This window comes from Pseudophryne corroboree, chromosome 7, assembly GCF_028390025.1.
Source record: "Pseudophryne corroboree isolate aPseCor3 chromosome 7, aPseCor3.hap2, whole genome shotgun sequence".
Lineage (NCBI taxonomy): Eukaryota > Metazoa > Chordata > Amphibia > Anura > Myobatrachidae > Pseudophryne > Pseudophryne corroboree.
This window is the reverse complement of record NC_086450.1, coordinates 495,193,102-495,337,280: the sequence shown is the minus strand read 5'-3', so window position 1 is coordinate 495,337,280 and position 144,179 is coordinate 495,193,102. Positions and strand designations below refer to the sequence as shown.

Here is a 144,179-nt window from a genome sequence, read left to right as displayed (position 1 = left end):
CCTCCCACTGCACAGACCCCGTCCTCACTGCACAAGTGACTCGCTGCACACTGCCCCCCATTCTCAGTCCTCCCACTTCACAGACCCCGTCCTCACTGCACAAGTGACTCACTGCACACTGCCCCTCATTCTCAGTCCTCCCGCTGCACAGACCCCGTCCTCACTGCACAAGTGACTTGCTGCACACTGCGCCCCATTCTCAGTCCTCCCACTGCACAGACCCCGTCCTCACTGCACAAGTGACTCACTGCACACTGCCCCTCATTCTCAGTCCTCCCGCTGCACAGACCCCGTCCTCACTGCACAAGTGACTCGCTGCACACTGCCCCCCATTCTCAGTCCTCCCGCTGCACAGACCCCGCCCTCACTGCACAAGTGACTCGCTGCACACTGCCCCCCATTCTCAGTCCTCCCGCTGCACAGACCCCGCCCTCACTGCACAAGTGACTCGCTGCACACTGCCCCCCATTCTCAGTCCTCCCGCTGCACAGACCCCGCCCTCACTGCACAAGTGACTCGCTGCACACTGCCCCCCATTCTCAGTCCTTCCGCTTCACAGACCCGGTCCTCACTGCACAAGTGACTTGCTGCACACTGCCCCCCATTCTCAGTCCTCATGTTGCACAGACCCCGCCCTCACTGCACAAGTGACTCGCTGCACACTGCCCCCCATTCTCAGTCCTCCCACTGCACAGAGCCCGTCCTCACTGCACAAGTGACTCGCTGCACACTGCCCCCCATTCTCAGTCCTCCCACTGCACAGACCCCGTCCTCACTGCACAAGTGACTCGCTGCACACTGCCCCCCATTCTCAGTCCTCCCACTGCACAGACCCGGTCCTCACTGCACAAGTGACTCGCTGCACACTGCCCCCCATTCTCAGTCCTCCCACTGCACAGACCCCGTCCTCACTGCAAAAGTGACTCACTGCACACTGCCCCCCATTCTCAGTCCTCCCACTTCACAGACCCCGTCCTCACTGCACAAGTGACTCACTGCACACTGCCCCTCATTCTCAGTCCTCCCGCTGCATAGACCCCGTCCTCACTGCACAAGTGACTTGCTGCACACTGCGCCCCATTCTCAGTCCTCCCACTGCACAGACCCCGTCCTCACTGCACAAGTGACTCACTGCACACTGCCCCTCATTCTCAGTCCTCCCACTTCACAGACCCCGTCCTCACTGCACAAGTGACTCGCTGCACACTGCCCCCCATTCTCAGTCCTCCCGCTGCACAGACCCCGTCCTCACTGCACAAGTGACTTGCTGCACACTGCGCCCCATTCTCAGTCCTCCCACTGCACAGACCCCGTCCTCACTGCACAAGTGACTCACTGCACACTGTCCCCCATTCTCAGTCCTCCCGCTGCACAGACCCCGTCCTCACTGCACAAGTGACTTGCTGCACACTGCGCCCCATTCTCAGTCCTCCCACTGCACAGACCCCGTCCTCACTGCACAAGTTATACGCTGCACACTGCCCCCCATTCTCAGTCCTCCCGCTGCACAGACCCCGTCCTCACTGCACAAGTGACTCGCTGCACACTGCCCCCCATTCTCAGTCCTCCCGCTGCACAGACCCCGTCCTCACTGCACAAGTGACTCGCTGCACACTGCCCCCCATTCTCAGTCCTCCCACTTCACAGACCCCGTCCTCACTGCACAAGTGACTCGCTGCACACTGCCCCCCATTCTCAGTCCTCCCGCTGCACAGACCCCGTCCTCACTGCACAAGTGACTCGCTGCACACTGCCCCCTATTCTCAGTCCTCCAGCTGCACAGACCCCGTCCTCACTGCACAAGTTACTCGCTGCACACTGCCCCCCATTCTCAGTCCTCCCACTTCACATACCCCGTCCTCACTGCACAAGTGACACTGCACACTGCCCCTCATTCTCAGTCCTCCCGCTGCACAGACCCCGTCCTCACTGCACAAGTGACTTGCTGCACACTGCGCCCCATTCTCAGTCCTCCCACTGCACAGACCCCGTCCTCACTGCACAAGTGACTCGCTGCACACTGCCCCCCATTCTCAGTCCTCCCGCTGCACAGACCCCGTCCTCACTGCACAAGTGACTTGCTGCACACTGCCCCCCATTCTCAGTCCTCCCGCTGCACAGACCCCGTCCTCACTGCACAAGTGACTCGCTGCACACTGCGCCCCATTCTCAGTCCTCCCACTGCACAGACCCCGTCCTCACTGCACAAGTGACTCGCTGCACACTGCCCCCCATTCTCAGTCCTCCCGCTGCACAGACCCCGTCCTCACTGCACAAGTGACTTGCTGCACACTGCGCCCCATTCTCAGTCCTCCCACTGCACAGACCCCGTCCTCACTGCACAAGTGACTCACTGCACACTGCCCCCCATTCTCAGTCCTCCCGCTGCACAGACCCCGTCCTCACTGCACAAGTGACTTGCTGCACACTGCGCCCCATTCTCAGTCCTCCCACTGCACAGACCCCGTCCTCACTGCACAAGTTATACGCTGCACACTGCCCCCCATTCTCAGTCCTCCCGCTGCACAGACCCCGTCCTCACTGCACAAGTGACTCGCTGCACACTGCCCCCCATTCTCAGTCCTCCCACTTCACAGACCCCGTCCTCACTGCACAAGTGACTCGCTGCACACTGCCCCCCATTCTCAGTCCTCCCGCTGCACAGACCCCGTCCTCACTGCACAAGTGACTTGCTGCACACTGCGCCCCATTCTCAGTCCTCCCACTGCACAGACCCCGTCCTCACTGCACAAGTGACTCACTGCACACTGCCCCCCATTCTCAGTCCTCCCGCTGCACAGACCCCGTCCTCACTGCACAAGTGACTTGCTGCACACTGCGCCCCATTCTCAGTCCTCCCACTGCACAGACCCCGTCCTCACTGCACAAGTTATACGCTGCACACTGCCCCCCATTCTCAGTCCTCCCGCTGCACAGACCCCGTCCTCACTGCACAAGTGACTCGCTGCACACTGCCCGCCATTCTCAGTCCTCCCGCTGCACAGACCCCGTCCTCACTGCACAAGTGACTCGCTGCACACTGCCCCCCATTCTCAGTCCTCCCGCTGCACAGACCCCGTCCTCACTGCACAAGTGACTCGCTGCACACTGCCCCCTATTCTCAGTCCTCCCGCTGCACAGACCCCGTCCTCACTGCACAAGTGACTCGCTGCACACTGCCCCCCATTCTCAGTCCTCCCACTGCACAGACCCCGTCCTCACTGCACAAGTGACTCGCTGCACACTGCCCCCCATTCTCAGTCCTCCCGCTGCACAGACCCCGTCCTCACTGCACAAGTGACTCGCTGCACACTGCCCCCTATTCTCAGTCCTCCCGCTGCACAGACCCCGTCCTCACTGCACAAGTGACTCGCTGCACACTGCCCCCCATTCTCAGTCCTCCCGCTGCACAGACCCCGTCCTCACTGCACAAGTTATACGCTGCACACTGCCCCCCATTCTCAGTCCTCCCGCTTCACAGACCCCGTCCTCACTGCACAAGTGACTCGCTGCACACTGCCCCCCATTCTCAGTCCTCCCACTGCACAGACCCCGTCCTCACTGCACAAGTGACTCGCTGCACACTGCCCCCCATTCTCAGTCCTCCCACTGCACAGACCCCGTCCTCACTGCACAAGTGACTCGCTGCACACTGCCCCCCATTCTCAGTCCTCCCACTGCACAGACCCCGTCCTCACTGCACAAGTGACTCGCTGCACACTGCCCCCCATTCTCAGTCCTCCCACTGCACAGACCCCGTCCTCACTGCACAAGTGACTCGCTGCACACTGCCCCCCATTCTCAGTCCTCCCGCTGCACAGACCCCGTCCTCACTGCACAAGTGACTCGCTGCACACTGCCCCCTATTCTCAGTCCTCCCGCTGCACAGACCCCGTCCTCACTGCACAAGTGACTCGCTGCACACTGCCCCCCATTCTCAGTCCTCCCGCTGCACAGACCCCGTCCTCACTACACAAGTTATACGCTGCACACTGCCCCCCATTCTCAGTCCTCCCGCTTCACAGACCCCGTCCTCACTGCACAAGTGACTCGCTGCACACTGCCCCCCATTCTCAGTCCTCCCACTGCACAGACCCCGTCCTCACTGCACAAGTGACTCGCTGCACACTGCCCCCCATTCTCAGTCCTCCCACTGCACAGACCCCGTCCTCACTGCACAAGTGACTCGCTGCACACTGCCCCCCATTCTCAGTCCTCCCACTGCACAGACCCCGTCCTCACTGCACAAGTGACTCGCTGCACACTGCCCCCCATTCTCAGTCCTCCCACTTCACAGACCCCGTCCTCACTGCACACTGCCCCTCATTCTCAGTCCTCCCGCTGCACAGACCCCGTCCTCACTGCACAAGTGACTTGCTGCACACTGCGCCCCATTCTCAGTCCTCCCACTGCACAGACCCCGTCCTCACTGCACAAGTGACTCACTGCACACTGCCCCTCATTCTCAGTCCTCCCGCTGCACAGACCCCGTCCTCACTGCACAAGTGACTCGCTGCACACTGCCCCCCATTCTCAGTCCTCCCGCTGCACAGACCCCGCCCTCACTGCACAAGTGACTCGCTGCACACTGCCCCCCATTCTCAGTCCTCCCGCTGCACAGACCCCGCCCTCACTGCACAAGTGACTCGCTGCACACTGCCCCCCATTCTCAGTCCTCCCGCTGCACAGACCCCGCCCTCACTGCACAAGTGACTCGCTGCACACTGCCCCCCATTCTCAGTCCTTCCGCTTCACAGACCCGGTCCTCACTGCACAAGTGACTTGCTGCACACTGCCCCCCATTCTCAGTCCTCATGTTGCACAGACCCCGCCCTCACTGCACAAGTGACTCGCTGCACACTGCCCCCCATTCTCAGTCCTCCCACTGCACAGAGCCCGTCCTCACTGCACAAGTGACTCGCTGCACACTGCCCCCCATTCTCAGTCCTCCCACTGCACAGACCCCGTCCTCACTGCACAAGTGACTCGCTGCACACTGCCCCCCATTCTCAGTCCTCCCACTGCACAGACCCGGTCCTCACTGCACAAGTGACTCGCTGCACACTGCCCCCCATTCTCAGTCCTCCCACTGCACAGACCCCGTCCTCACTGCAAAAGTGACTCACTGCACACTGCCCCCCATTCTCAGTCCTCCCACTTCACAGACCCCGTCCTCACTGCACAAGTGACTCACTGCACACTGCCCCTCATTCTCAGTCCTCCCGCTGCATAGACCCCGTCCTCACTGCACAAGTGACTTGCTGCACACTGCGCCCCATTCTCAGTCCTCCCACTGCACAGACCCCGTCCTCACTGCACAAGTGACTCACTGCACACTGCCCCTCATTCTCAGTCCTCCCACTTCACAGACCCCGTCCTCACTGCACAAGTGACTCGCTGCACACTGCCCCCCATTCTCAGTCCTCCCGCTGCACAGACCCCGTCCTCACTGCACAAGTGACTTGCTGCACACTGCGCCCCATTCTCAGTCCTCCCACTGCACAGACCCCGTCCTCACTGCACAAGTGACTCACTGCACACTGTCCCCCATTCTCAGTCCTCCCGCTGCACAGACCCCGTCCTCACTGCACAAGTGACTTGCTGCACACTGCGCCCCATTCTCAGTCCTCCCACTGCACAGACCCCGTCCTCACTGCACAAGTTATACGCTGCACACTGCCCCCCATTCTCAGTCCTCCCGCTGCACAGACCCCGTCCTCACTGCACAAGTGACTCGCTGCACACTGCCCCCCATTCTCAGTCCTCCCGCTGCACAGACCCCGTCCTCACTGCACAAGTGACTCGCTGCACACTGCCCCCCATTCTCAGTCCTCCCACTTCACAGACCCCGTCCTCACTGCACAAGTGACTCGCTGCACACTGCCCCCCATTCTCAGTCCTCCCGCTGCACAGACCCCGTCCTCACTGCACAAGTGACTCGCTGCACACTGCCCCCTATTCTCAGTCCTCCAGCTGCACAGACCCCGTCCTCACTGCACAAGTTACTCGCTGCACACTGCCCCCCATTCTCAGTCCTCCCACTTCACATACCCCGTCCTCACTGCACAAGTGACACTGCACACTGCCCCTCATTCTCAGTCCTCCCGCTGCACAGACCCCGTCCTCACTGCACAAGTGACTTGCTGCACACTGCGCCCCATTCTCAGTCCTCCCACTGCACAGACCCCGTCCTCACTGCACAAGTGACTCGCTGCACACTGCCCCCCATTCTCAGTCCTCCCGCTGCACAGACCCCGTCCTCACTGCACAAGTGACTTGCTGCACACTGCCCCCCATTCTCAGTCCTCCCGCTGCACAGACCCCGTCCTCACTGCACAAGTGACTCGCTGCACACTGCGCCCCATTCTCAGTCCTCCCACTGCACAGACCCCGTCCTCACTGCACAAGTGACTCGCTGCACACTGCCCCCCATTCTCAGTCCTCCCGCTGCACAGACCCCGTCCTCACTGCACAAGTGACTTGCTGCACACTGCGCCCCATTCTCAGTCCTCCCACTGCACAGACCCCGTCCTCACTGCACAAGTGACTCACTGCACACTGCCCCCCATTCTCAGTCCTCCCGCTGCACAGACCCCGTCCTCACTGCACAAGTGACTTGCTGCACACTGCGCCCCATTCTCAGTCCTCCCACTGCACAGACCCCGTCCTCACTGCACAAGTTATACGCTGCACACTGCCCCCCATTCTCAGTCCTCCCGCTGCACAGACCCCGTCCTCACTGCACAAGTGACTCGCTGCACACTGCCCCCCATTCTCAGTCCTCCCACTTCACAGACCCCGTCCTCACTGCACAAGTGACTCGCTGCACACTGCCCCCCATTCTCAGTCCTCCCGCTGCACAGACCCCGTCCTCACTGCACAAGTGACTTGCTGCACACTGCGCCCCATTCTCAGTCCTCCCACTGCACAGACCCCGTCCTCACTGCACAAGTGACTCACTGCACACTGCCCCCCATTCTCAGTCCTCCCGCTGCACAGACCCCGTCCTCACTGCACAAGTGACTTGCTGCACACTGCGCCCCATTCTCAGTCCTCCCACTGCACAGACCCCGTCCTCACTGCACAAGTTATACGCTGCACACTGCCCCCCATTCTCAGTCCTCCCGCTGCACAGACCCCGTCCTCACTGCACAAGTGACTCGCTGCACACTGCCCGCCATTCTCAGTCCTCCCGCTGCACAGACCCCGTCCTCACTGCACAAGTGACTCGCTGCACACTGCCCCCCATTCTCAGTCCTCCCGCTGCACAGACCCCGTCCTCACTGCACAAGTGACTCGCTGCACACTGCCCCCTATTCTCAGTCCTCCCGCTGCACAGACCCCGTCCTCACTGCACAAGTGACTCGCTGCACACTGCCCCCCATTCTCAGTCCTCCCACTGCACAGACCCCGTCCTCACTGCACAAGTGACTCGCTGCACACTGCCCCCCATTCTCAGTCCTCCCGCTGCACAGACCCCGTCCTCACTGCACAAGTGACTCGCTGCACACTGCCCCCTATTCTCAGTCCTCCCGCTGCACAGACCCCGTCCTCACTGCACAAGTGACTCGCTGCACACTGCCCCCCATTCTCAGTCCTCCCGCTGCACAGACCCCGTCCTCACTGCACAAGTTATACGCTGCACACTGCCCCCCATTCTCAGTCCTCCCGCTTCACAGACCCCGTCCTCACTGCACAAGTGACTCGCTGCACACTGCCCCCCATTCTCAGTCCTCCCACTGCACAGACCCCGTCCTCACTGCACAAGTGACTCGCTGCACACTGCCCCCCATTCTCAGTCCTCCCACTGCACAGACCCCGTCCTCACTGCACAAGTGACTCGCTGCACACTGCCCCCCATTCTCAGTCCTCCCACTGCACAGACCCCGTCCTCACTGCACAAGTGACTCGCTGCACACTGCCCCCCATTCTCAGTCCTCCCACTGCACAGACCCCGTCCTCACTGCACAAGTGACTCGCTGCACACTGCCCCCCATTCTCAGTCCTCCCGCTGCACAGACCCCGTCCTCACTGCACAAGTGACTCGCTGCACACTGCCCCCTATTCTCAGTCCTCCCGCTGCACAGACCCCGTCCTCACTGCACAAGTGACTCGCTGCACACTGCCCCCCATTCTCAGTCCTCCCGCTGCACAGACCCCGTCCTCACTACACAAGTTATACGCTGCACACTGCCCCCCATTCTCAGTCCTCCCGCTTCACAGACCCCGTCCTCACTGCACAAGTGACTCGCTGCACACTGCCCCCCATTCTCAGTCCTCCCACTGCACAGACCCCGTCCTCACTGCACAAGTGACTCGCTGCACACTGCCCCCCATTCTCAGTCCTCCCACTGCACAGACCCCGTCCTCACTGCACAAGTGACTCGCTGCACACTGCCCCCCATTCTCAGTCCTCCCGCTGCACAGACCCCGTCCTCACTGCACAAGTGACTCGCTGCACACTGCCCCCTATTCTCAGTCCTCCCGCTGCACAGACCCCGTCCTCACTGCACAAGTGACTCGCTGCACACTGCCCCCCATTCTCAGTCCTCCCACTTCACAGACCCCATCCTCACTGCACAAGTGACTCGCTGCACACTGCCCCCCATTCTCAGTCCTCCCGCTGCACAGACCCCGTCCTCACTGCACAAGTGACTCGCTGCACACTGCCCCCTATTCTCAGTCCTCCCGCTGCACAGACCCCGTCCTCACTGCACAAGTTACTCGCTGCACACTGCCCCCCATTCTCAGTCCTCCCACTTCACATACCCCGTCCTCACTGCACAAGTGACTTACTGCACACTGCCCCTCATTCTCAGTCCTCCCGCTGCACAGACCCCGTCCTCACTGCACAAGTGACTTGCTGCACACTGCGCCCCATTCTCAGTCCTCCCACTGCACAGACCCCGTCCTCACTGCACAAGTGACTCGCTGCACACTGCCCCCCATTCTCAGTCCTCCCGCTGCACAGACCCCGTCCTCACTGCACAAGTGACTCGCTGCACACTGCCCCCCATTCTCAGTCCTCCCGCTGCACAGACCCCGTCCTCACTGCACAAGTGACTTGCTGCACACTGCGCCCCATTCTCAGTCCTCCCACTGCACAGACCCCGTCCTCACTGCACAAGTGACTCGCTGCACACTGCCCCCCATTCTCAGTCCTCCCGCTGCACAGACCCCGTCCTCACTGCACAAGTGACTTGCTGCACACTGCGCCCCATTCTCAGTCCTCCCACTGCACAGACCCCGTCCTCACTGCACAAGTGACTCACTGCACACTGCCCCCCATTCTCAGTCCTCCCGCTGCACAGACCCCGTCCTCACTGCACAAGTGACTTGCTGCACACTGCGCCCCATTCTCAGTCCTCCCACTGCACAGACCCCGTCCTCACTGCACAAGTTATACGCTGCACACTGCCCCCCATTCTCAGTCCTCCCGCTGCACAGACCCCGTCCTCACTGCACAAGTGACTCGCTGCACACTGCCCCCCATTCTCAGTCCTCCCACTTCACAGACCCCGTCCTCACTGCACAAGTGACTCGCTGCACACTGCCCCCCATTCTCAGTCCTCCCGCTGCACAGACCCCATCCTCACTGCACAAGTGACTCACTGCACACTGCCCCCCATTCTCAGTCCTCCCGCTGCACAGACCCCGTCCTCACTGCACAAGTGACTTGCTGCACACTGCGCCCCATTCTCAGTCCTCCCACTGCACAGACCCCGTCCTCACTGCACAAGTTATACGCTGCACACTGCCCCCCATTCTCAGTCCTCCCGCTGCACAGACCCCGTCCTCACTGCACAAGTGACTCGCTGCACACTGCCCCCCATTCTCAGTCCTCCCGCTGCACAGACCCCGTCCTCACTGCACAAGTGACTCGCTGCACACTGCCCCCTATTCTCAGTCCTCCCGCTGCACAGACCCCGTCCTCACTGCACAAGTGACTCGCTGCACACTGCCCCCCATTCTCAGTCCTCCCACTGCACAGACCCCGTCCTCACTGCACAAGTGACTCGCTGCACACTGCCCCCCATTCTCAGTCCTCCCGCTGCACAGACCCCGTCCTCACTGCACAAGTGACTCGCTGCACACTGCCCCCTATTCTCAGTCCTCCCGCTGCACAGACCCCGTCCTCACTGCACAAGTGACTCGCTGCACACTGCCCCCCATTCTCAGTCCTCCCACTTCACAGACCCCGTCCTCACTGCACAAGTGACTCGCTGCACACTGCCCCCCATTCTCAGTCCTCCCACTGCACAGACCCCGTCCTCACTGCACAAGTGACTTGCTGCACACTGCGCCCCATTCTCAGTCCTCCCACTGCACAGACCCCGTCCTCACTGCACAAGTGACTCGCTGCACACTGCCCCCTATTCTCAGTCCTCCCGCTGCACAGACCCCGTCCTCACTGCACAAGTGACTCGCTGCACACTGCCCCCCATTCTCAGTCCTCCCACTGCACAGACCCCGTCCTCACTGCACAAGTGACTCGCTGCACACTGCCCCCCATTCTCAGTCCTCCCGCTGCACAGACCCCGTCCTCACTGCACAAGTGACTCGCTGCACACTGCCCCCTATTCTCAGTCCTCCCGCTGCACAGACCCCGTCCTCACTGCACAAGTGACTCGCTGCACACTGCCCCCCATTCTCAGTCCTCCCACTTCACAGACCCCGTCCTCACTGCACAAGTGACTCGCTGCACACTGCCCCCCATTCTCAGTCCTCCCACTGCACAGACCCCGTCCTCACTGCACAAGTGACTTGCTGCACACTGCGCCCCATTCTCAGTCCTCCCACTGCACAGACCCCGTCCTCACTGCACAAGTGACTCGCTGCACACTGCCCCCTATTCTCAGTCCTCCCGCTGCACAGACCCCGTCCTCACTGCACAAGTGACTCGCTGCACACTGCCCCCCATTCTCAGTCCTCCCACTGCACAGACCCCGTCCTCACTGCACAAGTTATTCGCTGCACACTGCCCCCCATTCTCAGTCCTCCCGCTGCACAGACCCCGTCCTCACTGCACAAGTGTCCTGCTGCACACTGCTTCCGATTCTCAGTCCTCCCGCTGCACAGACCCCGTTCTCACTGCACAAGTTATTCGCTGCACACTGCCCTTGATTCTCATTTCTCACACAGGGCCTAATTCAGACCTGGTCGCTCCTCTGCGAATTTGCAGAGGTTTGTGATCGGGTTGGTGCCGCCCAGATGGAGTGAAAATCCGCCCCGTGCAGGTCTGCGTACGTCGTGCGAAAAACCTTTGCAAACGCCGGTCAGCTGCAAATCCGTTTGCACCTCACTCAGCATCTAATGATTTTTCCAGTCTGTGCAGTGTGTGCGCAGCCCAGGACTTACTCCAACAGTGCGATAGAATTAGGCTGATCGGGGCCGGAGCTGACGTCACACACCCGCCCTGAAAACACTTGGGAACGCCTGCGTTTTTTCTGACACTCCCAGATAACGTCCAGTTACCACCCACAAACGTCCGCTTCCTGTCAATCAGCCTGCATAAGGCTAGCAATAAAAAAGACGCTGAATTATTTCACAGTTTGGCCTCGTGTGTGCGCACTAAGATCCGTAACATGCGCAGTCATTCGATAATCGCCTACCTTGCGAATTCGCACTACAGCGATCAGGTCTGATCTACCCCCCTTGCACAGACCCCGTCCTTATTGCACAAGTGACGCTCTTTGCTCATGGTTCCTATTCATAGGGGGGTACCAATATTTACCTCGCCTCCGGGCACCTGGGAGGAAGTTACGCCACTGACGCACAGTAAAAGGTAAGTAACTTCCTATGTGCGCAGTTGCAGCTTTTAGTATAATCACTCCAGTTATTTCATGTATATTATTCAGCTTTTGTTCCTCGTATTCACATAAAACGACTTGCGCTCAAACACGTCGCTTACATTCACCCCTAGTAACACTGGTAACAGAGACATGCATTTAAGGGTCTTATTCAGCTTCAGGTTCAAAATCGCAGATCAGCCAATTATCGGATAACTGCATGCGCTGCGAACGCACTGCACATGCGCGACCCGCAATTTGCGATTCTTCTGCGATCGCATCTTGTTGGGATGCGATCGCAGACTGATTGACAGGCGGTGGGCGTGCACATGTGTAGTGCGCTGGTCAGAGGTATCTTACCTTCGTGTGGGATGCACTGTGGATAGATTCGTTCAGGTTCGTTGTTCTCGTGGTTGGAAGGAACCTTCTAAGGGGGAGATGTACTAAGCAGTGATAAAAGTGTAGAAGTGAGCCAGTGGAGAAGTTGCCCATTGCAACCAATCAACATTGACGTAACGTTCATAATTTGCATACTTTAAAAATATACAAAGCAGCTGATTGGTTGCCATGGGCAACCTCTCCACTGGCTCACTTCTCCACTTTTATCACTGCTTAGTAAATGTCCCCCTTTAGACAGGAAAATGGACAAGAATATGAAACTGCTTAAGTTTTATTCTATTAAAGTAGAATGAGGTAGTACTGCAACACTTTTAGGATAATTCTCAGATCAATAGAAACATTCTATTGCAAATTACTTGTTCACCCTAATCAGAATAATGAGTCCACAATATTTGTTGGGGTGTCGCCACCTCACTGAAGCTGACCTGTTGCCTAGTGATAGTCAGCACAACATGAACATCATATGGTATAAGTATCACACAATGGAGACGTCACAGCATATAAACCTCACACAACACGTAAATATCCAAGTAACATAACCCTTCAGGTACTCAAATATTATTATTGTCCCGTTCAAACGGAACCCGACCTGTGCTCACGGATTTGGCTTTACTGTGGTGAGTGACTTCTCACCTTCAACACTGGCTGGTGGTTCCCACACACTATGAGTGTCCTTAGGTAGGAAGTAAACAATGAGTCCGGGGCTTAAAGTAGTCAATTTGCGGGAGACCTGAGGCTGGTGGTTTGAAGACAAATAAGTCAATGGGTGGTATGGTGGGGGTCATTCCGAGTTGATCTTAGCACAGCTGCGACCGGCACAGGGCTAGTCTGCCCCGCATGTCAGTGCCGCCCCCCCCCCCCCGCGCAAATACAAAAGCATTGCACAGAGGCAATGCCTTTGTATTTGAGTTGTAACTCCCGGCAAGCGCAGCTCCTGCGGCTGGCCGTGAGTTACTCGTCGCTCACGCTGGCCACCGTGGCCCAACCCCCTCAATGGTCCAGCCACACATGCATTGGCCGGACTGCTCCCCCTACATGGCGGCTAATCGCCGCCGTTCAGCCCCCTCCCACCTAGCGACCGCCTCTGTCTCAATGACTACTAGGCTACAATGACTGCCAATGCGCCGCCACACTGCGGCGCCGGCACATGCGCAGTTCCAACCCGATTGCACGGCTGCGAAGAAGTGCAGCGTGCGATCGGGTTGGAATGACCCCCATAGTTTGTACTACAAGATGGCGATGTCTCCTGTGTCTTTATGTTGCAAGATTTAGTCTCTCACTGTCCCTGGGTCAAGGACCTGCTAGGGAGAGTTCACATACACTGGGTACTAAACTCCTTGCTCATAGCTGCTTGCTGTTCCAATACTGTGCAGTGTGGGGCCTCTCTTATAGTTCCAGTCTGCCATGGACTGGCTGGAATAACAGTCTATGGATTGTACATCCTACACCTGAACTTGCTTGAGGCAGTCCTGTCCAGGTGAACAAGGGAATGGATGGGCTGATAACCATGCCCTGTATATCTTATCTGCGGGTGCTGATGAGTATGTGCTCCCCTTTCTGAGTTAGGGGGAGGGGATGCGAGGTCACACCGTAATAAGGCACTTTCTTCCCTTTGCAGGATCACTATCAGACTCCCCGACTTTGCCACTGGCCTTGACTCACGGTTTTGCAGCCAACTGCAATCAATGTGGCTCCACTCTGCACATGGCGATACCCGCTGGCTTCTCCAATACGCGGCTCACTCTGCCTCTGCTGCACACCCTAAAGCTGACCTCTCCAATATGCGGCTCACTCTGCTCTGCTGTACACCGCTGACCTCTCCAATACGCGGCTCACTCTGCCTCTGCTGTACACCGCTGACCTCTCCAATACGCGGCTCACTCTGCCTCTGCTGTACACCGCTATCCTCTCCAATATGCGGCTCACTCTGCCTCTGCTGTACACCGCTGACCTCTCCAATACGTGGCTCACTCTGCCTCTGCTGTACACTGCTGACCTCTCCAATACGCGGTTCACTCTGCCTCTGCTGTACACCACTGACCTCTCCAATATGCGGCTCACTCTGCCTCTGCTGCACACCGCTGACGTCTCCAATACGCGGCTCAATCTGCCTCTGCTGCACACCACTGACCTCCTATACGCGGCTCACTCTGCCTCTGCTGTACACCGCTGACCTCTCCAATACGCGACTCACTCTGCCCGGCTGCACACCACTGACCTCTCCAATATGTGACTCACTCTGCCTCTGCTGTACACTGCTGACCTCTCCAATTCGCGGCTCACTCTGCCTCTGCTGTACACCGCTGACCTCTCCAATACGCGGCTCACTCTGCCTCTGCTGTACACCGCTGACCTCTCCAATACGCGGCTCACTCTGCCCGGCTGCACACCACTGACCTCTCCAATGCGCGGCTCACTTTGCCCGGCTGCACACCACTGACCTCTCCAATACGCGGCTCACTCTGCCCGGCTGCACACCGCTGACCTCTCCAATACGCGGCTCACTCTGCCCGGCTGCACACCGCTGGCCTCTTCAACATGTGGCTTCACTCTCTTGCGCGGCCCTCGCGTCTGACATCACATCTGCCTCCTTGGTCTCCCGCGCACCAATACCAGCCAATCAGGTCTCCTTTCTCTTAAGGGTCCTCCGCAGGCAATTAACCCCATGTTGGCATGCTTTCTGCACTAGTCCTGTTGTACCAGTTCTGTTCTGTCACCTTGTGGGAGGTTACACTTGGCGTTTGCGGGGAGTGGTTGAGGGAACGCAGGAGTGTCATGCCTGTTTTCGGGGCGTGCATCTGACATCAGCTGTGATTGAAAACATGGCGCCTGGTGCGTCCACATTCTCATTATTCTGCGTAGCCCAGGGTCATCCACAACTATTGATGATGCTTGATTTCTGCATATGCACCGTTGGGCGTCTCTTACCTCCCTGGGCGACTCCTCCTGTGATTTTTAGTAGAAGCTGGAGTGAGAAAATCGCACTTTCTGTCTCAATAGCGTCCAAGCTGAATGAGGTCCTGTGTCCAATGCAATAAACTCTGATTTATTGGGCTGCTGATGTCATAATCCCTGGAGCTCCGCTGTCTCCTTATATCACTGTGACCTTCCTACGTGACCTATGATGTCACTCCGCTGTCTCTTTATGTCACTATGACCTCCCTACGTGACCTCTGATGTCACCCTGCTGTCTCCTTATATCACTGTGACATCCCTACGTGACCTCTGATGTCACTCTGCTGTCTCCTTATATCACTGTGACCTCCCTACGTGACCTCTGATGTCACTCCGGTGTCTCCTTATATCACTGTGACCTCCCTACGTGACCTCTGATGTCACTCCGCGGTCTCCTTATATCACTGTGACCTTCCTATGTGACCAATGATGTCACTCCCGTCTCCTTATATCACTGTGACCTTTCTACGTGACCTCTGATGTCACTCCCCTGTTTCCTTATATCACTGTGACCTTCCTATGTGACTTCTGATGTCACCTCTAGCACACGTGGGCAGATAATGGGCTTATTGCACTTGGGAAGTAACTTCAGCATCTTACCACAACAACACTGTAATTACTGTGGCCTGCCAATCATTAGTGCATTTGTGTAAGAGGGGGAGAGCGGCAGGGGTGAGTCTCCGTGCAGCTGGGCAGGACGAGCGCCCCCGGGATTGAGCCTGTCCATGATCATTTGTTATTTTTATTGCAATATTACATTTTATATTTTATATATATATATATATATATATATATATATATATACTAGCTGGAGCACTCAGCATTGCCCGGGATTTTAAGAATGTGTGTTTACAAAAATAAATGTAAATATTAAACACGGATTAAATAACACTGTAGATAGCTGAATACCCGTGCTTCACTATGGGATGAGGATGGTAAATTAGAATGATAGTTGTTCATTAATTTACGTTGGTTGGAGATCTATTATATAGGCATATCTTGCTTCCCTGACGCACTTTGTGTAGTGGCCCCTTTTTGGTTACCCAAGGGACTCTGCTTTTCACACTATACAACTCTAAGTCTGTGGCTTCCTGCTGCCTCCATTCCCCTCCTCACATCATGTCACTGCCCCTGTCACATGCAGCCCTGTCCTCACTGACACATCACTCATCTCCTGATATACTCTGTGCAGCTGGGGACCCTGCTCCTCCCACTATATAACTCTCAGTCTGTGGCTTCCTGCTGCCTCCATTCCCCTCCTCACATCATGTCACTGCCCCTGTCACATGCAGCCCTGTCCTCACTGACACATCACTCATCTCCTGATAAACTCTGTGCTGCTGGGGAGCCTGCTCCTCCCACTATATAACTCTCAGTCTGTGACTTCATGCTGCCTCCATTCCCTTCCTCACATCATGTCACTGCCCCTGTCACATGCAGTCCTGTCCTCACTGACACATCACTCATCTCCTGATATACTCTGTGCTGCTGGGGGACCCTGCTCCTCCCACTATATAACTCTCAGTCTGTGGCTTCCTGCTGCCTCCATTCCCCTCCTCACATCATGTCACTGCCCCTGTCACATGCAGCCCTGTCCTCACTGACACATCACTCATCTCCTGATATACTCTGTGCTGCTGGGGACCCTGCTCCTCCCACTATATAACTCTCAGTCTGTGGCTTCCTGCTGCCTCCATTCCCCTCCTCACATCATGTCACTGCCCCTGTCACATGCAGCCCTGTCCTCACTGACACATCACTCATCTCCTGATATACTCTGTGCTGTTGGGGGATCCTGCTCCTCCCACTATATAACTCTCAGTCTGTGGCTTCCTGCTGCCTCCATTCCCCTCCTCACATCATGTCACTGCCCCTGTCACATGCAGCTCTGTCCTCACTGACACATCACTCATCTCCTGATATACTCTGTGCTGCTGGGGACACTGCTCCTCCCACTATATAACTCTCAGTCTGTGGCTTCCGGCTGCCTCCATTCCCCTCCTCACATCATGTCACTGCCCCTGTCACATGCAGCCCTGTCCTCACTGACACATCACTCATATAACTCTTAGAGATGAGCGGGTTCGGTTTCTCTGAATCCGAACCCGCCCGAACTTCATGTTTTTTTTCACGGGTCCGAGCGACTCGGATCTTCCCGCCTTGCTCGGTTAACCCGAGCGCGCCCGAACGTCATCATGACGCTGTCGGATTCTCGCGAGACTCGGATTCTATATAAGGAGCCGCGCGTCGCCGCCATTTTCACACGTGCATTGAGATTGATAGGGAGAGGACGTGGCTGGCGTCCTCTCCATTTAGATTAGAAGAGAGAGAGAGAGAGATTGACCTGATTTACTGGAGCTTAGGAGTACTGTAGAACTGTAGAGAGTGCAGAGTTTACTAGTGACTGACCACAGTGACCACCAGACAGTGCAGTTTTATTTAATATATCCGTTCTCTGCCTGAAAAAAACGATACACAGTGACTCAGTCACATACCATATCTGTGTGCACTGCTCAGCCCAGTGTGCTGCATCATCTATGTATATATCTGACTGTGCTCAGCTCACACAGCTTATAATTGTGGGGGAGACTGGGGAGCACTGCAGTGCCAGTTATAGGTTATAGCAGGAGCCAGGAGTACATATTATTATTAAAATTAAACAGTGCACACTTTTGCTGCAGGAGTGCCACTGCCAGTGTGACTGACCAGTGACCTGACCACACTGACCACCAGTATAGTTAGTAGTATACTATATTGTGATTGCCTGAAAAAGTTAAACACTCGTCGTGTGACTTCACTTGTGTGGTGTTTTTTTTTTTTATTCTATAAAAAACTCATTCTGCTGACAGACAGTGTCCAGCAGGTCCGTCATTATATAATATATACCTGTCCGGCTGCAGTAGTGATATATATATATTTTTTATATAATTATTTATCATCCAGTCGCAGCAGACACAGTACGGTAGTTCACGGCTGTAGCTACCTCTGTGTCGGCACTCGGCAGTCCGTCCATAATTGTATACCACCTACCCGTGGTTTTTTTTTCTTTCTTCTTTATACATACATACTACTACATCTCTTTATCAACCAGTCTATATTAGCAGCAGACACAGTACAGTACGGTAGTCCACGGCTGTAGCTACCTCTGTGTCGGCACTCGGCAGTCCGTCCATAATTGTATACCACCTACCCGTGGTTTTTTTTTCTTTCTTCTTTATACATACATACTACTACATCTCTTTATCAACCAGTCTATATTAGCAGCAGACACAGTACAGTACGGTAGTCCACGGCTGTAGCTACCTCTGTGTCGGCACTCGGCAGTCCGTCCATAATTGTATACCACCTACCCGTGGTTTTTTTTTCTTTCTTCTTTATACATACATACTACTACATCTCTTTATCAACCAGTCTATATTAGCAGCAGACACAGTACAGTACGGTAGTCCACGGCTGTAGCTACCTCTGTGTCGGCACTCGGCAGTCCGTCCATAATTGTATACCACCTACCCGTGGTTTTTTTTTCTTTCTTCTTTATACATACATACTACTACATCTCTTTATCAACCAGTCTATATTAGCAGCAGACACAGTACAGTACGGTAGTCCTGGCTGTAGCTACCTCTGTGTCAGCACTCGGCAGTCCGTCCATAATTGTATACCACCTACCCGTGGTTTTTTTTCTTTCTTCTTTATACATACATACTACTACATCTCTTTATCAACCAGTCTATATTAGCAGCAGACACAGTACAGTACGGTAGTCCACGGCTGTAGCTACCTCTGTGTCGGCACTCGGCAGTCCATCCATAATTGTATACCACCTACCCGTGGTTTTTTTTTCTTTCTTCTTTATACATACATACTACTACATCTCTTTATCAACCAGTCTATATTAGCAGCAGACACAGTACAGTACGGTAGTCCACGGCTGTAGCTACCTCTGTGTCGGCACTCGGCAGTCCGTCCATAATTGTATACCACCTACCCGTGGTTTTTTTTTCTTTCTTCTTTATACATACATACTACTACATCTCTTTATCAACCAGTCTATATTAGCAGCAGACACAGTACAGTACGGTAGTCCACGGCTGTAGCTACCTCTGTGTCGGCACTCGGCAGTCCGTCCATAATTGTATACCACCTACCCGTGGTTTTTTTTCTTTCTTCTTTATACATACATACTACTACATCTCTTTATCAACCAGTCTATATTAGCAGCAGACACAGTACAGTACGGTAGTCCACGGCTGTAGCTACCTCTGTGTCGGCACTCGGCAGTCCGTCCATAATTGTATACCACCTACCCGTGGTTTTTTTTTCTTTCTTCTTTATACATACATACTACTACATCTCTTTATCAACCAGTCTATATTAGCAGCAGACACAGTACAGTACGGTAGTCCACGGCTGTAGCTACCTCTGTGTCGGCACTCGGCAGTCCGTCCATAATTGTATACCACCTACCCGTGGTTTTTTTTTCTTTCTTCTTTATACATACATACTACTACATCTCTTTATCAACCAGTCTATATTAGCAGCAGACACAGTACAGTACGGTAGTCCACGGCTGTAGCTACCTCTGTGTCGGCACTCGGCAGTCCGTCCATAATTGTATACCACCTACCCGTGGTTTTTTTTTCTTTCTTCTTTATACATACATACTACTACATCTCTTTATCAACCAGTCTATATTAGCAGCAGACACAGTACAGTACGGTAGTCCACGGCTGTAGCTACCTCTGTGTCGGCACTTGGCAGTCCGTCCATAATTGTATACTAGTATCCATCCATCTCCATTGTTTACCTGAGGTGCCTTTTAGTTGTGCCTATTAAAATATGGAGAACAAAAATGTTGAGGTTCCAAAATTAGGGAAAGATCAAGATCCACTTCCACCTCGTGCTGAAGCTGCTGCCACTAGTCATGGCCGAGACGATGAAATGCCAGCAACGTCGTCTGCCAAGGCCGATGCCCAATGTCATAGTACAGAGCATGTCAAATCCAAAACACCAAATATCAGTAAAAAAAGGACTCCAAAACCTAAAATAAAATTGTCGGAGGAGAAGCGTAAACTTGCCAATATGCCATTTACCACACGGAGTGGCAAGGAACGGCTGAGGCCCTGGCCTATGTTCATGGCTAGTGGTTCAGCTTCACATGAGGATGGAGGCACTCAGCCTCTCGCTAGAAAAATGAAAAGACTCAAGCTGGCAAAAGCAGTAGCACCGCAAAGAACTGTGCGTTCTTCGAAATCCCAAATCCACAAGGAGAGTCCAATTGTGTCGGTTGCGATGCCTGACCTTCCCAACACTGGACGTGAAGAGCATGCGCCTTCCACCATTTGCACGCCCCCTGCAAGTGCTGGAAGGAGCACCCGCAGTCCAGTTCCTGATAGTCAGATTGAAGATGTCAGTGTTGAAGTACACCAGGATGAGGAGGATATGGGTGTTGCTGGCGCTGGGGAGGAAATTGACCAGGAGGATTCTGATGGTGAGGTGGTTTGTTTAAGTCAGGCACCCGGGGAGACACCTGTTGTCCGTGGGAGGAATATGGCCATTGACATGCCTGGTGAAAATACCAAAAAAATCAGCTCTTCGGTGTGGAGGTATTTCAACAGAAATGCGGACAACAGGTGTCAAGCCGTGTGTTCCCTTTGTCAAGCTGTAATAAGTAGGGGTAAGGACGTTAACCACCTCGGAACATCCTCCCTTATACGTCACCTGCAGCGCATTCATAATAAGTCAGTGACAAGTTCAAAAACTTTGGGTGACAGCGGAAGCAGTCCACTGACCAGTAAATCCCTTCCTCTTGTAACCAAGCTCACGCAAACCACCCCACCAACTCCCTCAGTGTCAATTTCCTCCTTCCCCAGGAATGCCAATAGTCCTGCAGGCCATGTCACTGGCAATTCTGACGATTCCTCTCCTGCCTGGGATTCCTCCGATGCATCCTTGCGTGTAACGCCTACTGCTGCTGGCGCTGCTGTTGTTGCTGCTGGGAGTCGATGGTCATCCCAGAGGGGAAGTCGTAAGACCACTTTTACTACTTCCACCAAGCAATTGACTGTCCAACAGTCCTTTGCGAGGAAGATGAAATATCACAGCAGTCATCCTACTGCAAAGCGGATAACTGAGGACTTGGCATCCTGGGTGGTGAGAAACGTGGTTCCGGTATCCATCATTACTGCAGAGCCAACTAGAGACTTGTTGGAGGTACTGTGTTCCCGGTACCAAATACCATCTAGGTTCCATTTCTCTAGGCAGGCGATACCGAAAATGTACACAGACCTCAGAAAAAGAGTCACCAGTGTCCTAAAAAATGCAGCTGTACCCAACGTCCACTTAACCACGGACATGTGGACAAGTGGAGCAGGGCAGGGTCAGGACTATATGACTGTGACAGCCCACTGGGTAGATGTATGGACTCCCGCCGCAAGAACAGCAGCGGCGGCACCAGTAGCAGCATCTCGCAAACGCCAACTCTTTCCTAGGCAGGCTACGCTTTGTATCACCGCTTTCCAGAATACGCACACAGCTGAAAACCTCTTACGGCAACTGAGGAAGATCATCGCGGAATGGCTTACCCCAATTGGACTCTCCTGTGGATTTGTGGCATCGGACAACGCCAGCAATATTGTGTGTGCATTAAATATGGGCAAATTCCAGCACGTCCCATGTTTTGCACATACCTTGAATTTGGTGGTGCAGAATTATTTAAAAAACGACAGGGGCGTGCAAGAGATGCTGTCGGTGGCCAGAAGAATTGCGGGACACTTTCGGCGTACAGGCACCACGTACAGAAGACTGGAGCAACACCAAAAACTACTGAACCTGCCCTGCCATCATCTGAAGCAAGAAGTGGTAACGAGGTGGAATTCAACCCTCTATATGCTTCAGAGGTTGGAGGAGCAGCAAAAGGCCATTCAAGCCTATACAATTGAGCACGATATAGGAGGTGGAATGCACCTGTCTCAAGCGCAGTGGAGAATGATTTCAACGTTGTGCAAGGTTCTGCTGCCCTTTGAACTTGCCACACGTGAAGTCAGTTCAGACACTGCCAGCCTGAGTCAGGTCATTCCCCTCATCAGGCTTTTGCAGAAGAAGCTGGAGACATTGAAGGAGGAGCTAACACGGAGCGATTCCGCTAGGCATGTGGGACTTGTGGATGGAGCCCTTAATTCGCTTAACAAGGATTCACGGGTGGTCAATCTGTTGAAATCAGAGCACTACATTTTGGCCACCATGCTCGATCCTAGATTTAAAGCCTACCTTGGATCTCTCTTTCCGGCAGACACAAGTCTGCTGGGGTTGAAAGACCTGCTGGTGAGAAAATTGTCAAGTCAAGCGGAACGCGACCTGTCAACATCTCCTCCTTCACATTCTCCCGCAACTGGGGGTGCGAGGAAAAGGCTCAGAATTCCGAGCCCACCCGCTGGCGGTGATGCAGGGCAGTCTGGAGCGACTGCTGATGCTGACATCTGGTCCGGACTGAAGGACCTGACAACGATTACGGACATGTCGTCTACTGTCACTGCATATGATTCTCTCACCATTGAAAGAATGGTGGAGGATTATATGAGTGACCGCATCCAAGTAGGCACGTCACACAGTCCATACTTATACTGGCAGGAAAAAGAGGCAATTTGGAGGCCCTTGCACAAACTGGCTTTATTCTACCTAAGTTGCCCTCCCACAAGTGTGTACTCCGAAAGAGTGTTTAGTGCCGCCGCTCACCTTGTCAGCAATCGGCGTACGAGGTTACATCCAGAAAATGTGGAGAAGATGATGTTCATTAAAATGAATTATAATCAATTCCTCCGCGGAGACATTGACCAGCAGCAATTGCCTCCACAAAGTACACAGGGAGCTGAGATGGTGGATTCCAGTGGGGACGAATTGATAATCTGTGAGGAGGGGGATGTACACGGTGATATATCGGAGGATGATGATGAGGTGGACATCTTGCCTCTGTAGAGCCAGTTTGTGCAAGGAGAGATTAATTGCTTCTTTTTTGGGGGGGGGTCCAAACCAACCCGTCATATCAGTCACAGTCGTGTGGCAGACCCTGTCACTGAAATGATGGGTTGGTTAAAGTGTGCATGTCCTGTTTTGTTTATACAACATAAGGGTGGGTGGGAGGGCCCAAGGACAATTCCATCTTGCACCTCTTTTTTCTTTTATTTTTCTTTGCGTCATGTGCTGTTTGGGGAGGGTTTTTTGGAAGGGACATCCTGCGTGACACTGCAGTGCCACTCCTAGATGGGCCCGGTGTTTGTGTCGGCCACTAGGGTCGCTAATCTTACTCACACAGCTACCTCATTGCGCCTCTTTTTTTCTTTGCGTCATGTGCTGTTTGGGGAGGGTTTTTTGGAAGGGACATCCTACGTGACACTGCAGTGCCACTCCTAGATGGGCCCGGTGTTTGTGTCGGCCACTAGGGTCGCTAATCTTACTCACACAGCTACCTCATTGCGCCTCTTTTTTTCTTTGCGTCATGTGCTGTTTGGGGAGGGTTTTTTGGAAGGGACATCCTGCGTGACACTGCAGTGCCACTCCTAGATGGGCCCGGTGTTTGTGTCGGCCACTAGGGTCGCTAATCTTACTCACACAGCTACCTCATTGCGCCTCTTTTTTCTTTGCGTCATGTGCTGTTTGGGGAGGGTTTTTTGGAAGGGACATCCTACGTGACACTGCAGTGCCACTCCTAGATGGGCCCGGTGTTTGTGTCGGCCACTAGGGTCGCTAATCTTACTCACACAGCTACCTCATTGCGCCTCTTTTTTTCTTTGCGTCATGTGCTGTTTGGGGAGGGTTTTTTGGAAGGGACATCCTGCGTGACACTGCAGTGCCACTCCTAGATGGGCCCGGTGTTTGTGTCGGCCACTAGGGTCGCTAATCTTACTCACACAGCTACCTCATTGCGCCTCTTTTTTTCTTTGCGTCATGTGCTGTTTGGGGAGGGTTTTTTGGAAGGGACATCCTGCGTGACACTGCAGTGCCACTCCTAGATGGGCCCGGTGTTTGTGTCGGCCACTAGGGTCGCTAATCTTACTCACACAGCTACCTCATTGCGCCTCTTTTTTTCTTTGCGTCATGTGCTGTTTGGGGAGGGTTTTTTGGAAGGGACATCCTGCGTGACACTGCAGTGCCACTCCTAAATGGGCCCGGTGTTTGTGTCGGCCACTAGGGTCGCTAATCTTACTCACACAGCTACCTCATTGCGCCTCTTTTTTTCTTTGCGTCATGTGCTGTTTGGGGAGGGTTTTTTGGAAGGGACATCCTGCGTGACACTGCAGTGCCACTCCTAGATGGGCCAGGTGTTTGTGTCGGCCACTAGGGTCGCTTAGCTTAGTCATCCAGCGACCTCGGTGCAAATTTTAGGACTAAAAATAATATTGTGAGGTGTGAGGTATTCAGAATAGACTGAAAATGAGTGGAAATTATGGTTTTTGAGGTTAATAATAATATGGGATCAAAATGACCCCCAAATTCTATGATTTAAGCTGTTTTTTAGGGTTTTTTGAAAAAAACACCCGAATCCAAAACACACCCGAATCCGACAAAAAAAATTCGGTGAGGTTTTGCCAAAACGCGGTCGAACCCAAAACACGGCCGCGGAACCGAACCCAAAACCAAAACACAAAACCCGAAAAATTTCAGGCGCTCATCACTAATAACTCTCAGTCTGTGGCTTCCTGCTGCCTCCATTCCCCTCCTCACATCATGTCACTGCCCCTGTCACATGCATCCCTGTCCTCACTGACACATCACTCATCTCCTGATATACTCTGTGCTGCTGGGGAGCCTGCTCCTCCCATTATATAACTCTCAGTCTGTGGCTTCCTGCTGCCTCCATTCCCCTCCTCACATCATGTCACTGCCCCTGTCACATGCATCCCTGTCCTCACTGACACATCACTCATATAACTCTCAGTCTGTGGCTTCCTGCTGCCTCCATTCCCCTCCTCACATCATGTCACTGGCCCTGTCACATGCGGCTCTGTCATCACTGACATATCATGCATGTCCTGATATTGGCCCTCATTCCGAGTTGATCGCACGGTAGCGGTTTCTAGCTGCCGTGCGATCAGATAGTCGCCACCTATGGGGGAGTGTATTTTTGCATAGCAAGGCTGCGTCCGCTTGTGCAGCCAAACTATGCAAAAACATTTTGTGCAGTTTAGGAGAAGGTCTGGACTTACTTACCCACTGCGATCACTTCAGCCTGTCAGGGAATATCCTGCAAATATTATTTGATAAATAGGCCCTATAATCGCACCACTAATCCCTGCGCACTCCTGCATGATGTAGCAAAGGAGGAGTCAGAGGAAAAGTGGAGAGGCTGCAATGTCATCGGGAGGGCAGATCCAGCTGGAGTACTACAGGTCCCAGCAGCGCTAGAAACTTTGGGCAGCTTTCTATCTGCGTATATGTCAGAAACAGATGATGGAGGAAAACAGATTCCGGTAACCACTGGAGGCCGGTGCCTCTTCCAGGGAAACATGAAGGTGCCGGACTAGCCAGGAAATAGCAAATGTCCCATAATCCCGGGCGATGCGGATTCGGCCGCAGTGGAATGTGCCCGTGGCCTGACAGGATATTAGTGATCCCACGTGGAGTATTGTGATACTCAGTCATGTCTGCGTTATACACATAGCTGCACGGCAATAAGTCAGGTAAGCTGCAATTTGATAAATCGGACCCTAATTTACTAAGGGGGCACACAAATATTATTATTACCAGTTATTAGTATAGCACATACACATTCCACAGCACTTTACAGAGAATACATTTGGCCATCCACATCAGCCCCTGCTCCAGTGGAGCTCACACTCTGCTGTATATTCCCTACCACACGTACACATTACAGAGAGTGTATCCGTCACACCAGCTCAGGGGCGGATTGGGATGGAAAACCAGCTCGGGAAAGTTATGGAAGCAGCCCTAATGGGGGCGGGGTCTGTTGTGTGGGTGGAGTATGTTGAGGGGGCGGGATTCCTCCTCATAAGGTCTGATTATGAGTTGGGCGCAGTTGCGTCCTTCCTTGCATCTTTTGCTGCAGTTGCGTCTGTGACTTTAGGCTAATGACGCTACAAATCAGTTCTCTAGTGTACATCCGTGTGTCCGAATATACAAGGACTGAGACGCCCACTGTCAGCGCCTACAGATGCTGCAATCATGCTCTGTGCGTCTTTAGACGCCACCATTGGTCGCACCATTGTAACTTTCACCAGCCCTATGCTACTGTAGGTGCAGACCATCCGAGTATGGCCTCTAATGTGAGCAATTCATTGTCTATATACATAACCACTTTCAGCAACACACCTGTACTACGTTCCATCTGCGTCTGATTAGCCAACCCCCTGTAACCACACAGGAACGGCCAACACATTTCTAATACACTTCTTGGTGCGTGTGTCTGACTCTGTACTGCAACTATGTACGAACCCCATCGCAGTGCATGCATGTGCGGCGCTACTCAGACGCAAACGCAGATGAAGAACATTGCACAAGGAGAAAATAAAACACATTGGGGGTGATTCAGATTTGATCGCTGCTGTGCTGGGCATCGGCGGCCAGCGACGGGATTGTGCGTAGGTGATTGACAGGAAGAGGCCGTTTGTGAGTGGCAACTGACTGTCTTCAGTGAGTCTCCGGAAAAACGCAGACGGGCTCAAGCATTTTCAGGGAGGGGGTCTGATGTCAGCTCTGGCCCCGATCAGCAGGATTCAATCGCACTGGAGGAGTAAGTCCTGGGCTGCGCACAGACTGCACAAACTGAATTTTTGCAGCTCTGTGTACACATGGGATCGCACACTTGCACAGCGAAAATACACTACCCCTGTAGGCGGCAACTATCTGATCGCAGGACAGCAAAAAACGCAGCCCAGTCATCAGATCTGAATTAGGCCCTGTGACCGGAGAGACTAACCAGCCACACGTGTAATGGGGGCCGCGGCACTGAAGGGGTTAATCCTCAGCTGCCAGGCACCATTTGGACAATAGGCGCTTGGCGTCACTGTTAAACGTACTTACGGCGCTGTGTGCGGACTGTTTAAAAGTATGTTTAATGATGTGTTTTACCATGTCATATGTACTGCTCTGTGCACAATTGTAGGAATGCATGTTTAACTGTATTTATATTCAAGATATGGTCACCTGTATTTTAAAGGGGAAAATGCACCTACTATATCAGTCTCTCTGGAAATAGGAAGTGGCATGCTAATGGCCCTGTCCTAGCAGAGAGGTGTGAATGACAATACCTTTTGATGTGTAAGTTCCTTAGAGAAAGATGTTCCTCATGGGGGATCTCCTTATCCCATATATAAAGTAGAGATGAGCGCCTGAAATTTTTCGGGTTTTGTGTTTTGGTTTTGGGTTCGGTTCCGCGGCCGTGTTTTGGGTTCGAACGCGTTTTGGCAAAACCTCACCGAATTTTTTTTGTCGGATTCGGGTGTGTTTTGGATTCGGGTGTTTTTTTCCAAAAACACTAAAAAACAGCTTAAATCATAGAATTTGGGGGTCATTTTGATCCCAAAGTATTATTAACCTCAAAAACCATAATTTACACTCATTTTCAGTCTATTCTGAATACCTCACACCTCACAATATTATTTTTAGTCCTAAAATTTGCACCGAGGTCGCTGTGTGAGTAAGATAAGCGACCCTAGTGGCCGACACAAACACCGGGCCCATCTAGGAGTGGCACTGCAGTGTCACGCAGGATGTCCCTTCCAAAAAACCCTCCCCAAACAGCACATGACGCAAAGAAAAAAAGAGGCGCAATGAGGTAGCTGTGTGAGTAAGATTAGCGACCCTAGTGGCCGACACAAACACCGGGCCCATCTAGGAGTGGCACTGCAGTGTCACGCAGGATGTCCCTTCCAAAAAACCCTCCCCAAACAGCACATGACGCAAAGAAAAAAAGAGGCGCAATGAGGTAGCTGTGTGAGTAAGATTAGCGACCCTAGTGGCCGACACAAACACCGGGCCCATCTAGGAGTGGCACTGCAGTGTCACGCAGGATGGCCCTTCCAAAAAACCCTCCCCAAACAGCACATGACGCAAAGAAAAAAAGAGGCTTTTTACTGATATTTGGTGTTTTGGATTTGACATGCTCTGTACTATGACATTGGGCATCGGCCTTGGCAGACGACGTTGCTGGCATTTCATCGTCTCGGCCATGACTAGTGGCAGCAGCTTCAGCACGAGGTGGAAGTGGATCTTGATCTTTCCCTAATTTTGGAACCTCAACATTTTTGTTCTCCATATTTTAATAGGCACAACTAAAAGGCACCTCAGGTAAACAATGGAGATGGATGGATTGGATACTAGTATACAATTATGGACGGGCTGCCGAGTGCCGACACAGAGGTAGCCACAGCCGTGAACTACCGCACTGTACTGTGTCTGCTGCTAATATATAGACTGGTTGATAAAGAGATAGTATACTCGTAACTAGTATGTATGTATAAAGAAAGAAAAAAAAACCACGGTTAGGTGGTATATACAATTATGGACGGGCTGCCGAGTGCCGACACAGAGGTAGCCACAGCCGTGAACTACCGCACTGTACTGTGTCTGCTGCTAATATATAGACTGGTTGATAAAGAGATAGTATACTCGTAACTAGTATGTATGTATAAAGAAAGAAAAAAAAACCACGGTTAGGTGGTATATACAATTATGGACGGGCTGCCGAGTGCCGACACAGAGGTAGCCACAGCCGTGAACTACCGCACTGTACTGTGTCTGCTGCTAATATATAGACTGGTTGATAAAGAGATAGTATACTCGTAACTAGTATGTATGTATAAAGAAAGAAAAAAAAACCACGGTTAGGTGGTATATACAATTATGGACGGGCTGCCGAGTGCCGACAGAGGTAGCCACAGCCGTGAACTACCGCACTGTACTGTGTCTGCTGCTAATATATAGACTGGTTGATAAAGAGATAGTATACTCGTAACTAGTATGTATGTATAAAGAAAGAAAAAAAAACCACGGTTAGGTGGTATATACAATTATGGACGGGCTGCCGAGTGCCGACACAGAGGTAGCCACAGCCGTGAACTACCGCACTGTACTGTGTCTGCTGCTAATATATAGACTGGTTGATAAAGAGATAGTATACTCGTAACTAGTATGTATGTATAAAGAAAGAAAAAAAAACCACGGTTAGGTGGTATATACAATTATGGACGGGCTGCCGAGTGCCGACACAGAGGTAGCCACAGCCGTGAACTACCGCACTGTACTGTGTCTGCTGCTAATATAGACTGGTTGATAAAGAGATAGTATACTACTAATATTATATACTGGTGGTCAGGTCACTGGTCACTAGTCACACTGGCAGTGGCACTCCTGCAGCAAAAGTGTGCACTGTTTAATTTTAATATAATATTATGTACTCCTGGCTCCTGCTATAACCTATAACTGGCACTGCAGTAGTGCTCCCCAGTCTCCCCCACAATTATAAGCTGTGTGAGCTGAGCAGTCAGACAGATATATAATATATATAGATGATGCAGCACACTGGCCTGAGCCTGAGCAGTGCACACAGATATGGTATGTATGTGACTGAGTCACTGTGTGCTGTGTATCGCTTTTTTCAGGCAGAGAACGGATTATAAATAAAAGTGGTGGTCACTGGTCACTATCAGCAAAACTCTGCACTGTACACTACTGAGTACTCCTAATGCTCCCCAAAATTAGTAAATCAAGTGTCTAAACGGAGAGGACGCCAGCCACGTCCTCTCCCTATCAATCTCAATGCACGTGTGAAAATGGCGGCGACGCGCGGCTCCTTATATAGAATCCGAGTCTCGCGATAGAATCCGAGCCTCGCGAGAATCCGACAGCGTCATGATAACGTTCGGGCGCGCTCGGGTTAACCGAGCAAGGCGGGAAGATCCGAGTCGCTCGGACCCGTGAAAAAAAACATGAAGTTCTGGCGGGTTCGGATTCAGAGAAACCGAACCCGCTCATCTCTAATATAAAGTCTATGGGCTTGGAACCTGTTTCATCCTGTAGCTGATTTAATTGATATACGAACCCTGAATGGCAGATGCAGGAGGGAAGCCTGCTTGTTTGTGTTGCAGCCTTTCCTGTTGTAATCCCAAACACTGGGTTTGCATGGAGATGTGAATGAGACAGAAACATTTGTATTTTGAAGCTATGTGATAAATTTATCAATGGCGAAGTGTAAACTCCCAGGGGGTAAGAAATTGGAGTTTAAATTATACAAAACTCTGTGTGTGCCAGGAAAGAGGAAATTGTTTTATTTATTTATTTGTATTTTGTAAGATTTCCTGATTGGATGGATTTGTACCATCTTCATTCTGCTGGAACATCTTGCTGTATTGCTGTTGCCCCTAGCAATAGGGAAGTATTTTTTAAGACTAATATTGAGCAAATAAACATCATCTGCCTCAAGAAGATTGCTTCATCTTGTGAGCTACAGGGTTATGCCAAACATAGCCCCGTCCTCCGGCTGTCCAGGGAAGCACCTAACGTCTCTGAGTTCCGCCAGCTACCGGTAGCGGCCTAGTCAGGTGACTAGTGGGGATTCGTCAACACCACACAGGTGTGGTAACGCAGTGTGTCAGCACATACAGAGCAGAACCGTGGTTCCAGACGCCACGGCAGGTTAGGAGTTTGGTGGTGGCAGCATAAACCCGCCCACAGCGCAGTGGGTGGAGTCAGTAACAGGCGGTTACTGACGGTAAGCGGGAATCCCCTATGTGGTCAGGTCCCGTGCACAGGGGACGGGACGTGAACGCGGTGAGTGCTTTCGATCGGAACCGTCCTGTCACAGGCCCATTGTCCTCCCACAGGAAAAAACACACACATTGGCCCCCACAGAAAACAATAAAGCAAATTGGCCTCCACAGGAAAATAAATATATAATATAGCTTTTGGTATTACAATTTGTTTTAGAGTTTCACTGCTGTTTGAAAGGTCCAGTGACACAGAGAGGTATTTTCCAATATCATAGAGGTATATCATAGAGGCATCTAATATCATAGAGGTATCTTCCAATATCATCTCTATGTTATTGACACTCAAATCTATCTTTCCTCCCCTGACCTCTCCCCTGCTCTCCTCACTCGTATCTCCAACTGTCTCTCTGCTACCTCTTCCTGAATGTCCAAGCGCTTTCTTAAACTTAACATGTCTAAGACCGAGCTGATCATCTTCCCTCCCTCCCTCCCGCACAACCTCACCTCCCACACTCTCATTTTCTATTGATGGCACTACTGTCTCCTCTAGCCCCCAAGTGCGATGTCTTGGCGTAATCCTTGACTCCTCCCTCTCCTTCAAACCACACATTCAGCAACTCTCGCAAACCTGCGGTTTTCATCTAAAAAATATTTCCAGGATCAGACCCTTTCTCACCCAGGTTGCTACCAAGACTCTTATCCACTCACTGGTCATCTCCAGACTGGACTACTGTAATCTCCTCCTGACTGGCACCCCTGACAATTACCTCTCTTCACTCCAATCTATCCTCAATGCTGCTGCCCGGCTCATTTTCCTCACCAAATGTACTACGTCCACCTCCCCTCTCCTACAAGCCCTTCACTGGCTTCCCTTCTCTTTCAGAATCCATTTCAAGCTCCTCTCCCATCTACATCTCTGACCTTATCTCCCTTTACTCTCCCACCCATCCTCTTCACTCCGCTAATGCACGCCGACTCTCCTGCCTCATGATTACCTCCTCCCACTCCTACCTCCAAGATTTTTCACGTGCTGCACCACTTCTCTGGAATTCCCTACCTCTCCCCCTCAGACTCTCCACCTCTCTACAGAACTTCAAACGGGCTCTCATTACCCACTTCTTCCCCAAACCCAGCCAAATCTCATCCTAACCCTCTGTCCCATGCTCGGTCTACCCCATCTGTGTCACCCCTGTCTGTCTGCCCCTCCCCTTTAGAATGTAAGCTCTCACGAGCAGGGCCCTCTTCCCTCATGTGCTTATCCTTTTCTTACTTTAATAATCCTCAACTGCCCAAATCCCGCAGTTCTCGGCCACCTTGAAACTTATCTCTATGTCGTCTACTGGTGTAGTTATGCTTAGTTACCCTGTACTTATCATATATTGTCTTCAACTGTAAGTCACTGTTTTCTGGTTTGGATTATGTGCAAATGTACTCTGTAATTGGGCGCTGCGGAACCCTTGTGGCGCCATATAAATAAAGGATAATAATAATAATAATTATTGGCTGTAACATCTATATATTCATTTATTAACGTTGATGAGCGCTAGCATGTTCCATCGCACTTTCTTTCATAGTTGGGTAGGGGTAGATTAGAAAGTGAAAGTGGCCGGGGAAAAATGTGTAGAAGTGGCCTCACATGGCCAGCACCAGAGGTATACCGTGTAACCATGTCGGCAGCACCACCCCTCACATGTCAACAAACACAACAGGCGCCACATGCGAGTCGGCCAACCGGGATTCTTAGCCCTATGTGGCACCATTCTTCATGTGTCGCCCTTGTTTTGAAGGCATGACAGGTCCAGGGTCTGCATCACCGGATCCAACAGCCAGCCTGAGTAAGCTTCAGCTTGTGTGGGCTGGCCGCTGCCTAATACCATGGCTAATCGTGATGACGCAGCCCTCGCATCACGCAAATGCAAACAGAAGACATCTATCTCCTACAGATGCCTGCTGCTGCATTTGAATTTTAATGACACGTAATTGCACGGCGGCTTCCTTGTGGCTGCGCAATTCCTTACACTCATGATTAGGCCCTTAATTACCAGAGCAATTCCGCATTGCCCCAGTGCAGGGACGGCTGTTCTGTAAATTAGCTGTCCCAGCAATTGTTACATACCGGCGCAGCGTCTGCTCAGTGCGCGTGCGTGCATTTGCTCTGCCGCAGGTCCCTCACTGCAGAAGGCAGATGACGGATCCTCCCGGATTCCTCTTGGCAACCCCAGACCGGCTTCTCAAAGGGATCAAGCCCCATCTGAAGATTCCCGCAGGCAAACTCCGAAAACGTTAATTTTTCAGAGTTTGCTGAATATTAGGTGGCCTTATCAGACCACTAATATTGGAGAGGCCCTAATAATGGAGGGGTCTGTTGCATAAAACATGCAGAAACTAGAGCACATTAATATATACTGCACTTTAATATCCTATCTCCTCCTGTATATAATACACAATAATAGGTCTTTGTCCCTGGATCTGTACCCTGAACCGTTAGAAACTTTCCCCATTTCAATAATATTAGTCACATATGTATCACAGTATGACTATTACACATCCATTATCTGGGGGCTGGATGGATTTAGCATAAGATTGTTTCATTATAAAGTCACTTCTCATTGGTTACATGTTTCTTATAAGCGGTGCATGGTGACATCTACTGGCCATATCCTGGTACTGCAATACAGTGTAGCAATTTCATTGTGCTGAACACATTTAAATACAGGACTTGTTTACAGATCAGACATACCTACTGTGCGCGACTCGGCTCCAGTGATCAGCTCTTTGTCCCCGATGGACACACAAGCTGATCACAGTGTAAAATAAAAAATAAGATTTTACTCACCGGTAAATCTATTTCTCGTAGTCCGTAGTGGATGCTGGGAACTCCGAAAGGACCATGGGGAATAGCGGCTCCGCAGGAGACTGGGCACAACTAAAGAAAGCTTTTAGGTCACCTGGTGTGCACTGGCTCCTCCCACTATGACCCTCCTCCAAGCCTCAGTTAGGACACTGTGCCTGGACGAGCTGACATAATAAGGAAGGATTTTGAATCCCGGGTAAGACTCCTACCAGCCACACCAATCACACCGTATAACTCGTGATACTATACCCAGTTTAACAGTATGAAAACAACTGAGCCTCTCAACAGATGGCTCAACAATAACCCTTTAGTTAACAATAACTATGTACAAGTATTGCAGACAATCCGCACTTGGGATGGGCGCCCAGCATCTACTACGGACTACGAGAAATAGATTTACCAGTGAGTAAAATCTTATTTTCTCTGACGTCCTAGTGGATGCTGGGAACTCCGAAAGGACCATGGGGATTATACCAAAGCTCCCAAACGGGCGGGAGAGTGCGGATGACTCTGCAGCACCGAATGAGAGAACTCAAGGTCCTCCTCAGCCAGGGTATCAAATTTGTAGAATTTTGCAAACGTGTTTGCCCCTGATGAAGTAGCAGCTCGGCAAAGTTGTAAAGCCGAGACCCCTCGGGCAGCCGCCCAAGATGAGCCCACCTTCCTTGTGGAATGGGCTTTTACTGATTTAGGATGCGGCAGTCCAGCCGCAGAATGCGCCAGCTGAATTGTGCTACAAATCCAGCGAGCAATAGTCTGCTTAGAAGCAGGAGCACCCAGTTTCTGATATAAACCCAGGTATGGGTTTATATCAGAAACTGAGAAAGTCTGCTTCCCAGTTGTCCACTCCCGGAATGAACACTGCTGACAGTGCTAGTACGTGATCCGGCGTTCAACCTCCATGCCGTCAAACGCAGCCGCGGTAAGTCTTGGAACAGACAAGGTCCCTGCTGGAGCAGGTCCTTTCTTAGAGGTAGAGGCCACGGGTCCTCCGTGAGCATCTCTTGAAGTTCCGGGTACCAAGTCCTCCTTGGCCAATCCGGAGCCACGAGTATAGTTCTTACTCCTCTCCTTCTTATGATTCTCAATACTTTGGGTATGAGAGGCAGAGGAGGGAACACATACACTGACTGGTACACCCACGGTGTTACCAGAGCGTCCACCGCTATCGCCTGAGGGTCCCTTGACCTGGCGCAATATCTGTCTAGTTTCTTGTTGAGGCGAGATGCCATCATGTCCACCTGTGGCCGTTCCCATCGATTTACAATCAGCGTGAAGACTTCTGGATGAAGTCCCCACTCTCCCGGGTGGAGGTCGTGCCTGCTGAGAAAGTCTGCTTCCCAGTTGTCCACTCCCGGAATGAACACTGCTGACAGTGCTAGTACGTGATTTTCCGCCCATCGGAGAATCCTTGTGGCTTCTGCCATTGCCATCCTGCTTCTTGTGCCGCCCTGTCGATTTACATGGGCGACTGCCGTGATGTTGTCTGACTGGATCAGTACCGGCTGGTGTAGAAGCAGGGATTTTGCCTGACTTAGGGCATTGTAAATGGCCCTTAGTTCCAGAATATTTATGTGTAGGGAAGTCTCCTGACTCGACCATAGACCTTGGAAGTTTCTTCCCTGTGTGACTGCCCCCCAGCCTCGAAGGCTGGCATCCGTGGTCACCAGGACCCAGTCCTGTATGCCGAATCTGCGGCCCTCTAGAAGATGAGCACTCTGCAGCCACCACAGAAGAGACACCCTGGTTCTTGGAGACAGGGTTATTAAGCGATGCATCTGAAGATGCGATCCGGACCATTTGTCCAACAGGTCCCACTGAAAGATTCTGGCATGGAACCTGCCGAAAGGAATTGCTTCGTAAGAAGCCACCATCTTTCCCAGGACCCGCGTGCAGTGATGCACCGATACCTGTTTTGGTTTCAGGAGGTCTCTGACTAGAGATGACAGCTCCTTGGCTTTCTCCTCCGGGAGAAACACTTTTTTCTGGACTGTATCCAGAATCATACCCAGGAACAGTAGCCGTGTCGTCGGAACCAGCTGTGATTTTGGAATATTCAGAATCCAACCGTGCTGGTGTAGCACCTCCTGAGATAGTGCTACTCCCACCAACAACTGCTCCTTGGACCTCGCCTTTATTAGGAGATCGTCCAAGTACGGGATAATTAAAACTCCCTTTCTTCGAAGGAGTATCATCATTTCCGCCATTACCTTGGTAAACACCCTCGGTGCCGTGGAGAGTCCAAACGGCAGCGTCTGGAATTGGTAATGGCAATCCTGTACCACAAATCTGAGGTACTCCTGGTGAGGATAGTAAATGGGGACATGCAGGTAAGCATCCTTGATGTCCAGGGATACCATGTAATCCCCCTCGTCCAGGCTTGCAATAACCGCCCTGAGCGATTCCATCTTGAACTTGAATTTTTTTATGTATGTGTTCAAGGATTTCAAATTTAAAATGGGTCTCACCGAACCGTCCGGTTTCGGTACCACAAACAGTGTGGAATAGTAACCCCGTCCTTGTTGAAGTAGGGGCACCTTGATTATCACCTGCTGGGAATACAGTTTGTGAATTGCCGCTAGCACAGCCTCCCTGTCTGAAGGAGTAATCGGCAAGGCAGATTTTAGGAACCGGTGGGGTGGAGACGCCTCGAATTCCAGTTTGTACCCTTGAGATACTATTTGCAGGATCCAGGGATCCACCTGTGAGCGAGCCCACTGATCGCTGAAATTTTTGAGGCGGCCCCCCACCGTACCTGGCTCCGCCTGTGGAGCCCCACCGTCATGCGGCGGACTTGGAAGAAGCGGGGGAGGACTTTTGCTCCTGGGAACCTGCTGTTTGTTGCAGCCTTTTTCCCCTACCTCTGCCTCTGGACAGAAAGGACCCGCCTTTTCCACGCCTGTTTTTCTGAGTCCGAAAGGACTGTACCTGATAAAACGGCGCCTTTTTAGGCTGTGAAGGAACATGGGGTAAAAATGCTGACTTCCCAGCAGTTGCTGTGGAAACTAGGTCCGAGAGACCATCCCCAAATAACTCCTCACCCTTATAAGGCAAAACTTCCATGTGCCTTTTTGAATCTGCATCTCCTGTCCACTGGCGAGTCCATAAGCCTCTCCTAGCAGAAATGGACAATGCACTTATTTTAGATGCCAGCCGGCAGATCTCCCTCTGTGCATCTCTCATGTATAAGACTGAGTCTTTTATATGCTCTATGGTTAGCAGAATAGTGTCCCTGTCTAGGGTGTCAATATTTTCTGACAGGGAATCAGACCACGCAGCGGCAGCACTGCACATCCATGCTGACGCAATAGCTGGCCTAAGTATAATGCCTGAGTGTGTATATACAGACTTCAGGATCGCCTCCTGCTTTCTATCAGCAGGTTCCTTGAGGGCGGCCGTATCCGGTGACGGTAGTGCCACCTTTTTAGACAAACGTGTGAGCGCTTTATCCACCCTAGGAGGTGTTTCCCAACGTGACCTATCCTCTGGCGGGAAAGGGAACGCCATAAGTAACTTCTTAGAGATTACCAATCTTTTATCAGGGAAAGCCCACGCTTCTTCACACACTTCATTTAATTCTTCTGATGGGGGAAAAACTACGGGTAGTTTTTTCTTCCCAAACATAATACCCTTTTTAGTGGTACCTGGGTTTGTAACACCTCTTTCATTGCTTCAATCATGCAACGAATGGCCTTAGTGGACATTAGACTAGACTCATCGTCGTCGACACTGGTGTCAGTATCCGTGTCGACATCCGCGTCTGCCATCTGAGGTAGCGGCCGTTTTAGAGCCCCCGATGGCCTTTGAGACGCCTGGACAGCCACGAGCTGAGAAGCCGGCTGTCCCGCATTTGGCATGTCGTCAAATTTTTTGTGTAAGGAGTCGACACGTGCACGCAATTCCTTCCATAAGTCCATCCACTCAGGTGTCTTCATCATTAAAACACTTGGCAGACATTGTGTATGGATTGTGTACTGCCACTTCAGCATTTATTACCACCACTGGGAAGCCGCATCCCCTGGCATAAACCAGAGGGCCGTACCACCCTTGCCAAGCTCCGCACATCTCCCGATATAAGTAACTCTGCAATCTAAGCACTTTGGGGGGATATTCAGGTTTGTTAGCGAACCAAAAAAAGTAAGCAATTGGGCAAAACCATGTGCAGTGCAGGTGGGGCAGATGTAACATGTGCAGAGGAGGGTGCAGGGGCTTCATCTTAAGTTGTTCATGTTTGCAGCATTGTCCTCGACGCGTTGCCTGTAACAGAAGGTAAGAGGTATAAATGTGATGCCAGAAACCGTGGGGCCACATACATTACTAGTGGCTGCGCTGCTGACACTGGTACACATCTGCAACACTTTATTCATTCCATTACTATTTCTGTTATTGCTGTCTCCATCCGCCTCTCACCCCTCTCCCCCCCCCAGCCCGTTATCTATCACCCCCCCACACACACCTCTCCTCCCACCCCACTGTCTCTCTCACTACTGACATCTTGCTATGTGCACAGGTCTGTAGCCTCAGTCCGTTTTGCAGGGCCACGTAGAGTACTCTAGGGGACTGGTGCAGGCGTTCCCGCCACCAGCCCTCTTCACCCCCGTGGCTGGATTGCCAGTCCTCTCTGCTGTTCCTGAACTCTATCCCACCCCCGTGGCTGGGTTCCCAGCCCTCCCTGCTGTTCCTGAACTCTATCCCACTACTGCTACCGAGGTGCAGAGCTGTGTGTTAACTAATATCACTGCAGCCATAGACGCTCAGCGCAGTCATTACCCCTATATCTTTCCTGCCGTAAACACACAGCTCTCCCTGCGGCCCTGTCCTGTCTGTAACTCTTGCAGTGCCACTACTACACCCTCATATCTCCAAGCCTGCCTTGCATGCACAGCCCTCTCTGCTATTCCACAACTCACCGGAGTCCTCGTGCCAGGTTATTCTCATTCATGGCCCCCAGCACATATTCTGTGACCGCCGGGGCCTCATCCTTTGTGTAGCGACTGATCAGTAGTCTCGCAACCTCCACGCGGGTTTTATTTTGCACCACTCCGCGAGGAATCGGGGTCCACTGACGGCCCTGTAGAAATTCCCCATCTGACAAGTAGTTTTTAAACGTTTCAAAGTTGTCAGCTTCTAGTTCTTCGAGAATAGTGAGAATGATGTGTTGGGGGCTGAGCGCCATTTCCCCTTAGAGGATGTGAACAGGAAGAGAGAAAAGGAGCTATTCTGACCGGCCGAGACCCTTTACGTCACATTTATGTTTATGCAAAGGAAATACAGTATTTGGACTGCAGCTGTTTAACTCTTTGATGTATGTAACACTGTCTCTACGTGTCACATCTTCTAGGTTAACAATGTGGCAGATTAGATTACAGCACCAGGCCTACTTTAATGGTTAGCCAAGCCTCTGTGGCGGCTGGCCACAACACCCCTGGAAACCAGCCTCACCCCTCAGTATGGGCCCTTATCACCGCACTCCCTCCTCCCCCCCCCCCCCCCAGTGGGCCCTTTATACCCCAGTCCAACACTGGCCACCAGCCACCCACATGTCGTCCATAGTGGCCCTCATTCCGAGTTGATCGCTCGCAAGGCGAATTTAGCAGAGTTGCTCACGCTAAGCCTACGCCTACTGGGAGTGTATCTTAGCTTCTTAAAATTGCGACCGATGTATTCGCAATATTGCGATTGCAAACTACTTAGCAGTTTCAGAGTAGCTTCAGACTTACTCGGCCTCTGCGATCAGTTCAGTGCTTGTCGTTCCTGGTTTGACGTCATAAACACACCCAGCGTTCGCCCAGACACTCCCCCGTTTCTCCAGCCACTCCTACGTTTTTTCCGGAAACGGTAGCGTTTTTATCCACACGCCCCTAAAACGCCGTGTTTCCGCCCAGTAACACCCATTTCCTGTCAATCACACTACGATCGCCGGAGCGAAGAAAAAGCCGTGAGTAAAAATACTATCTTCATTGTAAAATTACTTGGCGCAGTCGCAGTGCGAATATTGCGCATGCGTACTAAGCGGAATTTCACTGCGATGCGATGAAAATTACAGAGCGAACGACTCGGAATGAGGGCCAGTGTAAATCTAGGCTTGCCATAATATTCCTTTAATCTGGAACACCTATGATTTATACAGGCTCTATAGCTACATTTCACCTGGTTTTAATCAGCCACAGAACCTGTGTAAATCATAGGTGTCCCGGATTTTAAGGATATTATGGTAAGCCTTAAATATGATTTTTTTATTTTCCTCACAGTATAATGCAATTTTTCTACTTTTATGTATTTATGGAGACATTGGGGCTGAGGAAGAAAGGGAAGGGGAGGGGGTTGTACACGCCCACATGGCTCTGGCCACACCTTCACTTCCCACAATAGGGCCTCCCATGACCCCAATTATTATACCAGCTTCAAAAACGGTACCAAATACATCTCCACACTTAGCAGCCTGATATACCATATAGATACGGGATGTAGTTGTGTTACCGGTGGTCACAATACCGACGTCGGGATCCCACCCCCTAACAATCCCAATAGATTAACAGGGAATATTCCCTGTGGGAGTGGGAATCAATAGAGTGGGAATCAAACCTGCCTTCTGCCTCTCCCTGTCACCCACTGCTTCCCCCTCACCCTCTGCCTCCCCCTGCCTTCTGTTGTCAGCCTCTGCCTCTCCCTGTCACCCACTTCTTCCCCATCACCCTCTGCCTCCCCCTGCCTTCTGTTGTCAGCCTCTGCCTCTCCCTGTCACCCACTGCTTCCCCATCACCCTCTGCCTTCTGTTGTCCGCCTCTGCCTGTCACCCACTGCTTCCCCATCACCCTCTGCCTTCTGTTAGCCTCTGCCTCTCCGTCACCCACTGCTTCCCCATCACCCTCTGCCTTCTGTTGTCAGCCTCTGCCTCCCCTTGCCACCATCTGCCTCTCTACATCAAACTCTATCACCCCTTCCTCTCCCTGACACCCACTGTCGTGTGGCACATTGTGAACTTGGGTTGGGGGGTGGAGGGGGGCCCAAATTATATTTCTGCACCTGGGCCCACCACTCACAAGTTCCGCCACTGCCCTTATCTCTAATTTCTGTGGCCATCAACACTGCACAGTGCACCTCCAGCATTCAGGGATAACCGACCACCTGTACTGGTGGCACTGCCCATATCCTACACTCTGTTCTCACTGGTGGCGCTGTGCCAGGTAACATCCACAGCACTCGCCCTACGTCACCCCTCTTTTTGACACAATGCACGTCTAACCACGCCACTCCCCCCCTCGGGGTTGTTATAGTGACCTTGGTACTGGTAAACAATTGTTGTGGTTGCAAAGTACAAATGATTTATTCACAACAAAAGTAATTTAGAAGTAGCGTCCCTGTGACAGGCTGGGGGCATTCCAGCAGCTCACACCCCCTTTGGGGGAACACGCGCCTTCGGTCGGTGTAACGGCTGAGTCATGATGACCCTGGGTCCACCCGATTTTGCCGCGCAGTAGACCTCCCAACGCACGTTTCACTGATTCCCAGAACTCATTCCTGCTGAGGTAACGCATTGCAATGACCACATGCAATCTGTACTGTACATTTTACTTTGTGCACAATGTAGGATGACAGAGAAGCAAGTGGGACATACTCCCATCCCCTAATCTTAAGCCGGGTACACATTCAGCAATATATCGGCCTATATATCATTACATTTCACGTCGGAATGATACATCGGCCATATCGCTCAGTGTGTACTCTTAATAATGCGTTCACATGCGTCACCATCCCATCTATGGTGCTGCAAAGTGACTACACCACACAGCTTAATGCGGGATAAACCCCTATATCGCAACGGATCGTGTAGCCGGTATGGCCATGCGATATGTCGGTATACCGCCATCCCGTTGCATGAAAAACACATCGTGTTGGACCTATTTCTGGGCCCCAACTTCACCAAAGGTGATGCCAGCTGTAGTCACTTTCTCTTTATGGGGCCATTGATTATTTATCAGGTTTTACAATTTCATAATCGCAGCAATAAGAAATTCTGTACTACAGGGATGTATCACAAATCACATCCACTGGTCCCTGCGATGTGTAAAGCCATTACGTCAGTGATCACGCTACTTTATGGGCGGTCTATTGTGTATGCTCGGAAATCAGACACGGATGGCTATTACCAGGGAGGTACATATGCCATATGTAGCCCATAGGTGTCAACATCTGCCAACACCTACAATGGGGCGCCATTGTCATAATGACCATTACAGTTTGGGTCACCATTGGGAACAGAGATATAGATTCCAACAATGTCAACATAATGAATGTCTACATGGTTTGCCGACATTCTCACGTCAACAAGTTATACCACACCCAAATGAAGGTAGTTTAGATTTAGCGACATTTAAGGGTCAGCCATTTTGGAAATTACATCCCTCATGGCTTTTGCAAATGGGTTACCGGGTCTGAACTTAAATGGAAGCGGCTTATCTCTGATAGAACAGAGCCCTCTTGACACGCTTGATTGTCCGTTCAGTCTGCGTGGACTGACCACTAACAAGGTAGAGCTGCTTGCAGGTTTCTCTTTACATCGCACTCTGCATATATACCTGGCACATTTCATTCACTCCGATCTCCCCCCTGACACCATCGCTGAAATTGTGGCACCTGATTCCTCTATTGCTATGACTACCCCAGCAGACATTTTTATAGGTTTCGATCAGAGGGTGTACTTGTCGCTGTTATCCTGTAGCATGACTGACTTAGCAGACTGTGTTGCTTCTGTTCATTTTCCCCCTCTATCTCCCACAGCCCATGGTTTGTTAGATGCCCCTATAACTTTGGAGAATGACATGGTCACCAGATCCTTCCGGGTGGTAAGGCACCAGGTATCTATGGCAACCCCCTAGAGGTGTTTAAAAAAATAAGAATTTACTTACCGATAATTCTATTTCTCATAGTCCGTAGTGGATGCTGGGAACTCCGTAAGGACCATGGGGAATAGCGGCTCCGCAGGAGACTGGGCACAAAAGTAAAAGCTTTATGACTAGCTGGTGTGCACTGGCTCCTCCCCCTATGACCCTCCTCCAAGCCTCAGTTAGGATACTGTGCCCGGACGAGCGTACATAATAAGGAAGGATCTTGAATCCCGGGTAAGACTCATACCAGCCACACCAATCACACCGTACAACTTGTGAACTGAACCCAGTTAACAGTATGATAAACGTAGGAGCCTCTGAAAAGATGGCTCACAACAATAAACAACCCGATTTTTGTAACAATAACTATATACAAGTATTGCAGACAATCCGCACTTGGTATGGGCGCCCAGCATCCACTACGGACTATGAGAAATAGAATTATCGGTAAGTAAATTCTTATTTTCTCTGACGTCCTAGTGGATGCTGGGAACTCCGTAAGGACCATGGGGATTATACCAAAGCTCCCAAACGGGCGGGAGAGTGCGGATGACTCTGCAGCACCGAATGAGAGAACTCCAGGTCCTCCTCAGCCAGGGTATCGAATTTGTAAAATTTAGCAAACGTGTTTGCCCCTGACCAAGTAGCTGCTCGGCAAAGTTGTAAAGCCGAGACCCCTCGGGCAGCCGCCCAAGATGAGCCCACCTTCCTTGTGGAATGGGCTTTTACAGATTTTGGCTGTGGCAGGCCTGCCACAGAATGTGCAAGCTGAATCGTACTACAAATCCAACGAGCAATCGTCTGCTTAGAAGCAGGAGCACCCAGCTTGTTGGGTGCATACAGGATAAACAGCGAGTCAGATTTTCTGACTCCAGCCGTCCTGGAAACATATTTTCAGGGCCCTGACTACGTCCAGCAACTTGGAGTCCTCCAAGTCCCTAGTAGCCGCAGGCACCACAATAGGCTGGTTCATGTGAAACGCTGAAACCACCTTAGGGAGAAATTGAGGGCGAGTCCTCAGTTCTGCCCTGTCTGAATGAAAAATTAGGTAAGGGCTTTTATATGATAAAGCCGCCAATTCTGAGACACGCCTGGCTGAAGCCAGGGCTAACAGCATGACCACTTTCCATGTGAGATATTTTAATTCCACAGTGGCGAGTGGTTCAAACCAATGTGACTTTAGGAGACTCAACACTACATTGAGATCCCAAGGTGCCACTGGAGGCACAAAAGGAGGCTGTATATGCAGTACCCCTTTGACAAACGTCTGAACTTCAGGCACTGAAGCCAGTTCTTTTTGGAAGAATATTGACAGGGCCGAAATTTGAACCTTAATGGACCCTAATTTTAGGCCCATAGATAGTCCTGTTTGCAGGAAATGCAGGAAACGACCCAGTTGAAATTCCTCTGTAGGGGCCTTCTTGGCCTCACACCACGCAACATATTTTCGCCAAATGCGGTGATAATGTTTCGCGGTTACATCCTTCCTGGCCTTGATCAGGGTAGGGATGACTTCATCTGGAATGCCTTTTTCCTTCAGGATCCGGCGTTCAACCTCCATGCCGTCAAACGCAGCCGCGGTAAGTCTTGGAACAGACAAGGTCCCTGCTGGAGCAGGTCCTTTCTTAGAGGTAGAGGCCACGGGTCCTCCGTGAGCATCTCTTGAAGTTCCGGGTACCAAGTCCTCCTTGGCCAATCCGGAGCCACGAGTATAGTTCTTACTCCTCTCCTTCTTATGATTCTCAATACTTTGGGTATGAGAGGCAGAGGAGGGAACACATACACTGACTGGTACACCCACGGTGTTACCAGAGCGTCCACCGCTATCGCCTGAGGGTCCCTTGACCTGGCGCAATATCTGTCTAGTTTCTTGTTGAGGCGAGATGCCATCATGTCCACCTTTGGTTTTTCCCAACGGTTTACAATCACGTGGAAGACTTCTGGGTGAAGTCCCCACTCCCCCGGGTGGAGGTCGTGTCTGTTTACGTGGGCGACTGCCGTGATGTTGTCCGATTGGATCAATACCGACTGACCCTGAAGCAGAGGCCTTGCTCGACTTAGGGCATTGTAAATTGCCCTTAGTTCCAGGATATTTATGTGAAGAGACGTTTCCATGCTTGACCACAAGCCCTGGAAATTTCTTCCCTGTGTGACTGCTCCCCAGCCTCTCAGGCTGGCATCCGTGGTCACCAGAATCCAGTCCTGAATGCCGAATCTGCGGCCCTCTAGAAGATGAGCACTCTGCAACCACCACAGGAGAGACACCCTTGTCCTTGGAGATAGGGTTATCCGCTGATGCATCTGAAGATGCGATCCGGACCATTTGTCCAGCAGATCCCACTGAAAAGTTCTTGCATGGAATCTTCCGAATGGAATCGCTTCGTAAGAAGCCACCATCTTTCCCAGGACCCTTGTGCATTGATGCACTGACACTTGTCCTGGTTTCAGGAGGTTCCTGACTAGCTCGGATAACTCCCTGGCCTTCTCCTCCGGGAGAAACACCTTTTTCTGGACTGTGTCCAGAATCATCCCTAGGAACAGTAGACGTGTTGTTGGAATCAGCTGCGATTTGGCGGGAAAGGGTATAATGCCAATAATTTATTAGAAATCAGCAGTTTTTTTATCGGGGGAAACCCACGCTTTGTCACACACCTCATTTAATTCATCTGATTCAGGAAAAACTATGGGTAGTTTTTTCACACCCCACATAATACCCCTTTTTGTGGTACTTGTAGTATCAGAAATGTTCAAAGCCTCCTTCATTGCCGTGATCATGTAACGTGTGGCCCTACTGGACATTACGTTTGTCTCGTCACCGTCGACGCTGGAGTCAGTATCCGTGTCTGGGTCTGTGTCGACCATCTGAGGTAACGGGCGCTTTAGAGCCCCTGACGGTGTTTGAGACGCCTGGACAGGCACTAACTGATTTGCCGGCTGTCTCATGTCGTCAACAGTTTTTTGCAAAGTGCTGACACTGTCACGTAATTCCTTCCATACGACCATCCAGTCAGGTGTCGACTCCCTAGGGGGTGACACCACTATTACAGGCAATTGCTCCGCCTCCACATCATTTTCCTCCTCATACATGTCGACACAATCATACCGACACACAGCACACACACACAGGGAATGCTCTGATAGAGGACAGGACCCCACGAGCCCTTTGGGGAGACAGAGGGAGAGTTTGCCAGCACACACCAGAGCGCTATATATATACAGGGATAACCTTATATAAGTGTTTCTCCCTTCTATAGCTGCTGTATTTGTATTATCTGCCAATTAGTGTCCCCCCTCTCTTGTTTTACCCTGATTCTGTAGCAGGACTGCAGGGGAGAGTCAGGGAGCCGTCCTTCCAGCGGAGCTGTGAGGGAAAATGGCGCTTGTGTGCTGAGGAGATAGGCTCCGCCCCCTTTTCGGCGGCCTTTTCTCCCGCTTTTTTTAGGAAAACTGTCAGGGGATAAATGCATCCATATAGCCCAGGAGCTATATGTGATGCATTTATTTAGCCATATAAGGTTTAAAACGTGTTTTATTGCGTCTCAGGGCGCTCCCCCCCAGCGCCCTGCACCCTCAGTGACCGGAGTGTGAAGTGTGCTGAGAGCAATGGCGCACAGCTGCAGTGCTGTGCGCTACCTTATTGAAGACAGGAACGTCTTCTGCCGCCGATTTTTCCGGACCTCTTCGCTCTTCTGGCTCTGTAAGGGGGCCGGCGGCGCGGCTCTGGGACCCATCCAAGCTGAGCCTGTGATCGTCCCTCTGGAGCTAATGTCCAGTAGCCAAGAAGCCCAATCCACTCTGCACGCTGGTGAGTTCGCTTCTTCTCCCCTTAGTCCCACGATGCAGTGAGCCTGTTGCCAGCAGGTCTCACTGAAAATAAAAAACCTATTTAAACTTTTACTCTAAGCAGCTCAGGAGAGCTACCTAGCATGCACCCTTCTCGGCCGGGCACAAAAATCTAACTGAGGCTTGGAGGAGGGTCATAGGGGGAGGAGCCAGTGCACACCAGCTAGTCATAAAGCTTTTACTTTTGTGCCCAGTCTCCTGCGGAGCCGCTATTCCCCATGGTCCTTACGGAGTTCCCAGCATCCACTAGGACGTCAGAGAAAAAACCATTCTGTTTTATGTTCCCAAATTGCTAGATTAAACATGTTCTTTGAGGACTACTCTATTCCCTCTTCTATGTCAGAAGCGCTTCTAGTGGTTCTGCCGAAACCCGGGAAGGATCTTCGGCAGCCAGATTCCTACCACCCCATCTCCAGACGCTAAAATGCTTTCCATGAGGCTTAATTGAGTTATCTCCACTATCATCCATCCAGACCATGCTGGTTTTATACCTTGGAAACCCGCATCTGAAAATGTATGGTGGCTCCATACTCCCCTTCAGGCTTCCCGCAGGGAGAAATCCACCTCAGTCAAGGTCTCTTTGGATGCACCCAAAGCACTTGATTCTGTGGAGTGATCTTTCCTGTTTACCGAAGACTAGGCGCACTTGAGAATTAGCTGTAGACCCCATGTGTGATGAATTTTGGGGGCAGCACACATGCAGACTGTCCTGTATGTCGTAACCCTCACGGTGCCCTCTTGCTTTTACTTTGGAAATGCCCTGTGTCTATTATGCTTGGTGCTCCTGCACTTTTCTCTTCTTATTCTGCACACGCACATCTGGTCCCTCTATTCTATGGGTCCGGGTGAGATTCCAGTGCGGCTCATCGGCTCATCCAATTGCAATATACTTGGGTGTAGATTTACTTATGCTCATTGTACCTGTGCAACCTTCATCCTTCACCATTTCTGGATATTTTGTGTATTTTGCCTATTTTGTTCTATATATGCTTGTGCGTTTATGTATACTCTCTTTGACATCCAGCTCTGCTAATGTGGCATCGTATCTCTTTATCTCTCCGATTTATTATTTTTGTTTGTTTTGTATCATAAAATCAATACAAGAGGACTCAATTCAAACATCCAGAACTCTGCAATCATGGAGGAGACTAAGGCCAGGCCAGCTGCTACTGATCAGATGCGGTGAGCACCTTTGGCTGCAGGTAAGTACACGGGTGAGCCGCCTGTTCCACAAAAACTACAATAAAGTTCAAAAAAATTGAGGAAATGTGGTTTGTGTGTGTCACAATCACCTTCCTCCTGTGCTCTCATTGCCGTACATTTCCCATCACTAGTTGCTGCTGACCACAGGATGTATGAAACGTACACCGCAGACCCCTGTATTACCAACGTCCTGCTGCACTGTCAGACACTTCTAAGAATAGTCCCCACAATCCCGTGTATTGAGCCCGGCACAGAGGAAGCTCTGAGGAACACGTCTGGTGGGGTAACAATTACCAGAATACTCTGCGTGCTAACCAGTAATGCCACAAGTAATCCTCCAGTGTCCCCCATCATACGGCACGCAGCGCAATTTCCAGCAGAGGGATCCATTAGATTATTCTTAACCTACGTAAGGTGTTTTCCGATTTACTAGTAAGCAATAAAAGTATTGCTGTGTTCTTGGTGTGAGATCCGGCAGGAGGTGACAGAGAGATGATCTCCTAGAAGTGGCTACTTGGAGTCTCACCTGAAGAGGGGGGTTAAACCTGACGTAGCACCCACCCAGGGCCTCTCCGTGCTCTTAGACCAACCTTGAGATAAGAGGAGATAGCATTTACACTTGATCAGTGTCATCTTCTTCATGTCATTGTAGAACCAAGGACTCCGTCATCTAATCACTGTCATTCTCTTCAGGTCATGGTCATGTCACATAGCTAACTTCTCCATAGAGCAGGCCATTGACAGTCAACAATAGTTGATGGTCTGATGAAAGCAATTTCACCATCGGTGGGGAGACCCCAATGATTAGTGCCGACAGTGGGCACGGGCTGCACAAGCACAGAACTAAACCGCCGATCTCTTAACTATCGATGGTTTCTACCTGATGGTTAAAATCCATTGATGGCTGAGCAGGTGAAGCCACCCATACAACCCAACCTGCTGGAAGCGGTCCCAGTAACCGGACTTTTAACCCAACAGTTCCCCAGCAGAAATCAGACACACACACACAGGATGGTATAGGTAATAAACTCGTGTTTCTACAAGAAACAAAGCAGTTAATATACAGAATATACAACGTTCTCAGGCCCGACACCCCCACATCCCTCATAGATCCATGCCTAAACCTGACCTCCCTCCATAGAAGACCCCCTTATACCTCCCTAAAACAAGACACGGTGCCCACTCCGCCAAAAGCTCCACAGGGGCAACTGCAGAATGGAAGGAATAAAGAAAATTTATGTAGCGTGAGGTCACAGGAACTTATAGGGGAACGTCTAGATACACCCTATGTAACTGTGTGTGGACAGAATAATGTAATGTGTGTGTAAATGTTTGCTCATTGGTTTTGGAACTTGCTAAAATAGGCATCTTACGGAAATGCTAAAAAAGCGGCCTGGTCTTTTATCATGGAGACAAAATAAAACCTCCAGCCCCTAACTATCTACACGGGATGCCTGGCTGTACGGGTAAAACCTTGAAATTTAAAAGAAATGTTATCAAATAAATTAAAAGTTAAGGCCCAAAACCAGCTTTTCAAGTGGTTAGAATTAAAATAAAATGACCCAAAGGTGTATTTAATAGTGAGCGGGTAAGACGTGATTGCAGGAGAGAAGGGGCTTGAATTCTAAAATAAAGGACAGGGACGATCTTCAAAAATAATTGACCAAGGAAGATACACCCAGGGGAGATACCTGGTAGGAGGAATGGAGGGGAAGGTGTGGGCCGATCAGGGTGGCCTCTGTCACCATCAAAATGTCATTAATGACCAGTCTCTGGGTCATTGCAGAGTTTGCAGTCAGCTTTATATACATATAAACATAGCGTAGTGTGCTCGTATATACAGGTATGAGGGGCCACACTGGTGCACAACAAATAGGCTCGGGGGCCAATATTATTCACTCTGTCAATAAGCCCCATCCTTGTGAAAGGCCGCAGATCTCTCAGGAAGTCAATGAAATATCCTCATCGAAGGTGGGCTTGTGCGTTACACAGTCCTTGCCCTTATCATGGATATGCGGAAGTCAGAAGGGTCAACCCCGGGGACCTTGTATGCCGGAAAGGGTTCAGTCGGTGCACAGCTTAAGCAAAGGGTTCTCGAGTGTCTTGGTGTTGCGGCTCAAGAACCTTGGAACGATCTCAGCTGAAGTCAATGGGGGAGGGGTGGGAGGAGCCTAATCTCTTGGCTGACGCCCTGTATAAATAACATACTCCCAGAAAGGAATAAAAAGAACAGATAACTAAAATATATAGAAAAATAAGCCAAAAAAAAAATGGCTAGGAAAAAAAAAAAAGAACATTTATAAGTACGCCCTGTGCGACTGAACAAATTAAGTGGTGATACCGTCACAAGGAGAGCTCAGGGTAAACGCTGTCATGGTTTACGTATCTGACGCTGTTTTAAAGTGCCGTTAAAAAGCCAGGCCACTGATATCTCGGAAACAGAGAAAGTAAATAGAATAAAAAAATAAAAAAAACAACTAAATATCAAAAGATGATAATGTCACTTTCCTTGTACCAGGCACCGCGATGGGCACCAGCATATGCCACGTTCTCTTCATTTACACTTTACAGGCCCATTTCTTTCTCCTTGGGCCCCGGAAAAAAACAAGAATTTGGCCCATTCCATTCACCAATTTGCTTTGGCCACCGTAAGCAGTGCCGCAGAGCCGATGACCGGAGCTGGCACAAGGCACGTGGTTAATTCAAGGTGCCCCGGCAGTTCTCAGTACCACATAAACAGGGAATCTTGTTCTCCTCGATGGGGAACTTGTAGTCGTATGTTATCTCCTCGTTCACTCCTATTGCTTGCTTAGAGTAAATTACTATTTTCTTTTGGGACTCGATCGTGATCACTTTGGCGTAACAGTTAGGCTGTAATATAATAAAAAGAAAAAAAGATGTTCAAAAAGAAGAATAATATAAAGAGAAATAAACAAAAGAAACACAACCGCCATATCATCTGCAGTCTATCCATAGTCGGGGAGGCAAATAAACAATCAAGCGTCAAGAACTGCAGCCCCACTTTGTGGCGAACATGGCGGAACAGCAGTCATGCCTCTTACCGTGCAACAGTGGTTTATAAATCGGGCCAGGTTCCCGCATTTGGTGGCATCGATGATGGTATCCTGGTCAACCCGGAACAGATAGCTGCTACCGATACCTGCATGGGAATATCGCTTCTCCCTCATGTCGGCCACCACCTATAAAGTGATCATAATCAGATTACTTCAGGGATCTACAAAGGCGTAACAGCGTTTTACTATATACGTGAATTATTATGTTATGGGCAATATGGAATGATTTCGGTTACTTTTTATGTACGTTAATCTCGCACAACGGCTTTAAGCAACTTATTTAATTTTAATAAAATATGTTGGGAGCCCCAGAACTTCAGTAATTACGTTATGTGTTTGTCACCCCATGGGTTGGCGGATCCCTGTAAAACAGTGGGATGTAGTCATGTGACCGGCGGTCGGGATCCCGCCGGTCACTATACCGGCGCCGGAATCCAGATCTCTGACTAACACGGACTATTCCCACACAGTGGGAATAGAACCCGTGGCGAGCGCAAGGCCGCAAGGGGCTCAGTTGCGCTCGCCCCCCACCCCCGGCCATTCTTGTGTCCTGGATCCAGGGGTCATTACGTCGCTCTCCCGATACCAACCCGATGCAGCTATGTGGTGTGATTGTGGCAGGGACGTGCAGTCAGGGGAGGCAGTGCCTCCCCTGTCATTAATGATTAAAATAATGTAAAGAAGATATTTATGACACATATTCTGTGTCATAACTATCTGCTTTAGCCTTTACATTATTTTAATCTTTTTTACTTGCGAAAAAACTTTCTGTAATGTGTTTTGGAGGCACTGCTGCCAATGCCTCCCGCTATAAATGTGAAATACCGGAAGCGGGGGGGCGGGGCTAAGCTTTGGCCAGTGAAAGCCCATTAAAGAAAAAAGAGGATTTTGGTACTTACCGATAAATCCATTTCTCTGAATCCTCTAGGGGACACTGGAGCTTCCTTAGACATTAGGGGTGTGAAGCTTGCAACCGGAGGTGTGGCACAATCTAAAATCAGAATTGTCTGCACAGCCGGCTCCTCCTCCTTCACATCCCTCCTCCCTCAGTTTTGAAAATTTGACTGAGAGAATAGCACATGATACTATAGCACCTGGCGAGGAACCGAACTGTACAACATATCAAACAGCATCCAAGAAACTTCTTTAACCGAAAAACTAACACTGTTTGAACAAATTGTTTGAACAAAACCATAAACTCCGCAGGCCGACAGCACCGAGGCGGGCGTCCAGTGTCCCCTAGAGGATTCAGAGAAATGGATTTATTGGTAAGTACCAAAATCCTCTTTTCTCTTTCATCCACTAGGGGACACTGGGGCTTCCTTAGACATTAGGGGACGTCCCAAAGTTATCCTCCAGGGAGGGAGTGCTGTCAGTAACCTGCAAAACCAAACGTCCGAACTGGGAACCTTGTAAAATCTCACGGACGTGTGGGCTGAGGACCACGTCGCCGCTCTGCAAAGTTGAGAAGTGGAAACACCTTCAGCAGCTGCCCAGGAGGCACCCACCGATCGGGTGGTATGAGCACCCGTCTGAACCAGAACCTGTTTGCCACAGGAATTAAAAGCTTGCCGAATGGCAAGTCGAATCCATCTGGACAAAGACTGCTTAGATGCCGGCCAACCCTTCTTAGGCCCATCATAAGGAAAAAACAAATGGTCCGACGTTCTGAAGGACGACGTAACTTGTACGTATACCCGTAAAGCTCGGACAACATCCAAGGACACGTCCCCATCTGCGAGACCCTGGAAAGATGGGACCACAAATGGCTGGTTTACGTGAAACCCCGAAACAACTATAGGCAGTAAATCCGCTCTTGTACGGAGTTCAGCCCTATCCTCATGAAAGGTTAAAAAGGGACTCATACACGATAAGGCTCCCAACTCAGAAACCCGCCTGGCCGAAGCCAAGGCCAGCAATAACGTGACCTTCCAAGAGAGATATCACAGGTCTGTTCTTGCTAACGGCTCAAAAGTAGGTGATTCCAAAAATTCCAAACACCAAATTTAAGTCCCATGGTGCAACTGGACGACGAAAAGGGGGCTGCATTCTCAGAACCCCCTGTAAAAAGGTTTGAACCTCTGGCAAGGACGCTTACCGCTGTTGAAATAGAATAGAGAGAGCCAAAATTTGAACCTTCAGAGAGCCCAGCCTCAGTTCTAAAACTAGACCGGCCTGAAGGAAGAGTAGAAGTCTGGATAAACGGAAGTTCGCCCAATTCCACCCACGTTCTTGACACCAGTCCATGCACCTCTTCCAAATCCTGTAGTAGTGCATGGCTGTAACCGGCTTCCTAGTGGCAATCATCGTAAGAATGGCCGTTCGTGGTATTCCTCTGTTCCGTAAGATCCGGGTTTCAATAGCCACGCCGTTAAACGCAGCCTGTTCAGGTCTGTGGAACAGTCCCTGAAACAGCAGGTCCTCTCTCTGAGATAACCGGAAAGGATCTTCCGCGAGTAACCTTCGCAGGTCTGAATATCAACTCCTGCGGAGCCCATGTGGTGCGATTAGAATCGCCCACATTCGCTCTAGTTTCAACCTTATCAGAACCCAGTGTATGAGGGGGAGGGTGGATTAATTTTAAACCCTCCTGTAACACGAAGGAAGTGTTAATGCGTCTACTCCTTCTGCTGCTGGATCTCTGGTCCTGGACCCATATCTGGGCAGCTGATGGTTTAGCCGAGACGCCACGAGGCCCACTTGAGATAGGCCCCATCTCCTCACCACCATGTCGAAAATCTGTGGATGTAGGCACCACGCTCCCCGATGCATGTCCTGGCGACTGAGATAATCCACTTCCCAGTTCTCCACACCCGGAATGAACACAGCCGAGAGGATGACGTTTCATCCTTTTGCCCACCACAAGATCTTTGTGGCTACCTGTAACGCCATCCTGCTCTTTGGTCCTCCCTGGCGGTTTATGTAAGCCGCCGTCATTACATTGTCCGTCTGTATCTCTAAGTATTGACCCATGACTAGGTCTTTGGCTAAGAGAAGCGCATTGTCTAGAATGCTTATAGGCAGTCTGCTCTCCCGTAACGTCCATCTACCCTGAAACTGATGTTGCTCTAGGACGGCCCCCCAACCTCTGAGACTGGCGTCTGTTGTCAGGATCCTCCAATCCCCAAATCTCCTCTCTGCTGCGAGATGCTTGTGTAACGAACACCATATCAAGGAGACTCGTACGTTCGGTTGGAGTCGGATACTCCGATGAAGAAGCCAGTGCGAACCTGCTCTCTGAGCAATGAGGCTTATCTGTATTGGTCGGGAGTGAAGTCTGCCGTACTGGAGAGCTTCGAACAACGCCACCATCTTCCCGAGAAGGTGTACTCAGAAGTGCAGAGAAACCATCGGTGTCCTTAGTACCTGAGCAACCTTAGGTAAGCTTGGTGGGGAAACCAAATAGGGATATGCAGGTATGCATGCAATGACCGACTGGATTGATTCACTCTTGAATTTGTAAGCCTTAGAAACTGGTTTAAAAGTTTTAAAATTGAGTATCGGCCTGACCGTCCTGTCCGGTTTTGGCACGACCAAAAGACTGGGGTAGAACCCCCTCCTCTCTTGGAGGCGGGAACTGGAAAAATGACCTCTAACCGTAGCAATTTCTGAATTGCCGACAGTAGTGCTTCTGCTGTCTGAGGGCACCAAAAATCCTCCAACGTTCCGATGAGGTGTTGGCCCATATGTCCTGCAAACCTTCCAGACATGCATCCCCAGGGGGGACACCAAGTGAGCTGGGAGATCTCATGCCACGGTCTCGTCAGCCGGCTTCTCCTGCTTTCCGGATGTTGCCTGTGAGCGACCTCTACCTCTGCCCCCACGTGCCGGTGTACCGAACTCTCGTCATCGGGCTCGAAAGGCCTGAGATCTGAACGAAATAACCATTGGACCCGAATAACCCCTTTTAACCTGTGAAGTGGTTCTCGTATAAGGAGTAGGTAGGAATGTGGACTTCCTTGCCGTAGCCCGTGTAATCCGTCTGTCCAACTCTGGCCCGAAAAGTATTTCACCCCCAAGGGGGATGGATTCCACCGCCTTCTTAGTGTCAGAGCCTCCTTGGAATTTTCTGAGCCATAAAATCCGTCTAGCCGATATGGCCGATGCGGAGATGTGCGATGCAATCCTGCTAGCATCCTTTGAGGCCTGACACAAGTATGAAGCAGATTCTTGAAAGTGTTCCGCCAGCTGGGTAAAGATTTCCCAGCTATATTCCTCATCAATAATCTGTACAATACGGCTCACCCATGCTCCCATGGCCTTGGTAACCCAAACACAGATGAGCGTAGGACTCTGTGCCGCACCAGCTGTTACAAAAAAATCGACTTTAAAGCTGTGTCAACCTTTCGGTGTGAAGCCTCCTCTAAAGTCGTTACATTAGGTATCGGTAAGATTGTCTTCTTGTTGACAACCGTCCTAGTGAGGCATCTACCACCGGCGGAGTCTCCCATATAGCCATTACCTCTATTGGTAAAGGGTAAGTTACTTGAGACCATCTTGGAAATTGAAAACGTTTGTCAGGTTGTGTCCAAGCCTCCTCCATTTGAGATTGGAAGGATTTAGGAATGGGAAACACTGCTGAACTCGGTTGTTCTTGGGATTCAAACAATTCGAATTCTTCTGGCCCCTTCAACTAAAGACTCAAGACTAAGATTGCCGTGTCCTTTCCTGGAAAATCGGCATCTAAGGTAGAGTCAATTAACTCACTTTCCGGTATAATATGAAAAGTTATTTTAACTGACTTGCGCACATCTGTTTCTGCATGTATGGGCGGCGTTACTTAATGAGAAATTTCCTTGTCTTAAAGAATCCAGCAGCCCATTCCAATTGCGGCTTGCGTGATTCTTGCTTTAGGCATGTTGTTTAAATCCCCTACCAGGGTATTATGCGGCGCTTTCACCCTTTAATTAGGAAGAGAAAGGCTGTGAGAGATGGCGAAAGCGAAGGTATCGGAACCGGCTGGAATTACTGTTCCCTCTCTTACATAGACAAAAGTAACAGGATACAATTGAGAAACAATGAAAAAATTTAAAATAAAATAAAAATATTATATATATATATATATATATATATATATATATAAATAAATAAAATAAGAATTTACTCACCGGTAATTCTATTTCTCGTAGTCCGTAGTGGATGCTGGGACTCCGTAAGGACCATGGGGAATAGCGGCTCCGCAGGAGACTGGGCACAACTAAAAGAAAGCTTTAGACTAACTGGTGTGCACTGGCTTCTCCCACTATGACCCTCCTCCAGACTTCAGTTAGGATACTGTGCCCGGAAGAGCTGACACAAGAAGGAAGGATTTTGAATCCCCGGTAAGACTCATACCAGCCACACCAATCACACCGTATAACTCGTGATACAATACCCAGTTAACAGTATGATAACAACTGAGCCTCTCAACAGACGGCTCAACAATAACCCTTTAGTTAGGCAATAACTATATACAAGTATTGCAGACAATCCGCACTTGGGAAAGGCGCCCAGCATCCACTACGGACTACGAGAAATAGAATTACCGGTGAGTAAATTCTTATTTTCTCTAACGTCCTAAGTGGATGCTGGGACTCCGTAAGGACCATGGGGATTATACCAAAGCTCCCAAATGGGCGGGAGAGTGCGGATGACTCTGCAGCACCGAATGGGCAAACTCTAGGTCCTCCTCAGCCAGGGTGTCAAACTTGTAGAACTTAGCAAATGTGTTTGACCCCGACCAAGTAGCTGCTCGGCAAAGTTGTAGAGCCGAGACCCCTCGGGCAGCCGCCCAAGAAGAGCCCACCTTCCTCGTGGAATGGGATTTCACTGATTTAGGATGCGGCAGTCCAGCCGCAGAATGTGCAAGCTGAATCGTACTACAGATCCAGCGAGCAATAGTCTGCTTTGAAGCAGGTGCACCCAACTTGTTGGGCGCATACAGGATAAATAGCGAGTCAGTCTTTCTGAATCCCGCTGTCCTGGAAACATAAATTTTCAGGGCCCTGACTACGTCCAACAACTTGGAAGCCTCCAAGTCTTTAGTAGCCGTAGGCACCACAATAGGTTGGTTCAGATGAAAGGCTGATACCACCTTAGGGAGAAATTGGGGACGAGTCCTCAATTCTGTCCTATCCATATGGAAAATCAGATAAGGGCTTTTACAGGACAAAGCCGCCAATTCTGATACACGCCTAGCCGAAGCCAAGGCCAACAACATGACCACTTTCCACGTGAGATACTTCAATTCCACGGTTTTAAGTGGCTCAAACCAATGTGACTTTAGGAAATCCAACACCACGTTGAGATCCCAAGGTGCCACTGGAGGCACAAAAGGGGGCTGAATATGCAGCACTCCCTTAACAAAAGTTTGAACTTCAGGTAGAGAAGCCAGTTCTCTCTGGAAGAAAATCGATAGAGCCGAAATCTGGACCTTAATGGAACCCAATTTTAGGCCCATAGTCACCCCTGACTGTAGGAAGTGCAGGAAATGGCCCAGCTGAAATTCCTCCGTTGGGGCCTTCCTGGCCTCACACCACGCAACATATTTTCGCCATATGCGGTGATAATGGTTTGCGGTTACTTCTTTCCTAGCTTTAATCAGCGTAGGAATGACTTCCTCCGGAATGCCCTTTTCCTTCAGGATCCGGTGTTCAACCGCCATGCCGTCAAACGCAGCCGCGGTAAGTCTTGGAACAGACAGGGCCCCTGCTGCAGCAGGTTCTGTCTGAGCGGCAGAGGCCATGGGTCCTCTGACATCATTTCTTGAAGTTCCGGGTACCAAGCTCTTCTTGGTCAATCCGGAACAATGAGTATAGTTCTTACTCCTCTTCTCCTTATTATCCTCAGTACCTTTGGTATGAGAGGAAGAGGAGGGAACACATAAACCGACCGGTACACCCACGGTGTCACTAGAGCGTCCACAGCTATCGCCTGCGGGTCTCTTGACCTGGCGCAATATCTTTCTAGCTTTTTGTTTAGGCGGGACGCCATCATGTCCACCTGTGGCCTTTCCCAACAGTTTACAATCAGTTGGAAGACTTCTGGATGAAGTCCCCACTCTCCCGGGTGGAGGTCGTGCCTGCTGAGGAAGTCTGCTTCCCAGTTGTCCACTCCCGGAATGAACACTGCTGACAGTGCTAACACGTGATTTTCCGCCCATCGGAGAATCCTTGTGGCTTCTGCCATCGCCGTCCTGCTTCTCGTGCCGCCCTGTCGGTTTACATGGGCGACTGCCGTGATGTTGTCTGACTGGATCAGTACCGGCTGATTTTGAAGCAGGGGTTTTGTAAATGGCCCTCAGTTTCAGAATATTTATGTGTAGGGAAGTCTCCTGACTTGACCATAGTCCTTGGAAGTTTCTTCCCTGTGTGACTGCCCCCAGCCCCGAAGGCTGGCATCCGTGGTCACCAGGACCCAGTCCTGTATGCCGAATCTTCGGCCCTCTTGAAGATGAGCACTTTGCAACCACCACAGCAGAGACACCCTGGTCCTTGGAGACAGGGTTATCAGACGATGCATCTGAAGATGCGATCCTGACCACTTGTCCAACAGGTCCCACTGAAAGGTTCTCGCATGGAACCTGCCGAATGGAATTGCTTCGTAGGAAGCTACCATCTTTCCCAAGATCCGCGTGCAGTGATGCACCGACACCTGTTTTGGTTTTAGGAGGCCTCTGACTAGAGATGACAGCTCCTTGGCCTTCTCCTCCGGGAGAAACACTTTTTTCTGTTCTGTGTCCAGAACCATCCCCAGGAACAGTAGACGTGTCGTAGGGACCAGCTGTGACTTTGGAATATTTAGAATCCAGCCGTGCTGTTGTAGCACCTCCCGAGATAGTGCTACCCCGACCAACAACTGCTCCCTGGACCTCGCCTTTATCAGGAGATCGTCCAAGTACGGGATAATTAAAACTCCCTTTTTTCGAAGGAGTATCATCATTTCTGCCATTACCTTGGTAAATACCCTCGGAGCCGTGGATAGACCAAACGGCAACGTCTGGAATTGGTAATGACAATCCTGTACCACAAATCTGAGGTACTCCTGGTGAGGATGGTAAATGGGGACATGCAGGTAAGCATCCTTGATGTCCAGTGATACCATGTAATCCCCCTCGTCCAGGCTTGCAATAACCGCCCTGAGCGATTCCATCTTGAACTTGAATTTTTTTATATATGTGTTCAAGGATTTCAAATTTAAAATGGGTCTCACCGAACCGTCCGGTTTCGGTACCACAAACATTGTGGAATAGTAACCCGTCCTTGTTGAAGTAGGGGCACCTTTACTATCACCTGCTGGGAATACAGCTTGTGAATTGCCTCTAACACTGCCTCCCTGCCTGAGGGAGTTGTTGGCAAGGCAGATTTGAGGAAACGGCGGGGGGGGAGACGTCTCGAATTCCAGCTTGTACCCCTGAGATACTACTTGAAAGATCCAGGGATCCACCCGTGAGCGAGCCCACTGATCGCTGAAATTTTTGAGACGGGCCCCCACCGTACCTGGCTCCGCCTGTGGAGCCCCAGCGTCATGCTGTGGACTTAGAGGAAGCGGGGGAGGACTTTTGCTCCTGGGAACTGGCTGTATGCTGCAGCTTTTTCCCTCTACCTCTGCCTCTGGGCAGAAAGGACGCACCTTTAACCCGCTTGCCCTTATTGGGTCGAAAGGACTGTACCTGATAATACGGTGCTTTCTTTGGCTGTGAGGGAACATGGGGTAAAAATGTAGACTTCCCAGCTGTTGCTGTGGAAACGAGGTCCGAGAGACCATCCCCGAACAACTCCTCACCCTTATAAGGCAAAACTTCCATGTGCCTTTTAGAATCTGCATCTCCAGTCCACTGCCGAGTCCATAACCCTCTCCTGGCAGAAAATAAGAATTTACTTACCGATAATTCTATTTCTCATAGTCCGTAGTGGATGCTGGGGACTCCGAAAGGACCATGGGTAATAGCGGCTCCGCAGGAGACTGGGCACAAAAGTAAAAAGCTTTAGGACTACCTGGTGTGCACTGGCTCCTCCCCCTATGACCCTCCTCCAAGCCTCAGTTAGGATACTGTGCCCGGACGAGCGTACACAATAAGGAAGGATTTTGAATCCCGGGTAAGACTCTTACCAGCCACACCAATCACACCGTACCACTTGTGATCTGAACCCAGTTAACAGCATGATAACAGAAGGAGCCTCTGAAAAGATGGCTCACAACAACAATAACCCGATTTTTGTAACAATAACTATGTACAAGTAATGCAGACAATCCGCACTTGGGATGGGCGCCCAGCATCCACTACGGACTATGAGAAATAGAATTATCGGTAAGTAAATTCTTATTTTCTCTAACGTCCTAGTGGATGCTGGGGACTCCGAAAGGACCATGGGGATTATACCAAAGCTCCCAAACGGGCGGGAGAGTGCGGATGACTCTGCAGCACCGAATGAGAGAACTCCAGGTCCTCCTCAGCCAGGGTATCAAATTTGTAGAATTTAGCAAACGTGTTTGCCCCTGACCAAGTAGCTGCTCGGCAAAGTTGTAAAGCCGAGACCCCTCGGGCAGCCGCCCAAGATGAGCCCACTTTCCTTGTGGAATGGGCTTTTACAGATTTTGGCTGTGGCAGGCCTGCCACAGAATGTGCAAGCTGAATTGTACTACAAATCCAACGAGCAAGAGTCTGCTTAGAAGCAGGAGCACCCAGCTTGTTGGCTGCATACAGGATAAACAGCGAGTCAGATTTTCTGACTCCAGCCGTCCTGGAAACATATATTTTCAGGGCCCTGACTACGTCCAGTAACTTGGAATCCTCCAAGTCCCTAGTAGCCGCAGGCACCACAATAGGCTGGTTTAAGTGAAATGCTGAAACCACCTTAGGGAGAAATTGAGGACGAGTCCTCAATTCTGCCCTGTCCGTATGAAAAATTAGGTAAGGGCTTTTATAGGATAAAGCCGCCAATTCTGAAACACGCCTGGCTGAAGCCAGGGCTAACAGCATTACCACTTTCCATGTGAGATATTTTAAGTCCACAGTGGTGAGTGGTTCAAAACAATGTGATTTTAGGAACCCCAAAACTACATTGAGATCCCAAGGTGCCACTGGAGGCACAAAAGGAGGCTGTATATGCAGTACTCCCTTGACAAACGTCTGAACTTCAGGAACTGAAGCTAGTTCTTTTTGGAAGAATATTGACAGGGCCGAAATTTGAACCTTAATGGACCCTAATTTTAGGCCCATAGACAGTCCTGTTTGCAGGAAATGCAGGAATCGACCCAGTTGAAATTCCTCTGTAGGGGCCTTCCTGGCCTCGCACCACGCAACATATTTTCGCCAAATACGGTGATAATGTTGTACGGTCACATCCTTCCTGGCTTTGATCAGGGTAGGGATGACTTCATCCGGAATGCCTTTTTCCTTCAGGATCCGGCGTTCAACCGCCATGCCGTCAAACGCAGCAAGTCTTGGAACAGACATGGTCCCTGCTGGAGCAGGTCCTTTCTCAGAGGTAGAGGCCACAGGTCTTCCGTGAGCATCTCTTGAATTTCCGGGTACCAAGTCCTTCTTGGCCAATCCGGAGCCACGAGTATAGTCTTTACTCCTCTCCTTCTTATGATTCTCAGTACTTTTGGTATGAGAGGAAGAGGAGGGAACACATACACTGACTGGTACACCCACGGTGTTACCAGAGCGTCCACAGCTATTGCCTGAGGGTCCCTTGACCTGGCGCAATATCTGTCCAGTTTTTTGTTGAGGCGGGACGCCATCATGTCCACCTTTGGTTTTTCCCAACGGTTCACAATCATGTGGAAGACTTCTGGGTGAAGTCCCCACTCCCCCGGGTGAAGATCGTGTCTGCTGAGGAAGTCTGCTTCCCAGTTGTCCACTCCCGGAATGAACACTGCTGACAGTGCTATCACATGATTTTCCGCCCAGCGAAGAATCCTTGCCACTTCCGTCATTGCCCTCCTGCTTCTTGTGCCGCCCTGTCTGTTTACATGGGCGACTGCCGTGATGTTGTCCGACTGGATCAACACCGGCTGACCCTGAAGCACAGGTCTTGCCTGACTTAGGGCATTGTAAATGGCCCTCAGTTCCAGGATATTTATGTGAAGTGACGTTTCCATGCTTGACCACAAGCCCTGGAAATTTCTTCCCTGTGTGACTGCTCCCCAGCCCCTCAGGCTGGCATCCGTGGTCACCAGGACCCAATCCTGAATGCCGAATCTGCGGCCCTCTAGGAGATGAGCACTCTGTAACCACCACAGGAGAGACACCCTTGTCCTTGGAGACAGGGTAATCCGCTGATGCATTTGAAGATGCGATCCGGACCATTTGTCCAGCAGATCCCACTGAAAAGTTCTTGCGTGGAATCTGCCGAATGGAATCGCTTCGTAAGAAGCCACCATCTTTCCCAGGACCCTTGTGCATTGATGTACTGACACTTGGCCTGGTCTTAGGAGGTTCCTGACTAGGTCGGATAACTCCCTGGCTTTCTCTTCCGGGAGAAACACCTTTTTCTGTACTGTGTCCAGAATCATTCCTAGGAACAGCAGACGTGTCGTCGGAATCAGCTGCGATTTTGGAATATTTAGAATCCATCCGTGCTGTCGTAGTACTACTTGAGATAGTGCTACTCCGACCTCTAACTGTTCTCTGGACCTTGCCCTTATCAGGAGATCGTCCAAGTAAGGGATAATTAAGACGCCTTTTCTTCGAAGAAGAATCATCATTTCGGCCATTACCTTGGTAAAGACCCGGGGTGCCGTGGACAATCCAAACGGCAGCGTCTGAAACTGATAGTGACAGTTCTGTACCACAAACCTGAGGTACCCTTGGTGAGAAGGGCAAATTGGGACATGGAGGTAAGCATCCTTGATGTCCAGAGACACCATATAGTCCCCTTCTTCCAGGTTCGCTATCACTGCTCTGAGTGACTCCATCTTGAACTTGAACCTTTTTATGTAAGTGTTCAAGGATTTCAGATTTAAAATGGGTCTCACCGAGCCGTCCGGCTTCGGTACCACAAACAGCGTGGAATAATACCCCTTTCCCTGTTGTAGGAGGGGTACCTTGATTATCACTTGCTGGGAATACAGCTTGTGAATGGCTTCCAATACCGCCTCCCTGTCGGGGTGAGACGTTGGTAAAGCAGACTTCAGGAACCGGCGAGGGGGAGACGTCTCGAATTCCAATTTGTACCCCTGAGATACTACCTGCAGGATCCAGGGGTCCACTTGCGAGTGAGCCCACTGCGCGCTGAAATTCTTGAGACGGGCCCCCACCGTGCCTGAGTCCGCTTGTAAGACCCCAGCGTCATGCTGAGGACTTGGCAGAAGCGGGGGAGGGCTTCCGTTCGTGGGAAGAGGCTGTCTGCTGCAGTCTTTTTCCCCTTCCTCTGCCCCGGGGTAGATATGAGTGGCCTTTTGCCCGCTTGCCCTTATGGGGACGAAAGGACTGAGCCTGAAAAGACGGTATCTTTTTCTGCTGTGAGGTGACTTGGGGTAAAAAGGTGGATTTCCCAGCCGTTGCCGTGGCCACCAGGTCCGATAGACCGACCCCAAATAACTCCTCCCCTTTATACGGCAATACTTCCATATGCCGTTTGGAATCCGCATCACCTGACCATAACCCTCTTCTGGCAGAAATGGACATCGCACTTACTCTTGATGCCAGAGTGCAAATATCCCTCTGTGCATCACGCATATATAGAAATGCATCCTTTAAATGCTCTATAGTCAATAATATATTGTCCCTGTCCAGGGTATCAATATTTTCAGTCAGGGAATCCGACCAAGCCACCCCAGCACTGCACATCCAGGCTGAGGCGATTGATGGTCGCAGTATAATACCAGTATGTGTGTATATACTTTTTAGGATATTTTCCAGCTTCCTATCAGCTGGCTCCTTGAGGGCGGCCGTATCAGGAGACGGTAACGCCACTTGTTTTGATAAGCGTGTGAGCGCCTTATCCACTCTAGGGGGTGTTTCCCAACGCGCCCTAACCTCTGGCGGGAAAGGGTATAATGCCAATAATTTTTTAGAAATTAGCAGTTTTTTATCGGGGGAAACCCACGCTTCATCACACACCTCATTTAATTCATCTGATTCAGGAAAAACTACGGGTAGTTTTTTCACACCCCACATAATACCCTTTTTTGTGGTACTTGTAGTATCAGAAATGTTCAAAACCTCCTTCATTGCCGTGATCATGTAACGTGTGGCCCTACTGGAAAATACGTTTGTTTCCTCACCGTCGACACTGGAGTCAGTGTCCGTGTCAGTGTCTGTATCGACCTGAGGTAACGGGCGTTTTATAGCCCCTGACGGTGTTTGAGACGCCTGTACAGGTATTAACTGATTTGCCGGCTGTCTCATGTCGTCAACAGTCTTTTGTAAAGTGCCGACACTATCACGTAATTCTTTCCATAAGACCATCCAGTCAGGTGTCGACTCCCTAGGGGGTGACATCACTAACACAGGCAATTGCTCCGCCTCCACACCATTTTCCTCCTCATACATGTCGACACAGCGTACCGACACACAGCACACACACAGGGAATGCTCTGATAGAGGACAGGACCCCACTAGCCCTTTGGGGAGACAGAGGGAGAGTTTGCCAGCACACACCAGAGCGCTATATATATATATACAGGGATAACCTTATATAAGTGTTTTTCCCTAATATAGCTGCTGTATATATTAATATGCCAATTTAGTGCCCCCCCTCTCTTGTTTTACCCTGTTTCTGTAGTGCAGGACTGCAGGGGAGAGTCAGGGAGCCTTCCTCCAACGGAGCTGTGAGGAAAAAATGCCGCTTGTGTGCTGAGGAGATAGGCTCCGCCCCTTTTTCGGCGGCCTTTCTCCCGCTTTATTGTGGAAAACTGGCAGGGGTTAAATACATCCATATAGCCCAGGAGCTATATGTGATGTATTTTTAGCCATTTAAGGTATTTTCATTGCGTCCCAGGGCGCCCCCCCCCCCCCAGCGCCCTGCACCCTCAGTGACCGGAGTGTGAAGTGTGCTGAGAGCAATGGCGCACAGCTGCGGTGCTGTGCGCTACCTTATTGAAGACAGGACGTCTTCTGCCGCCGATTTTCCGGACCTCTTCACTCTTCTGGCTCTGTAAGGGGGCCGGCGGCGCGGCTCCGGGACCCATCCATGGCTGGGCCTGTGATCGTCCCTCTGGAGCTAATGTCCAGTAGCCTAAGAAGCCCAATCCACTCTGCACGCAGGTGAGTTCGCTTCTTCTCCCCTTAGTCCCTCGATGCAGTGAGCCTGTTGCCAGCAGGTCTCACTGAAAATAAAAAAACCTATTTAAACTTTTACTCTAAGCAGCTCAGGAGAGCCACCTAGATTGCACCCTTCTCGTTCGGGCACAAAATCTTAACTGAGGCTTGGAGGAGGGTCATAGGGGGAGAAGCCAGTGCACACCAGCTAGTCCTAAAGCTTTTACTTTGTGCCCAGTCTCCTGCGGAGCCGCTATTCCCCATGGTCCTTTCGGAGTCCCCAGCATCCACTAGGACGTTAGAGAAATAAGAATTTACTCACCGGTAATTCTATTTCTCGTAGTCCGTAGTGGATGCTGGGGACTCCGTAAGGACCATGGGGAATAGACGGCTCCGCAGGAGACTGGGCACATCTAAGAAAGATTTAGGACTATCTGGTGTGCACTGGCTCCTCCCCCTATGACCCTCCTCCAAGCCTCAGTTAGGAACTGTGCCCGGAAGAGCTGACACAATAAGGAAGGATTTTTTAAATCCCGGGTAAGACTCATACCAGCCACACCAATCACACCGTATAACACGTGATAGGAACCCCGGTTAACAGTATGATAACAAATGGAGCCTCTGAAGAGATGGCTCACAACAAAACCCGATTTTTGTAACAATAACTGTGTACAGGTATTGCAGACAATCCGCACTTGGGATGGGCGCCCAGCATCCACTACGGACTACGAGAAATAAAATTACCGGTGAGTAAATTCTTATTTTCTCTGACGTCCTAGTGGATGCTGGGGACTTCGTAAGGACCATGGGGATTATACCAAAGCTCCCAAACGGGCGGGAGAGTGCGGATGACTCTGCAGCACCGAATGAGAGAATTCCAGGTCCTCCTCAGCCAGGGTATCAAATTTGTAGAATTTTGCAAACGTGTTTGCCCCCGACCAAGTAGCTGCTCGGCAAAGTTGTAAAGCCGAGACCCCTCGGGCAGCCGCCCAAGATGAGCCCACCTTCCGTGTGGAATGGGCTTTTACAGATTTAGGCTGCGGTAAGCCTACCGCAGAATGCGCCAGCTGAATAGTGCTACAAATCCAGCGCGCAATAGACTGCTTAGAAGCAGGAGCACCCAGCTTGGTGGGTGCATACAGGATAAACAGCGAGTCAGTCTTTCTGACTCCAGCCGTCCTGGAAATATAAATTTTTAGGGCCATGACTACGTCCAGCAACTTGGAATCCTCCAAGTCCCTAGTAGCCGCAGGCACCACAATAGGTTGGTTCAAGTGAAAAGCTGAGACCACCTTTGGGAGAAACTGAGGACGAGTCCTCAATTCTGCCCTATCCATATGGAAAATCAGATAAGGGCTTTTACAAGACAAAGCCGCCAATTCTGAACCCCGCCTGGCCGACGCCAAGGCCAACAGCATGACCACTTTCCACGTGAGATATTTTAAATCCACAGTCTTAAGTGGTTCGAACCAATGTGATTTCAGGAATGCCAAAACCACATTGAGATCCCAAGGTGCCACTGGGGGCACAAAAGGAGGCTGAATATGCAGTACTCCTTTGACAAAAGTCTGAAGTTCGGGCAGTGAAGCCAGTTCTTTTTGGAAGAAAATCGACAGAGCCGAAATCTGGACCTTTATGGACCCCAATTTGAGGCCCAACGTCACCCCTGCTTGCAGGAAGTGCAGGAATCGACCCAGTTGAAATTCCTCCGTCGGGGCCTTCATGGCCTCACACCAAGCAACATATTTTCGCCAAATGCGGTGATAATGTCTTGCGGTGACATCCTTCCTGGCTTTGATCAGGGTAGGGATGACTTCCTCCGGAATGCCCTTTTCCTTCAGGATCCGGTGTTCAACCGCCATGCCGTCAAACGCAGCCGCGGTAAGTCTTGGAACAGACAGGGTCCCTGCTGCAGCAGGTCTTGTCTGAGCGGCAGAGGCCAAGGGTCCTCTGTAAGCATCTCTTGAAGTTCCGGGTACCAAGCTCTTCTTGGCCAATCCGGAACCACGAGAATGGTTTTCACTCCTCACCTTCTTATTATTCTCAGTACCTTGGGTATGAGAGGTAGAGGAGGAAACACATAAACCGACTGGTACACCCATGGTGTCACTAGAGCGTCCACCGCTATCGCCTGAGGGTCTCTTGACCGGGCGCAATATCTTTTCAACTTCTTGTTGAGGCGGGACGCCATCATGTCTACCTGTGGTTTTTCCCACCGGTTGACCAGCATTTGGAAGACTTCTGGATGAAGTCCCCATTCTCCCGGGTGGAGGTCGTGCCTGCTGAGGAAGTCTGCTTCCCAGTTGTCCACTCCCGGAATGAACACTGCCGTCAGTGCTAACACATGATTCTCTGCCCATCTGAGAATCCTTGTGGCTTCTGCCATCGCCATCCTGCTTCTCGTGCCGCCCTGTCTGTTTACATGGGCGACCGCCGTGATGTTGTCTGACTGGATCAGTACCGGCTGGTTTTGAAGCAGGGGTCTTGCCTGGCTTAGGGCATTGTAAATGGCCCTTAGCTCCAGGATATTTATGTGAAGAGAAATCTCCTGATTTGACCACAGTCCTTGGAAATTTCTTCCCTTTGTGACTGCCCCCCAGCCCCGAAGGCTGGCATCCGTGGTCACCAGGACCCAGTCCTGTATTCCGAATCTGCGGCCCTCTAGTAGATGAGCCCTCTGCAGCCACCACAGCAGCGACACCCTGGTTCTGGCCGATAGGGTTATCCGCTGTTGCATCTGGAGATGGGACCCGGACCATTTGTCCATCAGGTCCCACTGGAACGTCCTTGCGTGGAACCTTCCGAATGGAATTGCTTCGTACGAAGCTACCATTTTTCCCAGGACTCGTGTGCATTGATGTACCGACACTTTTCCTGGTTTTAGGATGTCTCTGACCAGAGATGACAATTCCTTGGCTTTTTCCAGTGGAAGAAACACTCTTTTCTGGTCTGTGTCCAGAATCATTCCCAGGAACAGAAGACGTGTCGTCGGGACCAGCTGTGACTTTGGAATGTTTAGAATCCAGCCGTGCTGTTGTAGCACTTCCTGAGAAAGTGCCACCCCCACTATCAACTGTTCTTTGGACCTCGCCTTTATCAGGAGATCGTCCAAGTACGGGATAATTAAAACTCCCTTCTTGCGAAGGAGTATCATCATTTCGGCCATTACCTTGGTAAAGACCCTCGGTGCCGTGGATAACCCGAACGGCAGCGTCTGGAACTGATAGTGACAGTCCTGTACCACCAATCTGAGGTACTCCTGGTGCGGAGGGTAAATGGGGACATGCAGGTACGCATCCTTGATGTCCAGGGATACCATGTAATCCCCCTCCTCCAGGCTCGCAATAACCGCCCTGAGCGATTCCATCTTGAACTTGAACCTTTTGATATAAGTGTTCAAGGTTTTTAAATTTAAGATGGGTCTTACCGAACCGTCCGGTTTCGGTACCACAAACATTGTGGAGTAGTAACCCTTTCCTTGCTGAAGGAGGGGTACCTTGACGATCACTTTCTGTGAATACAGTTTTTGAATAGCCACCAACACTGCCTCCCTGGCAGAGGGAGTTGCCGGCAAGGCAGATTTTAGGAAACGGCGGGGGGGAGACGTCTCGAATTCCAGCCTGTACCCCTGAGATACTACTTGAAGGACCCAGGGATCCACTTGTGAGAGAGCCCACTGTGTGCTGAAAAAATAAGAATTGACTTACCGATAATTCTATTTCTCGTAGTCCGTAGTGGATGCTGGGAACTCCGTAAGGACCATGGGGAACAGCGGCTCCGCAGGAGACTGGGCACAAAAGAAAAGCTTTAGGACTACCTGGTGTGCACTGGCTCCTCCCCCTATGACCCTCCTCCAAGCCTCAGTTAGGATACTGTGCCCGGACGAGCGTACACAATAAGGAAGGATTTATGAATCCCAGGTAAGACTCATACCAGCCACACCAATCACACCGTACAACTTGTGATCTGAACCCAGTTAACAGCATGATAACAGAGGAGCCTCTGGATAGATGGCTCACAACAACAATAACCCGATTTGTTAACAATAACTATGCACAAGTATTGCAGATAATCCGCACTTGGGATGGGCGCCCAGCATCCACTACGGACTACGAGAAATAGAATTATCGGTAAGTAAATTCTTATTTTCTCTGACGTCCTAGTGGATGCTGGGAACTCCGTAAGGACCATGGAGATTATACCAAAGCTCCCAAACGGGCGGGAGAGTGCGGATGACTCTGCAGCACCGAATGAGAGAACTCAAGGTCCTCCTCAGCCAGGGTATCAAATTTGTAGAATTTAGCAAACGTGTTTGCCCCTGACCAAGTAGCTGCTCGGCAAAGTTGTAAAGTCGAGACCCCTCGGGCAGCCGCCCAAGATGAGCCCACCTTCCTCGTGGAATGGGCTTTTACAGATTTTGGCTGTGGCAGGCCTGCCACCGAATGTGCAAGCTGAATTGTACTACAAATCCAGCGAGCAATAGTCTGCTTAGAAGCAGTAGCACCCAGCTTGTTGGGTGCGTACAGGAGAAACAGCGAGTCAGATTTTCTGACTCCAGCCGTCCTGGAAACATATATTTTCAGGGCCCTGACAACGTCCAGCAACTTGGAGTCCTCCAAGTCCCTAGTAGCCGCAGGTACCACAATAGGCTGGTTCAGGTGAAACGCTGAAACCACCTTAGGGAGAAATTGAGGACGAGTCCTCAATTCTGCCCTGTCCGTATGAAAAATCAGGTAAGGGCTTTTACAGGATAAAGCCGCCAATTCTGACACACGCCTGGCCGAAGCCAGGGCCAACAGCATGACCACTTTCCATGTGAGATATTTTAAGTCCACAGTGTTGAGTGGTTCAAACCAATGTGATTTTAGGAAACCCAAAACAACATTCAGATCCCAGGGTGCCACTGGAGGCACAAAAGGAGGCTGTATATGTAGCACTCCCTTAACAAACGTCTGGACTTCAGGCACTGAAGCCAGTTCTCTTTGAAAGAAAATCGACAGGGCCGAAATCTGGACCTTAATGGATCCTAATTTTAGGCCCATAGACACTCCTGCTTGCAGGAAATGCAGGAATCGACCCAGTTGAAATTCCTCCGTCGGGGCCTTTTTGGCCTCGCACCACGCAACATATTTCCGCCAGATGCGGTGATAATGCTTTGCGGTTACATCCTTTCTGGCTTTTATCAAAGTAGGGATGACTTCGTCTGGAATGCCTTTTTCCTTTAGGATCCGGCGTTCAACCGCCATGCCGTCAAACGCAGCCGCGGTAAGTCTTGGAACAGACAGGGTCCCTGCTGGAGCAGGTCCCTTCTCAGAGGTAGAGGCCACGGGTCCTCTGTGAGCATTTCTTGAAGTTCCGGGTACCAAGTCCTTCTTGGCCAATCCGGAGCCACGAGAATAGTTCTTACTCCTCCCCGCCGTATAATTCTCAGCACCTTGGGTATGAGAGGCAGAGGAGGGAACACATACACTGACTGGTACACCCACGGTGTTACCAGAGCGTCCACAGCTATTGCTTGAGGGTCCCTTGACCTGGCGCAATACCTGTCCAGTTTTTTGTTGAGGCGGGACGCCATCATGTCCACCTTTGGTTTTTCCCAACAGTTTACAATCATGTGGAAGACTTCTGGGTGAAGTCCCCACTCTCCCGGGTGGAGGTCGTGCCTGCTGAGGAAGTCTGCTTCCCAGTTGTCCACTCCCGGAATGAACACTGCTGACAGTGCTATCACATGATTTTCCGCCCAGCGAAGAATCCTTGCAGCTTCTGCCATTGCCCTCCTGCTTCTTGTGCCGCCCTGTCTGTTTACGTGGGCGACTGCCGTGATGTTGTCCGACTGGATCAGCACCGGCTGACCTTGAAGCAGAGGCCTTGCTTGGCTTAGAGCATTGTAAATGGCCCTTAGCTCCAGGATATTTATGTGAAGTGATGTCTCCAGGCTTGACCACAAGCCCTGGAAATTTTTTCCCTGTGTGACTGCTCCCCAGCCTCGCAGGCTGGCATCTGTGGTCACCAGGACCCAGTCCTGAATGCCGAATCTGCGGCCCTCTAGAAGATGAGCACTCTGCAACCACCACAGGAGAGACACCCTTGTCCTTGGGGACAGGGTTATCCGCTGATGCAACTGAAGATGCGATCCGGACCATTTGTCCAGCAGGTCCCACTGGAATGTTCTTGCGTGGAATCTGCCGAATGGGATTGCTTCGTAGGAAGCCACCATTTTTCCCAGGACCCTTGTGCATTGATGCACTGATACTTGGCCTGGTTTTAAGAGGTTTCTGACTAGCTCGGATAACTCCCTGTCTTTCTCTTCTGGGAGAAACACCTTTTTCTGGACCGTGTCCAGGATCATCCCTAGGAATTGAAGACGTGTCGTCGGGATCAGCTGCGATTTTGGGATATTGAGAATCCAACCGTGCTGCCACAGCACTACTTGAGATAGTGCTACTCCGACTACCAACTGTTCCCTGGATCTTGCCCTTATCAGGAGATCGTCCAAGTAAGGGATAATTAAAACTCCTTTCCTTCAAAGAAGTATCATCATTTCGGCCATTCCTTTGGTAAAGAACCGGGGTGCCGTGGACAATCCAAACGGCAGCGTCTGAAACTGATAGTGGCAGTTCTGTACCACAAACCTGAGGTACCCTTGGTGAGAAGGGTAAATTGGGACATGGAGGTAAGCATCCTTGATGTCCAGAGACACCATATAATCCCCTTCTTCCAGGTTCGCGATCACCGCTCTGAGTGATTCCATCTTGAATTTGAACCTCTGTATGTAAGTGTTCAAAAAGATTTTAGATTTAAAATAGGTCTCACCGAGCCGTCCGGCTTCGGTACCACAAACAGCGTGGAATAATACCCCTTTCCCTGTTGCAGGAGGGGTACCTTGATTATCACCTGCTGGGAATACAGCTTGTGAATGGCTTCCAATACCGCCTCCCTGTCGGAGGGAGACGTCGGTAAGGCAGACTTTAGGAAACGGCGAGGGGGAGACGTCTCGAATTCCAATTTGTACCCCTGAGATACTACCTGAAGGATCCAGGGGTCCACTAGTGAGTGAGCCCACTGTGCGCTGAAATTCTTGAGACGGGCCCCCACCGTGCCTGAGTCCGCCTGTAGAGCCCCAGCGTCATGCTGAGGACTTGGCAGAAGCGGGAGAGGACTTCTGTTCCTGGGAACTGGCTGTTTGCTGCAGCCTTTTTCCTCTCCCTCTGCCCCGGGGCAGAAATGAGGAGCCTTTTGCCCGCTTGCCCTTATGGGGCCGAAAGGACTGCGCCTGATAATACGGCGTCTTCTTATGTTGAGAGGCTACCTGGGGTAAAAATGTGGATTTCCCAGCGGTTGCCGTGGACACCAGGTCTGATAGACCTACCCCAAATAACTCCTCCCTTTATAAGGCAATACTTCCATATGCCTTTTGGAATCAGCATCACCTGACCACTGCCGCGTCCATAACCCTCTTCTGGCGGATATGGACAGCGCACTTACTCTTGATGCCAGTCGGCAAATATCCCTCTGTGCATCACGCATATATAAAAATGCATCTTTTAAATGCTCTATAGTCAGTAATATACTGTCCCTATCCAGGGTATCAATATTTTCAGTCAGGGAATCCGACCAAGCCACCCCAGCACTGCACATCCAGGCTGAGGCGATTGCTGGTCGCAGTATAACACCCGTGTGAGTGTATATACATTTTAGGATATTCTCCTGCTTTCTGTCAGCAGGTTCCTTAAGGGCGGCCGTATCAGGAGACGGCAGTGCCACCTGTTTAGACAAGCGTGTGAGTGCTTTGTCCACCCTAGGGGGTGTTTCCCAACGTGCCCTATCCTCTGGCGGGAAAGGGTATGATGCCAATAACCTTTTAGGAATTATCAGTTTTTTATCGGGAGAAACCCACGCTTCATCACACACTTCATTTAATTCCTCAGATGCAGGAAAAACTACAGGTAGTTTTTCTCACCAAACAAAATACCCTTTTTAACGGTACTTGTACTATCAGAAATGTGTAAAACATTTTTCATTGCCTCAATCATGTAACGTGTGGCCCTACTGGAAGTCACATTCGTCTCTTCATCGTCGACACTGGAGTCAGTATCTGTGTCGGCGTCTGTATCTGCCATCTGTGATAGCGGGCGTTTAAGTGCCCCTGATGGTCTTTGAGACGCCTGGACAGGCACAAGCTGAGTAGCCGACTGTCCCATGTCATCAAACTGCTTTTGTAAAGAGCTGACACTTTCACGTAATTCCTTCCATAAGCCCATCCACTCAGGTGTCGACCCCCTAGGGGGTGACATCTCCACTACAGGCAATTGCTCCGCCTCCACATCATGTTCCTCCTCATACATGTCGACACAGCCGTACCGACACACAGCACACACACAGGGAATGCTCTGATAGAGGACAGGACCCCACTAGCCCTTTGGGGAGACAGAGGGAGAGTATGCCAGCACACACCAGAGCGCTATATATATATATACCGGGATAACACTATACAGAGTGTTTTTCCCCTTATAGCTGCTGTTTATATTATACTGCGCCTAATTAGTGCCCCCCCCTCTCTTGTTTTACCCTTTTCTGTAGTGCAGGACTGCAGGGAGAGTCAGGGAGACGTCCTTCCAGCGGAGCTGTGAGGGAAAATGGCGCCAGTGTGCTGAGGAGATAGGCTCCGCCCCCTTCTCGGCGGACTTTTCTCCCGCTTTTTTCAGGAATCTGGCAGGGGTTAATATACATCCATATAGCCCTGGGGGTTATATGTGATGTATTTTTGCCAGCCAAGGTGTTTATATTGCTGCTCAGGGCGCCCCCCCCCAGCGCCCTGCACCCATCAGTGACCGGAGTGTGTGGTGTGCATGAGGAGCAATGGCGCACAGCTGCAGTGCTGTGCGCTACCTTGGTGAAGATTGATGCTTCTGCCGCCGATTTTCCGGACCTCTTCTTGCTTCTGGCTCTGTAAGGGGGCCGGCGGCGCGGCTCTGTGACCGGACTCCGAGGCTGGGCCTGTGTTCGGTCCCTCTGGAGCTAATGGTGTCCAGTAGCCTAAGAAGCCCAAGCTGGCTGCAAGTAGGCAGGTTCGCTTCTTCTCCCCTTAGTCCCTCGATGCAGTGAGCCTGTTGCCAGCAGGTCTCACTGAAAATAAAAAACCTAAAAGTAACTTTTTCTAAGAAGCTCAGGAGAGCCCCCTAGATTGCACCCAGCTCGGTCGGGCACAAAAATCTAACTGAGGCTTGGAGGAGGGTCATAGGGGGAGGAGCCAGTGCACACCAGGTAGTCCTAAAGCTTTTCTTTTGTGCCCAGTCTCCTGCGGAGCCGCTGTTCCCCATGGTCCTTACGGAGTTCCCAGCATCCACTAGGACGTCAGAGAAACCTGAGACGTGCCCCCACCGTTCCCGATTCCGCCTGAGCAGCCCCAGCGTCATGCTGTGGACTTACCGGACGCAGGGGAGGACTTCTGCTCCTGGGAACTAGCTGTGTGCTGCAGCTTTTTCCCCCTTCCTCTGCCCCTCGGCAGAAAGGATGAGCCTCTAGCCCGCTTATTTTTCTGGGGCCGAAAGGACTGTACCTGATAATACGGTGCTTTCTTTTGCTGTGGGGTAGCCTGTGGCAAAAAAGTCGATTTCCCAGCAGTAGCTGTGGAAACGAGGTCTGAAAGACCTTCCCCAAAAAGTTCCACCCCTTTATAGGGTAAAACTTCCATGTGCCGCTTGGAGTCGGCATCACCTGACCATTGCCTAGTCCATAACCCCCGTCTGGCGGCAATGGACATAGCGCTTATTTTTGATGCCAGCCGGCAAATATCCCTCTGTGCATCACGCATGTATAAGACCGCGTCTTTTATATGGTCAATCGTTAGCAGAATATTGTCCCTATCCATGGTATCAATGTTTTCCGACAGGGAGTCTGACCACGCAGTAGCAGCACTGCACATCCAAGCTGATGCAATAGCGGGTCTCAATATAATGCCAGTGTGTGTGTATATAGCTTTTAGGGTACTTTCCTGCTTTCTATCAGCAGGTTCTTTTAGGGCGGCCGTATCCGGAGACGGTAGTGCCACCTTCTTTGATAAGCGTGTCAATGCTTTATCTACCCTAGGGGGTGTTTCCCAGCGTGACCTATCCTCTGGCGGGAAAGGGTACGCAGCCATTAACCGTTTAGAAATGATCAATTTCTTATCTGGGGAAGTCCACGCTTCCTCACACACCTCATTTAATTCGTCAGATGCAGGAAAAACTACTGGTAGTTTTTTCTCACCAAACATAATACCCTTTTTTGTGGTACCTGGGGTACTATCAGAAATGTGTAATACATTTTTCATAGCCTCAATCATATAACGGGTGGATCTATTGGAGGGTACACTCGTCTCATCATCGTCGACACTGGAGTCGGTATCCGTGTCGACATCTGTATCTGTCATCTGAGGTAGCAGGCGTTTTATAGCCCCTGATGACATTTGAGACGCTTGGACAGGCACAAGCTGAGTAGCCGGCTGTCCTATGTCGTCAAACCTTTTATGTAAGGAGCTGACACTGTCACGTAATTCCTTCCATAAGTCCATCCACACTGGTGTCGACCCCGCAGGGGGTGACATCACATTCACAGGCATTTGCTCCGCCTCCACATCATTATGCTCATCATACATGTCGACACAGCAGTACCGACACACAGCAGACACACAGGGAATGCTCTTACAGAGGACAGGACCCCACAAAGCCCTTTGGGGAGACAGAGGGAGAGTATGCCAGCACACACCAGGGCGCTATATAACACAGGGATATCACTATACAGAGTGTTTTCCCCTATAGCTGCCTATAATATATATATACTGCGCCTAAATTGTGCCCCCCCCCCCTCTCTTTTTTACCCTTTCTGTAGTGCAGGACTGCAGGGGAGAGCCAGGGAGCTTCCTTCCAGCGAAGCTGTGAGGGAATAATGGCGCCAGTGTGCTGAGGGAGATGGCTCCGCCCCTTTTTCGGCAGGCTTTCTCCCGCTATTTTATCGTTTCTGGCAGGGGTTAATATACACCTATATAGCCTCTGGGGCTATATATGGTGTTAGTTTTGCAAGACAAGGTGTTATTATTGCTGCTCAGGGCGCCCCCCCCCCAGCGCCCTGCACCCATCAGTGACCGCAGTGTGTGGTGTGCATGAGGAGCAATGGCGCACAGCTGCAGTGCTGTGCGCTACCTTGGAGAAGACAGAAGTCTTCAGCCGCCGATTTTCCGGACCACCTTCTTGTTTCTGGCTCTGTAAGGGGGACGGCGGCGCGGCTCCGGGAACGGACGACGAGGTCGGGTCCTGTGTTCGATCCCTCTGGAGCTAATGGTGTCCAGTAGCCTAAGAAGCCCAAGCTACCACCACTTAGGTAGGTTCGCTTCTTCTCCCCTTAGTCCCTCGTTGCAGTGAGCCTGTTGCCAGCAGGTCTCACTGAAAATAAAAAACCTAAACTATACTTTCTTCTAGGAGCTCAGGAGAGCCCCTAGTGTGCATCCAGCTCAGCCGGGCACAGAAATCTAACTGAGGCTTGGAGGAGGGTCATAGGGGGAGGAGCCAGTGCACACCAGATAGTCCTAAATCTTTCTTAGATGTGCCCAGTCTCCTGCGGAGCCGTCTATTCCCCATGGTCCTTACGGAGTCCCCAGCATCCACTAGGACGTCAGAGAAATAAGATTTTACTCACCGGTAATTCTATTTCTCGTAGTCCGTAGTGGATGCTGGGAACTCTGTAAGGACCATGGGGAATAGACGGGCTCCGCAGGAGACTGGGCACTCTAAGAAAGATTTAGTACTACTGGTGTGCACTGGCTCCTCCCTCTATGTCCCTCCTCCAGACCTCAGTTAGAGACTCTGTGCCCGGAAGAGCTGACATTACAAGGAAAGGATTTTGGAATCCAGGGTAAGACTCATACCAGCCACACCAATCACACCGTATAACTTGTGATAAACTTACCCAGTCAACAGTATGAACAACAACTGAGCCTCAACAATGGATGCCAACATAACGTAATCCTTTATTAAGCAATAACTATATACACGTATTGCAGAAAGTCCGCAGTTGGGACGGGCGCCCAGCATCCACTACGGACTGCGAGAAATAGATTTACCGGTGAGTAAAATCTTATTTTCTCTAACGTCCTAGTGGATGCTGGGGACTCCGTAAGGACCATGGGGATTATACCAAAGCTCCCAAACGGGCGGGAGAGTGCGGATGACTCTGCAGCACCGAATGGGCAAACACAAGGTCCTCCTCAGCCAGGGTATCAAACTTGTAGAACTTAGCAAATGTGTTTGAACCCGACCAAGTAGCTGCTCGGCAAAGCTGTAATGCCGAGACCCCTCGGGCAGCCGCCCAAGAAGAGCCCACTTTCCTTGTGGAATGGGCTTTCACTGATTTTGGATGCGGCAATCCAGCCGCAGAATGAGCCTGCTGAATCGTGCTACAGATCCAGCGAGCAATAGTTTGCTTTGAAGCAGGAGCACCCAGCTTGTTGGATGCATACAGGATAAACAGCGAGTCAGTCTTCCTGACTCCAGCCGTCCTGGCTACATAGATCTTCAAAGCCCTGACTACATCAAGCAACTTGGAATCCTCCAAGTCCCTAGTAGCCGCAGGCACCACAATAGGTTGGTTCAAATGAAAAGATGACACCACCTTCGGCAGAAATTGCGGACGAGTCCGTAATTCTGCCCTGTCCATATGGAAAACTAGATAGGGGCTTTTACATGACAAAGCCGCCAATTCTGACACACGCCTAGCCGAAGCTAAGGCCAATAGCATGACCACCTTTCACGTGAGATACTTTAGCTCCACGGTCTTAAGTGGCTCAAACCAGTGGGATTTCAGGAAACCCAACACCACGTTGAGATCCCAAGGTGCCACTGGTGGCACAAAAGGGGGCTGAATATGCAGCACTCCCTTAACAAACGTCTGAACTTAAGGAAGAGAAGCCAGCTCCTTTTGAAAGAAAATGGATAGGGCCGAAATCTGGACCTTTATGGACCCCAACTTCAGGCCCATAGTCACTCCAGACTGTAGGAAGTGCAGGAACCGGCCCAGCTGGAATTCCTCTGTAGGGGCCTTCCTGGCCTCACACCAGGCAACATATTTTCGCCATATACGGTGATAGTGTTTTGCTGTCACGTCCTTCCTAGCCTTTATCAGCGTAGGAATAACTTCATCCGGAATGCCTTTTTCCGCTAGGATCCTGCGTTCAACCGCCATGCCGTCAAACGCAGCCGCGGTAAGTCTTGGAACAGACAGGGCCCCTGTTGCAACAGGTCCTGTCTGAGAGGCAGAGTCCATGGGTCCTCTGTGAGCTTTCTTGCAGTTCCGGGTACCAAGTCCTTCTTGGCCAATCCGGAACAATGAGTATTGTTCTCACTCCTCTTTTTCTTATGATTCTCAGCACCTTGGGTATGAGAGGAAGAGGAGGAAACACATAGACCGACTGGAACACCCACGGTGTTACCAGGGCGTCCACAGCTATAGCCTGAGGGTCTCTTGACCTGGCGCAATACCTCTGTAGCTTTTTGTTGAGACGGGACGCCATCATGTCCACCTGTGGCAGTTCCCATCGATTTGTAATCTGAGTGAAGACTTCGTGATGAAGTCCCCACTCTCCCGGGTGGAGGTCGTGCCTGCTGAGGAAGTCTGCTTCCCAGTTGTCCACTCCCGGAATGAACACTGCTGACAGTGCTTGCACGTGATTCTCCGCCCAACGAAGAATCCTGGTGGCTTCTGCCATCGCCACTCTGCTTCTTGTGCCGCCCTGGCGGTTTACATGAGCCACTGCGGTGATGTTGTCTGACTGAATCAGCACCGGTTGGTCGCGAAGCAGAGGCTCCGCTTGACTCAGGGCGTTGTATATGGCCCTTAGTTCCAGGATATTTATGTGCAGACAAGCCTCCTGACTTGTCCACAACCCTTGGAAGTTTCTTCCCTGAGTGACTGCCCCCCATCCTCGGAGGCTCGCATCCGTGGTCACCAGGACCCAGTCCTGTATGCCGAACCTGCGGCCCTCGAGAAGGTGAGCACTCTGCAGCCACCACAGAAGAGACACCCTGGCCCTCGGGGACAGGGTGATCAGCCGATGCATCTGAAGATGCGATCCGGACCACTTGTCCAACAGATCCCACTGAAAGATCTTCGCATGGAACCTGCCGAAGGGAATGGCTTCGTATGATGCCACCATCTTTCCCAGGACTCGCGTGCAGCGTTGCACCGACACCTGTTTCGGTTTTAAGAGGTCTCTGACTAGAGTCACGAGCTCTTGAGCATTCTCCGCCGGGAGAAACACCTTCTTCTGGTCCGTGTCCAGAATCATGCCCAGAAAAGGCAGACGCGTCGTAGGAATCAGCTGCGACTTTGGAATATTCAGAATCCAGCCGTGCTGTTGCAACACTTCCTGAGAGTGTGCCACGCTGATTAGCAACTGTTCTCTGGACCTCGCCTTTATGAGGAGATCGTCCAAGTATGGGATAATTGTGACTCCTTGCTTTCGAAGGAGCACCATCATTTCTGCCATTACCTTGGTAAATATTCTCGGTGCCGTGGAGAGCCCAAACGGCAACGTCTGGAATTGGTAATGACAGTCCTGTACCACAAATCTGAGGTACTCCTGATGAGGTGGATAAATGGGGACCTGCAAGTAAGCATCCTTGATGTCCAGAGACACCATAAAATCCCCCTCTTCCAGGCTTGCAATGACCGCTCTGAGCGATTCCATTTTGAACTTGAATCTTTTCAGATAAATGTTCAGGGATTTTAAATTCAATATGGGTCTGACCGAACCGTCCGGTTTCGGTACCACAAACATTGTGGAATAGTATCCTCTTCCTTGTTGAAGGAGGGGAACCTTCACCACCACCTGCTGGAGATATAACTTGTGAATTGCCGCAAACACTACTTCCCTTTCTATGGGGGAAGCTGGCAGGGCCGATTTGAGGTAACGGTGAGGGGGCATCACTTCGAATTCCAGCTTGTATCCCTGAGACACAATCTGTATAGCCCAGGGATCCACCTGTGAGCGAACCCACTGGTGGCTGAAATTTCGGAGACGCGCCCCCCACCGCTCCTGGCTCCTGTGGAGCCCCAGCATCATGCGGTGGATTTAGTGGAAGCCGGGGAGGACTTCTGTTCCTCGGAACTAGCTGTATGGTGCAGCTTCTTTCCTCTACCCCTGCCTCTGGCAAGAAAGGACGCACCTCTGACCTTCTTGCTTCTCTGTGATCGAAAGGACTGCATTTGGTAATACGGTGCTTTCTTAGGCTGTGAGGGAATATATGGCAAAAAGTTTGACTTCCCAGCCGTAGCTGTGGAAACTAGGTCCGAGAGACCGTCCCCAAACAATTCCTCACTCTTGTAAGGTAAAACCTCCATGTGCTTTTTGGAGTCGGCATCACCTGTCCATTGCCGAGTCCACAGGACCCTTCTGGCAGAAATTGACATTGCATTTATTCTAGAGCCCAGTAGGCAAATGTCCCTCTGGGCATCCCTCATATATAGGACAGCGTCTTTTATATGCCCCAGGGTCAGTAAAACAGTATCCCTGTCTAAGGTATCCATTTCCTCAGACAGATTATCTGTCCATGCTGCTACAGCACTACACATCCAGGCCGACGCAATGGCCGGCCTCAGTATAGTACCTGAGTGTGCATAAACAGACTTCAGGATACTTTCCTGCTTCCTATCTGCAGGATCCTTTAGGCCGGCCGTATCCTGTGACGGCAGGGCCACCTTTTTAGATAAGCGTGTCAGAGCTTTATCTACCCTAGGGGAGGATTCCCAGCGCATCCTGTCCGTTGGCGGGAAAGGGTACGCCATAAGTAACCTTTTGGAAATCAGCACTTTATTATCGGGGGAATCCCACGCTTTTTCACATAATTCATTTAACTCATGTGAATGGGGAAGTGTCACCTCTTGCTTTTTCTCCCCATACATATACACCCTTTTGTCAGGGACTGGGTTTACCTCTGATATGTCCATACATCCTTCATCGCTATAATCATGTAGCGGATGGCTTTAGCCATTTTAGGCTGCAATTTTGCATCATCGTCATCGACACTGGAGTCAGAATCCGTGTCGATATCTGTGTCAACCATTTTGGATAGTGGGCGCTTCTGAGACCCTGACGGCCTCTGCACTGTAGGATCAGGCATGGGCTGAGACCCCGACTGTCCCAAGGCATCAGCTTTATCCAACCTTTTATGTAAGGAGTTTACATTATCATTTAACACCTTCCACATATCCATCCAATCAGGTGTCGGCGGAGACACCTCATTCATCTGTACTTGCTCTGCCTCCACATAGCCCTCTTCGTCAAACATGTCGACACACGCGTACCGACACACCACACACACAGGGGATGCTCTATATGAGGACAGGACCCCCACAAGGCCTTTTGGAGAGACAGAGAGAGAGTATGCCAGCACACACCCCAGCGCTATATGACCCAGGAATCACACAGTAACTTAGTGTTTACCCAGTAGCTGCTGTATATATATTAAATGCACTAAACTTATGTGCCCCCCCCCCCCCCTCTCTTTTTACCCTTTCTACCGTGAGTCTGCAGGGGAGAGCCTGGGGAGCTTTCTCTCAGCGGAGCTGTGGAGAGAAAATGGCGCTGGTGAGTGCTGAGGAAGAAGGCCCCGCCCCCCTCAGCGGCGGGCTTCTGTCCCGCGATTTTGTGTAAAATTAATGGCGGGGGCTCATGCATATAACAGTGTCCAACTGTATATATGCTGCTTTTGCCAGGAGGTATCTAATTAGTGCCCAGGGCGCCCCCCGCCTGCGCCCTGCACCCTACAGTGACCGGAGTGTGTGGGTTAGTGTGAGCGCAATGGCGCACAGCTGCAGTGCTGTGCGCTACCTCATATGAAGACAGGAGTCTTCTGCCGCCGATTTTGACGTCTTCTTTCTTCAACCCGCCGGCTTCTGACTTCTGGCTCTGCGAGGGGGACGGCGGCGCGGCTCCGGGAACGGACGACAAGGTCAGGTCCTGTGTTCGATCCCTCTGGAGCTAATGGTGTCCAGTAGCCTAAGAAGCGCAACCTAGCAGCAGTTAGTAGGTTTGCTTCTCTCCCCTCAGTCCCACGTAGCAGAGAGTCTGTTGCCAGCAGAAGCTCTCTGAAAATAAATAACCTAACTAAAATACTTTCTTATTAGTAAGCTCAGGAGAGCTCACTAAAATGCACCCAGCTCTGTCCGGGCACAGATTCTAACTGGGGTCTGGAGGAGGAGCCAGTGCACACCAGTAGTACTAAATCTTTCTTGGAGTGCCCAGTCTCCTGCGGAGCCCGTCTGTTCCCCATGGTCCTTACGGAGTCCCCAGCATCCACTAGGACGTAAGAGAAAATAAGAATTTACTCACCAGTAATTCTATTTCTCGTAGTCCGTAGTGGATGCTGGGGACTCCGTAAGGACCATGGGGAATAGACGGGCTCCGCAGGAGACTGGGCACTCTAAAAGAAAGATTAGGTACTATCTGGTGTGCACTGGCTCCTCCCTCTATGCCCCTCCTCCTGACCTCAGTTAGGGAAACTGTGCACGGAAGAACGGACACTACAAGGAAAGGATTTGGAATCAAGGGTAAGACTCATACCAGCCACACCAATCACACCGTATAAGTTGTGATAAACATATCCAGTTAACAGTATGAACAACAACTGAGCCTCAATCAACGGATGGCTCATAACAACCCTTTAGTAAGCAATAACTATATACACGTATTGCAGAAGAAGTCCGCACTTGGGACGGGCGCCCAGCATCCACTACGGACTACGAGAAATAGAATTACCGGTGAGTAAATTCTTATTTTCTCCGACGTCCTAGTGGATGCTGGGGACTCCGTAAGGACCATGGGGATTATACCAAAGCTCCCAAACGGGCGGGAGAGTGCGGACGACTCTGCAGCACCGAATGAGCAAACTCAAGGTCCTCCTCAGCCAGGGTATCAAACTTGTAGAACTTAGCAAATGTGTTTGAACCCAACCAAGTAGCAGCTCGGCAAAGCTGTAAAGCAGAGACCCCTCGGGCAGCCGCCCAAGAAGAGCCCACCTTCCTTGTGGAATGGGCTTTTACTGATTTTGGATGCGGCAATCCAGCCGCAGAGTGAGCCAGCTGAATCGTGCTACAAATCCAGCGAGCAATAGTCTGCTTCGAAGCAGGAGCGCCAACCTTGTTGGCTGCATGCAGAATAAACAGCGAGTCAGACTTTCTGACTCCCGCCGTTCTGGAAACATAAATTTTCAAAGCCCGGACTACGTCCAGCAACTTGGAATCCTCCAAGTCCCTAGTAGCCGCAGGCACCACAATAGGTTGGTTCAAATGAAACTATGATACCACCTTAGGGAGAAATTGGGGACGAGTCCTCAATTCTGCCCTGTCCATATGGAAGATCAGATAGGGGCTTTTACATGACAAAGCCGCCAATTCTGACACACGCCTAGCCGAAGCTAAGGCCAATAGCATGACCACTTTCCACGTGAAATATTTTAGCTCCACGGTCTTAAGTGACTCAAACCAGTGGGATTTCAGGAAATCCAACACAACGTTAAGATCCCAAGGTCACACTGGTGGCACAAAAGGAGGCTGAATATGCAGCACTCCCTTTACAAACGTCTGAACCTCAGGCAGTGAAGCCAGTTCTTTTTGAAAGAAAATGGATAGGGCCGAGATCTGAACCTTTATGGACCCTAATTTGAGGCCCATAGTCACACCTGACTGTAGGAAATTCAGAAAACGACCCAACTGGAAGTCCTCTGTAGTGGCCTTCCTGGCCTCACACCAAGCAACATATTTCCGCCATATGCGGTGATAATGCTTTGCTGTCACATCCTTCCTAGCTCTTATCAGCGTAGGAATTACTTCATCCGGTATACCCTTTTCCGCTAGAATCCGGCGTTCAACCGCCATGCCGTCAAACGCAGCCGTGGTAAGTCTTGGAACAGACAGGGCCCCTGCTGCAACAGGTCCTGTCTGAGAGGCAGAGGCCATGGGTCCTCTGTGACCATCTCTTGAAGTTCTGGGTACCAAGTCCTTCTTGGCCAATCCGGAACAATGAGTATCGTTCTCACTCCTCTTTTTTTACTATTCTCAGTACCTTGTATATGAGAGGAAGAGGAGGAAACACATATACCGACTGGAACACCCACGGAGTTACCAGTGCGTCCACAGCTATCGCCTGGGGGTCCCTTGACCTGGCGCAATATTTTTTTAGCTTTTTGTTTAGGCGGGACGCCATCATGTCCACCTGTGGCCGTTCCCACCGATTTGCAATCTGCTCGAAGACTTCTTGATGAAGTCCCCACTCTCCCGGGTGGAGGTCGTGCCTGCTGAGGAAGTCTGCTTCCCAGTTGTCCACTCCCGGAATGAACACTGCTGACAGTGCTTGTACGTGATTCTCCGCCCAACGAAGAATCATTGTGGCTTCCGCCATCGCCACCCTGCTTCTTGTGCCGCCCTGTCAGTTTACATGGGCGACTGCCGTGATGTTGTCGGACTGAATCAGCACTGGTTGGTCTCGAAGCAGGGGCTCCGCTTGACTCAGGGCGTTGTATATGGCCCTTAATTCCAGTATGTTTATGTGCAGACGAGTCTCCTGACTTGACCACAGCCCCTGGAAGTTTCTTCACTGAGTGACTGCCCCCCACCCTCGGAGGCTTGCATCCGTGGTCACCAGGACCCAGTCCTGTATGCCGAACCTGCGGCCCTCGAAAAGATGAGCACTCTGCAGCCACCACAGAAGAGACACCATGGCCCTCGGGGACAGGGCGATCAGCCGATGCATCTGAAGATGCGATCCGGACCACTTGTCCAACAGATCCCACTGAAAGATCCTGGCATGGAACCTGCCGAAAGGAATGGCTTCGTATGACGCTACCATCTTTCCCAGGACTCGCGTGCAGTGATGCACCGACACCTGCTTTGGTTTCAGGAGATCCCTGACCATGGTCACTAACTCCTGAGCCTTCTCCTCCGGGAGAAATACCTTCTTCTGTTCTGTGTCCAGAATCATGCCCAGGAAGGGCAGACGCGTCGTAGGAATCAGCTGCGACTTTGGAATATTCCGAATCCAGCCGTACCGTAGCAACACTTCCTGAGAGTGCGCTACGCTGACCAACAACTGCTCTCTGGACCTCGCCTTTATGAGGAGATCGTCCAAGTACGGGATAACTGTAACTCCTTGCTTCCGGAGAAGTACCATCATCTCCGCCATTACCTTGGTAAAGACTCTCGGTGCCGTGGATAGACCAAACGGCAACGTCTGGAATTGGTAATGACAGTCCTGTACCACAAACCTGAGGTACTCCTGGTGAGGCGGATAAATGGGGACATGCAAGTACGCATCCTTGATGTCCAGAGAAACCATAAAATCCCCCTCTTCCAGGCTGGCAATGACCGCTCATAGCGATTCCATTTTGAACTTGAACCTTTTTCATGTAAATGTTCAAGATTTTAAATTTAGAATGGGTCTTACCGAACCGTCCGGTTTCGGTACCACAAACAGTGTGGAATAGTAACCCCTTCCTTGCTGAAGGGGGGGTACCATTATTATCACTTGCTGGAGGTACAGCTTGTGAATAGCCGTCAGGACTATCTCCCTCCCCGTGGGAGAAGCTGGCAAGGCGGAATTTAGGTAACAGTGAGGGGGCGTCACTTCGAATTCCAGCTTGTATCCCTGAGATACAATTTGTATAGCCCAAGGATCCACTTGTGAGCGAACCCACTGGTTGCAGAAATTTCGGAGACGCGCCCCCACCGCTCCTGGCTCCGCCTGTGGAGCCCCAGCGTCATGCGGTGGACTTAGTGGAAGCAGGGGAGGACTTTTGTTCCTGAGAACTGGCTGCATGGTGCAGCTTCTTTCCTCTACCCCTGCCTCTGGCAAGAAAGGATGCACCTCTGACTCTCTTGCTTTTTTGAGAACGAAAGGACTGCATTTGGTAATACGGTGCTTTCTTAGGCTGTGAGGAAACCTGTGGCAAGAAAGTCGACTTTCCAGCTGACGCTGTGGATACGAGGTCCGAGAGACCGTCCCCAAACAATTCCTCACCCTTATAAGGCAAAACCTCCATGTGTTTTTTAGAGTCGGCATCCCCTGTCCATTGCCGAGTCCATAAGACCCTCCTGGCAGAAATGGACATTGCATTTATTCGAGAGCCCAGCAGGCAAATGTCCCTCTGGGCATCCCGCATATATAAGACGACATCTTTAATATGGCTAAGTGTTAGCAATACGGTATCCCTGTCCAGGGTATCCAACCCCTCTGACAGAGTATCTGTCCATGCTGCAACAGCACTGCACATCCAAGCTGAAGCAATAGCCGGTCTCAGTAGAGTACCAGAGTGTGTATACACAGACTTCAAGATACCTTCCTGCTTCCTATCCGCAGGTTCCTTTAGGGCGGCCGTATCCTGAGACGGCAGGGCCACTCTTTTAGATAAGCGCGTCAGGGCCTTGTCAACCCTAGGGGAGGATTCCCAGCGTAACCTATCCGTTGGCGGGAAAGGGTACGCCATTAGTATTCTCTTGGGAGTCACCACTTTCTTATCAGGGGAAGACCACGCTTCTTCACATAACTCATTTAATTCATGTGACGGGGGAAAAGTCACTGGCTGCTTTTTCTCCCCACACACATTTACCCTCTTGTCAGGGACAGGGTCAGCCTCTGAAATGTGTAATACATTTTTCATTGCAATAATCATGTATCGGATGGCCTTAGTCATTTTGGGCTGTAATAGTGCCTCATCCTTGTCGACGCTGGAGTCGGACTCCGTGTCGACATCTGTGTCAACCAACTGAGATGCTGACGGCCTCTGAGGCGCCTGGGCAGGCCCGGGTTGAGAGCCCGGCTGTCCCCCGGCAGCAACATAATCAAATCTCTTATGTAATGAGTTTACATTGTCATTTAAGACCTTCCACATATCCATCCAATCAGGTGTCGGCACCGACGGGGGCGACACCACATTTATCTGCACTTGCTCCGCCTCCACGTAACCCTCCTCATCAAACATGTCGACACAGCCGTACCGACACACGGCACACACACAGGGAATGCTCCGACTGAGGACACGATCCCCCAAGGTCTATGGGGAGACAGAGAAAGAGTATGCCAGCACACACCACAGCGCTATATACACAGGGATACACACTACCAGAAGTGAATTTTTCCCAATAGCTGCTGTATCAATACACCTTTTGCCTAAACTTATGTGCCCCCCCTCTCTTTTTACCCTCTTAGTGCCAGGAGACTGTAGGGGAGAGCCTGGGGAGCGTCCTTCCAGCGGAGCTGTGAAGAGAAATGGCGCTGGTGTGCTGAGGAAGAAGGCCCCGCCCCCTCAGCGGCGGGCTTCTGTCCCGCTGTTTCTGACTAAAAAATGGCGGGGGTTTTACACATATACAGTCACAGACTGTATTATGTGTCATTTTTATGCCAAAGGTATTCTTATTGCTGCCCAGGGCGCCCCCCCCCCCCAGCGCCCTGCACCCTACAGTGACCGGAGTGTGTGGTGTGCAGTGGGAGCAATGGCGCACAGCTGCGGTGCTGTGCGCTACCTTAATGAAGACAGGAGTCTTCAGCCGCCGATTTCATCACCAACTTCTGATCTTCTGGCTCTGCGAGGGGGACGGCGGCGCGGCTCCGAGAATGGACGACCGAGGACCTTTCCCTGTGTTCGAACCCTCTGGAGCCAATGGTGTCCAGTAGCCTAAGAAGCGCAACCTAGCTGTGAACAGGTACGTTTGCTTCTCTCCCCTCGGTCCCACGTAGCAGTGAGTCTGTTGCCAGCAGATCTCACTGAAAATAAAAAACCTAACATTACTTTCTTTACTAGCAGGCTCAGGAGAGCCCACTAAGTGCATCCAGCTCTGGCCGGGCACAGATTCTAACTGAAGTCTGGAGGAGGGGCATAGAGGGAGGAGCCAGTGCACACCAGATAGTACCTAATCTTTCTTTTAGAGTGCCCAGTCTCCTGCGGAGCCCGTCTATTCCCCATAGTCCTTACGGAGTCCCCAGCATCCACTAGGACGTCAGAGAAAAGAGAAAAGAAAAAAAATGTAGTCAGGAGCTCGAAGCTCCATGTGCTACCTCCTAGGCACAATTTTCAAAACTGAGGGAGGAGGGATGTGAAGGAGGAGGAGCCGGCTGTGCAGACAATACTGATTTTAGATTGTGCCACACCTCCGGTTGCAAGCTTCACACCCCTAATGTCTAAGGAAGCTCCAGTGTCCCATAGTGGATGAAAAAGAAAAATCAGCAGAAGCGGCACTTACTATAAGTGCCTCTTTGACAGGGGGCGTGCTTTCAGCCTAAATGAAAGCACGCCCCTGTCACTAACACTGATGTCATTGGCCAGTCGTGAATTAAGGGGATGGAGGGGGGACGAGACACAGCGTGTAGTTTTTCATACTTATCTACATGTGCGGCCGCCTATTAGCTCCCCACCCTCCGGTCCCCCGGTAATGCAGTCCGCCCAGAGGCAGAGGGGAGATAGGAGCCGCCCCCGCGATACCCTTTCTACTCGGCTACCCCGCCCCCCCAGTTGGGAGATGATGGTGTGGCTGAGAGACGACGCAGGGAGGAGATGATGGTGTGGCTAAGAGATGCAGGGAAGGGGTAATGGTGTGGCTGAGAGACGATGCAGGGTGGAGATGATGGTGTGGCTGAGAGATGCAGGGAAGGGGTAATGGTGTGGCTGAGAGACGATGCAGGGTGGAGATGATGGTGTGGCTGAGAGATGCAGGGAAGGGGTAATGGTGTGGCTGAGAGACGATGCAGGGTGGAGATGATGGTGTGGCTGAGAGATGCAGGGAAGGGGTAATGGTGTGGCTGAGAGACGATGCAGGGTGGAGATGGTGTGGCTGAGAGACGACGCAGGGAGGAGATAATGGTGTGGCTAAGAGATGCAGGGAAGGGGTAATGGTGTGGCTGAGAGACGATGCAGGGTGGAGATGATGGTGTGGCTGAGAGATGCAGGGAAGGGGTAATGGTGTGGCTGAGAGACGATGCAGGGTGGAGATGATGGTGTGGCTGAGAGATGCAGGGAAGGGGTAATGGTGTGGCTGAGAGACGATGCAGGGTGGAGATGATGGTGTGGCTGAGAGACGACGCAGGGAGGAGATAATGGTGTGGCTGAGAGACAATGCAGGGCGGAGATGATGGTGTGGCTGAGAGATGCAGGGCAGGGGTAATGGTGTGGCTGATAGATGCAGGGGGTAGGAGGTGACACGAGTCTGGTTGAACCTCTGTTGTATGATTATCACATTGGTTATATTCCTACACAAACAGGCATCTTCCGGATCATGTGATCTCCTACATGAATAGTGATTACCGACTGAAGACGCCGTCTGCCCAGGAAGGATACATTTCTTCAGAGGTTCCCCGTTATAAGAAACCACCATATAGGTAAGGTGCATATTGAATAGAAAAGAATGCCAGTAGGCAGTGCTAGAAACGCCCGATAGGTGTTGCTAGACATACACAGTAGGTAGGTGGTAATAGACACGCCTCTACGATGGGGCACCCCCTAATAAAATGTGCTGCGCACGCCTATGTGCGGCGGGGGCTGCGGCGGGGGAGAGTGGCGGGTACTTTAGTTTGTAATGGGCTGAGCTCACCCATGCTTTATCAGGGACCCAAGGCTCAGGGCTGTACTCCTTCTGTTGTATTCTATACTGCTGGTAGAGTGGGACAGTAATGTGCTCTCCATGGCGTCACCCTCTCACGGTCACCGACTGCTGCCACCCACAGCTAGCACCGACTGCTGGTACCCTCGCCCTGTCGTCACCCTCTCTCCGTTACCCACAGCTGGCACAGACTGCTCTACCCTCTACCTGGCGTCAACCTCTCCCCGTTTCCACAGCTGGCTCCGACTGCTGTCACCCTCTCTCAGTCACCCACAGCTGGCGCCAACTGCAGTCACCCTCTCCCCCTCTTCCTGTCACCAACTCCCTGGCATCAGCTTCTTTCTGTCACCCTCTCCCTGTGACCCACAGCTGGCACAAACTGCTGTCACCCTCTCCCTGGTGACCCCCTTGCTGTCACCAGCTCCCTGGCATCATCCTCTCCCTGTCACCCTCTCCCTAGCATCACCCACTGCTTCTCCCTGGAATCGCCCACTGCCTTTCTTTGTCTCCCACTGACGCAGGGACAGTGGTGGTAGCAGGCATTGGCTTGGGTGCGGTGGCGGGCATCGGCGGGACACAACAGACATTATGGCTGCAGTGCCTCACCAGCCACTGGATTGTGGTGTGATTTATGAGTCAGCTACAGCAGTTAAGTGGAATTTCAATGTGATAAAATAGTCACAACACTGAAGGCATGCAAAATGACAGTAATAATAAGAATTTACTTACCGATAATTCTATTTCTCGGAGTCCGTAGTGGATGCTGGGGTTCCTGAAAGGACCATGGGGAATAGCGGCTCCGCAGGAGACAGGGCACAAAAAAGTAAAGCTTTTACCAGATCAGGTGGTGTGCACTGGCTCCTCCCCCTATGACCCTCCTCCAGACTCCAGTTAGGTACTGTGCCCGGACGAGCGTACACAATAAGGGAGGCAATTTGAATCCCGGGTAAGACTCATACCAGCCACACCAATCACACCGTACAACTTGTGATCTAAACCCAGTTAACAGTATGATAACAGAAAGAGCCTCTTAAAGATGGCTCCTTAACAATATAACCCGAATTTGTTAACAATAACTATGTACAGTATTGCAGATAATCCGCACTTGGGATGGGCGCCCAGCATCCACTACGGACTCCGAGAAATAGAATTATCGGTAAGTAAATTCTTATTTTCTCTATCGTCCTAAGTGGATGCTGGGGTTCCTGAAAGGACCATGGGGATTATACCAAAGCTCCCAAACGGGCGGGAGAGTGCGGATGACTCTGCAGCACCGAATGAGAGAATTCCAAGTCCTCTTTTGCCAGGGTATCAAATTTGTAGAATTTTACAAACGTGTTTTCCCCCGACCACGTAGCTGCTCGACAGAATTGTAATGCCGAGACCCCTCGGGCAGCCGCCCAAGATGAGCCCACCTTCCTTGTGGAATGGGCCTTAACAGATTTAGGCTGTGGCAGGCCTGCCACAGAATGAGCAAGTTGAATTGTGTTACAAATCCAACGAGCAATCGTCTGCTTAGAAGCAGGGGCACCCAACTTGTTGGGTGCATATAGTATCAACAGCGAGTCAGATTTTCTGACTTCAGCCGTCCTTGAAATGTATATTTTTAAGGCTCTGACAACGTCCAACAACTTGGAGTCCTCCAAGTCGCCAGTGGCCGCAAGCACCACAATAGGTTGGTTCAGGTGAAACGCTGATACCACCTTAGGGAGAAAATGCGGACGAGTCCTCAGTTCTGCCCTATCCGAATGGAAGATTAGATAAGGGCTTTTATAAGATAAAGCCGCCAATTCAGATACTCTCCTGGCGGAAGCCAGGGCCAGTAACATAGTCACTTTCCATGTGAGATATTTAAAATCCACCTTTTTCAATGGTTCAAACCAATGGGATTTGAGGAAATCTAAAACTACATTTAGATCCCACGGTGCCACCGGAGGCACCACAGGAGGCTGTATATGCAGTACTCCTTTAACAAAAGTCTGTACCTCAGGAACTGAGGCCAATTCTTTTTGGAAGAATATTGACAGGGCCGAAATTTGAACCTTAATAGATCTCAATTTGAGACCCATAGACAATCCTGATTGTAGGAAATGTAGGAAACGACCCAGTTGAAATTCCTCCGTCGGAACACTCCGATCCTTGCACCACGCGACATATTTTCGCCAAATGCGGTGATAATGTTTCGCGGTGACTTCCTTCCTTGCCTTAATCAAGGTAGGAATGACTTCTTCTGGAATGCCTTTCCCTTTTAGGATCTGGCGTTCAACCGCCATGCCGTCAAACGCAGCCGCGGTAAGTCTTGAAAGAGACAGGGACCCTGTTGTAGCAGGTCCCTTCTCAGAAGTAGAGGGCACGGGTCGTCCGTGACCAACTCTTGAAGTTCCGGGTACCAAGTCCTTCTTGGCCAATCCGGAGCCACTAGTATTGTTCTTACTCCTCCTCACCGTATAATCTTCAATACCTTTGGTATGAGAGGCAGAGGAGGAAACACATATACTGATTTGTACACCCAAGGTGTTACCAGTGCGTCCACAGCTATTGCCTGTGGATCTCTTGACCTGGCGCAATACTTGTCCAGTTTCTTGTTGAGGCGAGACGCCATCATGTCTACCATTGGTCTTTCCCAACAGTTTATTAGCATGTGGAAGACTTCTGGATGAAGACCCCCCTCTCCCGGGTGAATATCGTGTCTGCTGAGGAAGTCTGCTTCCCAGTTGTCCACGCCCGGGAAGAACACTGCTGACAGTGCTATTACGTGATTCTCCGCCCAGCGAAGAATCTTGGCAGCTTCTGCCATTGCACTCCTGCTTCTTGTGCCGCCCTGTCTGTTTACATGGGCGACCGCCGTGATGTTGTCCGACTGAATCAACACCGGTTTTCCTTGCAGGAGTGGTTCCGCCTGGCTTAGAGCATTTTAGATTGCTCTTAGTACCAGAATGTTTATGTGAAGAGACTTTTCCAGGTTCGTCCATACCCCCTGGAAGTTTCTTCCTTGTGTGACTGCTCCCCAACCTCTCAGGCTGGCGTCCGTGGTCACCAGGATCAAATCCTGTATGCCGAATCTGCGGCCCTCCAATAGATGAGCCTTTTGCAACCACCACAGAAGATATACCCTTGTCCTTGGCGACAGGGTTATTCGCAGGTGCATCTGAGGATGCGACCCTGACCATTTGTCCAACAGATCCCTTTGGAAAATTCTTGCATGGAATCTGCCGAATGGAATTGCTTCGTAAAAAGCCACCATTTTTCCCAGGACTCTTGTGCATTGATGTACAGACACCTTTCCTGGTTTTAGGAGGTTCCTGACAGGTCGGATAACTCCTTGGCTTTTTCCTCGGGAAGAAAAACCTTTTTCTGAACCGTGTCCAGAATCATCCCTAGGAACAGCAGACGTATCGTCGGAAAACAGCTGCGATTCTTGGAATATTTAGAATCCAGTCGTGCCGTCGAAGAACTACTTTAGATAGTGCTCTTCCGACCTCCAACTGTTCTCTGGAACTTGCCCTTTTTAGGTCGTGCAAGTAAGGGATAATTTAGATGCCTTTTTTCTTTGAAGAAACATCTTTTCGGCCATTACCTTGGTAAAAAGGCCCGGGGTGCCGTGGATAATTCAAACGGCATCGTCTGAAACTGATATTGACAGTTCTGTACCACGAACCAGAGGTACCCTTGATGAGAAGGACAAAATTTGGACATGGAGGTAATCCTTGATGTCCAGGGACACCATATAGTCCCCTTTTTTCCGGTTCGCTATCACTGCTCTGAGTGACTTTATCTCGATTTGAACCTTTTATGTAAGTGTTCAAAACATTTTAGATTTAGACTATGTGTCACCAAGCCGTCTGGCTTCAGTACCACAATATAGTGTGGAAAAATAATACCCTTTTCCTTGTCGTAGGAGGGGTACTTTGATTATCACCTGCTGGATATACAGCTTGTGAATTGTTTCCAATGCTGCCTCCCTGTCGGAGGGAGCCGTTGGTAAAGCAGACTTCAGGAACCTGCGAGGAGAAGATGTCTCGACTCTCCAATCTTTACCCCTGGGATAATACTCGTACGATCTAGGGGTCAACTTGCGAGTGATCCCACTGCGCCCTGAGACTCTTGAGACTACCCCCCCACCTTGAGTCCGCTTGCACGGCCCCAGCGTCATGCTGAGGACTTGGCAGACGCGGTGGAGGGCTTCTTTTCCTGGGAAAGGGCTGCCTGCTGCAGTCTACTTCCCTTACCTCTATGTCTGGGCAGATATGACTGGCCTTTTGCCTGCATGCCCTCATGGGAAAGGAAAGATTGAGGCTGAAAAGACGGTGTCTTTTTTAGCTGAGATGTAACTTGGGGTAAAAAAGGTTGGATTTCCCAGCTGTTGCTGTGGTCCCCAGGTCCGATGGACCGACCCCCAAATAACTCCTTCCCTTTATACAGCAATACTTCCATCTGCCGTATGGGATCTGTATCACCTGACCACTGTCGTGTCCCTGACATCTTCTGGGAGATATGGACAACGCACTTTATATATATAGAATGCATCCTATTAAATGCTCTACATGAATAAAATATTTTCAGTCAGGGAATCCGACCAAGCCAACCCAGCACTGCATCTCCAGGCTGATGGCGATCGCTGGTCGCAGTATAACCACCGTATGTGTGTATATACTTTTTAGGATATTTTTCCAGCTTCCTATCAGCTGGCTCCTTGAGGGCGGCCGTATCTGGAGACGGTAACGCCACTTGATAAGCGTGTGAGCGCCTTATCACCCTAAGGGGTGTTTCCCAACGTACCCTAATTTCTGGCGGGAAAGGGTATAACGCCAATATTTGCTATCGGGGTAACCCTACGCATCATCACACACTTCATTTTATTTTATCTGATTCAGGAAAAACTACAGGTAGTTTTTTCCACTCCCACATAATACCCTTTCTTGTGGTACTTGTAGTATCAGAAACACGTAACACCTCCTTCATTGCCCTTAACGTGTGGCCCTAATGAGAAATACGTTTGTTTATTCACCGTCGACACTGTATTCAGTGTCCGTGTCTGTGTCTGTGTCGACCGACTGAGGTAAATGGGCGTTTTTAAAACCCCTGACGGTGTTTCTGAGACGCCTGGACCGGTCCTAATAGATTGTCGGCCGTCTCATGTCGTCAACCGACCTTGCAGCGTGTTGACATTCTCACGTAATTCTCTAAATAAGCCATCCATTCCGGTGTCGACTCCCTAGAGAGTGACATCACCATTACAGGCAATTTCTCCGCCTCCTCACCAACATCGTCCTCATACATGTCGACACACACGTACCGACACACAGCACACACACCGGGAATGCTCTGACAGAGGACAGGACCCACTAGCCCTTTGGGGAGACAGAGGGAGAGTCTGCCAGCACACACCAAAAACGCTATAATTATATAGGGACAACCTTATATAAGTGTTTCTCCCTTATAGCATCTTTTATATATATACAATATCGCCAAAATCAGTGCCCCCCCTCTCTGTTTTAACCCTGTTTCTGTAGTGCAGTGCAGGGGAGAGCCTGGGAGCCTTCTCTCCAGCTTTTCTGTGAGAGAAAATGGCGCTGTGTGCTGAGGAGATAGGCCCCGCCCCTTTTACGGCGGGCTCGTCTCCCGCTATTTTTGAAGTTAGGCAGGGGTTAAATATCTCCATATAGCCTCTGTGGGCTATATGTGAGGTATTTTTTGCCTCTAATAAGGTTTTTATTTGCCTCTCAGAGCGCCCCCCCCAGCGCTCTGCACCCTCAGTGACTGTTGTGTGAAGTGTGCTGAGAGGAAAATGGCGCACAGCTGCAGTGCTGTGCGCTACCTTTATGAAGACTCAGGAGTCTTCAGCCGCCGATTTTGGACCTCTTCTCTCTTCAGCGTCTGCAAGGGGGCCGGCGGCGCGGCTCCGGTGACCATCCAGGCTGTACCTGTGATCGTCCCTCTGGAGCTAGTGTCCAGTAGCCAAGCAGCAAATCCACTCTGCACGCAGGTGAGTTCACTACTTCTCCCCTAAGTCCCTCGTTGCAGTGATCCTGTTGCCAGCAGGACTCACTGTAAAGTAAAAAACCTAAGCTAAACTTTCTCTAAGCAGCTCTTTAGGAGAGCCACCTAGATTGCACCCTTCTCGTTCGGGCACAAAATCTAACTGGAGTCTGGAGGAGGGTCATAGGGGGAGGAGCCAGTGCACACCACCTGATCTGGTAAAAGCTTTACTTTTTTGTGCCCTGTCTCCTGCGGAGCCGCTATTCCCCATGGTCCTTTCAGGAACCCCAGCATCCACTTAGGACGATAGAGAAAATAACATGAAGACATATAGGTGTAAATGTAATAGGGTGCGAGAAGCCGGAGGTGAAGGAGTTTCTGCGAGAATGCCCATATGACTGGTTTTGCCTTTTAAATAGCTGTCGCTTAAAAAATACCGCCTGGCGACAACCCCCCACACACACAGCTGCCACTCACACCGCCTGGCGACACCTCCACACACACAGCTGCCGCGCCCCCACCACCTGGTGACGCTCCCACCGCCTGGCGACACCCCCACTCACACACCGCCTGGCGACACCCCCAAACACACAGCTGCCACGCCCCCACCACCTGGTGATGCCCCCATGCACACAGCTGCTACTCACCCCCCCAACACACAGTTGCCACTCCCCCACCACCTGGCCACACCCCTACGCACAAAGCGGCAACACTAAAAGATCAGATGGTTTTCTCCATGACATGATACAACTAACCTGCTTCTTAGCACCTGCCACCCATGCAATATACCCTTATCTGCCAGGTCTGATGCAGAACAAGTACCTCCCGGGCCCTAATGTCACAATGACATCACCAGCCGTCCTGGAGTTCTGCTTCCAATCATACCGACAGAGCAGCCCTTAGCCTATAATGGCTATTGCCACCTGAATACGGCGCTAGCTACCAGTGCCGAGCTCACATTCCGGAACTTAGCAAACTGTACAAATCAGCAGCCGCCACGGAAGCCTATGGGCGCTGATTTTTGCGGTTGGAAATGGAGGTATCGCAGCAGATTTGATGTTCTGAATGCTGGGGATACTTACCTTTTGCGGGGATACCCTCAAAAAATTACGTTTCAGGGGATTTCCCACAAAATAACATTGCCAAATATGCCCCAATAAATGGTCGTATGAAGAAAAGTTATTTTGCACAGGGACTAGTTTTTCTGCATAGGACACAGCGCCATCTAGTGGAGAAACAGAGCATGGTCCCACCTGCCGTATGTTCTGTCCGACATACTCTATCACCATCTCGTCTGCTGCGATGGGCTCCATGGCAAAGAGACCCCACTCGTGGATGCGGCTGCGGCCGAAGCGAAGCTTCTTCTTCCGGAACTGCGAGGAAAAAAAAAAAACAGTGACAGCTTCACATCGTAATACCATGGCTGATACCACACCCTCCTATAGTGATGCTCTGATACATTCTCTACACAATGTCACAGTGCACGCGTCCTACAACACCACTCATTACTGCTGCGTAACATCGCCCTCTTGTGTTCCACAACAGGGATTACAACCCATCCTTACCTTGAGCTGGTTAAGTTTAAGCAGGTCACTGTCCAGCAAGGAGAATGAGCCAATGGCACTGAGCAGGCGTCTCTGCTCCGAGCGGCGCTCAGACAGCACCCGGTTGTTTCCCTGTAAGAGGAGCGGTGTGTAATATAAAGTCCGTACGGCAGGTAACAGAAATGAACATGCTGTAATCATAGCCCGGCTAGACTACTGCAACACTCTTCCTCTGGATAAAATGGGCTCACTTCAACACTGCAGATTGACCCATACACCTCCCGTTACCCATATACCACTCTTATCTGTCTCCCCATCATAAACAGGATACACCTCCAAATTCTAATTTATGCATACAAAGCTCTGAGCAGTCTCGCCCCTCCATACGTCTCACCACATACTCCCCCTATACTATACCTGCACTCTATACAGTATCTCCTATTCTCCCATCACCCCTTCTCCCTCACCCACCCAGGACTTCTCCCATGCTGCACCTGGAACATTCATCCTCACGCCACCAGACGCTCTGAGCCTCCAAAGTTATTAGTCCCTCCACGCCACCAGACGCTCAGAGCCTCCAAAGCTTTTAGTCCCTCCACGCCACCAGATGCTCAGAGCCTCCAAAGCTTTTAGTCCCTCCACGCCACCAGACGCTCAGAGCCTCCAAAGCTTTTAATCCCCAAACACCACCAGACGCTCGGAGCCTCCAAAGCTTTTAGTGCCACCATGCCACCAGACGCTCGGAGCCTCCAAAGCTTTTAGTCCCTGCACACCACCAGACGCTCGGAGCCTCCAAAGCTTTTAGTCCCTGCACACCACCAGACGCTCGGAGCCTCCAAAGCTTCTAGTCCCTCCACGCCACCAGACGCTCGGAGCCTCCAAAGCTTTTAGTCCCTCCACGACACCAGACGCTCGGAGCCTCCAAAGCTTTTAGTCTCTCCACGCCACCAGACGCTCGGAGCCTCCAAAGCTTTTAGTCCCTCCACGCCACCAGACGCTCGGAGCCTCCAAAGCTTTTAGTCTCTCCACGCCACCAGACGCTCTGAGCCTCCAAAGCTTTTAGTCCCTCCCTCAAAACTTCTGTCTTCAGATAACTCGACCATATAATAACTAATCGCCTCACCCGCTTCCATTGTAAGCTTTCTGCGCTTTGTAAACATCTAGCAACAAGGCTCCCTGTGTGATATAGAAACATGGCCGCTCAGGAAGGACATACCTGTATATCTGTGTCTAGCTCCCGTACAGACACAGGGATCACATCCAGGTACTTGTCTTTGTCCTTCTTACTAATGACGTAGTAACCCTCACTACGGGCACAACCGGTCTGGTGCTCGCGTAGCCCGTCCTGGCGATTCTTCCGTCGCTTGGGGTCGGCAATGTTGGTGAGTGAGACAGAGTTAAGGAAGAACAAGCTTCATTCAGCACTCACACATATAGGCAGCCAGCCACAGAACCTGTGTAATTCATGCATTTCCCGGTTTAAAGGTATAGTATGGTACGCTTGTACAAGTCACTGTCGTACGTAAGAACAAGACTATGCAGGTTTACTAGAACTGTACATGTATTTTGCAAGCAGGGACTTTGGACTGATGTAAGGTGCTGAATTAAACCAGAATATATATATATATATATATATATATATATATATATGTGTGTGTGTGTATGTATGTAACAACAATAATGTGGCTTACAGAATAAATCTCAAAACACGTGTGACTGAATTCTTTCTAATAGTAATTTTATCTTGTTGTCTTTGTTATGTGGCCTCCAGCCTCTAGGTGGTGCTGTTATTATTGCTGTATACCAAGTGATTTCTTATCAGCTAAACGTCTTACATAAAAGCACTTGGGGCACTACATGAAGATGCCTCAAACACAGCTATAGACAATATAGTAAACATCGAGTTAATACAATTCCTTTGATCTTTAGAAGTGATTATTTCCCTAATATTGCTATAAACCCCCAAACTGTCCCTCAGCCATGGAAAGGATATTCGTATGGGGCACCCAGTGGGTGTCGTTCAACCAGTCTGTACTGTGGTCTTCTTGTAGTAGCCTCTCATAAGTTTCCTTTAGGAAGACCAAGTCTTCTGTATCCAGCCCGTTGTTCCAGATGTCGTAGAGGATGGTCATCTGCTCGAACTCACTGCGAATATCGTACTTCGGGGGGGAGAAGGGTATCAAAGGACGTCGGTTCTTGTGGGACCTCAGCTGCCGTGTGCTCACCCACAACTCTTCCTCCTCTTCTTCCTCCTCCTCCTCTTCTGATGTTACCTCCCCAGGCTCCGACTCCTCCTTAACTTGCTGTAGTCTCCGGTTTTTACTCCTTAAGTCCTCGTGAGTCACTTTAGCCATGCCGTCCACAAATTTCCTGGGAGAGGTCAACTGCATGTCCCCAACTTCCAGATACCCTGTATTACCCTCCAAGCGTGGCAGTAAACCGCCCCCTACACACACAACTTCTTCCGGGGCCTCCAGCACAGGCTGTCTGAGGTCTACATGTAGGATCTCGATGGGCTTTTCCAACTCCACGGAGACTCCCCGCTGCCTCTTGGAGGGTAGCTTGTATGCGGCAGGAATAGAGGCATAACTGTGCTCCAGTAGGATCTGCCGTACAAAGACAAAAAGGACATCTTCCACTGGTTCTGTCCTCTCCGGCTCGCAAGGCTCCTGCACAACAGCAAGTGGGGTTTCTGGCTTCGGTGGTGGCTCTGGAAGAGGTACCACCATCTCCACCTCCACATGCTCACACTCATCATCAAAAGCCTCCTCTCCATCGTATTGCATGCTTTCCTCTTGTCCTGTACGGGGTGGGTATGACTTTACCAGACATGCATGGTCCCATGGTAGATTTAATACAGTCAGCTGTTCTGCTGGTTCCTTCTGAGGTTCTTTGGCAGGGGGCGGGGGCGGGGGCAGCTCGGCCTCTGGTTTTGAGCTTTGGGGAATCTCTGTAGGCTGTGCAGGTGAAGGAGCTTTCGGTAAAGAAAGAGGAGTCTCATCCACGGGTGGAGCAGGTTCCAGGCTGGGCTCCAGCTGGGCGACCTGTGGGACTTCAGGAGTAATTTTCCCCGGCAGAAGGTGATTTGGGGATTTGCTTTCAGTAGGCTCAGGCTCCTCTTCTGGAGTGAGAAGGAAGGAGACTGTTTTACGTCTCTTCTTGGGAGGAGGGAGAAGCGGCAGTGGTGGGGACGAAGGTGCGCATGGTTTGGAGGGAGTAACGGGAGTAGGCGGTGGGGGCACCTGGGGTTGGGCTTCTATACAAGGCTCCTCCTTCACGTCAAGGACAGGAGGCTCATCTGTAATATTACAGGCAAAAGAATGGACAAATTAGATGTATAGAAGTAATTGGAGAATATTTGCAAGTGTGCGAGGGACATGGTCAATACTTTGGGCACTACAGGAACAAGAGAACATGGTTTGCACACAGCATGAAAAGGAAGACTTACCGGGTGACTCCTCTTTCTCTAGGATAGGTTGGAGCTCCAGGGGTACGGGTGCAGGGCTGGGGGGCCTCAGAGGTTCAGTAACTATTGGCGTTTCAGGAGCATCCTCCTGATCTTCCTCATCGTCAGAGGATGCTGGTGATGAGGAAGAAGAAGAGGAGGACGATGAGGAGGAAGAAGAGGAGGAGGATGAGGAGGAGGAAGAGGATGAGCTGCTGCTGTCGGACTCGCTGGAGCTGTCGCTGTCGTCAGACACGATCTTGTTGGAAAGTTTCATAAGAGGCGTCTCATCTGGACAAAGGTCAACAAAACACGGTAGTGAATAAAATGGGACAATAGCAGGTTCCACATTGGGAACATTAAATGCATCTACCCTATCTCAAGCGTGATCAGTTCACCACCCGCCATAGCCACTGGTCAAACTCAAGTTTTACTTATTCCACGTGGGTCAGACAAATCCGCTGATAAATGTTCATGTGTACAGAGCATAATTTGTGACTCCCACTCATTAAACCCCAAATTAAAAAAGGGAGGTGAGCGATGTTTCAGCCCTTTCACCGTTCTCATACAAGCGGCTGTGTGGTTGTAGAATATACGCATCGTTTATAGACCTCCAGATAATACGTGAACCTTCATTACATAGAAGCACACAATGGTTCCATAGTTTGTGTCCTAGCCCAGAGACCCTTTTCCTTCTGCTGCCTATACATTAAGGACATACACCTCACACAACAAGTGTTACTGTCTCACCTTCTGAATCGTCGTCCTTGGCGCTGATTTCATCGTCCTCATCTTCCTCCTGTGAGGACACAATAAAACAGACCTTGTAAAGAGGACACAGGACAGCTGTCTGCACCGGAGTAACCTGCTGGCCAGAAGGATGGTGGAGCCGGACAGCCGATCACACAGAACACTATCAGAGCTCACACTAGTCTGGATCACCGTACAGTGGCCACCATTGAACTGAAACACTTTCATCCGGTTCTCATGTATAAAACAGACCCTGCGGCCCGAGGCGAGACTGCATTCCAAAGATGACTCCCTCGGCACAAACACCGTGACGGTCAGATCGCCCACACTCCCAGAAGACACCCACCGCTCTCACCTTATCAGATGCGGACTCCTCAGAGGCTTCCTCACCCTCGCTGTCTAGGTGGAACGGGTTTCTACGTTTGTGCTTTGGCCTCTCACCCTCCCGCTGTGTGGCCTTAGCTCCTGCACGAGACTCAGACAGGGCCTCCTTCTCTCGCTCTGCGGGGAGAAGCACATGTCACTCTCCGATGGAGGACAAGGGAGAAGACCACCGATTCTGGAGCTTCTCCCATTACTCACCATCCTCGTCCTCCTCTGCTGGAGTGGAAGGCCGGGGCCTCTTCTGCTCACTGTCCTCGCCCTCAGGCGGCTGCTTCCTCTTCACCTGTGTGTGTGTGTGTGTGTGGGGGGGGGGGGGGGGGGGGAGAGAATCAAGAGTCAGGAGACTGCACAGGAAACACACAGTACAGTCACGATGTCACGGAGTCTGGGCAGCGAAGTGCCTCCATAGCAACCCAACATACTGCTTACCCCGTGACACTATCCACTTTCCCTGACACTGTCCCTTGTGTAGCCGGACAGTAGCGGTCAATGAGAGACACTGACCTGCGATGGAGTAAATAAATCTCCCTATGAATAGGGTATTGGTCTCTCACCTTGAATGACGGAAGTCGCAAAGCTTCCCGAAGCCCAGTACCAAAGCCAAAGCCCTCAGCACCTCCACTCTTGGCCCAATCCACCAATGAAAGCAGGCCAGGCTCTTTAGGTCGTATCTTCTCCTTGTCTTCTTCCCGGGGAGGTGGTTTGGGCATGCTCTGAAAAGGCTAGAGGAGGAAAGGAGAATGTGAGTAACCAGTCCACATATCATTTCTTCTCCGGTAATGAACTCGTTGTCCCCACCCTTCGTCTGCTCACCTTTGCCATCTCCTCTTTCCGCTCCCACCACTCATCGAAGGTTTTGAATGCCACATTCTCCACCATCTTTCTGTTTAAGTCCCTCTGCATGGTGCTTTTCATCTCCTGGATAAGCGCAGACAGCACACTCATGACAGTGGTCGCGTGTGGGTCCACTCCACCTCCCAAATCCCAGCCTAAAGGTGGGGGCTCCTGATCAAGCACTCTGTTTGTCCTGGGAGGAAGGTTCCGTAGTGGTAACAAGGGCTGGGGCTGTTGGGAAGGGAAGTGAGGGTAGGCTGCGCCAAACACCTGCTCAGACATGAGCGGCGGAGGGTGCGGCTGTTGATGTTGGTGGGGCAGTGGATGGGGGAGCAAGGGCTGGAGATAGGGCTCCTCGAAGGGCTGCCCTTTGCCTTGCCTGTTCTGCTGCAGGCGGCTGAGCATTTGAGTCTGCATCTGGAAGGACATGGAGGTCCCACCCCACTGGTTACCGAGCCGGTTCACCAACTCCATTGAGTTCACAAAGTCATAGATATGGGGGGCTGATGAAGCAGAAGATGATGAGGGGTCGAGTGGCGGAGGGGTGGCCGGCTGTGCTGCCAGTTCCCCAAGTCGACCTCTGGCAGCTGCGGAGGGCAGGAGTGGATATGAATTGGGGGCCTGGTGATGGGGATGTGCGGGCAATGGTAGCAGAGGTGATGGGAGGGGCTGTTGGGGGAAGTTACCCCCGGGTCCTGTTAAATGGGACAGAAGAGAGAAAGGAGGACCGGGAGCTGCAGGCATCTCGATGGCGATTTCTTCATCCGATATTTCCATGTCCTCTCCAGATGACAGCTGAGGAGACAGGACAGACTGCAATTAATACAACAATTCTATGCACAATAGGGGTTTCAACCAAAAATAGATGGTCACGTTCATATAGAACTTCCAAGTAATCACTTTATTCAGATCAAAGGACGGATCGGATCCTGTACTGCAGCATGCTCTAGGTGGGCCTGGGACGTCACCTACCCCTACGCATGATCTGGACTGCAAGCTACGCCTGTGTTCTGTGCAAGTGCATTATCAGGTAGAAGGTCCAGGACACATTCCTCATTAAATAAGACAATTTCCAGTCTGGACTATCCCCAGGTTTCTACCCATCCCACACGCTGACAATGGTCTTTGTAACGAACGGCTGGGTCTATACACCAGACTAACCAGCCACGGCACAGGGCCCCGGGAAGATCATCCGCCGCCCATTCCTCAGCGACAACTTATTTTTAATAAAATGTGCACATAGCGGACATGCGACATTCTGTCCCTGGTCACCAGCTCTTTCCCCGTTATCGAGATGAATACTAGCATCACTCCGTTTCCAGGCAGTCTGCCTGTATAATGAAGATGGCGGCCGACATTGTGAAGTATGAGAAGCGGGCCCCTTACAGTAACCGACAACGCAGTAGGAGGAGCTCAGAGGGGTCCCACCAATATCTTCCATCACATTTTGCGATTCCGGGGACCTGGACCCTCCTTCTGTAGCAGGTTATTACCATGCCTGTGTGCGCCATACACCCTCATACATAAATCACACATGTTCTGTAACCCAGAGCAACCAGAGGTGACGCACATTAGCCTGACCTCACTAGACTCATAAAAAACAACAAATGTTTAAATAGATTTGGTTGCTATAGGTTACAACAAATTACTATTGTTTGCGTCATCTTAGCAAAAAAACTCTACATACTGTATAATAGCACAATTTTGTTTTTATAAACAGTTGGAGACCAGTTTATCCCAGTTGGAGACCACATGTCAAAGTTGCCCAATTTCAATATCATCCAATTATGAAGAGGACAGCTCTACATGGACAGCACCCGAATTTATCCACCCTCTCCGGAACTCTGGAAGTGACACCTTGTGAATCCATGTCCGGGCCTGGGAAGACTCCGACGACTGGTCACACATAGAAAGGGCTTACCGCTTACACACAAGTTATACTCCCAGCATCCAGGCCTAATCATTTAACACGTATAGGGGGCAATTCAATTGCTGCCTGGGAGCTATTCAATTAATTCCAGCAGCCACCCTTTCTCGCGCGGGAATAGCCGCGTTGAGCAGCTTCTCCCGTGCTAAGTGGCAGCCACACCTGGCACTCACAACAAGCCCCCGGAGCCCTCTTTTACAGCTCAGGTGGGTGCACGCAGTAATCCGCCAGAAGTACAGCCGCGGGGCCGATTGCGCAAAGCAGATGAATAGCTCACGTGCACTTCAGACAGGAGCTAAATTCACAGAAACAACCGAAACGCCCCCAAATTGCGCACTTCTATCCGGCAGATAGGTCTTCTATAGCAATGGAATTTACTGCAAGGATTGTGCCCGACAAGAAACTCTATCATTGTCCCCAACACTGCACCCAAACCTGCAGAAGTTCATATCGGTGGACAGTTGCAGCGATGTTATATTGTGTCGGCAGTGTGTGGCATGCAGCATGTACAGGTAACTTATTTATTCAAGAAGTCCGACTAGGGAAAATTGTCTGGGGTGGGGGAGTGATATCCGTGTGACATACATGTAGTTTGTATGTGGCTCTTACAGGATGCTCTGGTGCAGTTCAAGACCATGGAAGAATACATGTGTTAAGGTGTTGTGTGTGCAAGAACCACGCACGTATGTCATCAGGTTCCAGGGTCTCTAATGCTTTATCCTATGGACTTCTAAAGTACATTAATGGAAGAACTTGTATAGAGAAGCATTATATGCATCACTGCTCCAAACCCCAAATCCAGCCCCACCCACAATCTATGCAATATGCCGATTCCAACCGACACCCACCCTAACCACACCCACATTCTCATGAAGCCCCACCCAAAGCGGTTATTCATTTAAGATCGATCACTAGGAGGTATTTGTAGTGTTGCGAGAGCCACCTCTATCTGGGCCTCTTCCCATCCATGCGTCTGTCCTCTGATCACGCCAGGAACAATTGTATATTTCTAGGCGTGTAAGGGTATACCTGGGACACTAACACAACTGCAACGGGCGGACCATGAACCTTAACCTGCGGCCCCCCAGATCTTTGTCCCTGGCTCGGAAACATTGGTCCGAGTGTAAATCTATATGGCTTCCACGTTGCGCATGGCAGCACAACCAGAGGGGGGGGTGTAAGCTACACCATGGGGTCCCCTGCCCATAAGACAGCAGGACGATGCTATTATTTTCTGGTGATGACTGAGTGGTCATTAGGATAGTGAGCGCACTTGCGTGGCGAGTTTTAGGAGCACGTTGGAATACGTGTTGGGTCGGAGTTCTGTGTGGAAAATCTAAGCGGTATGGAGATAATTTGGGTATGAGTGACTGGCTGATGTAAGGGGGGGGGGGGGTTTGAGGTTATTTGAAGGGGGGGGGGGGTTAACCGATATTAAAGCTACACGCGGCCCTTTAAAAGGTTACGGTGCGACACATGCGGTCACTGACGTGTATCAGTCTACACGGGAGACCGAAACCATTGCGGGAAATGGCTTTGGCTACGTATAATAAGAATTTACTTACCGATAATTCTATTTCTCGTAGTCCGTAGTGGATGCTGGGGACTCCGTAAGGACCATGGGGATTAGCGGCTCCGCAGGAGACTGGGCACATCTAAAGAAAGCTTTAGGACTATCTGGTGTGCACTGGCTCCTCCCCCTATGACCCCCCCTCCAAGCCTCAGTTAGGATACTGTGCCCGGACGAGCTGACACAATAAGGAAGGATCTTGAATCCCGGGTAAGACTCATACCAGCCACACCTATCACACCGTATAACCTGGGATCTGAACCCAGTTAACAGCATGATAACAGAGGAGCCTCTAGAAAAGATGGCTCACAACAATAATAACCCGATTTTTTTGTAACAATAACTATGTACAAGTATTGCAGACAATCCGCACTTGGGATGGGCGCCCAGCATCCACTACGGACTACGAGAAATAGAATTATCGGTAAGTAAATTCTTATTTTCTCTAACATCCTAAGTGGATGCTGGGGACTCCGTAAGGACCATGGGGATTATACCAAAGCTCCCAAACGGGCAGGAGAGTGCGGATGACTCTGCAGCACCGAATGAGAGATCTCCAGGTCCTCCTCAGCCAGGATATCAATTTTGTAGAATTTTACAAACGTATTTGCTCCTGACCAAGTAGCTGCTCGGCAAAGTTGTAAAGCCGAGACCCCTCGGGCAGCCGCCCAAGATGAGCCCATCTTCCTTGTGGAGTGGGCATTTACAGATTTTTTGGCTGTGGCAGGCCTGCCACAGAATGTGCAAGCTGAATTGTACTACAAATCCAACGAGCAATAGTCTGCTTAGAAGCAGGAGCACCCAGCTTGTTGGGTGCATACAGGATAAACAGCGAGTCAGTTTTCCTGACTCCAGCCGTCCTGGATATTTTCAGGGCCCTGACAACATCTAGCAACTTGGAGTCCTCCAAGTCCCTAGTAGCCGCAGGCACCACAATAGGTTGGTTCAGGTGAAACGCTGAAACCACCTTAGGGAGAAACTGAGGACGAGTCCTCAATTCCCCCTGTCCGAATGGAAAATCAGATAAGGGCTTTTACAGGATAAAGCCGCCAATTCTGACACGCGCCTGGCCCCGGCCAGGGCCAACAGCATGACCACTTTCCATGTGAGATATTTTAACTCCACAGATTTAAGTGGTTCAACCCAATGTGACTTTTGGAAACCAAAACCTACATTGAGATCCCAAAGTGCCACTGAAGGCACAAAAGGAGGCTGTATATGCAGTACCCCTTTTACAAACGTCTGAACTTCAGGGACTGAAGCTAGTTCTTTTTGGAAGAAAATTGACAGGGCCGAAATTTGAACCTTAAATGGACCCCAACTTCAGGCCCATAGACACTCCTGTTTGCAGGAAATGTAGGAATCGACCCAGTTGAATTTCCTCCGTCGGGCCTTACTGGCCTCGCACCACGCAACATATTTTCGCCAAATGCGGTGATAATGTTTTGCGGTTACATCCTTCCTGGCTTTGATCAGGATAGGGATGACTTCATCCGGAATGCCTTTTTTCCTTCAGGATCCGGCGTTCAACCGCCATGCCGTCAAACGCAGCCGCGGTAAGTCTTGGAACAGACAGGGTCCATGCTGGAGCAGGTCCCTTCTTAGAGGTAGAGGCCACGGATCCTCCGTGAGCATCTCTTGAAGTTCCGGTTACCAATTCCTTCTTGGCCAATCCGGAGCCACGAATATAGTGCTTACTCCTCTCCATCTTATCAATCTCAGTACCTTGGGTATGAGAGGTAGAGGAGGGAACACATACACTGACTGGTACACCCACGGTGTTACCAGAACGTCTACAGCTATTGCCTGAGGGTCCCTTGACCTGGCGCAATACCTGTCGAGTTTTTCCCAACGGTTTATAATCATGTGGAAGACTTCTGGGTGAAGTCCCCACTCTCCCGGGTGGAGGTCGTGTTGAGGAAGTCTGCTTCCCAGTTGTCCACTCCCGGAATGAATACTGCTGACAGTGCTATCACATGGTTTTCCGCCCAGCGAAAAATCCTTGCAGCTTCTGCCATTGCTCCTGCTTCTTGTGCCACCCTTGTTTGTTTACGTGGGTGACTGCCGTGATGTTGTCCGACTGGATCAACACCGGCTGACCTTGAAGCAGAGGTCTTGCTAAGCTTAGAGCATTGTAAATGGCCCTTAGCTTTTGGATATTTATGTGAAGTGACGTCTCCAGGCTAGACTATAAGCCCTGGATATTCCTTCCCTGTGTGACTGCTCCCCAGCCTCGCAGGCTGGCATCCGTGGTCACCAGGACCCAGTCCTGAATGCCGAATCTGCGGCCCTCTAGAAGATGAGCACTCTGCAACCACCACAGGAGGGACACCCTTGTCCTTGGTGACAGGGTTATCCGCTGATGCATCTGAAGATGCGACCCGGACCATTTGTCCAGCAGGTCCCACTGGAAAGTTCTTGCGTGGAATCTGCCGAATGGGATTGCTTCGTAGGAAGCCACCATTATACCCAGAACCCTTGTGCATTGATGCACTGAGACTTGGCTCGGTTTTAGGAGGTTCCTGACTATCTCGGATAACTCCCTAGCTTTCTCCTCCGGGAGAAACACCTTTTTCTGGACTGTGTCCAGGATCATCCCTAGGAACAGAAGACAAGTCGTCGGAACCAGCTGCGATTTTGGAATATTGAGAATCCAATCGTGCTGCCGCAACACTACCTGAGATAGTGCTACACCGACCTCCAACTGTTCCCTGGATCTTACCCTCATCAGGGAATCGTCCAAGTAAGGGATAACTAATATTCCCTCCCTTCGAAAGAATATCATCATTTCGGCCATTACCTTGGTAAAGACCCGGGGTGCCGTGGACCATCCATACGGCAGCGTCTGAACTGATAGTGACAGTTCTGTACCATAAACCTGAGGTACCCTTGATGAGAAGGGTACATTTTTTACATGAAGGTAAGCATCCTTGATGTCCCGAGACATCATGTAGTCCCCTTCTTCCAGGTTCGCAATCACTGCTCTAAGTGACTCAATCTTGAATTTGAACCTCTGTATGTAAGTGTTCAAAGATTTTAGATTTATAATCGGTCTCACCAAGCCGTCCGGCTTTGGTACCACAACAGTGTGGAATAATACCCCGTTCCCTGTTGCAGGAGGGGTACCTTGATTATCACCTGCTGGGAATACAGCTTGTGAATGGCTTCCAAAACTATCTCCCTGTCAGAAGGAGACATCGGTAAAGCCGACTTTAGAAAACGGCGAGGGGGAGACGTCTCGAATTCTAATTTGTACCCCTGAGTATCACCTGAAGGATCCAGGGGTCTACTTGCGAGTGAGCCCACTGCGCGCTGAAATTCATTGAGACGGGCCCCCCACCGTGCCTGATTCTGCTTGTAAAGCCCCAGCGTCATACTGAGGGCTTGGCAGAGGCGGGAGAGGATTTCTGTTCCTGGGAACTGGCTGATTTCTGCAGCCTTTTTCCTCTCCCTCTGTCACGGGGCAGAAAAGAGGAACCTTTTGCCCGCTTGTCCACGAAAAGACTGCGCCTGATAATACGGCGTCTTCTCATGATGAGAGGCGACCTGGGGTACAAACGTGGATTTCCCAGCTGTTGCCGTGGCCACCAGGTCTGAAAGACCGACCCCAAATAACTCCTCCCCTTAATAAGGCAATATTTCCAAATGCCGTTTGGAATACGCATCACCTGACCACTGACGTGTCCATAACCCTCTACTGGTAGAAATGGACAACGTACTTAGACTTGATGCCAGTCGGCAAATATTCCGCTGTGCATCACGCATATATAGAAATGCATCTTTAAAATGCTCTATAGGCAATAATATACTGTCCCTATCTAAGGTAACAATATTTTCAGTCAGGGAATCCGACCACGCCAACCCAGCACTGCACATCCAGGCTGAGGCGATTGCTGGTCGCAGTATAACACCAGTATGTGTGTAATACATTTTAGGATATCCTCCTGCTTTCTATCAGCAGGATCCTTAAGGGCGGCCATCTCAGGAGAGGGTAGAGCCCTTGTTCTTACCAGCGTGTGAGCGCTTTATCCACCCTAGGGGGTGTTTCCCAACGCACCCTAACCTCTGGCGGGAAAGGATATAATGCCAATAACATTTTTATCAGTTGTTATCGGGGGAAACCCACGCATCATCACACACCTCATTTAATTTCTCAGATTCAGGAAAACTACAGGTAGTTTTTCCTCACCGAACATAATACCCCTTTTTGGTGGTACTCGTATTATCAGAAATGTGTAAAACATTTTTCATTGCCTCAATCATGTAACGTGTGGCCCTACTGGAAGTCACATTTGTCTCTTCACCGTCGACACTTGAGTCAGTATCCGTGTCGGTGTCTATATCTGCCATCTGAGGTAACGGGCGCTTTAGAGCCCCTGACGGCCTATGAGACGTCTGGACAGGCACAAGCTGAGTAGCCGGCTGTCTCATGTCAACCACTGTCTTTTATACAGAGCTGACACTGTCACGTAATTCTTCCAACAGTTCATCCACTCAGGTGTCGACCCCCTAGGGGGTGACATCACTATTACAGGCAATCTGCTCCGTCTCCACATCATTTTTCTCCTCATACATGTCGACACCAACGTACCGACATACAGCACACACACAGGGAATGCTCTGATAGAGGACAGGACCCCACTAGCCCTTTGGGGAGACAGAGGGAGAGTTTGCCAGCACACACCAGAGCGCTATATATATATATATACAGGGATAACCTTATATAAGTGTTTTTCCCCTTACAGCTGCTGTATTGTTTATACTGCGCCTAATTAGTGCCCCCCTCTCTTTATTTAACCCTTTCTGTAGTGTAGTGACTGCAGGGGAGAGACAGGGAGCTTCCCTCCAACGAAGCTGTGAGGGAAAATGGCGCCAGTGTGCTGAGGAGATAAGGCCGCCGATAAGGGGGCGGAGCCTATCTCCCGTTTTTTGTGTATTTTTGGCATGGGTTAAATGCATCCATATAGCCCAGGAGCTATATGTGATGCATCTTTTGCCATTTAAGGTATTTTTATTGCGTCTCAGGGCGCCCCCACCCAGCGCCCTGCACCCTCAGTGACCGGAGTGTGAAGTGTGCTGAGAGCAATGGCGCACAGCTGCGGTGCTGTGCGCTACCTTTTTGAAGACAGGACGTCTTCTGCCGCCGATTTTCCGGATCTCTTTAGGCTTCTGGCTCTGTAAGGGGGCCGGCGGCGCGGCTCTGGGACCCATCCAGGCTGGGCCTGTGATCGTCCCTCTGGAGCTAATGTCCAGTAGCCTAAGAAGCCCAATCCACTCTGCACGCAGGTGAGTTCGCTTCTTCTCCCCTTAGTCCCTCGATGCAGTGAGCCTGTTGCCAGCAGGACTCACTGAAAATAAAAAACCTAAAACTAACTTTTCACTAAGCAGCTCAGGAGAGCCACCTAGTGTGCACCCTTCTCGTTCGGGCACATAAATCTAACTGAGGCTTGGAGGGGGGTCATAGGGGGAGGAGCCAGTGCACACCAGCTAGTCCTAAAGCTTTCTTTAGATGTGCCCAGTCTCCTGCGGAGCCGCTAATCCCCATGGTCCTTCCGGAGTCCCCAGCATCCACTTAGGACGTTAGAGAAATATAGATATTCCTTTGCTGTGTGTCTGCTAACCTTACATCATTCTTCCCATCTCTGGAACTTCTATTCCTGTCCGTCCCTCATGGCTGCACAGCATGTAATTAGTACCCGACGTGAGGCTGGAGCGCACACCCGGAACATCAGCCATCAGCGGAGGAACACCGGAGACTATGTATACACACACCACCATCGCTCCGATAAGGAGGGGAGACTCTGTGACACTGATACATGTATGTCAAAGGAATTTCTAGGACACCACATTTATAAAGTCCCACAAGCTGATGTATTGTACATGCGGCTCATTCAACTACTGCAGAACTACACATCCCAGCATGCCCTGTCTCAATTTTACCATGCCATAATAGTAAACATGTGGCAGGTTATGCTGGGATGTGTAGTTCCACAGCTGCTGGAGGGCCACATGTTGAACCATCCAGTCCTAGGGAGGACACACACACAATCACTACCCTATAGTACTGTATGTATTATTTGCCAGGTTTATGGTTTGTCCGATGAGTTATTCATCTGTACAATACAGCATGTCTCCTTATCACAGAGGCAGCAGCACCGACAGAAGACCCAGGTATAGTCACCTATTGTCTGCCAGCCATTGTAGGGTAATTCTCCCTCATGTACCAGGGACGTGCTATACGGAACCTGCCCACGGCGAGAGGGCGGAATAATTCACCCTTAGTCACTGATACACGAGTGGGGTCTGCCAGACCGCCCGCTAAGCTTTAGCCTTAGTCTACAATAAGACACAACGCAGTAAATGTAAAATTGCTTTCCCAAGGAATAACCGGAACAACCTGCAGATTCAGAGAGAACCAGGTCTCAGGGAAACAGCCATTTCTTGCACGCAGTTGGAGGGGATATTAGTGAAGCTTCTATTCCCCATCACAGATATAGTGCTGCTGGGAATTAGTAACATAAATGTGACTTTATTCCAGTGATAGAAACAGAGAACCCAATACAGCAAATAACACACACAAGGATATAGGTTTTCACTCATTTATTGATCAGAAAGAGCCAACATTTCTTTGTCATAAACAGTAGGTGACCCTCTGGGGTGGACAGTGCGGTTTAGGGAATAATTAGCGTCAGGAGGGTCGGGTGTGAGTTTAGGTGACCCTCTGGGGTGGTCAGTGCGGTTTAGGGGATAATTAGCGTCAGGAGGGTCGGGTGTGAGTTTGGGTGACCCAGCACTATGTAGGAACCATAACGCAGAGTCTACACTAGGCCTCTAGCTGAGGAGATCTCTGAGGACCTCCGAGAAAGTGGCTTTGGTGCTCATCAGGCCAAGGCCAGCATCTAAAGACCCTGGGCTTCCCCCTACACCCCGTCAGGCAGATAGCGTACACAGTTTAGGAAATATCTCCACTGTATCTCTCCCCAGGAGTGGTTGTTCAACAAACATCCCCCCAAGAGGAAAGCATAGAACATTTTGGGAGGTTACCAAGAGCCCCAGGGTAACGTGACAGACTCTACCTTCTTCTCTTGCCCTGGCTAATGTCAGTGTTCCCAAGTCCAGCATCAGACTGACTAAGCATAAAGGGATATGTCATAAGTTGCAGGATTTACCCCGCAGCGCATTGCTAGCTATTCAATAAATAACCTTTTTCTTGCACCAAAAAAATTGGTGTTTCAGGCGCGGAAACCCACTGATCTCGTGTAAACTGCAGAATTAAATAGATTTTCCCTACGCACTTTGCTGTTTTCTTGTGGACGTTACTGAAGCTGCACGGTTCAGTCCACCCTCAGGCATTCAAGCGCAGGGTAATTCCCGCTAATTGAATATCCCCCATAGCGAGCTAGGGAGGCCAATCCCGGGCTATTTTTTCAATCCCAGGTATCGGGATTGAAAAATGGTCAATCCCGGGATTCCCAAGATTGGTTTATCACTATGTGGCCGCCCCCTCACATAACTCACCATACACTGGGGGAGGGCAACTTCCTCTTCACTCTTTCTGCGGTGGGCGGTGCAGCGTGAGCTGTGACTGCACGTCAAGCTGCGCGGGGGAGCCAGAAGGAGGTAAGCTGGGTAGCGTCCTGAGGACGCTCAACGCTGATCCCTCAATCCCAGGATTGGAGCTTCCAATCCCGGGGTTGAATCCTGATCGTTTTTGGACTTAAATTCTGGAATCCTGCCAATCCCAGGATTAGTCTCCCTACTAGGGAGAGAGGCACGGAGGAAGAGACTACTCTAGAAAGGAGAACAATGGCTGAAGGTCACCTAAATGAGCCACAAGACTACTGGTAAAATGTTCGGAGGATGGATGAGCCTAAAATAACATTTCTCATATAATATGAGAATTTCCATGTTTGGCGAAAACTAAACGCTACCATCTAACATGAGAACCGCAACCCAAGCGTGAGACACAGTAGTGGCAGTATCTTAGTTTGGGGGATGGTGGCTGCACCCCAGACACGGACAGCTTGCTTTCATTGATGGACCTATGAATTAACGTGCCATTAAAGTCCACAGGAGACTGCCGGGGTATCCATTGATGATCTGAAGCTCAACAGCAATACAATGACCCTAAACACACAAGCGGGTCACTTTAATCCAACCGGAATGAGGAGACAGGACCCGACGTTGGGCGTTCAGGTGAAGAAGTCTCCAACACCCATGAAGTGGAGCAGTTCTGAGAGGACCGGGACAGAAATTCCTGCAGGACAATATTCACGTGACTTTAATGTTGGATTGTTCTGATCAATACACGAAACCGTATATTCTGCGTGTGTAATGGCACTCATTGGGTTCTCTTTGTATCTGTCACTTACATGAGGATCTGAGCACATCACATGCAGAACATTCTAACGGGGTCACAAACGTCCGGGCACCTCTATATATCACTTCAGTAGATGATGGGGATTATGTAATAGTCTGCAAGACGCAGGTTGTGCAGGAATCCTGGAGAGCTTGCCTGGATTTTAATGGGTACAGCAAACATTTACAATGCAAAACCAACACAGTTTTGCTTTGTTATGATTGGCGCTTTAAAAATACGGGCGTACTCGCTAGAATTCCCGCACAACCTGCATCTCCCAGCCTATTACATAATCCCTGTTGTCTCTCATTAGGAAGCACGTGAGCAATGTAAATCAATGAAGGCTGTGTAACCTGCAAGACTGCAATGGAGGAGGGGAGGGGAAACCAAGAACATGGGGCTCTGCAATTAAATCAGATGATGTGGCGTTCAATAGAAAATTACCCCCACCCCCCTCCTCCACAGAGCACAGGGACCGTATAAGGGTAAATATGGCTGTCTAGGTCACAGGATTTTATTTCCTTTTATATATAAGCAATCACACATTTGCAGGGATGACCAGGCTGCTGTGCACAAATCCCTCCGTCTTGTCTACATCTTCATTGGAGGAATCATTGGAGCGTCACCTCAGCTGAGGGCACCAGGCAACCTCAGCACCAATCAGTGTAATATGTACAAGACCACCGGAGCTTTCAGAGAACGCTTGAGGGGTTGTAACGGCCTAATTCAGACCTGATTGCAAAAGCAAAAACTCTCTCTAATGGGCAAAACCATGTGCACTGCAGGTGGGGCAGATGTAACATGTGTAGAGAGAGTTAGATTTGGGTGGGGTATATTGTTTCTGTGCAGGGTAAATACTGGCTGCTTTATTTTTACCCTGCAATTTAGATTTCAGTTTGAACACACCCAACCCAAATCTAACTCTCTCTGCACATGTTACATCTGCCCCCCCCTGCACTGCACATGGTTTTGCCCATTAGAGAAAAAGTTCACTTTTGCGATCCGGTCTGAATTAGGGCCTAAGAGAGAAATCACCAGAGTTTGCAACCAACGGACGTAAAACGGCTACCGATATCAAAGCAACCAGTCACCAGGCAGTGGATTTATACCTATGCCTTTGCACAGCCCGGAAGCCAGCACTATACACAAAGAACACCCCAATTTGTACAGTTTATTGAGATTTAAGCAATCCATGTCCAGTGAATAACCTGAAATGGTGCAAAGGTCAGTAGGCAACTGCTAACGGTTATTAATAAAAAAATAATAATTAGCTTCGCTTAGTAAAGACTGAAAGATTAAAGTATATTTCAGAGTTATAAAGGTCTTTGTTGTGGACAAGTGATGGGATATAAACTTACAGCAGTTCTGCAGCAATGACAGATGCTAGGCTGGGACATGAGGCTCCGCCAGTAGCCTGGAAGAAGTCTTATGGACCGATGCGAGATATTAAATTCATCACGCCAGGTTTTTGTGCCCCATCCAGTAGGTGGCAGGACGGTTCTTTAGGGTGTTGGGTTTACTTACTAAGCAGCACTTCTGGGTGTGTTAAAGCATCGCCGCTTTAAATTTTGGGCTTAATGTTCTACTTTCTCTTTCATCCACTAGGGGACACTGGAGTTCCATTATACATTAGAGGTGTGAAGCTTGCAACCGGAGGTGTGGCACAATCTAAAATTAGTATGGTCTGCACAGCCGGCTCCTCCCCCTTCACATCCCTCCTCCCTCAGTTTTGAAAATTGTGCTGGAGGTACAGCACACGGAGCTCTGAGCTCCTGACTAAAACTTAATAAGGGCTGCGTCAACCTAACTAAAAGGGGGACAAGGCTACTTCATATTGGAGAGACAATGATCCCTATTGAAGGGATCTGCATCTCTCTACAGGAGATACTCTATATAATAGGGGCCCTTGTTAGGTTTTTCATTCATTCATTTATTTATTTTCCCCTATCAGCATATAGCGGCGCAGCGGTCACCGGCAGGCAGAGAATGAGCGGGGCTGGAAATGCGCGCCAAGAGTAGCAGAGCGCATTAAAAGATCACCACAGCCGGCCGGGGGGCAGTCAGGAAGCAGTCCGCACTGTGCAACTAGGAGTGGACGCATTAACACTTTCTTGGTGTTACAAAAAGGTTTACATCTTTCCACCTTTTCCACTCATACCGAGGGTTCTGAAGAGGTCGAAACGAGAACGAGTGTGGGCGATTCTAATCGCATGGCCACGCAAGAGTTGGTACTCGGATCTACAAGGGTTGTTAGCGGACGACCCTTGGCGGTAACCTCAGAGAGAGGGCCTGCTATCTCATGGCCCGTTTCACCACCTGGGCCTGAACAGGTGGGGTTTAACGGCGTGACTATTGAAACCCGGATCTTACAGAATAGAGGGATACCTAGAACGGCCATTCTTCAGATGCTTGCAGCTAGGAAGCCGGTCACAGCCAGGCACTACTACAGAATTTGGAAGAAGTACATAGACTGGTGTCAGGAACGTGGATGGAATTCGACGACCTTCCACTTATCCAGGCTTTTACTTTTTCTTCAGGCCGGCCTAGAGTTAGGTCTGCAGCTGGGATCTCTGAAGTTTCCAGTGTCTGCTCTTTCCATCCTTTTTCAACAGCGGTTGGCATCATTGCCAGAGGTTCAAACCTTTTTATAGGGGGTTCTGAGGATACAGCCCCCTTTTCATCATCCCAATGCTCCATGGAATTTAAAGTTGGTGTTAGATTTTTTTTTGAAGTCGCCACTCTTTGAGCCGTTACTCACAACGGACCTGAAATATCTCTCTTGGACGGTAACGTTGTTGCTGGCCTTGGCTTCGGCTAGGCGGGTTTCCTGAGTTAGGAGCCTTATCGTGCAAGAGTCCTTTTCTAATTTTTCTTGAGGATCGGGCGGAACTCCGTACAAGAGCGGATTTCTTTCCTAAGGTTGTTTTGGGGTTTCATGTAAACCAGCCAATTGTGGTTCCATCTTTCCAGTGTCTCGCAGATGGGGACGCGTCTTTGGACGTTGCGGGTGTACGTACACGATACGTCGTCCTTCAGGAAGTCAGACCATTTGTTTGTCTTTGATGATGGGCCAAAGAAGGGTTGGCCGGCTTCTAAGTAGTCTCTGTCTAGATGGATTGGTCTTGCCATTCAGCTAGCTTATGGTTCCTGTGGTAAACAGTTTCTGGTACACACGGGTGCTCATACCACCCGATCAGTGGGTGCCTCCTGGGCGGCTGCCAGAGGTGTTACCACGACTCAACTTTGCAGAGCGGCAACGTGGTCCTCAGCCCACACGTTCGTGAAATTTTACAAGTTTGATACCTTTGCGTCCGAGGATTCTAAGTTCGGACGTTTGGTTTTACAGGCAGCAGACAGCACTCCCTCCCTGGTGGATAACTTTGGGACGTCCCATAATGTATAATGGAACTCCAGTGTCCCCTAGTGGATGAAAGAGTAAAGAGGATTTTGGTACTTACCGATAAATCCATTTCTCTGAATCCTCTAGGGGACACTGGACGCCCGCCTCGGTGCTGTCGACCTGCTGTGTTTATGGTTCTTGTTCTAACAGTTCGTACAAACGGTGTTAGTTTTTCGGTTTAAACTGTTTCTTGGATGCTGTTTGATATGTTGTACAGTTCGGTTCCTCGCCAGGTGCTATAGTATCATGTCCTATTCTCTCAGTCAAATTTTCAAAACTGAGGGAGGAGGGATGTGAAGGGGGAGGAGCCAGCTGTGCAGACAATACTAATTTTAGATTGTGCCACACCTCCGTTTGCAAGCTTCACACCCCTAATGTATAATGGAACTCCAGTGTCCCCTAGAGGATTCAGAGAAATGGATTTATCGGTAAGTACCAAAATCATCTTATTTTGTGCTGAAATCACAGCTTGGTAAATAAGCCCCAGAGATACCAACCATCAAATATGGAGGAGGAAGTTTGACGCTCTGGGGATCTATTGCTGGATCATGAGGCAGCGGACTTGCACAGAGGGACTGGCAACCTGCACCAAAAGGGCAAACAGCATGTTGCAGCGCCATGTAATACCCTCTTGTCTATGACTAGTTGGTGTAAAGGGTTCATCCTAGAAGATAATGACCTAGAACTATATGGCAGGAATATAACAAGACAGCAGGTTGCAAATCACGGGACGCCCGCACAGTCTCCAGATACACACCCCATCCGGGTGATCTGGGCCATGCCGGACAGAAAGGAGAAAACAAAAAGCAACCCACAGGTGCAGCACATTTGTAGGAACTTCTGCAACTACCACCTGCACATTATTTGGTTTCCACTGCAGAAAGACTGACACATCCACGGTTATATCTGCAAATGGCGGCTACTTTGAGGAGTTATAGGGTTCAATTCAATTGACTGCGATGTCAATAGCTCCAGGAACGGGATCTCACCCCTTTTCGATTCAGTGCGATGGCAAGTTGGAGAATGCCCGTTCTCCCGCCCTAAACAGGTTGTTTTGTCGGGAGAACCGGCATTCTCAGACTTAAGTTCCCGGTGTGATGCAGTCTCCGCACGCTAGGGCCAGATATCCACATAGCACCGGCATTTTTGTCAGATTTCTGCTCACACCCCTCTGGTGGTGCGAGAAGAAATCCCGTCGTTGGCTGTCACTGCGCCTTGAATTGAATAGCGCCGGGACCTCCTTCTCAGCGCTGTTAACATCAGTCAATTGAATCGAGCCCAAAGATTTAAGCCAAAAATGGTGTATAAAAATAAACAAATATTATTCTACTATTTTTTATTTTACTTCTAATTGTTATTTTTTCTATTCCTTGATTACTACAGGTGGAGTCTCCCATATCCAGACTGCCTGAGCCCAGAAGCATTTGGGATTTTGGATATTACCATAGAATATTTACATACCTTAATGAGATATCATGTGGATGGGACCCAAGTCTAAACACGAAATGCATTTATGTTCCATATACACACAGCCAGGGGGTCATCTTATACAAATATTTGTAATCATTGTGTGCATTAAAACATCAGAAAGCAAAGTGGCACTAGCTCACATTTTCGGCTATAAGAGGCTCAGACATTACCCGGCGTCAATTCTAACAGGGAGTGGGATGATCAGGTCGCTATAAAACTTGTGAGAACGCTGGATGTAGGTTTCAGGGACCTCTCCTTCTGCTCTCAGGGGCTAATTCAGACCTGATCGCTGCAATGTAGGCGTGGCCAGACCGTGGCGGCTGTGTGACATCACACGCAGCCGCTGCAACCCGGAGTGCGACTGGTAGCTCCCTGCCAGCACGCAGAAGTTGCGCTGGTAGGGAGCTACTCTTCCGGTACAAAAGCGTCACTGCCGTGCGATGCTTTTGTACCTGAGCGGCGGGGGTAAGGCAAGACATGCGGGGCGGACTAGCCTTGTGCTGGACGTCCCCCCCCGCATGTCAGGGTGGCCGATCGTAGCCGTGCAGCTACAATCAGGTCTGAATTAGGCCCTCAGTGTTACTTACACCAGCATAAAATAAAAAGCAGATAAAAATTCAGTATAGGTGAAAATAAAATAAAAAAAAATTAAAATTAGGACAATAATCCCCCTTACAAGGGCACATTTATTTACAGTGCGGTTTTCAGATAACATCTCAATAAACACACGCCAAACACAAAGCGGACTTCTCCACCAACAATGACATAAGGAGGCGCAGCCTGCGGGTAAGTGCAGCGGTTAGGAGTCTCTGCTTCAGGGTCAGACAGCGGGTACCCCGCAAGTGATTGGTAGCAGTCGTTAGTACGTGCGATCCCGGTACGAGCCGTCGGAGTAAGCCAGTGGCCGGTGACGGTGTGAGCGGTACTGGCCGGAGCCACACTTAGGTGGGACAGTAAAATAAACCAGTTATTTCAGGTCCGTGTGAACATGAGACACAGATTTCCCTAGATGAATGCTGGACATATACTAAACACTGAGATATCAGGAGCACAGATCTCACACCACACTGTGTACCAGGAACACGGTAATGTACTACCGGGAGCAGAACATTCATTCCCCACGTCATAACACTACAGCACTTTACTAACCTCAGGGAGCCTGCAATGCATGGGGGGGGGGGGGGGGGGGGAAATGTTATTAAATATAAAGCTACCTATAACGTCACATATTAGACGCCCTTCTCCTCAGACCAGAAGTCTATTAGCTACACCTCCAGCAAAGCAGAGGAAGAGAACAACCTGCCAGGAATTGCACTGTGGCCAGACTCACATATTGCCTACCTCTGATGTATAGAGATAGCATAGGGTAACGACTGAGGTGTATGACATTATGCATTGTATTCTTCAGCAAGCTATGGGGTACGTTTACTAAGATGGGAGTTCTATTTAAGATGGGATGTTGCCTATAGCAACCAGATTTTACTTCTCATTTATCTAGCACCTTCTAGAAGATAATACCTGGATTCTGATTGGTTTCCATGGGCAACATCCGACCTTAAATAGAACTCCCAGCTTAGTAACTTCACCCCCTATGAATGCATCTCATTCCCATCACATTAGAATTTAGCAAAATAAAAGAGGTTCATTAAATCCCCCAAAAAACATTTTGGGGGGATATGGAGGCTCTAGGAAACGTTACGTTGTAAGGACTTATCTAGAAAAGACAAAAGGAGGTATATTCAATTACTGCCGAATTTTCTGACAGTTGGAAAAAATCGGTACTAATTTGACTTCCGTGTATTCAATAGCGCCCGTTTTTTTTTTATCCATTTTTGCCCATGCCTTTTCGGTTTGGTTTTTTTTTGTCAAACCGGCGAAAACAGACCCAAAAACTGTCGAAACGCCAGCAAATTCGACAACACGCTTGGATCGGTGGCGAATTCCCCAATCCACGTGGTTTTTGCCCGTGCAGATTTTTCCACCGGTCGAAAAAAAAAAAAACCCACTGGCATTGAATAGGTAGAATGTAAATTTGACCTAAAAACCGGCGAAGAGTGCAGTTTTTTTGACTGGTCGAAAAAAATAAATAAAAAAACGGCACTAATTGAATGCCCCCCCCCCCCAAGCCCAGTGTCGCATTGGCCAGACATTAATCACTGGTGGCGCGAGCCGCCCCCTCACATGCAACTGCAAAGATGAGGTTATTTGCATTAAACCCACAAAAACTCCACATGGCAGCAGTTGTCCTGTAGGAGAGTCGCCTAATCTATCATCCTATTACACTCCACTAACCCAGACCTACAGATGTGTCCTCATAAGCCATTGCTGCAGTCGCGACAAGCGGACCCTCTCAGCACGCCACGTCCCGTGAGATCCGCTAACATCAGGCGTCTTAGTTGCAACGTGCTGTGGCTATGAGGAGACTGCCGAGTCATGTGATATAACACTTGTATATCTGTGTGTGACTGAGTCTCTAACTCTCTATACGAAGTGCTACAATGTAACGGTATCCGGTCTCTAGGTCGAGATGACAAAAGATCGACATGAGTTTTTCACATTTTTTTTTTTTTTTTAACTTTTTCATACTTTACGATCCACGTGGACTACAATTGGGAACGGTAACCTGCCCAAAGCATGGCGAGCGAACACGGTGCACTAATTGGGGTTCCCGGTCACTAAGAAAAAATGAAAGCGCCTTGTTGGACCTTTTGTCATGTCGTCCTAATGCTAATGCCTAATGCGGTCGTCCTAATGCTGTCAACCTATTTTGGGTGTCGACTTAGTTACTGTGGACAAATAGTGGTCGACCTAGACACTGTCAAGTGTGGTTGACCCTATGAACCACACCCAATGTAACGGCCGCAGCTTCTGGTCCAATACAAGGTCTGTCCTGTATACAGACTCAGTCACGCACAATATACAGAGTTGCACAGGACCGGACGCCAGGAATCTCAAGCTGCGTGGTATACTGAGGCTAGAAGTAAGAGGACACATCTGAAACCTGCAGCTCTACGTGTCCTCCCAGTTATCTTGCAGAACACTCTGGGGCTTGTAGTTCCATAACACCCATAGTGCTAAGCCAGTTATATCATGGGGTTCTATATGCATAAGGGACATAGAGAGCCCTTGGCAGAGGGAGAATCGTCCAGACTACAATGAGGAAAAACTGGCTTCTTGCACAAATCAAACATCTAGACTGAAACGTTCTTCTTACCCGTTCTTGTCCATTTGCCGTTCTGCCAATATCACCGAACCTCAGGATGGCCTCAGCAGACACATCTTCAAAGCTGGCCGGTGGAGGAGGTGTGTAAGGCCCATGCACAGGCGGTGGAACACCTTCATGGACTGTTGTCTCCTGTCCGGCACCATCTGCCGTCCCCTCATCCTCTTCTTCTGTGTCAGACGGGAGGAAGGAGAACTTTGAGCGCTGCTCCTTCAAAAGAGCCTCAATACGGGAGTCCAAACTGCTGCTGTGCTGCGTGAACGGCAGGCTCTCCGAAATACCGTCTGGGAGAGGAGAACACGATCGGGCAGGAGACGGGGGTGGTGAGCAGGCTGGCAGTGGGGGTGGTGGTGGAGGAGGTTCCCATCCCTCTGCTGGCGGCGGGGGAGGAATCGGTAAAGAGGAGGAGGGTGGGGACGGAGGAAGGGGTGGGTGGGGCAGTCTGTAATCCCGGTCAGTTTGAGGTTCGTCAGGAGGAAGTGGTGGAGGTGTTGGCAGCGGAGGAGTCCCAGGAAACCTGTGTAAGGGCGGCTCCTCTGGAGGTGGAGGCGGTTTCCGGTGGCGAGACCGGTAGGAGGACTGAGGGGAGGTGCGGTGTTGATGCCTGTGGTAACGTCTGTGGCTACTATCGTGTGAGGAAGAGGTTGATGAGGAAGAGGAAGCAGGTGAATAGTGGTGTCCGGAGCGTCGAGAGAATGAATCTCCAGAACTGTTGTCATGGCGCCTTGACTTATATCCTGAGGTGTCCTGCGTACTGGAATGGCTGGGGGTCCCCTGCCTGCAAAGCAGAGAAATTGTTATCGGTGGAGCTACAGACAGCAAAAACCTTCTCCCCTGAAGAAATCGCTTGATAGAACAAGAAGATGCACCATCATTCAAGTTCTACGTGCAGATCAAAACGCCTATAGAACTTCCAGCTGACCACTGACTAGTATATTCATCTACACCATGGAGCTTTAACTATTATCTTAAGACACTATGGAAGGGGGGGGAGGGGGGCATTCAGAGTTGTTCGCTCGCTAGCTGTTTTTAGCAGCCGTGCAAACGCATAGTCGCCGCCCACGGGGGAGTGTATTTTAACAAAGCAGGAGTGTCAACGCCTGTGCAGCAGAGCGCCTGCAAACACATTGTGTGCAAAACAAAACCAGCCCTGTAGTTACTTGTGCGATGATTGCTGCGTCAAGTGACGTGGTATGGACGTCAGATACCCGCCCTGCAAACGCCTGACCATGCCTGCGTTTTTCCAAATACTCCCAGAAAACAGTCAGTTGACACCCAAAAAACTCCCACTTCCTGTCAATCTCCTTGCGACCGCCAGTGCGACAAAGCGTTGCTAGATCCTGTGTAAAAGCACGTCGGCCGTTGTACCCGTATGACGCGCGTGCGCACTGCGGGGCATGCGCATATCAGCGCCGTTTTGACATGATCACTGCGCTAAACCGTAGCGAGCCATCGACTCGTTATGACCGCTTATAACCACGCAGTGGTTTCTTTTTAGGATCACTGAAGTTGTCTGCGATTGATCAATATATTGATCCATCACCTAGCTAAAGCGGAAGCAATTTATGCAAAAGTACGAAATTATTTTTTTCCCCTCAATTTTTGAAAAAGGAAAAACTTTAACATTGGAGTGGTGCCTTTGCCTTGTGTATTTTTCCTCTTGTTTTACATATACTAGCTTGCAGCTGCACCCATATGAGAAGACCTATACTAAGCAACATCTGAACAAAACCATTGCAGAATTTTCCATCCTCTCACGACACACGGGAGGTGTGGAAAATTTAGTGCAAGGCAGACTAAATTTTCCACACCTCCCGTGACTAGGCCGTAACATACACGACTGCATCGCTTCACGCACGAAGGCCGTACCTGCTGGAGTAGGCGGAGTCCTGAGAGTAGGGCGTGCCACTTCTAGGAGTGTATGGGGTGCCTTGCGAGGAGGAAAGAGACGGTGTGTACTGGCTGTACGTGGAGCTGGGGTTCTGAGACGACGGGGTCCCGTTCCCGGGGACATAGGTGGTGTCACTTGACAGGCGACGACGAGAGTCCACCTGGAGACAGAGAACGGGAGAATGTAGAAAGCAGGTGTCTCAGCAATAAGTAGACAGATCATACAGTCCGATCAGGTCTCACCGGCTCGGGCTGCAGTCTCTCCTGCGCCCACCTCCCGGTCGTTGGAACAGTCTGAGGGTTGTACGAGCCATTCACTATCAGGTCAAAATATTTCTGTCGCTGCTGACCTGTAATAGAACAATATGCCAAACCAATGTAAAGATCCTACTTCCAACCTTTAGCCTGAAAGGTCAGAGGCGCCTTCTGCAGAGGGGCTCGGCCCATGGATTGCAGCCCAATAACGCATTCCTTGTGTGGTCACCCCCTAATCACCAGATGCTCCCACAATTTACCTCGGAGGTCCAGCTCTGCGTGGATGATGTTACCCATCACAGACGTGTTGTGGAGGTGAGACACGGTTTCCCTGGCAGCCTTGGAGCTGGAGAAGAGGACCTTGGCCAGTCCGAGGTGTTTGCGAGTCTTCGGATGCAGCAAGATCTCCACTTCCTCCACATTCCCGAACTTGCGGCACATCTCCGTTAGGAAGAGCTCCCGCACATTATCATTCAGGTGGGCAAAGGTGACTTCTTTCTGGGGGAGCTGCCCAACGTAGAACTCGTCAAACTGATGAGAGAAAGATGGAAGATGGGGGAGCGGGCTGTTAGACCTGACCCATCACTTGCCCCCAGAAGCGCTACATGTCATCCTCCTATAACACAAAGGGAACGGCTGTGGTACCTTAAACTTGGGAACAGCGAGGGAAATTTCTCTTGGTTTACTCCACATACGTTGCTGGCGAGGGTCGCGGACATCGCCCACCGGGAGATACGGTCCTTCCTGTATGGGAATAGAGAAAGGAGAGGACAGATGAGGAGGAGACTGAGCAATATACAGCTCAATTAAAGCATTGTGCCACTCTCCCAGATCACTCCAACAGCAGGATGTCACTAAATGTGCCTCGCTCCTCTGCGGGAGGCTGCCATGTTAGGAGGGAGGCACTTCCCTCACTCAGCAGACAGTGACTGACAGGCTTGCTCTGCGTGGATGGGTTAATTTAGGGATGTGACCAGTGACGCCAAACAAGCAGCAATGTCTCCAAACATCAGTTCTCAAGGTACACCAACAGTCCAGGTTTTAGCGATATCCATGTTTGAGCACAGACTGTTAAATCAAAATAACAGAGGTACTAAGTGGCCTGTAATCAAGCATCACTATCCTTAATAGCGCTTTCAGCTCGCATTACACATCCAATTGGGGTGAAAGTGCTCCCGATGCTATTCAATTCAGCGTGCTACTTTGCAAGACTAGTGGACTGCCAACAAAACAAAGTGGCGCAATGCCGTTATACGCCCTTGCACGGTGCAAACAGCATCGCAGCGGGGCGCTTATGTCGGAGACTGCCCTGTTTAAGGCGCGAGTACGGGCATTCTTAGACAAAGCAGAGCACTGAACTGAACTCTGCCGGGACCTCCTGTCATTATTCACTTCACACTCAACTTAAAATCGACCCCAATGTATTTTAAATCCATGGCTCACGTAAGAAAACATCATTACATTTTTAAGGTTTAGTGCTCCCATCAATCCACATTAATACCCTGTTAATGCCCCTGAATTACGGTGCTTGGAGCTGCTGATCTTACGGTGATGTTGAAGTGCACGCCATCGTAGCGGTAAACCTTCTGCGCCGCTGCGTGGAGATCAGGGTCCAGTAGCAGCTTGTAACTCCTCCACTGGAAGCCGGCCGCCCTGTGATTCTCGCCCTCGGGCTCCATCTGAGGACATCTGACCTGTGATCGGGATGGAAAGGAAACACTGAGAAGCGCGTTCTGCAGACTCCACCCCCTCTCAGCCGCCTGCAGCAGATACTGCCTGGGTAATGATCTCTGAATACAGACTTTAGTAACCCATTTATACAGCGGATACTGGGATCCCCTAAGATGCCACTTACGCTTACAGGAGCTATGAGTGAGACCCTCACCCCATGTCCAAGGTTACTGATTTGATGGGGTGCACAAAGCAAACGGAACGCAACCTTCCCCTATAGCCATTTAACTTTCACCCTTCATGGTAATACCTGGACGGAGCTGGTTTACAGAATACATGATGGGTTCTAGAATCTTTTCTGTGCACCAGTTTTCACAGACCGCTGGTTGTATACAATGATACGTCTACTGGAAGAAGAAGACCATCTATCCGGAAGACTCGCTAGAATCAGCGGGGAAACCACTACACGTGCGCTTACAGAGCACGAGGGTCACCAAGACTCAATTCCCTTCACCAGCCAGGCTGTGGTATTACATAATGTTCTATCGCTGCTTCCTGCCATTATATTTCTACACAAGTTTACAGGACTGTTAGAAAGAGAGAAATAGGTGTACAGCTTGTTTAAAACCGTATTAAAAACACATTACTGAAAATGAGCTTATAAGGAGATAGTATAGGAGTGTGTAGGGAGAATCGGGTTGGTCTCACCCATGTGTTGGCTGCCATTAGCTACACGCGTCCTCATAAATCTAGCCTCAATACCCCATGCAGCAGGAGATGCCTTGCGTGAGCGAGCCAACAGATCCTGCGCAACTCCGTTAGCTATGCAAATAAGACGCACAAGCAGACTCTGCCGATTACAATGCTCTGTGTCATGCCTATACTCTGTGTGCGGCTGCATACAAAATGCTACGCTACAGTGTTTTCTAGGAAATAAGACGCTTTTTAATGGAAAAAGTGGCATGAAAAGACGCTCGGCGCTGCAGAGTTACACCACGACATGGCGTGGCTAGAGGGGCTGTTTAACGTGCCAGCAGGCGAGATGTAAGTGGACACAGCTATAACTTAAAGCCTTGGGTCAGAAATGGCCTAATATATTATGTATGTGGCTGGATGTCAGAGAACCGCTGCCTGCACTAGGTGTATGTTACTGGAGTTCCCTCGGTGACATTTCAGGTGCTCGTGTTGAATCAGCTCAGGCTGTAACCGGTGGTCTAATTACTCTGCATTGGTCAGCGCACTCCCCACGCTCATACCTCAGGGGTTTCTCAGATGCTGGATCCCAGCACCCCTTCTTCCCCTGTCTCTAGTTACCCCTGTGCCTGGCCACCTCTCACCAACCCTCCCTGCCCCGTGCCCGGCCTGTGTGCCTCTCTCCAGCCCCTCCACCCTGTGCCCGGCCTGTGTGCCTCTCTCCAGCCCCTCCACCCTGTGCCCGGCCTGTGTGCCGCTCTCCAGCCCCTCCACCCTGTGCCCGGCCTGTGTGCCGCTCTCCAAACACTCCCCTGTGTCCGGCCTGGGTGCCTCACTACAGGCCACACACATCCCCCACCTGTGCCTAGCCTATGTGCCTCTCTCCACCCCTGTGTCTGCCTGGGTGCCCAGCTCCAACCCCCCTCCACCCTGTGCCCGGCCTGTGTGCCTCTCTCCAGCCCCTCCACCCTGTGCCCGGCCTGTGTGCCTCTCTCCAGCCCCTCCACCCTGTGCCCGGCCTGTGTGCCTCTCTCCAGCCCGTCCACCCTGTGCGATTCTCTCCAGCCCGTCCACCCTGTGCCCGGCCTGTGCGATTCTCTCCAGTCCCTCCACCCTGTGCCCGGCCTGTGTGCCTCTCTCCAGCCCCTCCACCCTGTGCCCGGCCTGTGTGCCTCTCTCCAGCCCCTCCACCCTGTGCCCGGCCTGTGTGCCTCTCTCCAGCCCCTCCACCCTGTGCCCGGCCTGTGTGCCTCTCTCCAGCCCCTCCACCCTGTGCCCGGCCTGTGTGCCTCTCTGCAGCCCCTCCACCCTGTGCCCGGCCTGTGTGCCTCTCTGCAGCCCCTCCACCCTGTGCCCGGCCTGTGTGCCTCTCTGCAGCCCCTCCACCCTGTGCCCGGCCTGTGTGCCTCTCTGCAGCCCCTCCACCCTGTGCCCGGCCTGGGTGCATCTCTCCAAACCCTTCCCCCTGTGCCCGGCCTGTGTGCATCTCTCCAGGCCACATACATCCCCCACCTGTGGCTAGCCTATGTGCCTCTCTCCACCCCTGTGTCGTCTACCTGGGTGCCCACCTCCAATACCCTACGCCCCCCCATGTGCCCAGCCTGGGCGTCTCTCCAGCCCATCTCCCCTGTGCCTGGCCGCCTCTCTCCAAACCCTTCCCCCTGTGCCCGGCCTGGGTGCCTCTCTTCAACCCCTCCCTGTACACACTCTGGGTGTGAATCCATAGTCATGGCCGTCGCGATAAGTCGATTAAAGCAGTGACGTCTCTTCCCCAGGAATGTCATGGTCTCCAGCCTTGAGACATTGGGGGTAATTCAGAGTTCATTGCAGCAGCAAATTTATTAGCAGTTGGGCAGAACCATGTGCACTGCAGGGGAGGCAGATGTAACATGTGCAGAGAGTTAGATTTGGGTGGGTTATATTGTTTCTGTGCAGGGTAAATACTGGCTGCTTTATTTTTACACTGCAATTTAGATTTCAGTTTGAACACACCCCACCCAAATCTAACTCTCTCTGCACATGTTACATCTGCCCCCCCCTGAAGTGCACACGGTTCTGTCCAACTGCTAACAAATTTGCTGCTGCGATCAACTCTGAATTAAGCCCCATGACCCCAGCCAGTCTCTGTGCAAGGCCTCTCCAGCCGTCTCTTCTCAGCACAATGATAATCATCCTTCCAGTCTCGTTAGAAGTATGACTGTCCCCATCCTGTCTCTTGTAGGGACAGTCTCTTCTCCCCGTCAAAGGGAAGCATTTCTCTCATAGTGACAGTCTCTTCTCCACGGTCTAATGTAAGCATCTCTGGACGATTTTTTTTTTTTAAAGTACAGAGACTGTCTTCCCCCTGTGGTGCCTCTCTCCTTGGGGTGTTTTTGGCTGTACCTTTCCCATGGAGTCTCTCTCACCTGGCTACATCTCTGCTCCCAGCAGTCTCCCCCCGGAGTCTCTCTCACAGGCCTATATCTCTGCTCCCGCCTGTCTCCCCAGAGTCTCTCTCACCTGGCTATATCTCCGCTTCCGGCTGTCTCCTCGGAGTCTCTCTCACCTGGCTATATCTCCGCTCCCGGCTGTCACCACAGTGTCTCTCTCACCTTCTCACATGGATGTCCCCACCTAGATTCTCGCTCACCTGGCTATCCCCCCCCCCCCCCCGTAACTCTCCTATTATTATCATCCTTTATTTATATGGCGCCACAAGGGTTCCACAGCGCCCAATTACAGAGTACATGAATAATCAAACAGGAATTACCACCTCACTTCCGCTGTCTCTCTCCGGAAGTCTCTCTCTCCTTGCTGTCTCACCGTTCCTGGCTGTCTCTCTCCCCGGGTGGGGGTCACTCACCCAGCTGTCTCGCCCCACACCAGTGATCCCAGGACTGTCTCTCACCCAACCCCCACCCCATCCCCCGTGTCTCTCTCACCGTTCCCAGCTGTCTTTCTCCCAGTGCGGTCTCTCACTCGGCTGTCTTTCTCAACCGACCTGTGTCTCCCCAGAGGGTCTCTAACCTGGCTATCTCTTCCAACCCCTGGGAGTCTCTCCTGGCTGTCTCTCTTTCACCCACCTGTGTCTGTCTCTCTCTCCCACCCCCCACCCGGTGTGTTCCCTGTCCTGGCTTTCTCTCTTACCCCTACCCTCTCCCTGGCTGTCTCTCCAGCCCCTGTGTCTCCCCGGGAGTCTCTCACCTGGCTGTTTCCCAGTTCCCGGCTGCCTCTCTTCCCGCCGTGTCTCCCCCGGAGTCTCTCACCTAGCTGTCTCTCACCCCCGCAGTCTCTCTCATCTGGCTGTCTCCCCGGGAGTCTCTCACCTGGCTGTCTCTCCGCTCCGCGCTGTCTCTCTCCCCCCCCTGTATCTCCCCGGGAGCCTCTCACCTGGCTGTCGCTCCGCTCCGGGCTGTCTCTCTCCCCCCCGTGTCTCCCCCGGAGTCTCTCTCACCTGGCTGTCTCTCCGCTCCCGGCTGTCTCTCGCTGTCTCCCAGTAAAGCCGCCTGCTCCCCGCGGCCGCACTTTCGCGCCGGCTCAGCCCCTTCTGTCCGCGCCGCTCCCCGGTTTCCGGGATTATGGCTCCGGCTGCCGCCCCCCGGTGTCGCCGCTCGGTCGCTGCCGGCCGCGTACTCGGGGTCTCCGGGAGGTGAGAGAGCCGCGCAGCCCGCAGTGTGGAATCTGCCAGCGCCGACACGGGGACACGTTTACCTGCTCTGACGCTCCGTCCAGGCACTTTCCACACGGGTCAGAACACCGGAGAGCATCTAACCGGATACCAGTACGGCCACCGCTCTATCCCGGGGATAACACGGGAGGTCGGGGGAGCGCGGATTTATATCGCTGCGGTAATAGCGATGTGACGAATCTGCTATACGGGAAACTATGGCGACAGGAGGGACCTGAGGCGGGCTCTACCATCGAGTAGGGCTGGGGATAGAGCGGCCCGACTTTCTCACACTCTATGGACAAGAACTTTATTTGTATTTTGTCTGGCTAACACTCTAGCACCCAGTTCCAGCGTGTGCAGGGTCATGTGACCAAACCACAAGAAACCCTTACCCAGTGACCCAGCCCTCAAGGCAGTGTAGATATACACACTTACCCACTGAATCAGTACACAGGGATGCTGCCACAGTCACACCCACAAGTAGTATGGTGGTACACTTACCCATTGGTCCAGTCCACAGCTCATTGGCAACTGTGCACTTACCCACTGATCCAGGACAATTTCATCCCTTCTCCAGACTCAGAATCACCCCCTATAGTTTCTAATAACATGGCTAACTTATTGTATTGACAGTTTTTTTTATTTTTTGTCAGGCCTTAATATGGCCTTGCAGAGCTCTAGCCCCTGTATTAGATTGTAAGCTCTCTAAACCAGGTGCTCTGTCATATCACCTGACTGACTCCATCCCGCCGCTGTGTCCTTGTATTAAGCCTTTCTGTATTACACTTTGGGGCTGATTCTGAGTTGAAAGCAAGTAACCTTGTATCCGGTACAAGCCATGTTGCGTGGTGCAAATACATTTATTATACTGCATGCAGGGTAAGTATTGGCTGATTTTGCATGTAGTCTACAAATGCTGGACAGCTTTATTTTAGTTTGGACACACCCCTCCCAAATCTGAATCTCAGTGCACATGGTGGTATCTGCCCCACCTGCAGTGCAGCATGCTGTTGCCAAGGTGCACAGTTACTTTGTTTTGTTTTACTCCTTCCTCAGAACCAGGCCGTTTATACTTATTATCTACCAGCTTCTATCCCCTGGCATGTGTGGCGCCACCCCACGATGCGATTGCAAAAACCTCAAATAGAGGTTGACCCCTGTCTACGCAGCATGGCTGAGTATGCAGGCGGTCCGCGCCATGTTTTCCTATTGCAGAAACTCGGGTGACTTCATTGCCCGGCCCTGAAAACGGGCGTGACATGCCTGCGTTTACTGCTCTCCTCCCCCGTAGTGCCACATCGCCACCCACAGGCGGCCGTCGCATTCTTCCGAGATGCGATGGCATCATGATAGCACGCACACAACACCCGCTACTTGTAACCAGGCGGTATTGCTCTGAGTGCAAATATAACTAGGTCTCTGCAGGTAGTGACTGGACTCCTGGGAATATAGTGGCCTCTATAACGTTTATTTGAAGAGATTTAACTTCCAGCCATGTCCCATTGCGCAAATTTTGGTGGATTCAAGTCTCTCATCAGTACTATTGGCACCACGGTTATAAGATGTGCAGGTAATCCTGACGCTGATAGTGCGCTGCATCTTCTACATTCATGATGGTGTTTATAGAACTGTGACCTCTCATTTCCCTTGGAAACCTCTCCAATATATAATTGTTAATAGAGGGAACTTGTTCGTGCTTAGGTGCAGGGATCACACGTTCACATAACCAGAAGTCGCTATCTCTGGCGTTGATGATGCCAATAGATTTTGTTTTTGTTATTGCTGAGCTTTAACTCGACGGATGGAGATGAAACGGCGCAAGTTATTTCCAGGAGTTTCCACTACAAAATGACGCAGTTTTCATGAAAATTGGTTCAGTGGATCTCGCGCAAGCTTAGTGTCGCAACTGTTCTTATAAAATGACGAGAGATTATGCGTCATTTGGCATTACTGCATCTCTATTTTTACGCTTCTTCAATGTTCTGTGTCTTGCTTGATTGCCATGAGTGCTTTATATGGGTTCCGTACGATTTCCCAATAGCGGCATCCCATCCATCAGAGTCCCAACAGCCCCCTGTAAAGTGCCCTAACCAGGGCCGTATTAAGCTTGGTGGGGCCCAGGGCATCGGAGGTTGTGGAGGCCCCCACCTGTAAAGTTGACACTTGCAGAGACTCTTACAGCACCCAGTGTTCAGCGGCAACACACTAGAGTGGAAGAGCTCTAAGTAAAACTACAGCTCCCAGCATCCCTTGCTTCTGACAGTAAGGGCTGCCCCTGTCACCCCTAGTTTAATCCAACTCCTGCCTCCTACCCTAACCCTCCCTTGTGGATGCCTAAACCTAACCCTGCCCGGTGTTGCCTAACCCTCCAGGTGTGGCTCATTAGATCGACAATGTTTAGGTCGACCACTATAGGTCGATAGTCACTAGGTCGAGAGGGTTTCTAGGTCGACAGGTCAAAAGGCCGACATGAGTTTTTCATGGTTTTTTGGTGTCGTTTTCTCCGTACAGTGACCGGGAAGCCCAATTAGTGCACTGTGTCCCCTCGCAAGGCTCGCTTCGCTTGCCGTGCTTCGGGCAAGGTGCCTCGCTTCGCTAGGCACAGGTTACCGTTCCCAATCGTAGTCCACGTGGATCATTAAGTGTGAAAAAGTTCACAAAAAAAAGATTATTTTTTTTTAAAAACTCATGTCAACCTTTTGACCTGTCGACCTAGGAACCCTGTCAACCTTGAAAACATGTCAACCTAGTGACTGTCGACCTATAGTGGTCGACCTAAACATTGTCGACCTAGGCACTGTCGATCTTCAGACCGGATCCCAACCCTCCCGGGTGGTGCCTAACTCTAACTCTCCTTTCGCCGCTGACTATACCCAACCACCCTAGCTTGGTGCCTAACCCTAACCACCCCTTCTAGGTGGCTAAACCTATCCCTCCATCCCCAATTCCTAACCCTAACTTTCCCATCCCTGCACCCTAACCCCCCTTCTCATGCTTAAACCTAAACTCCCCCCCCCCCACGCAGCAGAACGCCAGCACGTCCCGCTGGAAGGACATTCGGGATCCGTCTGTCTGTATTTTGATGCCAGGCTTGTGGTGTGCCTCTGGATTCCGGTGTCAGTATATCGATGGCCAGGACCCCATCCTTCGGGAATGTAACTGCATCCCCTTTATATACTATGCCCTACTGTATGAAAGTTGTGGTGCTTTATTTTAAATGCATTAAATGTGATCTTAATACATTTCAGAAATAAAGAAGCTAATTGTTCTGTATCAGAAAAAGGTGTTTAGAGCGATTCTCCATTACATACATCAGTGCAGGCGTGTAGGTGGTATCAGTGCAGGCGTGTAGGTGGAATCCATGCAGGCGTGTAGGTGGAATCCGTGCAGGGGTGTAGGTGGAATCAGTGCAGGCGTGTAGGTGGAATCAGTGCAGGGGTGTAGGTGGAATCAGTGCAGGCGTGTAGGTGGAATCAGTGCAAGCGTGTAGGTGGAATCAGTGCAGGCGTGTAGGTGGAATCAGTGCAGGCGTGTAGGTGGAATCCGTGCAGGGGTGTAGGTGGAATCAGTGCAGGCGTGTAGGTGGAATCAGTGCAAGCGTGTAGGTGGAATCAGTGCAGGCGTGTAGGTGGAATCAGTGCAGGCGTGTAGGTGGAATCAGTGCAGGTGTGTAGGTGGAATCAGTGCAGGGGTGTAGGTGGAATCAGTGCAGGTGTGTAGGTGGAATCAGTGCAGGGGTGTAGGTGGAATCAGTGCAGGCGTGTAGGTGGAATCAGTGCAGGCGTGTAGGTGGAATCAGTGCAGGCGTGTAGGTGGAATCCGTGCAGGCGTGTAGGTGGTATCAGTGCAAGTGTGTAGGTGGAATCAGTGCAGGTGTGTAGGTGGAATCAGTGCAGGGGTGTAGGTGGAATCAGTGCAGGGGTGTAGGTGGAATCAGTGCAGGCGTGTAGGTGGAATCAGTGCAGGCGTGTAGGTGGAATCAGTGCAGGGGTGTAGGTGGAATCATTGCAGGCGTGTAGGTGGAATCAGTGCAGGAGTGTAGGTGGAATCAGTGCAATCGTGTAGGTCAGAGGTTCTCAAACTCGGTCCTCAGGACCCCACACAGTGCATGTTTTGCAAGTCTCCTCGCAGAATCGCAAGTGAAATAATTAGCTCCACCTGTGGACCTTTTAAAATGTGTCAGTGAGTAATTAATACACCTGTGCACCTGCTGGGTTACCTGCAAAACATGCACTGTGTATGCCCCCGAGGACCGAGTTTGAGAACCTCTGGTGTAGGTGGTATCAGGGCTTCTTCTTACACATTCTTGTTTTTGTATGTACCTGTAAAAGATGACTCTCCTATCTGCAGGTGTCCTCACGCTGTGCCTGACTGTGCTGCGCTTCTGGCGGCAGATGTTCCTGCTCCTTCCCTGATGGATAGAATCGGCAGATGGTGGTCTCAGTGCGCCAGTCGTACGTTCCGTCAGACGGGTCCCACTACAGTCAGGTCTCCTGCCGGTGATACTGAGTGATTCCCATCTAGGGATGGCTCATTTGAGGGCATTTCTGTTGATAATGATGTTAGGAAAGTGTCATGGGCGTCCAACGCACGTCAGCTGCAATAGCCTTTGCGCATTGTTTAATGAGCGTTCTGCACACGCTTTCCTGGTCTGCACAGAAGAACTAGCTCATTTGTTCCTGAAATTGAATGCACTTGGGGGGGTAATTCCAAGTTGATCGCAGCAGAATTTTTGATAGCAATTGGGCAAAACCATGGCCCTCATTCTGAGTTGTTCGCTCGTTGCCGATTTTCTCTATATTGCGATTAGTCGCTTACTGCGCATGGTTCGCAGAGCGCATGCGCTTAGTTATTTTACTCAAAAGTTAGGTATTTTACTCAAGGCATTACGAGGATTTTTCTTCGTTCTGGTGATCGGAGTGTGATTGACAGGAAGTGGGTGTTTCTGGGCGGAAACTGGCCGTTTTATGGGTGTGTGTGAAAAAACGCTGCAGTTTCTGGGAAAAACGCGGGAGTGGCTGGAGAAACGGGGGAGTGCCTGGGCGAACGCTGGGTGTGATTGTGATGTCAAACCAGGAACGAAACTGACTGAACTGATCGCAGCGGCAGAAACTGCTAAGAAATTTCTATTCGCAATTTTGCGAATCTTTCGTTCGCAATTCTGCTAAGCTAAGATTCACTCCCAGAGGGCGGCGGCTTAGAGTGTGTAATGCTGCTAAAAGCAGCTAGTGAGCGAACAACTCGGAATGAGGGCCCATGTGCACTGCAGAGGAGGCAGATATAACATGTGCAGAGAGAGTTAGATTTGGGTGGGGTGTGTTCAATCTGCAATCTAATTTGCAGTGTAAAAATAAAGCAGCCAATATTTACCCTGCACAGAAATAAAATAACCCACCCAAATCTAACTCTTTCTGCACATGTTATATCTGCCTCCCCTGCAGTGCACATGGTTTTGCCCAACTGCTAAAAAATTTCCTGCTGCGATCAACTTGGAATTACCCCCTTGGTGCGGCGCCCTTTGTCTTCTTTGTTTCCCAGATTCTTCTATACCACAGGTTCTCAAACTCGGTCCTCAGGACCCCACACAGTGCATGTTTTCCAGGTCCCCCAGCTGGTGCACAGGTGTATTAATTACTCATTGACACATTTTAAAAGGTTCACAGGAGGAGCTAATTATTTCACTTGGGATTCTGTGAGGAGACCTGCAAAACATGCACCGTGTGGGGTCCTGAGGACCAAGTTTGAGAACCTGCGTTCTATATTGAACAGGTGTTTATCCAAGGAGGCTGCCCTTTTTATTATTCATGTATGTACAAGGGTGATCCAGAAAGTAATGACCATTTGTGCATGCCTGCCATGCAGGTCACTCACCCTAGGGCGGTCTCCCTAACACGTTTGCCAAGTGCTCTGTGAGTGGCGAGCTGTTATGATTGTTTTTGCGATGTTGTGCATTGGTAAACCCGACGATACACAATCCTACCGACTGGGAAGTGAGGAGGGTTTTTCCATTCTTCAGTGCACAGAAAGTTAATAAAAGCAGGTGTATGGTGATGTGAGATGTTCAATAATGGACGAGCAAACGTGCATGGGACGACCCCATCACTTGTCACAGTTTTGGGTGGGATGTTTTCAATCATCCACCCTATAGGCTGGACCTTACGTCAAGCGATTGTCACCTTTTCCCTAAGCTCTGAGTTCCCGGGCGTAAAATGTTTTTGGAAGTGATGATGAGAAGAAGTTTCCAGTCGCCAACTGGTTGAATGGACTGGAGGCAGCTGAGTACAACAAGTGGAGGGGATTATGTAGAGAAATAGATAAAGGTGCTCGGAACAAAAAATTGTGTTGTTTTTTTTTTTACAGCCAGACGGTATTTGCTTTCTGGATTACCCTGGTATACTTTATATTCAGAATCTTTTTTTATTTTTTATTGCAATTATTGCATTGGCTGCTTTGTTTTACAGTATACTGATTGCTACATAGGTCTAACTTTGGGCCAAATTCAGACCTGACCGCTGATGGGTTGATTTTGCAAGGTGGCCGATTATCGATCCACTGCGCATGTGTGTGGATCGTAATGCGTAGGTGCGAGGCCAAACTGCTAAAGAAATCGGCGTCTGTTTTGAGCGCCAGGCGTACGCAAGTTGATTGACAGGAAGTGACCGTTTGGGAGTGGTAACTGCCGTTTTCTGGGAGTGTCAGGAAAAACGCAGGCGTTCCCAAGCGTTTTCAGGCCGGGTGTGTGACGTCAGCTCCGGTCCCGATCAGCCTGTTCTCATTGGGAGTAAGTCCTGGGCTACGGAATCAATATGATTTACCTACAATCAAAATCCTGACGGTCAAAATACAGAGAACAATTGACCGATGGTCAAAATACCGACATGGTAAAAAATTACCGTCATTTAAAATATCAACGTGGTCAAAATACCAACATTTACAATGTCGACAGGTCAAAAAGTTGACACCAGGTTTTATTTTATTTATTAAAATTGGTGTGTATGTCGACACAGGGCGAAATGGACAGCGTATAAGTGTACCGCGTCCCCTCGTTGCACTCGCCAGGCTTCGGGCACAGTGCCCGCTGTGCTTGCAATACTATTATATCCCCCCTCCAGGTCCACTGGGATGGTAAAGTATGAACAAGTCGGTTTCAATGAAAAAAAACATGAAAAACTCATGTCGATTTTTTTGACCTGCTGACATTTTAAATGTCGGTATTTTGACTGTGTCGCCATTTTTAATGTCAGTATTTTGACCATGTCGGTATTTTGACCTTGTCGGGACTTTGTAGGTAAATTGACTGCATCCCGCATTAGAATCTAGACTTAAAATAAGGGTAACATTATTACATGTTGTAATTGTAACACTGGAAAATAAATGTTGCTAAATGATTTCTACTGGAGCACTATTTCTTTAAAGTGCGAAACGTGTATATTCATGTTGTAGGTTAAACGTGTGCGTGTAAATGATATATGTATCATATATGTATGTATATGTGTGATGTCACACGCAGCAACTCCGATTAAAAAATAAATGGTGCCAGACCGCATCCAGGCTGAGCTGGCAGGTGTCAACAGCTCCCGGCCAGTCTGGAGGTAGAGGAGGCCCCTACCCCCATTTCTCATCCCAGTCCCTATCTGCCCCAACCCTCCTGCCCTCTCTGTCTTCCCCAGTCCCTATCTGCTCCTACTCCACTCTCCACCCCCTCCCCCCTGTCCCTATCTGCCCCAAACCTTCTCTATCTCTTGCCCCCCAGTCCCTATCTGCCCCACCTCTTCCATCATCTCTTTCTTCCCCAGTCCCTATCTGCTCCCACTTCACTCTCCACCCCCCCCAGTCCCTTTCTGCCCCTACCTCCACTCTCTTTCCCCAACCCCCTCTCTCCGTATGCAGCTAGTGTGAAACAATCAGATCAGTATTAATAATATTATCAGCAGCAGGTTAGGAGTCTGTAACATATCCTTGCAGTATCACTTTCACCTGTGGCCGCTTACAGCACACAAAGGAGTCATTTGGTCTGTCAGCAGCCACACTGTTGCAGATAGGGGGTCATCATCATAATTACCCCCACTTATCTTTACACCAGGCACCTGGTAACGTACGAAGAAACATCTGGGCATGCATCCATGTCTGATTGGGCCTGAGCTCCACGGGGTGTTCTACACTTACATGACTATGCCCTCATTGTACTGATATAACGCTGGCCCGCATACTGCCTCAAGGTGTAACTGCAAGTCCAAGCTACAGTAGAATCCTCATACAGAGGCATTTTGATGCACATGGCAAGTAAACTATGCATATAACACTGTGGCAGTAGCGGATCTTGCTACGGGCACACAGGATTTTTGCCCGGGGCGCCGCCTTCCGGCTACTGGTTGTGCCCCCCGGTGCTGTGCTGTCATAGCTGTGCGGTGCGCGATGCACCGCACGGCATTGTGGGAGCGGCACATAGACACTAGGGGTCATAATTGACCTCTAGTGTCTATGCTGTGCTATGGGAGAGACGTCATGACGTTTCTCCCATAGATCAGAGGAGCGGCGCCGGCGGCCGGAGATGGAGTTGGAGGTAAGCAGCGGTCGAGAATCAGGAGCGGGGATGGTGAGAATTATTATTATTTTTTTTTTGTAAGCGGCACAAACGGAGGCACAACTCTACAGGGGGCACAAACGGGGGCACAACTCTACAGGGGGCATACCTGACCACGCCCCTATTTTCGCCCAGGATGCCACAAGGGCTAGAACCGGCCCTGCACTGTGGTACCCTAAACCTTAAACACAGCCCTCTGTATGTCTAGTGCACGTCTCCGGTCAACTAAAACAAATAGATATAAAGAAATATCTCACTCATAGGTTTATAACATTATGCTGTACCCTGTAAGCAATTGTTCTATCTTTAAACGTTTATATACAAACAAGCATTAAACCACTCCCGCTCGTTTGCATAGACACACCCACAACATTGTGTGTAATGCACATGGCCGCTACTTGTCTCATCCATCCCAGTCCAACCTGTTCTCCACTCCTATTGCCCTTACTAAAGCCACCAACAATTCCCTCACTGCCAACTCCAGGTGCTTATCCTCCTGGTCCTCTCCACAACCTTCACCAGTGAGGACCCTCTTCTCCTGCACATCTAGCAACATCAACTGGATTAGACACCTCCTCACCCCTGATGCCACCAAAACGTTAATCCAGTCTCCCGTCTTGACTACTGGATCCTCCTCTGGTCTGCCCTCCCTCCTCCGGTCTGGCCTCCATCCTCAACGCCGCTGGTAGACTGGTTTTCCACTCTTCTTTTGTTTTCCATCTGTCCGTCCTTACACTTACTTCTCATCCCCTACAGATTCCATATCATACTCCCCACCTATAATGCCCTTAGCCTCTCCTACTCCCTTACATCTCCAACCTAATCTCCCTCCTCCATACTCTTCTCATCCAATCCGCTCTGCCAGCCAGTGCCGCCTCAAATCTCCACCTGCAACCTCCTCACACTTCCGCCCCTATGACTTCTTTCATTCCGCTCCTCACCTTTGGAACTCACTGACATGTAAAGACGGCCATCGACCATCAATGGTTTATGGCTCATGGTGAGTAGTTTTTTTGACAACAATGGCGGCAGCCCAATGTTGAGGAACATCGGCGGGCATGCTCAGTACACAGCCGTTGATTATTTCCTGCTGATGGTTTAAATTTATCAATGGCCATCGGTACTTATGCGGCCAATTATACCATCCTGCAGCCTCCAATGCTTCAAACGCTCTTTAAAAACCTGACCGTTCATTAAAGTCTCCCAGTCCAGCACTTAACTCCTCTCCCTCCGGCCCACCATCCTCACTCCAGGTAACCGTCGCTTGTGTCAGCCACTCCCCTTTAGATTGTAAGCTCCCACGAGCAGTTCCCTCCACTTCTATTCTTGCCTTCTTCATCTCACCCACCTGTCTGTCCCTGTCCCTCCTGAGTGTTCTCTGTCACCTATTATTACATATTACGTGTCTATACTCTTATCTTATGCGATTATTCTTCCAGCATGTCTTTCTCCTTGTCTGCACCGAATTGTATATTCTTTGTCGTTTACACCCTACTCCCTATTGTACTGCGCCCGGGACTGACATGTCACCTTGCAAACCATTTTATACTTAGTAAATACAAATGAATGACTAATTATGTTTTACTAATATTATTTTAAACAAGTCTACAATTTTTCATTGTCTCACAATAATATTCTTAAGTTGTGAACAATGATAATTAAAATAATGAAAGAGTATCCTTGTGTCTCACTGATCACTGTAACTTTCAGAGAGGCTCACAGACAGAAGTATCTGGCACAAGCAGACCAAGTACCCCAGGAGTACCTGCCCCAAGTGGGCCGTGCGCTACTGTGGTGCCTTGCACAAGGTGGGCCACACACGGTTTTATGTCACCCAATTATATTAAGTAATACAGTGGTTCTCAAGCTCAGTTCTCTGGACCTCTAGCAGGTCATGTTTTCCAGATCACCTAGCTGGGCACGGGTGTATTATCAACGGTCGCAATTAAAAGATCCACGGGTGGCCTGTAAAACATGAACTTTTTGGGGAGCGAGCCTGAGGACCACTGAAATAATGTGATGAACCTTGGCTACTCATTGCCACTAAACCAGGGTTATACAATGTCCGGCCCTGTAGCCGCTGTGGAACTATATATCCCAGCATGCCCTGCCATGGTTTTGGCATGCTTTGGCAGTAAATCCTCCAAATTACACATGTGTGTGGAGTTTGTATGTCCTTCCACTGTTTGCTTGGGTTCCGCCCGGGTGCACCAGTTTCCTTCCACACGCCGAACACGTTACATGACTCCTAGCGTGTGCATGCGTGCCCGTGTGGAAGGGAATATAGAGTGTAAGCTCCACCGGGGCAGATTCTCTGTACAGCGCTTACGGAATATGTGTGCGCTACATAACCTGATAGTGATGGGAGAAAATAAGCGTGAACGCAATGTATGATCTCAGCTGTGGCGACACAGGAGAACTGCCTGCTTCTCCCCCCTCCCCTGACAACAGGGGGCAATAATAAAAATGCCCCTGCAGCAGCAGCAGTCCCAGCAGCACGTGCCTGCCAGATGTGTCCCCTCCCACAGCACTGATGATGAGGGAAAAACTACATTTCCCGGCGTGCCCCGCGTCGCCGAGACCTCTGACTTCCGCTTCCTCCCCACGCCAGGCAGCTCACGCAGACTACACCTCCCGGCGTGCCCCGCGGCCTGTGCGGCGCGCCGCCATCCCTCTTGTAGTCCCGCGCGCTTCCGCCTCCCGCGCTGCGAGGCGGGGGCGCGCCGCCTGGGGGACTACACGTCCCGGCGTCCCCCGCGGCCACGGGGGCGGCCGCTCTCGCCTTTCCCACAGGTCGGCCATGTTGAGTGTGGTATTGTTATGTGTGTGAGTGTGGATGTGAGGGGAAGGTAGCCAGGCACGGGGGGCAGCTGATCTGGGGACCGGCTCTGGAGCCCCGGGGCCAGCCACAGGCTCGCTACATGCCGTGTGTGAGAGAGGGGAGCCCGCAGGAGCCCAGGCACCCCGGGAGCCCGGGCTCAGAGGCCAGGCGGCCGCAGGGCTTGTGCGGGGAGATGAGGGAGCAGGTGAGGGGGCCATAGAGGAAGCCAGGAGGAGGCTGCTGAGCCCCCCTCCCCGTCTCAGGGGGCTGGGCCCTGTCCACAGCACTGCATTGGGGCTCACACCCTCCCTGGGGGCAGGTCAGGGGAGGGGGGGCCACCATTCTGGGGGGTCCTAGGACTATCTACTGCAGAGGATACTCTACTACTGACCATGGTATCACAGAGCCCCCGCCAGGCCCGGCAAGCAGCGGAGAGCAGGTCAGTGCCCGCTGGGGTGGGGGTGCCTGATATAATGGGGTTCTGAGAGCTATGGCCGTAATTCCCCGCTGTCCTCCCCATTACACTGCGTCTCACCTCTCTATCCCCTCTTCACCAGGAGCGGGCACAGCTGAGGCATTGCTCGGCCCAGTGGGAGATGTCGGGAAAGGGCCTGGGGGCTGCGCGGCGCAGGAGGACCCGCTGCCGGAGGTGTGAGGCCTGTGTGCGCAGTGAGTGCGGAGAGTGCAACTTCTGCAAGGACATGAAGAAGTTCGGGGGCCCGGGGCGCATGAAGCAGTCCTGTCTGAAGAGGCAGTGTACGGCGGTAAGTATGTCTCTGGCCAGTACAGCGGTGCACCCGGGGGGTGGAGCAGTGGGAGAGGGCGGGTAACGCGACTGTGAAAGCAGCATTCCCGTGATAGAACCAGGTGGGGCCAGCTGTAAGCAGAAGCTGGGTTGTGGCCATTTCTTCTTGGTTTGTTTATTCAGGCTTCTACCAATGACTTGTTGTTCTGCGCCGTGTTGTGAGATTATCCATCGTGCCAACCACAGTCGCATGACACATGGGGTGGTGAGCAGAAATGCCTTGAAATGTTCTTTTGAGCTCATTGCGCACTGAGCCTTTATCCTCCTCTCCCCTCTCTGGCATCACACTATGAGCCAAGGCTGCCATATTTTGTAACTTCCAGAGAGGTTTTGCAAAGGAGATCAATGATTTGTAGACTTAAGAAAAATGATTATCATATGTGTGCTTAAATGTTACTTTAAAATAAACTTGTGTGTAGCTGCTGCTTTTATATGGGGGGGGGGGGAAGGAAGGTCTGTAGGGGATCGGAGGATAATTTGGCATGTAATGTCATTAGGGGAAGTTTGGTATGTTCTCAGCAGTCAAAGAAAAATGAAGTGAACTGGGTAACAGGAAGTTGGGTAGCGACGGTGATAACGAGGGTGTTTGTAGTTGGCTGGAGTGTAATAAGGTCTCCTCTCTACAGCCAGTTCTTCCACATACAGCGGTCTGCCTCCTCTGTGGAGATGCAGGGAAGGAAGACACCGCTCAGAATGAGGACCAGAAGTTTAACCTGTCTCTCATGGAATGTACCATTTGCAATGAGATTGTGCACCCCGGCTGCATCAAGGTACGTACCCGCTTCCAACATCCAGTTACAGACCCTGTAGTCACTGCGCGGCCAGCTGGTGGCACCGTGTGTGGCGTAGCTGGCTGCAGGCACGCCTGTGTGTCGTTACCGCGCACGCGGCTGCTGGGGCGCCTGTGTGATGTTACTGCGCTCCCTCAGTTAGTGCTGTTCTTCCACAGTAGCAGCCACAATAATAAAACAAGGTTTGTGTGCAGCGTTTTACCCATCCTGCACTTTCCAAGCAGCTGTAAATTGTACCGTTTTGTTGGTCGTGTTTTAAACCAGAGCTGGTAAAAAATAAGGAAGAATTATGGAGTTTATATGACACCAGGGAGGGTATGTTCTGTTGAGAATCTGGTGAGCGCTCTATACGACTAAGTAGGGATCGGCTATGGGAATCACGGCACAAGAGCCCTGCCAGGAGAATGCCCCTGGCATTACAGAATCGCCAAAGCCCTGCTAGGAATGCATCCGCAGGGCTGTAGAGGACTGGATGTAGGCATCATGCGGATGCTCATCAGGTTTTGGAGAACATTGTGAAGGTTGGTTCCTCTGCATTGGCCACCTTCCTCAGTAGGTCATTATCTGCCCCTGACATCCTGCTCTCCGGAGTCATTGTCGGA

The 144,179-nt window shown here is 50.7% G+C and overlaps 2 protein-coding genes across 7 annotated transcripts in view; one reads left to right on the top strand and one right to left on the bottom strand.

Annotated features, from left to right (window-relative positions):
• Positions 1–48,668: 48,668 nt before the first annotated feature.
• Positions 48,669–130,852, bottom strand: SETD1A (SET domain containing 1A, histone lysine methyltransferase). 4 transcript variants are annotated; one of them, XM_063935204.1, is made up of 19 exons: positions 130,618–130,852; positions 126,087–126,257; positions 125,209–125,307; positions 124,824–125,094; positions 124,552–124,658; positions 124,288–124,469; positions 122,410–123,196; positions 102,449–103,264; positions 102,190–102,357; positions 101,834–101,918; positions 101,607–101,752; positions 101,252–101,300; positions 100,505–100,792; positions 99,050–100,354; positions 98,273–98,442; positions 97,078–97,188; positions 96,766–96,885; positions 50,716–50,853; positions 48,669–50,524 (listed from the first exon to the last, which is right to left on the bottom strand). In XM_063935204.1, exons 2-19 carry the CDS (start codon positions 126,240–126,242, stop codon positions 50,351–50,353), a joined length of 5,172 nt encoding a protein of 1,723 aa, XP_063791274.1. In that variant the 5' UTR covers positions 126,243–126,257; positions 130,618–130,852; the 3' UTR covers positions 48,669–50,350. The 4 variants fall into 4 exon arrangements, with proteins under 4 accessions (XP_063791274.1, XP_063791277.1, XP_063791275.1 ...); XM_063935207.1 differs by having other exon boundaries at positions 126,111–126,257; XM_063935205.1 differs by lacking the exon at positions 130,618–130,852 and adding an exon at positions 130,297–130,610.
• Positions 130,853–141,844: 10,992 nt separating this feature from the next.
• FBXL19 (F-box and leucine rich repeat protein 19) overlaps positions 141,845–144,179 on the top strand; it is a 13,614-nt gene continuing 11,279 nt past the window's right edge. The window contains exons 1-3 of one of the 3 annotated variants that reach the window (XM_063935203.1): positions 141,845–141,953; positions 142,539–142,745; positions 143,413–143,556. In XM_063935203.1, coding sequence (XP_063791273.1) covers positions 142,578–142,745; positions 143,413–143,556 — 312 coding nt within the window. In that variant the 5' untranslated portion in view covers positions 141,845–141,953; positions 142,539–142,577. The other 2 variants (XM_063935201.1, XM_063935202.1) reach the window with 2 other exon arrangements.

What these genes read in the sequence shown, in the direction of transcription:
- SETD1A (XM_063935204.1), bottom strand. Translation starts at nt 126,242, where the DNA reads ATGGAGCCCGAGGGCGAGAATCACAGGGCGGCCGGCTTCCAGTGGAGG. An exon ending in CGCAGAGCTGGACCTCCGAG is followed by an intron (nt 124,659 to 124,823) that starts GTAAATTGTGGG and finishes GTTCTATTACAG; the next exon opens with GTCAGCAGCGACAGAAATAT. An exon ending in CCACTGGGTGCCCCATACGA is followed by an intron (nt 98,443 to 99,049) that starts ATATCCTTTCCA and finishes ACTCTGTCTCAC; the next exon opens with TCACCAACATTGCCGACCCC.